General features: G+C 50.3%; 3 protein-coding genes and 1 long non-coding RNA gene across 9 annotated transcripts in view; 2 read left to right on the top strand and 2 right to left on the bottom strand.

Annotated features, from left to right (window-relative positions):
* Positions 1–11,504: 11,504 nt before the first annotated feature.
* Positions 11,505–16,531, bottom strand: FOXJ1 (forkhead box J1). Of its 2 annotated transcripts, none has more exons than XM_059150323.1 (3): positions 16,251–16,531; positions 15,018–15,690; positions 11,505–13,294 (listed from the first exon to the last, which is right to left on the bottom strand). In XM_059150323.1, the coding sequence occupies exons 2-3, from the start codon at positions 15,513–15,515 to the stop codon at positions 12,527–12,529; spliced, it is 1,266 nt and encodes a 421-aa protein (XP_059006306.1). In that variant the 5' UTR covers positions 15,516–15,690; positions 16,251–16,531; the 3' UTR covers positions 11,505–12,526. The 2 variants fall into 2 exon arrangements, with proteins under 2 accessions (XP_059006306.1, XP_059006305.1); XM_059150322.1 differs by having other exon boundaries at positions 15,018–15,687.
* Positions 16,532–16,542: 11 nt separating this feature from the next.
* LOC131817020 (uncharacterized) lies at positions 16,543–33,764 on the top strand. Its single transcript, XR_009348280.1, has 2 exons — positions 16,543–17,091; positions 33,377–33,764. It is a non-coding gene; the product is annotated as an uncharacterized LOC131817020 (long non-coding RNA).
* Positions 19,468–98,609, bottom strand: RNF157 (ring finger protein 157). 4 transcript variants are annotated; one of them, XM_059150291.1, is made up of 21 exons: positions 98,317–98,609; positions 74,443–74,561; positions 45,529–45,603; positions 45,073–45,161; positions 40,768–40,914; positions 40,176–40,293; positions 39,670–39,736; positions 39,346–39,389; positions 38,920–38,967; positions 36,807–36,878; positions 36,143–36,302; positions 35,881–35,993; positions 33,081–33,319; positions 31,966–32,074; positions 29,691–29,802; positions 29,110–29,297; positions 28,761–28,826; positions 27,690–27,738; positions 25,868–25,978; positions 22,181–22,221; positions 19,468–20,396 (listed from the first exon to the last, which is right to left on the bottom strand). In XM_059150291.1, the coding sequence occupies exons 1-20, from the start codon at positions 98,402–98,404 to the stop codon at positions 22,181–22,183; spliced, it is 2,055 nt and encodes a 684-aa protein (XP_059006274.1). In that variant the 5' UTR covers positions 98,405–98,609; the 3' UTR covers positions 19,468–20,396. The 4 variants fall into 4 exon arrangements, with proteins under 4 accessions (XP_059006274.1, XP_059006275.1, XP_059006272.1 ...); XM_059150292.1 differs by lacking the exon at positions 25,868–25,978; XM_059150289.1 differs by lacking the exon at positions 22,181–22,221 and having other exon boundaries at positions 98,317–98,607.
* Positions 98,610–115,421: 16,812 nt separating this feature from the next.
* Positions 115,422–117,421, top strand: part of UBALD2 (UBA like domain containing 2) — a 5,811-nt gene continuing 3,811 nt past the window's right edge. The window contains exons 1-2 of one of the 2 annotated variants that reach the window (XM_059150335.1): positions 115,422–115,802; positions 116,186–116,248. In XM_059150335.1, coding sequence (XP_059006318.1) covers positions 115,683–115,802; positions 116,186–116,248 — 183 coding nt within the window. In that variant the 5' untranslated portion in view covers positions 115,422–115,682. The remainder of the gene's footprint in view (positions 115,803–116,185; positions 116,249–117,421) is intronic. The other variant, XM_059150336.1, reaches the window with a different exon arrangement.

Here is a 117,421-nt window from a genome sequence, read left to right as displayed (position 1 = left end):
TGTCAAATAAATAAATAAAATCTTTAAAAAAAATTAAGTTTGAGGAAATTAAGAGATATAAACTTCTGGTTATGAAATAAATGAATTGGGGAGATAAAAAGGAGAGCTGACATCGCCAAAGGCAAGGGAAGTGAGGGCAAAAATGGACTATTGGGACTTCATCAAGATCAAAAGCTTTTGCACAGCAAAGGAAATAGTTGGCAAAACCAAAAGACAATTGACAGAATGGGAGAAGATATTTGCAAATGACATATCAGATAAAGGGCTAGTATCCAAAATCTATAAAGAACGTATCAAACTCAACACCCAAAGAACAAATAATTCAATCAAGAAATGGGCAGAGGACATGAACCGATTTCTGCAAAGAAGATATCCAGATGGCCAACAGACACATGAAAAAGTCCTCCACATCACTCGGCATCATGGAAATACAAATGAAAACCACAATGAGATAGCACCACACACCACTCAGAATGGCTAAAACTAACAAGTCAGGAAATGACAGATGCTGGCGAGGATGCGGAGAAAGGGGAACCCTCCTACACTGCTGGTAGGAATGCAAGCTGGGGCAGCCACTCTGGAAAACAGCATGGAGGTTCTTCAAAAAGTTGAAAATAGAGCTACCCTACAACCCAGCAATTGCACTATTGGGTATTTACCTTAAAGATACAGGTGTAGGGATCCAAAGGGGCACGAGCACCCGAATGTTTATAGCAGCAATGTCCACAGTAGCCAAACTATGGAAAGAACCTAGATGTCCATCAACAGATGAATGGATCAAGAAGATGTGGTATGTGTATGCAATGGAATACTACGCATCCATCAAAAGAAATGAAATCTTGCCATTTGCGATGACATGGATGGAACTAGAGGGTATTATGCTTAGCGAAATAAGTCAATCAAAGAAAGAAAATTACCATATAATCTCCCTGACATGAGGAAGTTGAGAGGCAACATGGGAGGTTTGGGGGGCAGGAAAAGAATAAATGAAACAAGATGGGATCGGGAGGGAGACAAACCATAAGAGACTCTTCGTGTCACAAAACAAACTGAGGGTTGCCGGGGGGAGGGGGGAAGGGAGAGAGTGTGGGGTTATGGACATTGGGGAGGGTATGTGCTATGAAGTGTGTAAACCTGGCAATTCACAGACCTGTATCCCTGGGGCTAATAATACATTATATGTTAATAAAAATAAAAAATTAAAAAGCAAAACAAAAGAACAGAAAAAAAGACAGTTGAGAGAAGACAGTTAATAATATAATAACTGTGTGGTGACACATGGTAATTACACTTCCAGTGGTGAGCTAATGTACCTAGTTGTTCAATCACTAGCAGTCATATACCCAAAACTGACATAACATTACATGTCAGCTCTACGTGACTTAAGAAAAGTAAGTCTGAGCATCTTTCCTGTTTAGTGGCCACACTAGTTTTGTAAAATCTTTTGTATATTAAATAAATGTGCTTTTATCGTTTATGTGCGAACACTTTATTTTTTCCTTTTTCATTATTATGTGGCTTACTTCTGTTGCTGCTGTTTTTTTCTCCTAGAATTTTATTTTATTTATTCATATGGACCAGACTTTGTTGACCAGACTTTTTATCTTATAGTTTTTGGATTTTGTGTTTTTCATGGAAAGGCTCACTGCAGGTAAGCTCTCTTTTTCTTTTCTTTTCTCTTTAAACCATTTTGGTTTGTTCGTATTTATTTATTTATTTACTATTACAATGTTTACATCATTGAGCCATCTGTATTTTTCCCAAATGGATAACCAATGGTCCCAATATCATTTCTTCAATAATTCACCATGCAGTCACTAGTTTGAAACGATACCTATAGCATAAATATGTTCCGCATATATTTTAACCTATTTTGAGGGAGTATATTCTGTTCCACTGAACTACTTTTCCTTCTGTCAGTACCAGCAGCATCAGACCAGTTAAAGGAACATAACTTTAACTATTTAACACACGTAATGTTGCATATTTCCTCCTTGGCCCTTTTTTTTTTTTTTTTTTCTCCAAAAACCTTTCTAGATATTCTCTGCTTTATTTATTTATTTGGTGAACTTTAAAATGATTGTCACATTGCAAATTGAATGTCCTCCCCTGAGTAAACCTGTTTGTATTCAGGTCTTCAAAGAGGCTGGGATCTTGTCCCCTTGAGGGATGGAGGCAAAGTGTGACTTCGGAGAGGGGTTCTGGAAAGCCGGCCCAGAGCCTTCCTGGTGGAGCCCGCGCAGTGACCAGCAGAGAGCAGGATTTGCTGCCAGGAAGAGACTCACAGGCAAAGGCTAGAGCTGAGGAGTGGCTGGACCCCAGGGAGCCCCGGCTGGGGGCAGATCAAAGGCAGGCAAGAAGCAACCGGTCCTCACAGTTGAGTGACAAAAGCCAGAGGGAAGCTTGGCCTCCAGGGCTGATGGTGTGAGGCGGGGGACAGGAAGGCCTGCGCTGGCCTTCTATTGGGCTGCCTCCCCCGCACCCAGCCTGGGTCCGACACAGAGACCAGTCTCTGATGACCCGATCAAAAGCGCGCGATGGCTCAAGCAGGAGGATGAGGGGGAGCAGGAGTGGGAGCACGGAGAGAGCACTGAAGCCCCAAGCTGACCGGGTGGGTCCATGTCTCCGAGTGGGGACGGGAGGGGAAAGCGGTCAGGGGGTGTCTTTGGAGGCAATGGCGAGCCTCTCTGTTCTTCGAATCCCAGCAACTTACTCACAAGGAACCGAAACACCAGCAAAGAGTGGCTGAGGAGAATCGCTATCTGCTCCGGGACTTCGTCACCCCTGCTTTCCACCCGGCCCGTCTTGTCACCTTACGCAGAGTGGGCCCCAGGAGAGGTCTGTGGAGCAGGTGGCAGCCTGGCCTTGGACACAGCTCCTCCAAGGAGTATGTTCCGTGAGGTGGCCGGCTCCTGTTGAAACCCCAGCCGGTGCTACGATGACACAGAGCAGGGGTGAGAGCCGGGCTGGGAGGTGCGATGGCCCTGGCCTGCTCCTGCTCCCAGCCCTGCCGGCCACTAGCTGAGCTCTTGAGGGAAGGGAAGGTCCCGCTGACCAACACGCCTCTGGAATTAAGTGACACAGCATATATAAAGGGCCTGGCATACAACAGGTGCTCAAGCAATGTTCAGCAATGCCCACCCCAGATCTTCACTGGCCTTTCTGGCTATAAACGGGGCATATTAATATGGAACTATATAGGTGTCTGCAGCTACCACTGCTTAGAAATGTGTTCTAGGGGCACCTGGGTGGCTCAGTCGGTTAAGCATCTGCCTTTAGCTTGGGTCGTGATCTCAGCATCCTGGGATCGAGCCCCAAGTCAGGCTCCCCGCTCATCGGAGAGTCTGTATTCTTTCTCCTTCTCCCCCTGTGCTCTCTCTCTCTCTCTCAAATAAATAAATTTCTAAAAAGATTTTATTTATTTATTTGACCGAGAGAGAGAAATCACAAGCAGGCAGAGAGGCAGGCAGAGAGAGGAAGGGAAGCAGGCTCCCCGCTGAGCAGAGAGCCTGATGTGGGGCTCGATCCCAGGACCCTGAGATCATGACCCGAGCGGAAGGCAGAGGCTTGAACCCACTGAGTCACCCAGGCGCCCCTCAAATAAATAAATTAAAAAAAAAAAAAAAACCTTTAGAAATGTGTTCTAAATCTCAATAAAGCTACAGGGGGTAGGGGGGCAGGAATATGTTCTGAGTTCCAAACTGTTGGTTTATCCAGAACCTTCGGAACCCCCTACCTCCTGCTGTCTGTCCCGAACCAGTTCCAAGTCACTGACAGCACCTGGAGCAGCCTGGCCGGTGCTGTGCCCTGTGGCCCTACACATGCCACAGGCCATGTTGTCCCATGTTGCCCAGGGAACTTTTGCTTCCAGGACTCCGGAGAGGTCTTGTCTCGGGCCACGGGCTCGGACACCAGCCCCCTGGCAAGAGGCTCTCCGCTGTGCAGATCCAAGAGGACAACCAACATTTGAGGGAGTTTTTCAAACTCTAGCTCCCAGTCAGCCCTGCTTGGACAAGGCAGGGACTGGCTTCTGATCCCAGGGTTAAGGCCTGGCAGGAAGCCAGCTGAGGAGGCCAGTCCCTAAAGGCCACATGATTCCTCATGGCTCCAGGGTGTCCAGGGTCAGGGGGCTACTCCCTGTCCCTTTACTCCTGACTCAGTTCCCCATTTCTGTGCCGGCCAGAACTCTCCCTCTCACCTCAAATGGAAGACGCAGCCCCTTCTCTCTCTGTCTCTGTCTGTCTGTCTGTCTCTCTCTCTCCTTCTCTCTCTCTCTCTCTCTCTCTCTCTCTCTCTCTCTCTCTCTCTCTCTCGATGCCTTCTCCAGCCCGCTCTCCTGGGACATCCGCAGTCTCAAGGTCCCTCTTAGAGGACGCGGCCTTCAGCTTCCCGGAACCCTGTGAGCGGGGCCGCTGGGGGGCGCGCGACCCCGCCCTCACCCCGAAGTTGCACCCCCGGCCCCCGGGCAGGTAGGGGGGCTGCGGGGCGAGCGCCCAGTCTCCTCCCCCGACCGAGGCCGGGAGCAGGGGGCCGCGAGGGGGCGCCCGACACCCACGACGTGTCCGCGGCTCCCGGAGACTGCGAGAATGTCCCGGGGGTGCCAGGAAAGGTCAAGGGCAGGTGGACCGGTGGAAGAGGGGTGGGGGCGAGAGGGGTCCCTGAAGAGAGCAACACCGAGACGAAGCCAGCAAATGAGGAACGCTCGGGAGGGCACGGGGTTGCGGGCAGAAGCCGGGAGGGAGCGGGGCCGGGGCGGCCGATTGGGGGCGGGGGCGGAGGGGCTCGCGGAGCGGGGTCCGGGCCAGCGCGCGCGGCGACGTCAACCGCGGGCACCCGCCGCATTTCGATCCCGCGGCTCCTGGCCACCGAGGACGCCGGAGGCCGGGCTGCCCTCGGGGGTGCTGGGCGAACCCCCGGGCGCGCCCCCGGCTTCTGCACCGCACCCCACCCCGAGCGGTCCGTGCGCGCGCTCCCCGGCCCCCACCCCGAACGCAGCAGCGCCCCCTGCACCCACCCATCCTGGGGCGCGCCCCCTCGCAGCCCCAAACCCCCGGGCGGCCCGCGCGCTCCCGCAGCAGCCGTCCGCCCGGAAAGCCGCGCTCCCCCGGGGCCCCATACCCTGAACGTGACTCAGCGCTTTCCCGCGCTTCCCCCGCCGCCCGCGGGCTCCGCAGAGCAGGGCCGTGGCCTCCCTCTGCTTGGGGCAGGGGCCCGGAAGTACCCCCAGAGGTGCCCTCCCTCCAAGCGGCGTGGAACTTTCTGGGCAGAGGGCAGGTTCAGTCACTTGCGCATTAACTCAAGGGCGCTGACCCAGAGCCTAGTGTCTCAGGGAGCCCGACACCCTGCGCAGGGTGCAGCCCACCCGCGCTGCTGGCTCAGTTCGTAGAAATGAAGATTGCCTTCTTGGAAACATTGGGGAATTTAGGGTGTACAGCAAGCCTGTGGGATACAGCATCACAGCCCCCCTGCTCCCCCCCCCCCCCCGCAGCTTAGGGAGGCCTTGGGAGGCACGGGTGTGTGGCCCGGAGTTTGAAGTTGGGAAGAGGGACCCCAGGAAGAGGGGCTAGCCTTAGGGCAACTCGAAGCTGGGAAGGGGTGTCCAGAGGGGAGAGCTGAGTTCGTTTGGGAGGGGAAGGAGGGGGGCCTTGGGGACCAAATCAGCTGAGGGTGGTCAGGAGATTCTGCAGGGTGGCCTGAGGCCACCCCACTGATCTGGACGATAACTGGAGTGGGTTCGGGAGACAGCAGTGAGAGGAAGAGGCCTGGTTGAGGTCGTGGAGCACAGAGGGGACACTGCAGCGGGTAGCCAGGGGGGAGGGGTCATGGAGAATTCCCGCAGGGACCTGGCTCCGGGCCAGATCTCCCCTGGTCCTGCCTCTGTCATGGGAAACCACACGGTCTCCCTCCCTGGCCCAGTAGCTGCCATGAGGCAGGGGACTGAACCAGATGGAGATGACCCTGCCTTGGGGGCCCCAAGAGTGCTCTGGGCCCCGTGCACTCTTGGGGCCCACTTGTACTTGCTCTGAGCATTTGGTCTTCTGTGTATGTCCCCCACACCCATGCAAGTGTCTTTCCCTCCTTCTGGATCCGTTGAATGAATGAATGCGTGAATGAATGAGCCGAGAGAAGCCAGTGAACAGAAACGGAAACCGGTTTTTCTTTTTCTTCCTTTCTTCCTTCCTTTCCTTCTAAGATTTCATTTATGTATTTGACAGGGAGAGACACAGCGAGAGAGGGAACACAAGCAGGGGGAGTGCGAGAGGGAGACGCAGCTTCCCATTGCGCAGGGAGCCCCACGCGGGGCTTGATCCCAGGACCCCAGGATCATGACCCGAGCCGAAGGCAGATGCTTAATGACTGAGCACCCCAGGTGCCCCTTAAAAATAAAATCTTCAAAAAAAAAAAAAAAACCAAACAACTGATTTTTAAGTAGAAGTATGTATATCGTTATGGTAAAGAAAATAAAATTTATTTAAAAAGAAAGATCCACTGGCTACCAGATGGAGAGCATATCGGGATGAAACACGGCAGGAGTTCTGACCAGAGGCGAGGTGGCTGAGCGGGGATGTCACAGGAAGGAAGCTGTCACGGAAGTGGGCCGTCAGGCCGGGGGTTTGGAGAGTTTGAGGTGCCCATGGCAGAGGTGGGTACCTACCTGGGAGGCTCGTGGGTAAGGCAGGAGGTTCTCAGCGTCAGCTGAGAAGAAGAACCACACCACGTGAGCAAAGCTTGAAGAACAAAATTCCTGCCCTGACACGGAGCCTGGAGTCCTGAGGAAACCACTGTGCTTGCTTCTGGGAATGCACTCAGAGGTCTCATGTTCAAGGCCCCTTGCTCCCCAACTCAGATGGGTCAGGAAGAGTTTAGGAGAGAATCAGGGGAAGGGGAGGTGGGGGGAGGCACCAGATGGCCGCTGACACCTGACTTACCAGCCTGCTTCTGAACCAGCCCCCTCAACCCCCAAGGCAGGGCCAGTCAGCTCCACAGTCAGGGATGAGACCACAGACGTCGGGTTCCTCTTCTGCGAGATGAGGGCATCGGCACATTCCGTGGCGCGTGGAACCAGGTGTCAGGGACCCTCCTGCCTCCCCTCCCCTCCCGTGCCCCATCCGATTTTTCCCAGACTCTTCCTTCACACAAGACCTTCCGGGCCAGAGGAGCTCAAGTTTGGGTGGGGGTCAGGGTGCAGATTGTTCTCCTTCCCTCCCAATAAACCCACACAGGAAGTAGGGAGCCTAGAGGGACGCAGGGAACACGGATGGGGGTTGAGTGGTGGCCCTCTGTGACGTCTACCCTCTTGCTTAGACACTCCACCCCCTCTCTCCAAAACGGGCCTTGCCTGGCCTGCGGGACAGTGCCTGCTCCTGGCCCAGCCTCCCAGGCAGTTCCCAAGATGCCAGGGTTAATCTGATCCAAACACCAGGCTCTGGGGGCTCCCAGCCTCCTCACAGAGCTCCTGGTCTCCACTTCGACCCCAAGTAGCCCGGCCCCAAGGGTGTCAGGCTCAGCGGCCCCAGGGCCCGGTCCCAGTGCCCAGGGACAGCTGGGATGGCGGGGCTGGGTCCTGCTTTGTTCTGGTGATCTCGTTGCTGGCCCGTTTGTCCACACCGGTCGCGGCTCTCGGGCCCCTGGTGGGGGAGGGGTTGAGGCAGATAAGGAGGAAGGCCAGGCCTCTTCTACTTCCCTCCACTCCTTCCTCCTCCAAGGGTGCCCTCCCCGACCACAGCTTCCACATGTCTCGCTCACTGGCATTCAGGATCCCCCACCCTGGCCCTTTGATTACCCCAGTCCAACCCACAGGCTCTTGTTTCCAGAATAGGGTGGCCTGGAGCTTTTCTCAGAGATCCCCCTGGCCTGAGCACTTTCACCACCACCTCCCTGCCCTGGGGGCTTCTGGAATCTTCTTAACGGCCACCGATGCTTCCAGAGAGCCCCTTCGTGTTCACTGTCTGCAGTGGCATCTTTCCAAGGCTACTTGGATGTTTTTCTACTTTTTACGCATACACCTAGCCGGCTCGCTCATGCCCTCTTCCTTCGTTCAACACTTAGGAAACATGGCACAGTCTTTGAGCCTGTGAATGTCGGGGTGAGTGAGACACACAGCTCATCTGCCCCCAGGGGTCTAGACTCCCGGGTTCAGAGGCTGAACACTGAGGCAGGGCTGGGGGCCCCTCCGTTCCACCCTGCCTGCCTCGCCAACGCAGGGCCACAGCCCACTGTGAGCAAGTTCAAGGGAACTGGGATGCCCTCTGGGATAAAGGCAGGGGCTCAGAGCCCAGAGTGAGGCGTAGAGGGGGTTGGGTGGCCTGTGTGGACCTGACAGAGTGGTGGTGCCTCAGCCGGGAACAGAGAAGACTGGGCAGCCTCTGGGCCTCAGCTCCATTTTCCGGGCAAATGGGGGGCTGGGAGGGCCTGGGCAGTGCTTCAGAGGCTCCCCTGGAGGCCTGGGGGGCGGGGCGGGCTGTAGGCAGGCTGCCTGCCCTCCCCACTTTCTGGAACCTGGAGCTCTTGCTTGCCCTGGAGCTCAGCTTCCTTCAGAGGGAAAGAGGGTCTGGGGCCAGCCCCAGGGACAGCCTCGGGCAGGGTGACGGGTTGTGCTGGGAGCCCGGGAAGTGGGGCGCGGGGGCGAATTGAGACGGCCAGCCCGGTCGCTCCCCCTGGTTAATGTGCACCCACCTCACTGGGTGAGCTCAGGCCAGTTGGTTTGTGGGGGGCAGTGCCCACCTGCTGGGCCCTGCCTGCTCCTGACACCCAGGGCAAGTCCAGGCCCAGCACCTTCCATGCTGGTGGCTCTGACCTGTCCCACCTGGGAGGAGCCACCGCCTGGGACCTGCGATGGACACCTGGGCCTCAGGAGGAAGGTGACTCCCCCTCCCCCGGGGCTGTCATACAAGTGTCCAGAGGGGTGCCCCCAGTGTGGATGGCTTCACAAAGTCCTGTCTCCTACCCAGGGTCCTGCCCTCCCTTCTCAGCTGTGTTTTCCTGCTCATCACACAAGACTGTGTCAGCAAGACCTGGGGCCACTTGGCCGCCCCATTGTTAATGCAGGTCTCCTGGCCACATCCCCACCCAGGACAGGCCCAGGCCTGCCCCATGCCGCCAGCCCACTGCCCCCTGCCAGGAGTCCAAATACACCTGTTTGCCTTTGGGCCTCTGCCCGGGATGGAAGATCTCCTGACCCTGCCCACCTCTCCCCAACTCTCACCTTCCTCCCCCTGCAAGTGTGGGTCCCGGAGTGGAGGTGGGGTAGAGAGCCAGCCCCAGCCTCGGCTCTGCAGGGGGGCCTGGCCTGTTTGCTCCAGGTGTGGGGGGGGGCAGAGTGGGGCGCGGTGTGGTGGGGGTCCTCCAGACATGGAAAGTGATTTGGGGGTGCCGGGGGGGGGCAGCCTCTCCCGTGGAACAGGGATGTACTGAGGCGAGGACTGGAAGGCTCCCAAGGTCTGGGCTTCTGCCCATCCCCCCATCACATTCCTGGCTGGGGGGACACTTGGAGGGAGGAGGGCGGAAAAGGTGGCCTGTCCGAAGGCTGGAGGCTGCCTCCTTGCTTTCGGAAGGCGCTGTCCCCAGACTCAAGCATGAAGTGGTTTCCGGGGGCTTCTCAGCTCAAAGGTGGTGGGGGGGGGTCAGAGGACACGAGGAGTCTGCTTGGAGAGCTTGGGTCATGGGGGCAAAGTCACAAAGAAATAGGACCACTCACTAGACGTGGGGGGCTGGGGGTGGGGCGTTCTGCAAAATGTGAATGGGGTCTGCGGTTAGCGGAGTCACCCATCTGCCGCCTCCGTTTGCGGGCTTACAGGGGAGTGTCCTTATTCGAAGGAAATAGACGCCCGTGTATTTAGTGCTACGGGCATCAGGTCAGCAACTTACTGGGAAATGGTGTGAAATCTATTTAGATTGGGATTACATTGAATTTATAAATAAATATAAGGTAAACGAACACCTTTGTTAAAAAGCCACCCGGCTGAGGGCCAGAGCATGGTGGATGAGAGGGATAAGCGGCAGGTGCGAGCTTTCTCCACACGCCCTGATGCTGCGGGCTGAGTGCGCACACGCCAAGCCCAGGGGCCCAGCCCCTTCAGAAAAGCCTCCCCGTGGGGCGCCTGGGTGGCTCAGTGGGTTAAAGCCTCTGCCTTCGGCTCAGGTCATGATCCCAGGGTCCTGGGATCGAGCTCCGCATCGGGCTCTCTGCTCAGCAGGGAGCCTGCTTCCCCCTCTCTCTCTGCCTGCCTCTCTGCCTACTTGGGATCTCAGTCTGTCAAATAAATAAAATCTTAAAAAAAAAAAAAAAAAAAAGAGCCTCCCCGCCGCTTTCGCTACACATTGGAAGCATGTGGGGACCCTTAAAAATGCTAATGTCCAGTCCCCACCCCACCCCTCTTTGGCCAGAGCTGGAGGCTGACCCTGGGGGTCCCTGGAAAAGGCCTCTGCTGGGCACCGTAGAGAGGAAGGTTGGTGGGTGGTGGGGAGGGGAGGGAGGAGTCGCGGGGGGCGGTGAAGTGAGTCTCAGCGGAGGGCCGACCTCCTCAGCCTGCTGTGGGCGGGGGATGGGCTGGCTTTGGGCTCGGGAAGGCCCCACCCCGCTGGCCCGGCAGTGTGCGCGCCCTCCTGAAATATTTGGAATAATTAGCAAGTGAAAGCCGCAAGTTAGCCCTGGGAATGCCAGGCTGGCCTCGCGCCAGACTTGAGAGAAGGAAAAGAAAGGGGCTTCGGGAGGAAGGGGTCCGTGGAGGCTGGGCAGGGCTGTGCGAGACAGTGCCCATTTGTGCCCCGTGTGGGGAAGGGGGCTGGGTGGAGAAGTGGGCGCCAGACAAAGCTGGGGTGTTGGGAGGGAAAGGTGCCGCTGTGTGTCACCCCCACATACATTTCTGTCCCTTGGTTTCCCCCTCAGGACCCTGGTCCCTCCCGGAGCGCACCTGCTGGTGTGAGCCAGTGGGGAAGCAGGGGCTGGGCACCTCGACTTCCCCAGTGGCCTTCCCTCTCCTCCAGCCTGCCCTGGGCCTGGGAGGGAAGGCGCAAGGCTTGGTGAGCACGCGCCAGGCTGGCGCTCTCTGGCTTCACACCCTGTCCCTCCAGGAGAGGACCGAGGGAGGGTGGTGCTGGAGACAGGCCTGGGCCGGGGCCGCACACTCAAGACAGGCGAGCCCGGGCAGGCCCTGACGGTCAGGGACACGTGAGCGGGGCCCTGGGCGGGCTCGGCCCCTGCGAGTCCCCAGGACCAGGGAGGGGGCTGTGTCTCCTTTGTCGCCCACTCCCTCGGGCTGAGGGTGCCATTCGCCCCATTGTGCGGATGGAGGTGCTGAGGCCCCAGGCTGGGGGGGGGGGACCCCAGGGGGCTGCCTCTCAGCCCCTTTCTCCCTGGGGACACAGAGGTCATGGGGAGTTCATCGGAAGGGGACTCCTGAGGTCTTCGGCGCCCCCCACCGACCTCCCAGCCGCCCCCCTCTGGCAGCGAAGACCACCTCCTTCTTCCTCCCGCACTGGCCCTAAAGTTGCAAGCAGGTCCATTTTCAGATTTTTAAACATTTTATTTTTAAAAACGTGTTTATTGTAAATAACTTTCCATGAAAAAGGTTAAATTGCCCCACAGGGCAGGAGGGTGGCTGCGGGACGGGGACGGAGGGGCTCCGGGCAGAGGGAGACTCGCCCCCCAGCAAGCACAGGCGAGGACGCCCGCCATCCCCGCCTTCCTGGTCCCAGAGGTTCTAGCAAGCTCTGCATCCCTCCCTGTTAAGCCTCGGCTATCGCTACACTCACTACATTAGTCTGTCTGTCCTCTGCTGCCCCTGCCCCCAACCCCCCAGAAGCCCAACTCCCCGCTGCGCTCTGCCTCAGGTCAGGCTCAAAGATTAGGGATTTAGGCTCCCTGCCCCAGCTCCAGGGATGCGGCCAGGAGAAGACCCCAGGGGCCTTAGAAAACCTCCTTGCCCTCCGGGCTCCCCGACCCCATTCTGCGTGGACCCTCTGCCCCCTCCCCCCAGCCCCACCCCGCCCCCACCCTTCCCCAGCCCCAGGGAGGCTTTGCAGGGAGAGGCCTCCAGGGGGTTAATTTGCTGTCACCTAATTAGCATTTGTTGTACCTGGGAACTTTCTCTGGATAGAGACCTGGGGAGGACAGCGGGAGAGGGAGAGGCGTCGAAGCTGAGGTGCCCTGGGGCGGGCCCTGTACTGTTGCTCCCCAGCTTGCCCAGGGCCCCTCCAGGTGCAGCTCCCACAGGGCAGGGTCCTGAGCCCTTTGCCGGGGGCTGGCGAGAGGAGGAGCCATGAAACACTGTGTGTATGGGGGGAGTGAGGGGGGGCCGGGGAGGCAGCAATTCTGGACCTGGGCCCCCCGGTCCCCCGTTCTCAGCCTCCGGGGCCGGAATCTGAGGGCAGCCCAGGCTGGGGGCCGTGGGGCCTCGTGGGGCCAGCCTCGGGAGACCTGGCCCAGCCCCCGCCTGGGCGGTAGGGTGTCCCCAGGGGCCTGTGCTGGGGGGCAGTCTGGGCCCTGACCTGGGCACTGTCCGGAGGTGGGGCGGGGCCCGGCCTCTTACAAGAAGGCGCCCACGCTGGCCCAGTCCTGCAGGTCGGCCGCCAGGGTGGCGTCCCCGGCCTCGAAGAGGGGCTCCGGGGGCAGGCAGCCACTGCCACTCTCGTCCCAGGGGTGCTGCAGGAAGGACGTGGCCAGGAAGGTCTCGTCGAAGTCCAGGCTGTCGGCGGCCTGCTCCCCCGGAGGCCCCCAGGTGGCGGGGCAGTCGATGTGGCGGCCGTGGACGGTGAGGTCCACGTCCCCGTGCGAGGCGGGGCTCAGCGGCGGGCTCAGCTCCAAGGCCTCCAGCGCGCCCAGCTCGCCGCCCAGGGCGCCGGCCTCGAAGATCGCCTCCCAGTCAAAGTTGCCTTTGAGGGGCTCCAGCTCGCCCTGCTCCTCCTGGGTCAGCAGCAGGGTGCTGGGGGCCCGCGGGACCTTGGCCACCCGCTTGGGCAGCGGCTGTTTGCGCTTATGGCCGAGCCTGCCCTCGCCCGCCCCCCAGCCCGCCTCCCCGGTGGCCTCCTCGAACTCCCGCAGCAGCTGCTGGGCCTCGGTGTTGACGGTCAGCGGCCCGGCCCACGGGGCGGCGCGGGGCTCCTGCGAGGCCTGGCGGGCAAAGGCCGGGTGGATGTGGACGGGGGGCAGCCGCCGCTTCTTGAAGGCCCCGCTGAGCAGCCGCTCGGCGTACTGGGGGTCGATGCGCCAGAAGCCCCCCTTGCCCGGCTCGTCCTTCTCCCGGGGTACTTTGATGAAGCACTTGTTCAGGGAGAGGTTGTGGCGGATGGAATTCTGGGCGCGGGGGGGAGAGGAGAGAAAGAGGTCGCTGGGTGAGTGGGAAGGGCCGGCCATGGGGGGCAACGGGCGCTCCTGGCCACACGGGAGGAGGGACGGACGCAGCGCTCTGACCAGTGACTCTGGGACACCAGCCACTGGGCACCGGGAGCCGGGAGTGCTGTCGGGGCTTTTGTTCCCTGTTGCCGGGATATCTGCCTGCTCAGTCATCCGAGCCCTGAGCCGCGGGGTGGCTCGCCGCGCCACCCCACCCTGCCCTCCCTCTCTTACCCCACCGCTTGCGGCCTCTGGCCAAAGGCCTCAGCTCCCCCAGGGCCTGGACGGCCATCTCACTCAGCCTGGGTCTGGCGGGCCCTCTCTGTTTGTGCAGTGAGTGGGTGGGTTGAGGCAGGGGTGCGGGGAACGGGGCTAGCCGGGGTGTGAGGGTGTGTGCTCCGAGCGTATAGGGATGAAGTGCGGGGGGACCTGATGACTTTTCCTTGTTGTTGAGCCGGCTACCTGCCAGCCCGGGCCCTCGCCCGCATGGCCCCTCCTCCCACCCAGGCTCTGAGGCCACAGTTGATGATTACCCAGCCTAGAGGCCCTGAACTCCACAGGTTTGGGGAGGGTGAGGCCTGGGGGTGGCTCTGCTTTCTCACTGAGGGTACAAATGGCGCTTGCCCCAGAGTCAGGGCCCACACAAATGTGGAAGAGTCTGGGACTGCCATTTTTGCGGTCTGCTCCCTGCGGGTGCCCCGGGAAAAAGTCCGGATGTTCTGGGGCCTCCGTCCCTAAGTAGCCCCTGATTCTGATGGCGGCAGACTCGCGTCTGCATGGCCTCAGATCACCATCCTGCTTTGTTCATTCCTGGGTGCATCGTCTTGTCCAACCCATGCTGGCGGACAGGGTTTTAGAGCCCAGAAGGCAGGGTGGGTGGGAGGGTCGCGCCCCCTGGCAAGGCTGGGATGTTTACATGGAGGCTCCGGCCCCTTGGCTGCTCTGTGCCAGGTTCCGGAGACTTGGAACACGAAGCCAGTGCGGCAGGGAGAGCCCCTGTGGAAAGCACCTGGCTCAGGTAATTGTCCCCCCAGGGAGGCTGACTGAGAAGAGGGGGAGGACAGGAGGCAGGAAACTGGGGAGGAGTCGGGGTGGGGGGCTGGGGCAGCAGCTTTACTTTAGGAAGGCCCCATAGCCCCTCTGCTGGGACACAGCTGGCCTTCACACCCCACTGCCTCTCCCCAGCCCCAACCTCCACCAGCCCATTGAAACAAGACAGGATGCAGAGCCTGGCAGGGGCGATGCTCCAGCATCCGATTCTGAGTCGGGCCTTGACAAGTGACCTTCGGCGGGGCGGTGTCTAGGAACTCGAGGACTTGGGACAAAAATGTGTCCCTTAGTCCATCATCCTCTTAGGGGACCATGTGCACACACAGTCTGGCCCTGGCCTCTGGGCTGGGTCTACTGGATGAGTGACAGGTGCTTCCCTCATGAATTTCGGGGTCTGCATCCTTTCTAAAGCCCTTTAAATATCCTCCCTCTCCTCCCTTTCTGATGTCAAAGGAGGGACAGTTTTAATCCCTAGGCTCCCTTGAGGTCCTTCCTCGATGGCCTTCCTCCCCTGGGCCCTGGCTGCACCAAGCCTACTTGGCGTGCGGACCTGGAACCTGAGTCCAGTCCACCCAGGCATGGGGAGGGAGGAGGGGAGCGGGGAGGGAGCGGCCGCCACCCGCGCCTCCCCTACCTGCCAGGTGGGATCAGCGTGGCGGAAGTAGCAGAAGTTGTCCGTGATCCACTTGTAGATGGCCGACAGGGTGATCTTGGTGGCCTTGCTGGCCTGCATGGCCATGCAGATGAGCGTGGCGTAAGAGTAAGGTGGCTTCACATTCGGGTTGGTGGCGTAGTCCACGTCGTCGGGGGGCGGGGCTTGCAACCCCGGGGGCGCGCTCCGCGACGTGCACGACGACGTGGGCTTACCAGGAGTGTGCGGCTGCCCCAGGCAGGCTGGATCCGCCGCCAGGGGGGACCCCGGCGCGGCCGAGCCTGGCACCTGGTGGTAGCCGTGGGGGTCGGTGCCCCCCGGCGGCAGGGCGGGGGCCTTGGCGTTGAGAATGGAGAATTCCTGCAGCCACTGCAGGCTGGTCAGGCTGTCATCCAGGGCGTCGGGCTCCTCCAGACCGCCCTCTGGCCCGGCCTCCTCCGCCGCCCCTGCACCCGAGAGGCGTAGCCAGCTCTCCGCCATGTCTGCGGGGACTCTCCGAGGGGGCGGTCAACATCCACGGGCTGAGCCGGGGGTAGCGCGCCGCGCTCTCTAGCTCTCTGACTCCCGCGGCTCCAGTTACAGGGCCTCCCGGACGCGCGCTTCCATCCCGCGGCGACCAGGGGGTCGTCTCCTCCGAATATGAATGCGGTATCTGCTGGGGAGGACCACAGCGGGAGCTGAGCGCTCTCCCCCACCCCCGAGGGGAGCGTGTGTGCGAGGCGGAGGCTCCCCGAAAATCGTCCCCGCTGCTGGGGAGGATCTGTTCTGGCCGAGGTCTGGGAGGCAGAAGCAGTGCCGGGGTGGGGGTCCGACCCCCCACTGGGCCCGTCTCTCCTTTCTCTCCGAGGTTTTAGAAGAGACTTTGGTAGCCAAAGGAGGGGACAGCGAAGGGGCCTCTGAGGCTATCACCTTCTCCTCCAGAGTAGGAAATCAGCCCCCCTCCCCTCAACAAGTGGAAATGGGGCGAGGGAGTCCGGGAGGGCAGTATCACCGGGCGGGGAACGGGGAGGTCGTCTGGTCTTTGAAAAGAGGTATTAGGATGGGGGATAATAGGGAAGGAAGGAAACAGGATAGGAGTTACAGGGGGGCGAGAAGTAAGTGTCCCCCAAACTCAGATGTCATTCCCGGGTCCACCACTTCCACCGAGGGCGGATGGGAGAGCGGGCTGGCACGGACACTCTCCGTCCCGCGGCCACTGCCGTCTCAGTCCCTTACCTGGCTCAAAGCGCAGCCCGGACCAAAGGAAGGTTCTGGAAGAAGTTCCTTCCACCCCCCGCGGCTCTCTGTTCCCAGCTCGAGGGCCCCGCCAGCGCCTCTTGTCGCCCCCCCAGCTCGACGGCGCCTCTCTGAGCGCCCGTGGCCCCCCGACCGGCATTAAGTAGCCGCTGCAAAGGCTTCTTCTGCTGTCATGGCGACGCTCCGCCCCCGTAAACAGCTTCCGCTGCTCCTATTGGTCAGCACGTTTCCAAGGAGACCGCGGGCTCTGGCCACTCTCTCGGGCGGTAACTCTCCTGGAACTCCCTCCTTCTGCCGCCCTCTCCCGCGCCACCCAGCCCCCTACCCGCCACCGCGTCCCGGGTCCGCGCATTCCCGCCCGAGCGCCCCGCGCAGGGCTCGGAGAGGCGCGCGGCTCCCGCCCGAGGCGCAGGGCACGCCCGCGAGCCGTTTGGCCCCGCCGCCGCTCTCCCGGCCTCGCTCCCTTCGGTCCCGGCTGCTCCGGGGCGGCCCAGACTGGGAGCGGGTTCGGGCTCGGGCACCGTGTGCTTGGGGTTTCCTTTCCTCTCCTCTGGGCTCACGTTCCTCTGCCCTTTCCCACCCTCCCGACCCCGAGCGTCGTCTCGGTGCCCGCAGGCAGGCCCGACTCTCCGATGCCACCTGCCGCTCGGGGCCGCCGCCGGGGCTGCACCGATCCCAGACGCCCCGAGGCGGGTAGGGTTTCCCGGTAAGCGGCTCCTTCCCCAGCCCTGTACTCAGCAAGGCTCCCGGAAGCTGACTTTCCAGAGGCTTCTGCGGAAGGGCTCTCCCTCCTTTTCAGATAGCGGAGGAAACTGAGCGGGTGAGTGAAACTCAGAGAAGCCACGGACTCGCCGAATTCTCTTCGCAGGGTCATTTGCCCCGTTAGTGTCACCAACTTTTTAAGTGGCAGGGACTAGGGGTGGGGGGACACCAGGGGCCTCCTCGTCCCTTCCGCCACCAGCTTTCGGGCTCTTCAATTATTGAGGAGCTGCAGTGGCAGAAGTTACCCAGTTCAAGGGTGAGGGTAGGGTGAGGGCTCCTTACTCACGCCTCTGCCCAGAAGCAGGAGGGCAGGGTGGGAAGCCTGTGCTCCCGGGGGGGGGGGGGGCACGTCAACTCCCGCCCCCCACCCGGGACCATGGCTTTCCCGACCCCCTGTCCTCTCACCCCCCTCCACTTCTAGATTCTCTTGAGTAAAAATATTTGAGCACTGGACAAAGTCAGAGACTTTCACAAACACGCCAAGGGCACAATTAACAGCTCTCCTTCCCTTGTAAACAGTTTTATTCGTTTTTAAGAATCATGCAGCAGTCCGTAAATATCGCATCCTTGGTGTCCCCACTGTAGCGTGCCCACGAGTGTACTCCAGCGAGTGAGGGGTACACGGATGGCACAAGCAGGACACACACGCGCACGGGCACACACCAGGTGTGCAGGTCCTAAAGCCAAGTGATCAACCAGCATGCCAGTGTCAGGCGGGCAGGACGCGACTCTCTCCGGGTGAGACGGCTCAAAGTGTGTGGGTCTGTGCCCAGGAGATGCCCCAGGGTGGGCATAAATTCTGTGGGTGGAACTGGGTGAGGAAGGGAAAAAGGCCAGGATGGCCACACCACCTGGAGGCCAGCGGAGAGCCCAGACTTCGGGCTGGAGTTGGTGGGAGGAGCCACAGGCCTCCAGGTGGTCTGCGCCCTGGAGTGAAGAGCCAGGCCCCAGCCCCTTCTGTCTGGGTCAGCTGCTCGGGACACGACGGTCTCCAGGTGATGCAGTGGGGCAGTAGGGTTGGCAGCTATTCCCTGACCGGGCTGACTAACGACCAGCAACTTTGGGTGGGATATTTCTGCTTGCCGAAGAGCCGAGCCGAATAAGAACAAAGAGGGGAAGGAGAGGAGAGAGAGAGAGAGATGGAGGATTGGTCTGAGGAACAGGAGTGAAAGGGCCATTTCTAACCCAGGCATGTCTTGATTATGGAACCAAGGCCTTGAAGAATCTTCGTGAGCCTCCTGCTGGGGGGAGGGCCCAGCATGTGCTGTGAGGAAGGACACAGGCAGGCCCTCCTCGGAAGAGGGTGATAATGGGTTCCTCTCAGGGTTCCTGGCCACCGTGGCCACTGTTTACCTGCATCTCCTTCACCTCAGGTAACACCACACCGTGACTACACAACCTGCCAGGAGAGGCGGGGAGGCTGTGTACCACTGCCCCAGGCTAAGGGACGCTCCCCATTCCCTGGGGCTTAAACTTCAAGGAAATCAGGAAGTGGGGTTATTGCTCCAATCGCAAACACAAAAGGGGCTGGAGGAATGTTGGGGGAAAGAAAAGACAAGGGCCGGAAGCAGCAGAGTCCCTCGCAGGACCTCACAGGGAGAGGGGGACAGGGATTCAGGACAGAAGCTTTGATTCCGGTGTGGTTGATGTCATGTCTGTCAGGGCAACAGGCCTTCCCCCAACCAGGGCAGGACCTGAGGCATAACCACAAGGCCTGACAGCGCAAAGAAGCCACACAGAAGGTGCAAAGATTGCCCGGGCACTGGGCTCTCTTTGGGGTGTTGGAAGCAGCCCTGAAAAACTCCTTCAGGGTAATGACTCCAAATATGAAGACAGGCTGTCACGACAGGCAGAGCCCAAGGCCCTGCGGCGTCTCGGCCTCACAAGTGGCTGTACAGGTCTGACCTGGCTTCTCAAGCTCACGCTCCGCTAGGAGGCCACCTTTTCCCAAAGCCAGTCAACAACACATCTGTCCAAGAACCAGCTAGAACCCACTGGCAACACTGGTGCTGAAGAAGAAGGAGTAAGTCCCAACAGCTTACAGCCCGGCCTTGCTGTTTCTGACTTCTGTCTACGCGCCTTACATGGGGCCCTGGAGGGGTCCGGGGCACACAGCTTGAACAGTATCTCTGAATCTCTAAAGAGCCTGGGGAAGGACTACCTCCCCCGCCCCAGGCTCAGCGGATCTGGAAGGCAGGGGAGGAAACAGGGAAGGAAACCCCGCGGGACAGGGAGGCCTGTCCATCACCTCCCCATCACCGCTAGCCTCAGCTCGGCAGTGGCTCCAGCACTTCCTTTTGGACTCCTGGGCACCAGTGTGGGGCCACGGTGCCACCCCCCCTCAGCCTATTTCTTCAACCATTAGCACGAAGGGGCGAGGACCGGGACAACAGGTGTAGGACGCCACCTGACGGGGTACAGCGAGGAAATGTGAAACTATAGGACAGCTAACACAGTGCCTGGCACATAGAACGGGCCAAAAATGTGGGTTTTTTTTTTTTGAAAAGTCACCTTAAGATGGCATCCCAGGCCTTCATAAACGCACCTGACCCTAAACGGCCCTCCTCAGGGGGATTCACGTACCTGGGGGATTGTCAGATCCAAGGCCGCCTCCCTAAGCAGACAGACACACCAGGCACGGGACACAAGCTCTGTGACCAGAAGCAAAACTATTTTCTCAACCAACCTTTTGGTTGCCACCGTTTCTCGCCCTTGACAAAGGAGCTCCTAACGCTTTCTGAGGGAAACTTGGCTTTGAGTGCAAAATGGCTTTCCCTTCTCTCAGGAGCCATCCCCAGCTCCACCCTCAAATGGAGGGTCAAATTGCTTATGATGTTTTAGAGACCAGAAAATGCCAGACGGGTGTCTGTAATGAAGCTGCCAAAACTCTAGGTCCTGTCGGTGTGCCCCGAAGGAGAGAAAGATGGGAAACAAGCAGCCTGTGGACCTCGGCTCCCCCGGAAGATCCAGATTGGGGGGAGACGTTCCAGAAAGGCTCTGCAAAGGGTCTCCTGAGCTGCAGTTCGTTGAGAGGCTCCAGCCCACAAGGAGAGGGGAGGCTTCCAGATCCTTCTGGGAGGGGAAGGGGCATGGTTATGGGGACCGGGCGAACCTCCATGTCCAGCTTTCATCTGGATGCAGTGTTCGTGCTCTCGCGGAGGACACGCAGGAGGCCAGCAGCCCAGTGAGGCCGGGATGGAAGGTGGGGCAGGAGGGAGCCCAGGTGCCCGGGCTGGGGCTCTCAGACGGCCAAGGGACCCCACACGCAGGGCCTGTCCTCGGGGTCCTCCAGGCTGCTGGATGATAAGCGCCGACGCTGAGTGTTCCGACGACTGACAATGTTGTCATCGGCCTGCCAGGTGCCTGGAGAGGAGAGAGGGGAGGGTATAGGAGCCGGTCTCTGGCCAGGTCCAGATGGCCTCTCCAGCACGATGGCCCAGGAGTGCCCAGGAGTTCGGCACGGAGGTGGGCAGCACGCGTGTCATCTGAAACTCCCATGTGTGTGCCACAGCAAGGGGGAGAGAACTGGGCGTGGTGGGCGTGCCAGGGCGCAGGGGACGGCTCCTGTCCTAACGGGCTAGGTACGGCCAGGCCCCCGTGGAGACCGCTGACAGAGAGGAACGTGCAGGGATCTCTTGTTCTGCAGACTTGCCCTGCCATCTACTTCTGTGTCTTTATTTGTCCGAAGTGTGCCTGTGTGTTATGGTGGAGAGGAGAAAGAAACCAGGTCTAGCGGAGGTTTTCGCAGGAAGCAGTGGCGGGGGTGGGAGAGCATGTTAATGCGGTCCTAGTCGTGTTAGTGTTTGCTGTGGGGGCTGGGGGGAGGCAGGAAGGGGCTGGTGGCCCAGCAGAGCGCCGGGGACAGAAGGCCATGGGGGAGCTGGTGCGATGGCTCCAGCATCCCTCCTGCCCCAGGTCACCATCAACCCCAGGAGACGCCAGCCCGCGGGCCCTGGGATCCCCGGCGTCCCCTAGGCAGCACCCACTAAACTTCTCATCCTCCCCCAAATCTGCCGCAGCTCCTGTACGCTGAGCACCGGCTGCTGGGGCCGGAAGCCCACCCTTGTCTCCCCTGTCTTCGGAGCTCTGGATTTAATCCATCACGACCTCCTGCTTGTCTGCTTGTGGTCAGAAAACCTGGGCTTCCCTCCCGGGTCCTTCCTGCCTGGCTGCACGCTCCTGGGCAGCTCACTTCACTGGGAGGCTTGCTTCTCCCACCCGTCACGTGGGGGCTGAGGGCTCATCTGGCGGGACTGACTCGCAGGGGTGCACTGAACCACCAGCCCCCACGCTCTCTTCAGGCCCTCCCCTCTCCCAGGGTCTCCCCTCAGCTGTCCTCTGGAGGCAAACAAACTCATCCAATCCCGCCAGGACAGCACGAACCTCCCTGAGAGGCAGAGCCCCTGGGTGAAGACCTGACTGCCCGGGGCCCCACGCCTGCCACCTCCCCCTCCCCGCAGCCCTCCGGAGCTGCACCTGCCGCGGCCCGCCTTCACAAGGCCCCCCAGCCTGGGGAGGCACGCGTGCTCCACGGTGCCCCCTAACCTGTCCCGCCGCCACCGTGCACATCTCACACTGCAAGGGAACCGGGAACCCCTGCCCTCCTCTGGAGCCAGCCTGGCCTCTTGGAAGATTCTAGTGGGGGACAGACCCGGCTGCCCGGGTGCACGGTGGTGGGCAGGCCCAAATCTCACTGTGCTCATGTTTCAGGGGGCTGTGCTCCAATGTCTGGGGCCAGCCTCACGGAAGAGCCAGCCCAAGACTCCCTAATGGTCCGAACACTAGGATTAAGTAGGTATAAACTGCTTATTTCCCCTAAGGGTCCTGGAGTGATCATCCATCCTAAGGCTCTAACATCAGCCTGTGAAGGTGGGCCCCCGGGGAAGAGAAGCGGGTGACACAGAAAATTCTTAATCCAGATGGAATTTGGAGATTTCTCTTCCCTGGAGTCTGGGACATGGGTCAGAAGTGCTTTCCCCTCTAAGGGTGGCACTCGCAAGCATGACGAGATGAAGAGAAGGCAAGGCTGTCCTTTAGCTTAGGAACCCCCAGATTTTAGTATATGTGCTGCCGAAGTGAGCACTCTTAGGAACCCCCAGAATGCAATGAGTTTTTCGTCTACTTAGAGAATTCGGTAGATCTCATACCTAGTCCTCAATGTTTATGGGGCAGGACTCCGGCACGGCGGCTGTTCAGTGGGAGAGACCAAAAGCAAACGGTGAACAAGAGAGAAGACACACAGGCACGCACACATCACCATCCATGCCGCTGCCAGCCAGGGCGCCACAGGACACCGGACCGGCAGGCCGTCCTGACTCTGAATTCACGGGAGTCCTTGCTCCCAGCTCCACCGCTATAGGGTCCTTAGCAGGGTCAAAACCCGCTCCTTCTGGAATAGCCTCAAGACTCAGAGCTCTAGTATCTGCTCTCCCTGGCTTCTTGATCGACTCGGTGGCGAGGGGGAGGTTGCACCGCGATAACGAGGTCCCCCCCTGCCCCGCAAGGGGTCTGATGAGCCCCCAGTAAAACCCTGCGACCGCTCTCCTGCCGCTCCACCGGGCCCTCCAGCCAGACCCTGGAGCTTGGCACTGAAAATCCTTCTTGGAGACAGCAAGGGGCTTTCCCTTAGGGCCCATCTAGAGGAGAGACAGGAGAGTAGAGAGACCTCTAGAGGTAGATTTGGGGAGCATACTTAGGGGGGGTTGCACACCCCCTTTTCCTGCCTCTACCAAGCCACGGACGAGACATGAGCGCTAGAATAGTTTGATGGTCTCGAAGAATTTCCAGTGGAAAGAGGAACCGAGTTCAGATTTCCCTTCGTGTCTAGGACGCGTAAGCTTTCCTAGCAGCATCTCCGTCTCAGGTCACAAGGCCCGAAGAGAGGAGTGAACTGAATTTCAGGTTTCTGTAGGTGTTGCTGTTTCCTTAGGGACCTCCACTCCTGCACAATGAGGTCATTTAAAAATATATTTCTAATTCCACCAAAAAGCCCTAATGATTTTTGCTTTTTTTTCCCCCACCACATACGCTACCCAGAACCTGTTCACAGACTTATCACTGGTCCCCTGGCCGCTGTCTCACCACCTGTGTGATATTCCTTCCAATTCCCCAGAACCACATCTACTCAGCCTGGCTTCACAGTTCTAACCTGCTCACCACCTGCACCTGTCCACGTCAACTTCCTCCCTCTGAGACCTTCTAGAACAATCTCAGATCATGCCACCCCCTTGGTCTTGGGGCCCAAGAAGGCTCAGAAGCTTCTTAGGGGAAGAAGGGCTGGCGGGACACGGGTGCCCTCTCAGTGACACTCCCACGAGTGTGATGCGAGTGGTGAGGATGGGGACCCCTGTGGTCTTTGTCACCAGCTGGGTCTCCCAGCAGAGCGCGCGTGAGCGTGGGGAGGGCGCGTGTGGCACAGAGACAAGCATGGGATGCTCCCCGCAGCTCGGCCTCTCCTCGGCCCTCCATGAAGGGAGCGGCGCCACTTGGAGAGGGAAACAGACTCAAGCGGAGACCAAGTGCCTGAGAAGGCGTCCTGACGGCCGCACAGCCTGCAGCCGGCCCGGCCTGCGGGCATCCCAGGCACAGGGCGGAAGTGTGGACTGGGAGCTGAGCAGGGAGCTGAGCCTATTTATTCCACGGGACTCACACAAGTGGACACGCCTGCTGTCCACCCAACGGATGCTTCCCGGGAGTTCCCCAGCCCGCTGCAGCAGTGTGACGCCAAGAGCAGAACCAGGGAAACAGTTCACCAAGAGAGCAGACGTGCCTTTGCCCGGAAGACACCTCAAGTGCTTCCACCCAAGTCGCTCTCCCGACAGGCCTCACGGGCATTTGGTTGCACGACTGGCCTGAACAGTGAACCGAGTTTCACCTCAGCCCACTGGCCCCTGACAGCACCGTAAGGAACCCCAAGGGTTCTTTCCTCTTCCCGCAAGCAATCCCGTAGGTGGAATAAATATCAACAAGCAGCTGGCCGAGGGGGTCGGGAGGAGGAGGAAGCAGAAGGAACAAGCTCCACTGCCCCAGCATGGTTGGCTTGAACAGTTCCCAGCAGCTCCCTCTGCCACAACTGGGAGGGGGGGGCTTGCCCTTCGGGGTGGGGGTGGGGGACAGGAGCCTAGCCACCGGCTATAGAGTGGCCACAGACCCAGGGCAGAGAGGACATAGATGTCATCTTCCCCGGCTTGTGACATGGGATGCCCATTCAAATCCTCCTCACGATGCTCGCCACAGAAGTGTCCCCATGTTCTGTGGACGTGCAGGGATTAATAGATCCTTGCAAATACTCTTTTTCGGAGAATCTATCGAATGCAGGCCCTTGCCAGTTAGGACTGGAGACACAAGCAGGAGCCTCTGGGAGGTGCGTGCGCCCAGCAAGCGTGGTGTGGGACACAGCGTGGCCGGGGGGGGCGGGGACAGTGCTGGCGCGGTGAACATGAACTTCCACACGAAGTCTACGTAACAGAAATGAGCTTCAAAAGAAACAAACCAGACAGACAGATTTACGTTTGGCAAAAAGACGTGAAAAACAAACGGACAGACGGAAGCGAGGTGAGGAGTGGGAAGGCAGGAAGTGACGTGTGCCCGGGCCCCACGGCTCCAGTCCAGGCCTGACTGGGCCACGCTCCCTCCTCCACCGGCAGGCGGGAGAGGCAGGAGGACGGACATGGCATCTTTTGGCCTCACGGAGCGTGAGGAGTCCTGGGCAGTGTCTTCAGGACGTGCTAAATAGAAAACAACTGGAGAGAGGCCTTTGAAAGGCGGGAGAAAGCATCTTCTGGGAATTACGGCTTCCCGGCCACCAGTCTGCGTGGGGCCAGGCGCGTGAGGCCTGGCGTCCCTCACAGGCTGACGGACAGCGGCCGCCATAGGAGGCTGGGCCGCTCCAACGCCTCTAGCCGTTTCGCTGAGCGAGTAAAGCACTGGACCCGTGATGTGATGTGGCTGTCCTAAAGCTCAAGTAAGTCTTCATTTCAGGGGATGGTGACAAGATTACAGACACCACCGTGTGGAGGGCGGTCTCTGCTGTGAGACCAGGAGGGCGGTTTTGACCTAGTCCGCCTGGGTAAGGCATGGCTTCCGAGAAGTGGTTCGTGGAGCCCTTGACCGAGCACACGGACTAGAAGGACGTGAGTGCTCGGTGATAAGCACGGCTCCTGCGCTAGAGGCACCCCAGGTTCAGCTTAGCATCAGAAGGGACAAGGGGGACGCTGACAGTCCTGACCAAATTCAAAGTTAGGGCTCCAGGGAGCAGAGTCACCCTTGACCCCTGACCTTTCTTTTGCGAGTCTATTAAGTACAAGGCGACTGGTGACCCACAGCTCCCTGGCTCAGAAAGCCATGTGCTAATTAAAACCACATAGGCCTTCAAATCCCTCCCTGCTCCTAACTAGACACATTCCTTCCGAGAAGCTAGGGGATCGGATCCCCTTTTCAAGGGCTTAGGCTATCTTTCAAGACCTTCCCAGAGAGGCAGGGGTCTGCCTCAAACTTCCTCTTGATGAGAATAAGACCAGGCCACCTGCCGTGGGACCCCCAGGATCGGGGTGGAGGGCAGCACAGTTGGGCCAATTTGGAAGGAGAAGGGGCTTTCCTGCTGTCTTCCTGTCCCAAGAGTCGTGCTCAGAGCAGGGTTTGCTCTCTGCACAAAGTTCAAGGACTCTCCCGAGGCTGCCTCACTTCCTTCCTGCATCTGGCTCCAGCACCGGAGCACAGCCCAGGCCTTCTTGCAGGAAGGGCAGGGCAGGAAGGTGGGTGTCCCAGGGTGAGAGCCGGGGAGCGAGCAGGGGAGCGTCTCCCACCAAGTTCATGTTCTGCAGACTGCCACTCACCGGGTAAGCAGACCTCAGGGCACAGCTTATTGTCCAGTGCTTTCACGCTGGCGATGCCAAAGTCATTGTTATTGTCACACTCCATACCTAGAAATGCGCATGTCCTCTGGCCTGTAACGGAGTTAATGCAGTTAGAGAGGGGCTGGCTATATTTTTTCTCTGTTCTGCTGTCCTTAAAAAAAAAAAAAAATCTTAAGGATGGAGACAAAAAAAAAAAAAAATCAAATCATATGTTAAAAAAAGACAGTAATTAAGTGGGTAGAGGGTGGACGATAAAGGAATCAGTTGTGTGGGCCTGTGATTTTGCCCTGTCCTGCCCTGTCTCCTGCTCTGGGCCCTGGGAGGGCTGAGGGATGTGGGCTCCACAGAGAGCCGCACAGGGCGCAGAGAGAGGCTGTCCCTGTCCTGCCGGCATCTGCAGGGGCCTGTCGGGTGTTTGCGACCACAAGGCTCTGTAAAACGATAAATATGTAAACCAAAAACTTAAAGTCTCAGGTTCCATAATTTTGCGTATTAGTCGGGATCACCACATTCACAAGATCGTGTTTTGTTTTCTGAGGAAACGTACTTTGTTACTTTGAGTATGTTTCAAGGGTCTGAGCAGAAACCTACAGACGTGTAAAGGGAAGAGGAAGGTTTCAGATTTTTTTCCTAGCTCTCCCATGCCTCCGGTTTTCTCTTGGTGGAAGGGAGAGGAAAAATCATAAATCCGTCGTGTGGGCTACGGAATGTCAGGCAGAAACTGCCCGCCACTCTGCATTTTTCAGAAGCGACCATTCTGTGGGGTGGGGTGATCACAGAGGGTGACTAGGGAACCTCGAGCACTGACGGCATCCCCTGAGTCCATGAGGGGCCCGACCCTGTCTTGGGCTGGCGTGCAAGTGTGGCAGAGGCACAGTCTTGGTGGCCAGGCCCTCCTTCAGGGCGACGGGGTCAGGCGAGAGTGGTCAGGCCAGCATGCACACCTCTGAACTCCCCAAGCAACGGCCAGCTAAAGCAGAAGCAGCTAGGATGACAAGTGCATCCGGGCTGGGGTCCGAGTCTGCTTTGGAGGTGCCCTTCTGCGGGAGGCCCCTCAGAGCAGCACAGGGCAGAGCTGCGGGCTCCTGGGTAGCGGGGGATTCCCAGGTGGATTCTCCCAGCCCCGCCTCCTCTTCCCACTTCTTTGCTCTGTAGATGGTTCCCTCTCTCCCAGACTTCCTGGACACAAAACGCTTCCATCTGAAGGTGTAACAGAGGCCTGAGTTACAGTGAAGAAAGTCGTTCTGACAGCTTACAAATACTTGTCTGCGCCGAGCCTCGGGCGTTGGACTTTCTCACACCTTCTCAGTGCCCCCTGGCCCCAAAGGTCCTAACCCTCTGCTACCAAGACGTCTCGGCAGCCCCTTTGCTAAAGCAAAACCAAACCAACTGCCTGGCAGGCCTTTCTTCTGAGTGGAACAAAGTGTTCGGCTGCTGCTAACATCAGGGCCGCCAGAGCAGCTCTGCGGGCCTCGGCTGGAAAGCGGAAGCGAGGAGGAAGGTGAGGGGGTGCCCCAGGAGCTGCCGAACCCCGTCTACGCAAATACAGAGCTCCCCACAGGCCTTCTGCAGCGGCTGCGTCCTGACATCCCTGGCGCTGAGGCCTTGAAAGAGCCAAGAAGACCACTGCGGTCTTCAAATCCCCTGCCCGCCCTGCTAGTCCATCAAGAAGACAAGCTTTCCCCAACGGCCACAAAACCGAGTAGAGCCACCGAGTCATACCAGGGCCCCTCTCTGTACTCCTTAAAGAACACCCAGGAAAGAAATCGAGTAAGAGGGAGCAAGAGACCAGGTCTTTTACCATCTTCCTGTGTGGGCGATCCGTCCTCTTCTTCTATAACATCATTGCCCTAGGACAGAAGGAAGGCGCTATGAGTCTATAAAAGCAGGAAAATGGACATAGTGATCAGCTGAAAACGGAAGTAACTGGCCTCATGGTATCACTTCAGCGTCTTCGTCCAGGGCGTTCAGTCCCTTCTGTGTCTGAGAAGCCTAGGGGGCCTGGCAGAGGCGGAGTTTGCTTGGGGAGGCACCGGTCTGCCGGTAGGGACCAGGACTGAGGCCCGTTACTGCTGTACCATGGGGATGTCAGGGGTGACCTTCGGAAGAGTTCAGCTCATACCGTCTCTTGAAGGTGGACATAAACATTGCCAAATGACAGACTATCAGAAAGACTGTAAAACTTCCAGAAATTCCTCGGACCCCAAACCCTATCCAGAGACTCCCATGACAGCATCGGGCTCAAGGTAAGTTCTAGTGCCCTCACTGCGACCGGGGCTTCCTGAACACCTCCGCCGGGCCGTTCTGTGGCGAAATGTAATCCTGTCCCCTCCACCTGTCATGGGGCTCCTGGGTGAGTTTACAGTTTATTTATTTTCTAGTCATCTCTACACCAGCGTGGGGCTCGAACTTACAACCCTGAGACCAAGCGTTGCATGTTCCACTGACTCAGCCAGTCGGGCACCCCTGGGTGAGGATATAGAGCTGGTGGAGGGGGGCTGAGGGAGGCTAAGACCAGGTCACTGGGGTCTTCACGTCTTCCAGTGCCAGGCGGTGCCTGCGACACACTCTGTATGAGCACTCAGTGAACGAAGGACGGACACATCCTCAGGTCCAGGGTCTGGCCGGGAAGCGCTCCCTCTAGGACGCACCCCACGCCTACTACATGGCGACCAGTGCACTGTGCTAAGGGACAGTCCATGGACCAAGGTGTGTGGCTGCTCTCCCCTCTACGCCACAGCCCAGCCCGAAGTGAACCAAACACACTGCCTCGGGAGGCTGCTTCCGGAATGGCCCCCAGCCCATCGCATCCCCCGCCAGTGCCAACGGTCCCTCTGATGGGGGGAGCCCTGCCGCCCGCCGCCGGCCGTACCTCTGCGTCGAGCTCTTCGGCGGCGAGGCCGACAAAGTTGCTGTCCGGAGACGCCCCCGCCATCACCTGCCGAAGAGCAAACCAGAAATCAAGGCCCAGACACCCCTGCTCTCCTACCCAGCCCGCAGGGCAGCAACCCCCAACCGGGTCCTCGGGACAGAAGTGGCACCAGAGGGAAGAGTCAGACGTGAGGAGTCTGAGTCAGCGGCCCCAGCTTGTTTTCCACGGCACCCCCTTCCGAGCGCGGCCGGGGCCTGGCAGGAATCCCTCGCAGGCCCCGGGCTGAGCTAGTCCGGACGCGTGTGCAGCGCGCCGAGCAACAGAGACACTGCCCGTGCTCCCCCCTTACCTCTCCTTCTTCCGAGGGGGCCCTGCTAGAGGCCTGGGGCGAAGGGAGAGCCTCGCCGTCTTCCTCAGTGCCAGGGGCGACGTAGGAGCCGGACATGGAGGAGACCGTGTCAGTGCTGATCTGGGAGTGCTGGCTCTGGGAGGACACCATGGACATGACCGACTGGGCCAGGCTGCTGCTGGCAGGGTCTGTGCAGACGGGCGGAAGGAAGGAGCCGGGAGGTCAGGCATGGCTTCTGGGAGCGGCTTCCCCGTGCTCACGCAGAGGGGACTCTAGTGGCCTCGCCAGGCCCTCACCGGCCGAGCACTAGGCTTCAGGCCTTCCGAGGCTCACACTTTGGAGCCGGGGGCAAGGATCTGCTTGTCCCTGACTCAGTCTTCAAGGAGCCTGTGACAGCAGGGTCGGGGGTAAGAGGAGTCCCCCTTCCCCCCACCCCCCGTCAGCGGAAGCCCTGGGCTCTGGGAGGGCCTAGGCAGCCTAGGTGTCATCCTGCCAGCCCCAAGTCCCTCTGGAGGGGCTGTGACGAGCACCGAGGACTGGGCTGCAGAAGAATGTGCAGTCGCTCCCGCTCCCTCGTGTACCTTCCGGGGAGGAGATGGTGGAAGAGAGCGGCGTCCCTGTGCAAGACGACTGGTCAACAGCTCCCGAGGATGACAGGGTGAGATTCTCGCTTTCTGGGGTTACCCCGCATTCCTGGAGGGACACAGAGGAAGGGGGTGAGGGCCAGGCCCCGGGGAAGGAGGGGGACACCGGGAGGGCCTAGGGCCCCAGCGTCAGGAGGCTGTGTGCAGAGCACAGGCGGTTTCTCTTTCGTCCTCACTCTCCCCCGGCCCTGGGCTGGAAGGGCTGCCTCCCAGGGGAGGTGCCAGCCTCAGTCAGCACATCCTGCCGGAGGCTCAGCATCTGCTCGGGCCATACAAAAGCTGGAGCTCAGGTGACACAGGTCACCCAGCAGCTGTGACACGAGAACACCCCGGGTTTCCCGGGATTAGAAACCGCTTTCCTTCTGAAGGAGAACACAAAACCAGCAGAGGCCTCACTGCCTGCGAGGCGGCCCCACTTGGATATGGGGTTGGTTCCAGCTCTACTGACCTCACAGAAATACCGCCTTTGCACCACCACCCCCCAAGCCCCTCCTGACACCCAGCTAGCAGCCACCTGTGCCAAAACCCCCACCCTGTCCTGGGCAGATGGGGATTCTGTTCCTACCCCCTTTCTCCAAGAGTTCTGTGGTTTGGGGTTTTTTTTTTTTTTTTTTTTTAAGTAGGCTCCACACTCAACGTGGGGCTCGAACTCGACCCTGAGATCAAGCACTAGAAGTTCCACCACTTAGCCAGCTGGCGCCCCAGGGAGCTCTGCTTTCATCGGAGCTCAGACACTGTGTCCTGCCCGAGTCAGGGAGTTCTCCGGAGGGCTCAGCTGCTCTCTGGGGGCCCGGTCTGCAAGGGCATCAGAGGGGCCTTCGTGGGCCATGATCCCACACACCCCTGGCCTGCCCAGTGCCCCAGCTTCGGCTCTGGGCCTTTGCACAGACTGCCCCACCCCCTGGACTGCTTCTCTCGCCTTCCTCTGGGAGTCCTAAAATGCCAAGATCCAGCTCACATGCTACTCCGCCAGCACAGATCCCTGGGCTTCTCCACTTAACATGATCTCGTGTGTCTCTGCCACAGACCACGCTGTCCCTGCCTCATGGGGGGTGGGTGTGCTCTCTAGAGCGAAGATTCGTTCATTCAGGGGTCCCTGGGTGGCTCAGTCGGTAAGGGGTCCGACTCTTGGTTTCAGCTCAGGTCATGATCTCCTGGATTGTGGGAGGGGAGCCGTGTCAGGGGCCACACTCAGCGGAGTCTGCTGGAGATTCTCTCCCTCTGCTCCTCCCCCTACTGGGGTGCACACACCTGCTCTCTCTCTCACAAGTAAATGAATAATTCTGTTTTTTTAAAAGAGTTGATTTATTCATTTGGCAGAGAGAGAGATCACAAATAGGCAGAGAGGCAGGCAGAGAGAGAGGGGGAAGCAGGCTCCCCACTGAGCAGAGAGCCCGATGTGGGGCTCGATCCCAGGACTCTGGGATCATGCCCTGAGCCGAAGGCAGAGGCTTTAACCCACTGAGCCACCCAGGCGCCCCAGTAAATAACTCTTTAAAGAAAAAGCATCATTCACCTACCCAACAAATACATACTGAACAACCATATGCTAGACCCAGTGCTGTAACCTGTGCGCCTGCCCCGCCCCCAACTAGCCCTCGAGCACCCAGAGTCGGGGCCCACCTGATCACATTCGCCCGTCGCAGTTTACCTCGCTCACGGCCGTCCAGACAGCAGGTGTCCCAAGCCTGCTAAACAGAGCCTGCGGGGCTCGCGGGCAGTACCCCGCACTGGGCTCCCGGCGCACTTCTGCCGGGCTCCGCTGCCGCCATCCTGTCCCTGCAACCCGCTTTCCTCAGACATTTGCACACTCACTCTCTCACCTCCTTCCGCCTCTGTCCACAGACGACCCTTTAAAGACAGGAACCCCCACCTCTAGCCTGGAGCTCCCTCTCTCTCCTGACTCAAGGACCCAAAGCCAGTTTTTACTGCCCTGGGGTCCATCCCAACCCCAATATCAAGACTGTCGGCGCCACAAGGGCCAGGACTTCTGTCGTCTGCTTACTGCTACTGTTCTCAGCGTACAGAACAGTGCCTGGCACGCGACACAGGCTCGATCTACGCTGGAAGGATGAATGGAAGGAAACCTTGGCTGCTGTCTCGAAGAAAGTTCCGAGGTGCCTGGGAGTGAGTGAAAGCAGATGGACCTGGAGAGGCAGGCGGGACGGAAGTACCTGCCGTCCAGCGTCCAAGAAACAGAGACCGGGATTACCTCTTCCAGATGCTGCGCGGACGGCCGCTGGGAGAGCTGGGTCTCTGACTCACTGCAGGAGTGCTCGTCTTCCTCCTCACGCAACACGGAAGAATTCTGGGAAACAGACCTGCGAAAGTCCGGGGAGAGGAGCCTCTGAACCCGGCACCCGGCATCCGTGTAAAGAACAGAACTGGCCGCACCTGTTAGCCAGACTCCACAGGAAGAAGGGGGCCCAGAGGAAAGGGGAGGGGACGAATGGAGCAGGGGAGGCGGAACCCAGGTCTTAAGAAGGAGGAAAAGTTTGGAAAGAGCCCTGGGGAGGGACTGAGAGCTCTTCTGGGTGTCAGAAAATCTCCATTTTACATTTAACTCCTTCAATAACTTGTGTCCAAACCAGGGAAAAACCAGTGACATTTTCAGGGTCTTGATGTTCTTTTTAAAAAGATTTTATTTATTAATTTGACAGAGAGAGACACAGCAAGAGAGGGAACACAAGCAGGGGTGGTGGCAGAGGGAGAAGCAGGCTTCCTGCCAAGTAGGGAGTCCAGTGCGGGGCTGGATCCCAGGATCCTGGGATCAAGACCTGAGCTGAAGGCAGACGCTTAATGACTGAGCCACCCAGGTGCCCCTAGGGTCTCAATATTTTTATCTATAATACACGCTCCTTAACTCTGCCACAGAAAGTTTCTCATGACTTGTGCCTGTTGGTTTTTAATGGGTTTAAATGCTGTTGGGTTTAAATGCTTAAGAGTATAGGTGCAGATCACAAGTTTCCTTCCGTCTTTAGACTGAACGATGCTCCCCACAGGCCTCAATGATCCTAGGGATGTCCTCTTCCCTAGACCCCCAGACCCCCCACCAAAACCACAGGAGATTTGCCTGTCTGGGTTCTACTAAGTACCCACATGCCACCTTATTTCCACCTGAGTGTTAGCCCCAGGTCTTCCATGAAATGAAAAGCTCTGAGAACAGCCCAGCGGGTCCGCACTGGCCGGGGGACCCAGTACTGAGCAGGGGAAGACGAGTGAAAGCGTGTCACCAGGGACCCCAGGGGCAGCGCGTCACCAGGGACCCCAGGGGCAGCGTGTCACCAGGGACCCCAGGGGCAGCACTGTGGAGCACCAACCACTCACTTGGAAAGATTCTTTTTGAGCTTGATTCCTTGGCTGCTGCAGTCAGACAGGCGGTCGAGCGGGGAGCGCGTCCTGACGGGGGGCAGATGGCCCTCGCTGCCGTAGGCAGGCAGCATTCCCGACAGGTGGCCGTCTCCTAGCACGTGAAGGGCAGGGGCTGCTGGGGACGGGGTGAGGGGCCCATTGAGGGCTTCCAGAAGAGACACCACTTCATAACCTGGTGGAATGTTCTCGGAGGACTAGGGGAATCAGAGACAGGTTGAAAAATTAATTAAGTGCTCTTTGTTTTACGGCAGGATCGTGTTCCTTGCTCTACACTGAAAAAATGTTTTCTTTTACATCTGGTCTGGCAAGCGGAGCATTTGTAGAAGAGTCCAAAGAAGGAGAAAATGTCAAAGAAACACCTATTCCCAGATTCTGCTTACAGATGGACTTCTTAGTAGTGTTTGTTTTTTGATTGTAATGGAAATATATGTTCATTACAGGATAAACCCATGAAGATAAAAAAGAAGGGGGAGGGGAAGGAAGATTCAATAATCAAATCGCCCAAAGTACAACTTTCAGTACCATTCTGGTACGCTTTCTTCCAACCTTTTTCTCTGTATGGTTTACAAAGCTACACTCTGTAAATTACAATTTTATATCCCCTATATGTCAGAAAACATAAATATTTCCCTTCACAGAGTCCGTATTTCCTAACTCTTCTACTGGTGCTGGGGATTTTGCTGTGTCCAACATTCCCTCCTATAAACCACATTTGAGGAACATCCTTGTGCACAAATCTTTATCTTTTTTGAAGATTCGATTGGCTTTATTAAGCAATTTGTGAATCAGGGAGCATCCATCCAGCAAAAGAGAGGTGCTCCCACAAAACCCTTTTTTTCCAGATTGTGTTCTTGATATTAAATTCTTAGGTCTTTGATTATCAGATATAAGTATTCTTAAGGCTCTTGATACTTACAGCTACTCTGTTTTGTTTCTTCAATGACCCTTCCAGCCACACTCCTATAAGCAGTACAGAGAACCTATTTTAACTGCTTTTCCACCAGCATGAAGTCTCTCTCCCTTTTTAAAAAGATTTTATTTATTAAAAAAAAAAAAAAAAAAAAAAAAAAAAAAAAAAGATTTTATTTATTTATTTTAATGGTTTTCTTTTCTTTCTTTCTTATTTTTCTTAAAAAAGATTTTATTTATTTCTTTGACAGAGAAAGAGAGAGAGAAAGAGAGAGAGCACTAGCAGGGGGGAGCACCTAGCAGAGGGGGAAGCAGGCTCCGGGCTGAGCAGGGAGCCGGATGCGGGACTCGATCCCAGGACCCTGGGATCATGACCTGAGTCAAAGGCAGAGGCTCAGCCCACGGAGCCACCCAGGTGCGCATGCCATCTATCCATCCGTCCATCCATCTGTCTGTCTAAGAGAGAGCACACAGAAGTGCCCTTGTGGGGCAAGTGAGTGGCGGCGGGGGGGCGGGGGAGGAGAATCTGAAGCCAACCCCTTCCTCACTCAGCACTAAGCCCAATGGGGCCTCTATTTCAGGACCCCAAGATCCTGACCTGAGCCAAAGACTTAAGGGACTGTGACTGCGCCACCCAGATGCCCCCCACCCCCACTGCCATGGAGTCTCTTTGAAAAAGCTTTAGAATCTGAAAGGTGAAAAATGGTATCTCATTTTAATTCATATATTGAAGATTTTTAATATGGCTAACTAAAAAATAAGATATTTAACCAGCTAAGCATCCTCTTCTGAGGATTTTTTTTATAATCTTAATTTTTTTCCCCACTCCTGAGAATCTTAAATAATATCCTTTGTCCATTTATTTTCTGTTTGATTCATAGGAGCCACGGCAAAGATATTAGGCTTCTCTCTGCTATAAACGTTGTGAAGACATTTTTTTTTCTTTAAATGATTCATGGTTTGCCTTTTAATTTTAATCCTTTTTACACATCTGAACTTTTAATATTTTTATGTGGTAAAATCTACACTTTTTTTTTTCTGTAGCGTTCTTCTGCTTTTAAGTTTGGAGAGTCCTCTCCCATTCAAAGCCAACTAAAGAATCACCCAAAATTTATTCTCAGTTTTTAATGTTTGGTTTACTTTGCTTCTGCTTTATTGTAGTTTTGCTTTAATATAGTTAACGAGTTACTCCGTCTGGAATTTATTTGTTAATCTGGTAAGGAGTGAAGTGCTAAGCTGATTTTTCCTCCCTAAATAGCTAACTAGTTATCCTAATACCGCGTATGGAAGGACGACTTTCCTCCACTCGTGAGTGAATCTGAAGATGGCGTCTGCTAGGACCGCACGGCCTCGAGGCTGCCTTCCAGCACTATCTCTTTTGGGTGGGGGGGAGGACACGGAAGTGAAGTGTGTCATCCACTTGGCTCCCAGTTGCTGGAGCCAAGAAATAGGATCAAGAAAAACAGTCACCTCCTTCAAGGACCCAGATAAACATAGTGAATTGTATTCAAATGCAAAACAATCACCCCCTTGTTCCTGCTTGGGGCAGGGGAGCTCCCGACTAGGGTGAGGCTGGGAGCTGCCGGCTCCAGGCAGGGTAAATATTAACCGGATGCTGAGTTCCAGGGAGGAAAAGGGGGATTTAATGATCAGTATCCAATTTTCCGTTGTAATACTGGTTGGTTTTAACACAATGTGACCTCAGCCAGCTTACTGAACACTGCAGCGTGCCAAGGTTTAATTACTTGTTGCAAAGTCAGGTAGAGAAGGATGAAGGGTGCACAGTGCTAGCGAGGGGACCAGAGCGCTTGGTTACCGGGGGGTTCCGGTGCCCGGCCCAACTCACCGAATGCTCCTCTGAGTCAGACGTCTGGGACGAGATGATGGGGTTAAAGCTGGTTGGGGACAAGGGGCCCAATTTTTTCCTCATGGCCCGGATCTGAAGCAGCGCCCGGAAGGCTACAAGAAGGGAACAGATCATCAGGCCATCCTGATAACAGGAGTCAGGATGAACGGGAACCCCGGGCAGATACCACAGTGCCCCCTCCCAGGTGCGGGCAGTTTGCAGACCCTCCCAGCGGGTCTCGGCCTAGGGCTCTGGGACTCACGCAATCGGCAGATGGGACAGTTGTTGGCTTGGTAGCGCAGGGTGTCGGCACACGTGTTACACAAGCAGAGGTGACGACAGGGCAGAATCAAGGTGTCCCGGACATCTGAGAGACACACCACACACTCAGCACTGTTATCGCTTACTTCATCCTCAGCCACCTGTCCCGGGAGATAGAAACGTAGCCAGTGACACAAAGACATTTGTGTCCTTTCTGTTCTTTGCAAGCAGCTTCCCTGAAGAGCGGAGACAAGGGGAGAGAACCATATCCTACATTTACTTTGGACTTTCGCATGCGCATTCGCATACTGGGTTTCCCTTATTCTGGGAGCTGCTTCTCTCAAGCTGTCCTAGGGGATCAGACTGTCGGGGGCGGCGGTGTAAGGAGACCACACAGGGAAGGGGGGGGGGCATGCAGGAACACTGCAAGGGAGCCCGGTAATGGGCGGCCGGGGTTCTGCAGGGGAACTCATCCAAACCTGCCGAAGCTTTTCATTTCCAGAGCGATATAAGCATAAGCATCTGGAATGAGGAAGAAAATCCCCTCCTCGGACCAAACTGATTCCAGACTTCAGCACACCGACTCCCTGGATCGGAGTTTCACCAAAGCGTTTCTCCCTCTGCCTCCCAGGAAAAGCACATTCAGAATTTGGGGTAGAACCTGCCTTAGAATCCTGTGTGTTGTACTTGTTTTCGATTCCGTAGATCTCCTGAAGGAGGTAGCTGACCCCATCTACCTGAAGAGCAAACAGCAAAGTTCAAGGGTAGGTTGACTGAACGGAGAGAAAGTGGGAACTCGTCCCTCAACCTTCGCTGGTAACCAGGGGCTACTGACTCACAATGAAAAAAATCAAAGGCCTAGACAAGTAAAGGGTGCTCTTATTTACTTATGTTTTCCCTCTGACAGGGAAACGAAAATCAAATGTTTAATCCACCCACCATTCTGCCCAAGAGGGAGCACAAAAGTTCACGAATGCAATACTAATTCGTGTACCGCAGCTCAAGGTCACAGACAGGAAAGCAGAGTTAAGAAGGGCAGAGACTAGCAAAAGGATGGAGCCTACGCATCAAAATTAAAGTGTTGGCTATGTAACAGACATGAAGTGCGGACATTTCAAAAATAAAGGGATTGGGGGGGGGGGGGGCGTCTGGGTGGCGCGGTCAGGTAAGCACCTGATCAGAGACCTCTCAAGAGTTGGACGCTTAACCAACTGAGCCACCCTGGTGCTCCGTAAAGAAATGAATCTTTTTTTTTTTTTTTTTTAAAGATTTTATTTATTTATTTGACAGACAGAGATCACAAGTAGGCAGAGAGGCAGGCAGAGACAGAGGAAGGGAAGCAGGCTCCCCGCTGAGCAGAGAGCCCGATGCGGGGCTGGATCCCAGGACCCTGGGATCATGACCTGAGCTGAAGGCAGAAGCTTTAACCCACTGAGCCACCCAGGCGCCCCAAGAAATAAATCTTTAACAATTTTATTATTTTTATTATTAAAGAATGGACCAGAGAAAGAAAGAGGAGAAACGGGCAAGGGGAGGAGTGGGAGGAAAACATGAGGAGAGACAGAAAGACAGTAGGATCTTGAAGGGGAGACAACTGAGCCCCTGCACCTGCACAAGCCACCCCACCACCCGCATGGCCAAGGAGCCTTCTTGGCCCTAACCCTTAAAACCTCAACGTCAGGGGCACCTGGGTGGCTCAGTGGGTTAAGCCTCTGCCTTCAGCTCAGGTTATGGTCTCAGGGTCCTGGGATCGAGCCCCATATCAGACTCTCTGCTCAATGGGGAGCCTGTTTCCTCCTCTCTCTCTCTCTCTCTCTGCCTGCCTATCTCTCTGCCTAATTGTGATCTCTGTCAAATAAATAAATAAAATCTTAAAAAAAAAAAAAAAGGAAAATAGACAAATCATTTACCTTCAGTGACCCTAGCCTTTCTAGGCATCCTGGAGAACAAGGCCTCCCCATGAGCCAACTCACCAAGGCTTGGCCTTCCTAGGCAGTATCCTGGGCTCAGGATCTGTTTTTCTCCTCTGCCTTTCAAAACTTGTTTCAACTTACTGATCGATTAAATTGGAAAGGATATTATCAACAAATTTATGTTCAGGCGTTACTGACTGCTATTGACCTCATGAAGAGAGGAGAACACTTAACCCCCAAGAATGAACAATACAGAATTCAGACCCTTACCACCCACCTGCAGGGGGTCCTGCCAATGCCCCGGACCCCATTCTCCCCTCCTCACTGACTCTGCTTCCACTTGGGCAAAAGTGGGGAAAAATAAAGTGCTGGGACCCAGTGGGGGTTAGGAGCAGACACACACATAACTTGCTGGTCATTCTGGGAAGGGGGCAGATGGCCAGTAAACTTGGGATTTAGAAAAGCAGTGGTGGGATGAATTAAGCCAAGGGCCCTAATTGGCTCTGAATTGGACCTTCAGCTTGGAATGTTTCTCACCCTGGCATTTTGAATAAAAGGAACTCTCCCGAAACCTAATGTCAAGAGACAAATCTTGTCCTTTCATTTCTTAAGTCCTTTGCTCAGATAACGGCCGCCTCAACACCCACAATTCTGGAACAATAAAGACGCCCCAAATCAGTATTCCTTTCAGGCCACCCAAGGAGTTTCTAACACACAAAAGTACTCCCTTTTTCACTTTTCTTTGATTAAAAAGGAGGGGGGTCGGTGGGAGAGAAAGAAGGGTGCTTAGCAAAAGAGAAAAAAAGAGAAAGAGTGATCAAAAGTGTGTGGGGACACCAAGGAGCCCTGGCTGTCCAGTACTTACCACTTGTTTCTGTTTGAGGGGCTTGACGCAGAAAGTTCCATCTGTGTGCTGGAATGAAAGAGGACCGTTATGACCCGAAGGAGGGTGAGAAGGCACAGGTGTTCTTGGTTGCTGCCCTTGAGTATACACGTGTGGGATTACAGACGCTTCCCTCACACCCGCAGGGCCTTCCAAGTATCCAGTGTGACCTTTCCATTTTAAGAAGAGGAAACCGAGGGCTCAGAGCTGCAGGACACGCGGCGAGTTGGTAGCAGGGCTGGCACTAGACCCAGGGGCAGCCCCTGGTGTGAGGCTCCTTTGGCTTGACCACAGCCTCTGAGCCGGACCCATCCTGCTGCAACTCAGGCAGCAGCAAACAGGGCAGCCCGAGACCCCACACGAAAGCCAGTTAAACGTAATAAAGCGAGGTCCCGTAAAGTTACTCACCTTTTCGAAAGTGCCCAGCAGTACATGGCAATGGCCAAAATACTCTGAAAAATAAGTAAGTAAATAAAGGCACATGGATGAGGAAGAAAGCACAACAACACACCTCGTGGGCCTTCTACCTTCTACCTTCCCCGATTCCCTGTGCCTGGCGAACCGCTGCTCCGGGCTGTGAGAAGGGGCACATTCTGTAATCCATGCTGCTCTCGCCCGCCTGAGGACCCAGGGACCCAGGGACCGCCTGCCCGGGCCCCACGGAGAGGGCCTGTGGCTCGTGCACCACCAAAGGGCAGCGTGTACAGCGGAAGAAGATAAAGGGGCCCGTACCGTCCCCTTCATCCACCACGGCGTGGACCACTAAAGGGTAAACTTCTCGGTCCAGATCAAAGCCAAGCTAAAGGGAAAGAAAAGGAAAGAAAAAAGGACTTAGCATGTTGAGATGACACAGTGTCCATCAGGGAGGGAGACGTCATCAAGAGGCATTAAGTCATCTGTGCTCTCGTTCCTCAACCTCGTGACCACCTGAGTCTGTCCCGTGGGAGGCCCCTGTCTCTTTCTAAAGCCTTGTGGCTATGACACCCTCTAACTTCGCAGGTTCCTTGCAGGTTCCTGGCTTTCTCCAAGTATCTGAGGTGAAGGGGCTCCTTTGGAACAGAAAAGTTAAGGGCGTTGGGTCTATCTTAAGGGTGTGAAGGAGTCACAGGGCTGAAGGACAGTGTGGTCTCCGAGCATGGGGGACAGGGGACCGGCCGGCTGTAGTCCGGATGAGGCCCTAGGTCCCTGTTCCTGCGCCTCCGCCCAGGAGCCTGCTGCCTGGTCCCAGAGCCACTCACCTCCTCCTCTGCCCACTGGGAGGGGTCCACGGTGTGGGAGGGCAGGCAGAACTGCTGGCAGACCCCGCGCTTGTAGTGCACCGTCTCCGACTGCAGGCTGTTGTCTTTGGGGATGTAGCTGTTGAGCAAAGAGCGAAAGTCAGTATCTGGCCCAGACGGAGGGACCGGTTCCTCTGTCCCACGCATGCCGGGTCTCAACATCAACAGGCTCTAGGGACAGAAGAGGAGAGGACAGAAAATATTTCCTTCATTGTCTGTTTCCTTTGCTCCTGCTCGATCATGCCGCTAAACTTATCCATTCAACCCACCATCCCCAAAAAGGCAGCTTAATGGATGTTTAATAGCATCTTGATGACATAAAGGTTCCGCTGCCCCTTGCCACGACACATGATGGCACAGTTTGAAGGGAAAAGGTGAAAAGGTGGAGGCTCTAGAAAAGAAAACCCAAATTCAGGAGCCAGATTTCACCTCACGTGGTAGAAGAAGATTTTCTTCCATGGGCGAGTGGGGGACGTGGACCCTCGCCCGTCTGGGGGACGTGGACCCTCGCCCGTCTGGGGAGGACGCGGCTCACCTGGTCTCTTGTTCTCACCTGGCAATCCCATTCTGGAACTCTTCCGTGGCTTGGTAGTAGATGGTGATGGCCACCCGGGCGTCCGTGTCGAAGGTGAACTCCACGTTGTAGTGGACCTTAGCCCCGCCGGCCTCTTCTCCAGCGGTCTTCACCTCCTCCGCACACCTGGGAGACCACAAAGACTCAGCACTTTGCCGAGACCAAATCAGTATTTTTAAATACACACACACACAGACACAGACACACACAGACACACAGAGACACACACACAGACACGCACACATGTGTATTTAAACTTACTACGTTATGAGCTTCTCTCCATGGTCATAAACTTAACGCCCACGTCTTCATTCTGAACAACGGCTGAGTTCCTCAAGACCACTACGCGGGGGGGAGGGCATTTTGGTAGTGCTACCATGAACACTTGGGCATTGGCCAGACCCCCTTTCGTTTTGTTTTGTTTTGACTGTAATCAAAGTTTCTACTCACATAGTTTCCACAAGGCTTGTCACAAAAGCAGCAGGCCCCACCCGTCCCCTCCTCCTTTTCAGAGACCATCTCTACCTCTTCCAGCTGACCATTTTGGCATTCACTGTGTGTTCCTACAGAACATGCTTGTGTGATTCTTGACTTCAGTTTCAGGTGTTATCCGTGGACCTCCTACCACGGGAGCCCAGGATTTCCTTCTCTTCCCTTAAGCGGCCCCATAGGAGTACGCCCCCTGCCCCCAAGTGTGTACTTCATGATTCCGGGAGCTCAGCACCTTTGTGTCTGCACTACTGGGTTTATATTAACATGATCAGCTTAGCCACAGAGTGGTCGCTGATTGTCTTTTCCTGCGCCAGTTTTTCTTGGAGTCTGGGCTCATTTCCTGCTTCAGTGGCTCAGTGTCCTGTGTCCTTTTCACTCACCCACACCCTAGTCCTCTGCTGGCTGGTTACATGTCTCTCTCCACGTTCAAAAGCACCAAGCGCTTCGTGCATTTTGTCTTCTCGAGATGCTCTCTGGACCCCAGGCGCTCTGAGCCTGCACACAGCCTCTCAGAACCAGTCTCCCCCATGACCCTGGGGAGGGCCCGCCACCTATTTCCCACATCTCCTGCCTTCTTCCTCCGGGTACGCCTGCCCTGCGGCAGGGCTCCTCTTCCACTAGCCTCCTGGAAAAGGATGTGTTGGAGGGATCCACTCCTTGAGAGATTTTACTCTCCAGTCACACTGCATTGAAAGTCTGGTTGAATAAGGGGTTCTAGGGTATAAATAACTTCTAAAAAAGACATTTGGAGCATTGGCGCATTATCTCTCAGCTTCTGGCGTTGCTCCCAAGAGGATCCTGTTTTCCTCTGATGTCGGATCTCTGCCTTACCACCCACTGGGCTGGGCGCTCCAGGGGTCCCTGCCATTTGGAAACTCAGGCCCTCTGGTTTTGGGAAGTTTTCTTAACTTCTTCAGTCGTTGATGGTGATCTCCTTCCTTCTATATTCTCTCTTCCCTTTCCAGAACCATTAGTTGCATGTGGGACCTCTATTCTTTGTATCTTTCCTCTTTTCTGTATCTCAACCTTTTGGTCCCACTTTCTGGACTATTTCGACTTTTCCTCTTCTGTTTCATTGGCTTTTTCATTTCGGCTACTACGTTTTTAATTTCTGAGTCTTTTTTTTTTTTTTCCTGTTGGTTTGTTCTGCCTGTCTTTCATATTATAGGCATTCCTATGCATCTAAGAATCTTTGGTTGTCTGCTCCTATTTAAGACATTTAAAACCCCAGAGGCGCCTGGGTGAGTCAGTTAGTTAAGCATCTGCCTTTGGCTTAGGTCACGACCCTGGGGTCTTGGGATAGAGCCCCACGTCAGGCTCCCTGATCAGCGGGGAGCCAACTTCTCCCTCTCCCTCTCCCGCTGCTTATGTTCTGTCAAATAAATAAATAAAATCTTAGGGACGCCTGGGTGGCTCAGTTGGTTAAGCAGCTGCCTTCGGCTCAGGTCATGATCCCAGCGTCCTGGGATCGAGTCCCACATCGGGCTCCTTGCTCGTCAGGGAGCCTGCTTCTCCCTCTGCCTCTGCCTGCCACTCTGTCTGCCTGTGCTCGCTCTCCACCCCTCTCTCTCTCTGATAAATAAATAAAATCTTAAAAAAAAAAAAAAAAAAAAAAGACCACTGATTGGAACTCTGAGTACAAGGTGTGGTTTGGAGACCCTGGGCTTCCCCAGGGCCCGATCTGGGTCTTTGGAAGAATCTCCAAAGCCATTCTCTTTGGTCTTCCTGTCCGGGAGGGTCCTACTCCTCAGAGACAGTGTTCCTCTCTTTGGACAAGGGCCTAGGGGCAGAAGATGTGAGAGGGGCAGGCTGGAGGGTTCAACATCCAGGTTCCTAAATTCACTTAACCCCCATTTTTAGTGCTGTGCTCAACCTTAGCTCTGCCGGGGTCCCCTGAGTCCGGAGTCTGTGTTTTAACTTTTCCACTGAGAATTGGCTGCCGGCCTTGGGCCGGGGTGTGGGGAGGGAAGCTCTGGCTGTGCAGCATAAGGGAGCGGATCTGACGGCCCCTTCAGCGGGCTTCCCACCAATCTTCGTTTTCGCCTTCCACCTCGCATCCAGAGCTCCTGGTACCGCCAGTTCCTGAGCCCTTGGGGGTAACAGTTAAGTGGGTGATTATCAGCTTTTCCGTCTGCTCACTCAGGATCCTCACCTCCGCGGCCTGCTAAGTTATTTAACACTTGCCTTTGTTCTCATCCCTACACCACACCGCTGGCGCTGGCGTTCCTTTCTCATCCCCCCAGTCCTTCTGGATTAAGCCTTTGAAACAATGCTCTTACTGGCGGGTTTTGACTGGAAGCAAAAGATGTTCAATCATCCATCTTTCCCTGGAAGTCTGTGACTCAGAATCTACCCTATTCCCGTAATCTCGGAAAAAAAGAGCAAGAACACACTTCAGTCTAACGGTTATGGAATAGCAGGTGTTTTCTCTCCCATTATCTTTTGAACCTTGACAACAGCCATGAAAGGTGTCTCTACCGGTGGGAAGCCTGAAGCTGGAGGACGAGTGTGATCGCGGTGCTCGCGGGCAGCTGGGAAGAGCTGGGAAGCAGGCTGGTCTTCGGCTTCCAGGCAGGCGGGTTCAGCGAGGGCCTCCCAGCACGGCACTTGCTGGAGCCTCGGCCCTTGAGCCACAGCCACGTGTGAGGAGAGAGAAACAAGGCGCAGTCTGGCCTCGGGAGCCTCAATCCATTCTGCTGCCGCGGGGCCCCCCAAGGGAGGGCGAAGGGCCCCAGGGAGGGCGCGGCCCAGCTGCGGGCAGCTCCCCGGCAGAGCACCTCCCTCCACGGCTGCCTGGTCCCCAGGCGGACTCCAGGGCTGGGGGAATAGTTGGGGAAGCAGTCAAAACTTCAGGGACAAATGAAATATAAAAATGAAGATCGAAGGACAGACAGTAAATTAGCGGTTGCTTAGGTCCGGAAGAGGGTTTCGGGGGACGTGTGGACTCACCCCCAGTGAGCTCAGGGTCTCTTCTGTTCTAAAATTCAACAGTAGTGATGATCGCACAACTCTGAATATACTAAAAACCACTGGACAGTACACTTCAAAGGGCGAATGGTACAGCATGTGAGTTATACCTTCATGAAGTCATATTAAAACAATGATCTGAGAGGAATAAACTTCCTAATACTAACAGGACTGACATCTTCCTTGTCCATTTAGAGAAATCTGGGACCTGTGATTTGCCCTTACCAAATCTGTCTTCCCAGGGCACCAGAGAGCGCCTTAGCAGACTGGCCTGCTACTCGGAGCAACAGGGTCAAAATTACACTGTCTTAGAAATGGCACAGAGAAGGCAAATGTTGACGAGAATTAATACCGATGACGATTTAACCAATCAGCACTACGAGTTCCTCAGAGGGAGGACACAGGAGATGACGAGTAAATGTAAGCAGGAAAACAAGGATTTTCTATTCCAACCTCAAATACCCCATTTTCCCCTAGGCTTGCTGAAGCAGCTGCAAAATTCAGTTTTTCCCTCAATAATTCTTTAAAAAAAAAAAAAATCGTAAAACAAGGACAATAAGGACTGCTTCCAGGAAAGGAACAAGTCCTCCACAAACACAGACGCCAAGTTCTGAGCAGTCTGGATGCAGGGAGACCTAATCTCCATGGACAGGGACTGCTCCGTCACTGCCGGGGGAGGGGTTCACGTTCCTAAGCCCTGGGGGGATCAGACTCTGCATCTGGCAGAAACTGCTTCCTAAGTCTCTGGGGGGAGTTGGCTGTGCTGCCCCTAGAACCTGGGTGAGGCCCGCCCCCCCCCCCCCCCCCCCGCCCCGGGGAACTTACTTTACGAGTCTCAGCGTGTCCTTCCGGATGTTGACCAGGCTTCTCAGAGTCTTCACGGGCTCTTGGGGAGGCGGGGCAGCGTAAGGAAACTGTCAGAAACAAAGTGGGAGGAGGCAGTGTGTTTAGAGAGATGGGTAACTGTCCCCCACTGGCACAAAGCTTCAGGGCTGACAAAGAACCGCCTTTCAAGGTGAGACAGGAAGGCACAACTCTCCTAATTAAGCGACGACACCGAGACCGACATGTTAAGTGAACTTGCTCAAGGTCATGGCCAGTGGGCGAACGGGGATTCGGTTTGGCGTCAAAAGGCCTAGGTTTATCTGCTTTTTCCACTGTAGGCAGCTTATTTGAGTCAGCATTCAAAATGTGGATAGCTAATAAAAACTCCTACTGAAGTTCCAAATACCAAAGGACACACTGTGGCCGAGTTAATCACAAAAGGCTTTTCCATCTGACCTGAGACAACAGGGAGCCAGACCTGCAAGGTTTTTTCCTTCCGTGAAGCCGCATGGTGTCTTCGGCATTTAGGAACTGCAAATAAAAGAGAACCCCATCCTGTGTACAGAGCCGAGGCTGCAAACAGTGAAGAACAAATTTTCCCCCCCCGCAGCTGGTTATATAAAGCAGAGTTCTTGAACATGGGAGCCAAGAGCTATTTTGGGGTCATCAAAGGTTTATGATTGTCTGTCATTTACCTTCCACTTTCACTCTTTCCCCATTGGGATGGGGAGTTGTGGATGATGAAATTGAGATACGGAGAGGGACACAGTACAAGACTTAAGTGGAGTTTGCTTTCAGACAATTAAGAATGATTTTTAAACGCTGTCAGTATTGTTCTAGTGTTATCTGGACAATAAACATTTTTTAAATTTTTTATTTTATTTTTATTTATTTATTTTAATATTTTATTTATTTATTTGACAGACAGAGATCACAAGTAGGTAGAGAGGCAGGCAGAGAGAGGGGGAAGCAGGCTCCCCACCGAGCAGAGAGCCCGATGTGGGACTCGATCCCAGGACCCCGAGACCATGATCTGAGCTGAAGGCAGAGGCTTAACCCACTGAGCCATCCAGGTGCCCTGGACAATAAACATTTTTTACACAAAATTCCGAGAAAACCCACTGGCCAGTCTTTATAGTTTGGCGAAACTGTAGTATTCCTAGTTCTGTAGTATTCCTACCTCCTAGCGCTGGGATCAGAAATAGGACACCCACATGATCCCCTAACTGTACCTTCACAGATTTTTGCTGAATGCGGTTCTTTTTCTTGGGAAACATAATTTAATCTAAGGTACATCTGATTTTATGTGTTCAGTATGATTGTTGGTAATTCACTTGCATGAATGAGATGCTGAAGTAAACACATTTAGTCTCCGTTACGCGTGTTTAGGTCACCCACTTTGCGGGTATTATACAGCAATACTGACCTTATTCATTGATACACTACACGTATATTCTTTTAAAATATTAGGACTGTTCGTTTTTCTAATTACAAAGTAATACAAGTTCAAGCAGAAAGTTTGAAAAACACACAAAATATAAAATTGGCTACAATTTCACCACTTGGCAACACTAAGGTTGACTCTGTAGGATGTGTCTCTGCAGACAGGCGTCCAGCCTCGTATCCAGCCATCTACTCCCCTAACATCCTCTGTGTCTAGGCACAGTTTCAAACTGTGCCCACTGTTTTATTCTCGTTTTCACTTAGAAAGATGTGGTAAATGTTTCAAAAGTCTATAATCAGACAACGTTATTACTGCATTGGAGAAAGGGACATTGTTTATTTAATCAGTTTCATAGTATTCAATGTTTTCCATTGGCTTTACACTTGTTTTCTTCTTTTTTTGCCGATACAGATGTTGTGGTGAGTGCCTTGTTCCTCCATTTCTGCGTGCTTGTTTGATTACTTCCTTAGGACAAATTCCTAGAAGTGGAATTACTGGATCAAAGAGAAAGCATATTTTTAAGACTTTAAAAAATATTTTGCCAAATTGTTCTCCAGAAAGCTGATTCCAATGTTGCTCTCCCACTGGCAGCATATGAGGAGGCTTTTCTATAGGAAAGCTGCAATTTCTAGTTCAGATCCTATCTGTGACCCGTTTTCCCCACCCCCCACTTTCCTAGGCTGTCACACTAAAGGAATTTAAAACAATTTTAAAATAAGCTTAAGCAAAAAGTAATTAGGCAAGAAAATCCGACACAAATGCTAGTCTATTCTAAAGCCAAAATAAATGACTTTGGGATTAAAATTTTTTTCTGGAGTAGCAAAGTTAATCATACTCATTTACACAGGTACTTGGGAGTTACCCATAAATCCTACCTGAGTTTAAAAAAAAGAAAAGATGATTCTTCTTTCATTCTTTACCCTTCCCCGCCCCCCAAAAAAGAAAAACAAAAGGAAAGGGAAAAAGAAAGATGAGAGTTCTTTGTCTTCTACTTGGAGTAACCCTGGAGCTTCCATTCTCTGTCAGAAAGGTACTGGACCTTGAAGGTCTGGTCCTCTAGTCTCTGCACTAGTCTTTACCTAAAGCCTGTTCATCACTGAAAAGTGAAACAGAATTCTAGAAACTGCATGTAGATATCCTTCATGAGGCTGTTCAGTTCCTGTAGCCCAGAACAGTGTCTGAGAAATGGGAAGGCACTCCATAAGGCCATCTTGAGCTTGAGGCAAGAAGTCAGGATTGACCTTACACAAGGCCTGGCAGTCTTCCTCCACCCGTGGGCCTGGGGGTGGCATGTTTTGTACAAGATCTAAAAGGCCATTTCTTCCCCCTGACTGGCCTAGTTGTGTCGGAATACTTGTATCTGGGAGAAAAAACTCTGTTTGGTCCTTCCTTGTCACCACTCATTCTCTAACTTGGTGGATGCTTACTGAGTATCTATGACATGCCAGGATCAGGCTGGGTTCTTTAGCTACGTACTTCTTCATCTTACTTTAACTGTGATAAAATACCCATAACATGTTCACCTTCAGCATGTTAAGCACACAGTTCTGCGGCCTGCTGTATTTACAGGTCATGCTACCATCACCACTCTCCACCTCCAGTTTCTTTAAAAAAAAAATTTTTTTTTAAAGATTTATTTATTTGACAGAGATCACAAGTAGGCAGAGAGGCAGGCAGAGAGAGTGGGGGAAGCAGGCTCCCCGCTGAGCAGAGAGCCCGATGCGGGGCTCAATCCCAGGACCCCGAGATCACAACCAGAGCCGAAGGCAGAGGCCCAACCCACTGAGCCACCCAGGCACCCCACAACCTTCAGATCAAATACATTCTTCTTTGGGGTGCCTGAGTGGCCCAGTTGGTGAAGCATCTGCCTTTGGATCAGGTCACAATTGCAGGGTCCTGGGATCGAGCCCCATGTCCAGCTCCCTGCTCAGCGAGGGAGTCTGCTTCTCCCTCTCCCTCTGCCCCTGCTCGTGTGCACCCCCCCTCTCTCAAATAAATAAATAAAATCTTTTTAAGAATAAAAATAAATTTAAGAAATACATTCTTATTTAATATGTTCAACACTAAGAGACATGTTTGCCGTGCACACCAGACTGACAGGTCCTCGAGGAGCTCGAAAATGGGTTGGTTGATTAGATAAACGAAGAATGTCAGGACTGACATCCTCATTTTTCAGACAAAAAAAACGATTCTAAAGATTTGTGTAATTACTGGAGATCCGGGGCTAACGAGTGGCAGCGTCAGGATTGGAACCCAGAACCGGGAATTGACTGCAAAGTCATGGCTTTCCACCATGGCAGCTGCCTCAGCTCGTGCAGGGGACGCTGCTCTGATCCCGCGAGTTCTCCAGGAGCCTGAGCACAGTGCAGAGAGTCTGACACTTAAACACTCACTGCAAAAGATACCAAATCCTGTTCAGGTTCTGGAAGCCAGTCACAACTCCAGATTATATCCTTATGCTTAGCCAGCAGTTCAGACAAAAGCACACCTAATACCGTACTCCTTTCACATTTTAACTGGAGTATCTAAGGTCTTAGAGAAAAGCTTTCTTGGAGCACAGCAGGACAAAACCCTTTCGTTTGTAAGATCTAAGAGCACCGGCAGAAGACACGAACGTACGTTCAGGGTACACTGGTGCCAGAGAGCACTGACAGCAGCAGAAGCGGCCGTGGCTCACCTCCTGCCGAGCTGCTCAAAAGCGTGGCACTGATAGATATTTCTAGAACACAGTGGTTTCTCCGCGAAACTCTGTTTAAAGAACAAAGATGCGTACCCATCCATTCAACACCCGCACTTTGCCCTGAGTTCCGCGCCTCGGCTGGGATTCAGTGAGGGCGCAGGCCCCCTCTCTTGGTTCTGTCTGTAGGGCCCGGAGCTGCCATAGCTTGTATCTGGGCCATCACCCTCCCAGGACTGGCCTGCTGTGTCTGTACTGAAATTAGCCCAAGTCTCAGAATCATTTAAATCCTGAACACCTCAAGTCCAGGACAGGAGTATACTACAGGCTCAGCCAAATGCATTCCTTCAATGGGCCCCAGGGGACTGCCCATCCAGGTTCTGCCTGAACACTGAGCAAGTAAGTTCCTCTTAGGCCTTTTATCCCAGTGTTCATCCGTTTCCTGTTACACTTGCGTGACACTGGCCAAGTGCCACCTAGTGGCCAAATGAGGAACTGCACGTTGAGACTGAACGGAAGGTGAGAGGCTGAACGAGTGTGTGTGTGCACATGTATCAACCATGTAGCCTAGATTAAAAAAAAAAGAGAATTTATTTATTTATTTGTCAGAGGGAGAGAGAGAGAGAGAGAGAGAGAGTGAGCCGGGGGAGCATCAAGTAAAGGGACAGGGAGAAGCAAGCTTCCCATAGAGCAGAGAGCCTAATGCGGAGCCTGATCCCAAGACCCTGGCACCATGACTTGAGCCGAAGGCAGACACTTAACCTACTGAGCCACCCAGGTGCCCCGTCCTAGATTTTTTAAACCATTCTAATTTCAGATATTTTGTTAAACCACCCCAATAGATGCACTCAGATTTTGTTGTAGAAAATATGATCACAATGCCTATGAGGTTATAAAGTATCTTATTTTGGCTGTAAATTATTGGACAATTCCCAGTAGTCTATAAAAAGGACTACAGTCATTCAGAAAAATAACTAACTTCAATAAAAAGTTTTGTGTTTTTTTTTTTTTTTTAAAGATTTTATTTATTCATTTGACAGAGAGAGATCACAGGTAGGTAGAGAGGCAGGCAGAGAGAGAGAGAGGAGGAAGCAGGCTCCCTGCTGAGCAGAGAGCCCGATGCGGGACTCGATCCCAGGACCCTGAGATCATGACCTGAGCCGAAGGCAGCGGCTTAACCCACTGAGCCACCCAGGCGCCCCTGTGTTTTTTTTTTTTAAATAAAAACATAATTCAGGGCACCTGGGTGGCTCAGTCGGTTAAGGAACTGCCTTCGACTCAGGTTATGATCCCAGAGTCCTGGGATCGAGCCCCGCATCAGGCTCCGTGCTCCTTGAAGAGCCTTCATTCCCCCTCTCCCTCTGCCTGCCATTCTGCCTACTTGTACTCTCTCTCTGTCAAATAAGTAAATAAAATCTTTTTTTTAAAAAAAAAACACATAATTTGCTAACATTTTCCATTGGCTTCAGGCAGGGTCATATACACATGGCAGCCCAGATATGGCCACTGGGGGCTCCTTCAGTTGGCTACTCTGTCCTTTGCGATGCCTCCATCATTTTGAGAGCACGTCCTTACTTTCTAGGGCCACAAGATATTCCAGGTTAATCTCATGTTTTTCTCCATACCTGGAACTGATCGTGTCTCCAAAGAGCCCGGGTTGTTTTTAGAGAAGTCTACTTCTTACCATTCTGTACTCACTAATCTTTCACTAATGAACACTTGATCTGTTTCTAGTTTTCACTATCATAAACAATGATGCCATGAACATTCCTTGAAAGGAATCTTAATAGGAAAAAAGGCCGAAAAATGGGGGGAGGGAAGGGTGGAGGAGAAAAACAAATTAAAATGCACTAATTCAGTTTTTATTTTGGAAAGAAAATGCTCCAAATGCCAAAACCCTGCTTCCAAAGAGAAAGGAGATCATTTTAGACAATCTATAATTAAAATAGAAAAGTACTCATTTTATATATTAGCAGATATGTAATATTTGTGCCAAAGAATCAAATAATAGTTACTATGGAAACCAACATCTGGGGTCGTATGAATAACTCATTTACAGCACTACATGAATGCTTTCTTTTATAGATTATAGGGCTTTTATATTTAAATTTCACTTCCTTTTCATTTGGTGTCTGCTTATTTTCTCAGTTTTCTCTACTTCCCCTCTTCTCAGATGTGTAGTGTGTCCAAGACTTACCAGTGGGTATTTTTAGACTGGTGATGCTTTAGAACATTTTCTTAAATCAGCGTCAGGGGAGAACAGTTTAGTCTTGGCTTGAACGCTGTGAAATGAATACAAATTTGCCTATTTAACCAGCTGCAGCCCTGAGACAGACTGTATTGTGCCTGCTGTAGACCAGAACGTCAAATGTGCTATATTTACAGCAGTAAAACCCCTTTTCACTGATTTCTCATCCAATCCTCATGGGGAGTCAATCACCAGTGTAGAAAGACCAGTGATCACAAAGCTGACAACATGCAAGACACTCCTCTCACGTATATCAAAGATGGGAGGGAGACACTAAGAGGGTGTCACAAGATGACCTTAACACAAAGATGCTCGGCGTCCAGGTTTGGTTACCAAAGGAATCAATCCAAGAAGGCAGTCTATTTATAGTCTGTTAACTCCTCCGCAAGGTCCCCTGGCAGGAAGCCCACAGGACCAATGTCATGGCGATGTGACATCACATCTAATGTTGACCTTTTCCAAAATATTTATACCCTATGATGAGATTATTCTTAATTAACCAATCCTCTCCAATCACCCTAATAGGTGATAAAAAAAAAAAAAGCATGAAAAATCCACTGCAGAGTAAAGCACCCACCATAAAATCACACAGATCTGGGTCAATGACCATTGCTGTGTACTGCTTTGGTGACAACTGAAACCTACTTGACTTTCAGTTCCCCACTGATAGAAAGCTCTCGCCAAGACACTCCGCCCTCCCCCCACAACAGGACCCAGATAAAGCCCAACCCACTCATTCTGTGCTTCTAAAATAAAAGTACCTTTCTGAAGATGAGCTGTTTTTAGATAGAAAGGATTTTGCTTGACACCAGAGAATTTTAAGGGAGGGGTTATAATTTTCCCCCTTCTAAAAGGGAAAATAGAAGTGCTTTTATTAAAGTGGCACAGTCATCTTTTCCCTCTGGCAAGTTGGTCAATAATGACTAATGGTCAGAGAAACGACTCCTTTCAGACAAGCACTCCATTCTGAACGCCTGACTTCCAGATTTCATCTGGTCGAAAGACTCATAACCTAGCTCACAAGTAAGAATCCACTTTTAAGTGAGAGATCTCTCTCAGAAAGAGAGTCTCTTTCTGAGAGAAAATAGCCAGGTACTATGGATATATAAAGAATGTGCCCAGAGAGACAGGCACCGGTATTAGTCAAAATAGGTATTTTAAAACATAGCACACATATTTTTTTTTCTGTCCCCAAAGAAGTGTATGAATGTCACCGAGTGTTAGTTTTCCAGTCATTTTTCAACAGGCCAATTACTAAGATGGGCAAGAGGAACAAAGGCTTCTTCATTCCTTATTTCAAAAACAAAAAACTGTAAGCTGGTCTTCAAGTTAAAGGGGTCCTTCTGTGCTCCCACTGAAATATACTGACTCTAACATGACATAAATAAGGTCTAAGATTAATTATAAGAGTTGTCAAGTCTCCTCTCATATTCCTGGAGAGAAAATACGCTCTGGCTTGAGAAAAAGGACAACAGTATGAAATGCAGAACTAGGTACGTTTACAAGCCAATCAATGACAGGTTCTCAGCCCTGGTGAGGCCTGGTGAGTTTGGCGAGGCTACCGATTTGCCGATACAGCCCTAGGAAGAAAGCGGTTACTCTGAGTCAGTAACCCTACTGAGTAACAATAAAATAAGTAACCCTTATTTTCTTCAGCTAACCTTGAGATTTGGAAACCCCATATAATGAGCACATAATAAAAACCTATGGCGTATGTCTGGGTAACTTTAATTTCTAAGTTATTAATATTATGATCCGGATTCTGCAGCTAATTTAACAAGGTGACATTTGCTCCACTCTGCCCTGCTAAACTTCTAGAAGTTTTGAGAGCTCTGTCTCTTCTTCAGCCAGCTTTAACAGCAGCGACTACCCAAGGTTATAGAACCCAACTGAACTACCTAACTTGGCTCGTACGAAAGCCTTAGCTCATTTAAGTGTTACATATAGTGAAATCTAGCAGCTAGAACTATAACCTTTATAGGCTGAATACAGAAGGTAAATCTCAGAGACAAAATGCACTCCAGCTCCAAGGTCGACTTTTGTCACTGGCTTCCCTCTCATTCTGTGTTCCAACCCATCCCTTCCTTGGCCTCCTACTTGAGATCTCCGCCTCTCTCCATGTCTGTCCCCTGTCCCTTCTCACTCCATGTCTGTCCCCTGTCCCCTCTCGGCCCATTCTTGCAAATCTCCACTCCTTCAGCTACATCCTTTAAAATCTCCAATTTTCCCTCTTCTCAGCAACTGTGTCTCTAGGGCTCTTCCTCTTTTTACTGGTTTCCCCTGAGCTATCAAGACCCTGATCTTCTGATCGCCTTTCAGGGCCTGTCGGGGTGATTCCAGTTCATCCAGAATAAATAGGTGTCCTGGCATTAACCATAAGCTTTCTGAGACTAAAAATAGCCAAGTTCCACGTTTCAACATAGTACAAGACAAAAGATGGTACAATGGATAATAATTCCCCAAGAAGCAATATACAGTCACATCTCCTAACATCGCTAATCTGACTCCTAGGTTTGTAATTCTTGACCATTAATACAAAGATTCTTTAAGCGTTAGTTAATAACCTGTTAAGAAAGCATAGCTCCCTAATTAAGTGGGAAGTCAAAAGTTCAGCAAGGATTTAGTGACTGGCTTCTAACAAATGAATTATGGAAAAGGAAAGATATATAGTGGGTAAACCTGACAGACACCACCTTGACCAAGTGATCAAGGTCACCATCAGCAGTACTGAGCCGGGCTATCAGAGCACTTACCACCTGGAGTCTTCCCCCAAATCTGTAGCCCTGGGCGCCTGGGTGGCTCAGTGGGTTAAGCGGCTGCCTTCGGCTCAGGTTATGATCTCAGGGTCCTGGGATCGTGTCCCGCATCGGGCTCTCTGCTCAGCAGGGAGCCTGCTTCTCTCTCTCTCTCTCTCTCTGCCTGCCTCTCCATCTACTTGTGATCTCTCTCTGTCAAATAAATAAATAAATAAAATCTTTAAAAAAAAAAAATCTGTAGCCCTGGTGTGATCACGAGAAAACACCCAAAAACCCGAACCAAGGGAAGTCCTACAAAATACCTAACCAGTACATCTCAGAATTGTCAAGGTCATGAAAAATAAGGAAAAACCAGGAAACTACCACAGATAAATGGAGATGGGACAGGAGGTGATGTGGAATCCTGGATTGGAAAGAGAGACATGAGTGGGAAAACTAGTGTGGTCCTAATGAAGTTTGTAGTAGTTGATTCCATACCCCCCCCCCTTTTTTTTTGGTTTGGGTTTCTTTGTGAAAAGAAAGCTGAGTAAAGTCTGGAGTTTTTGAAAAAAAGTAGTAACGCACCCATGCTAATTTTTAGTTTGGCTGAACGGACCAGGGCTGTATAAGAGGTTATTCAGCAAGAGAAATGCTAAGATGCGCTGGAAAGCAGAGGACCTCACAGTAGAAGGTGTAGGTCTTGGCTCTTGCACTACTGGTCATATAATTTCCGACAAATCACTCTACCTCAGTAAGTCCCCACTTCCTTACCAGTAATATGTGCTTCCTATTTGTACCTCATAATTTGTGAGATTAAGGGCTCTATTAATCAAGGTCCAGTTAGAAAATAGAAACCACACCAGTTATTTTAACAGAATTTAAGATAATGCACTGGTTCAATGGGCATTAGAGAACAAAACACACACACACACACACACACACACACACACACAAGAAGGGGACCCTAAGCTGACAGAGAGTGACCTCAGGAAGCAGCTCCCTCCCCTCCAGGGTTGGGGAGAGGTGGAGGTTATCTGATCTCAGACACCAGATGAACCTGGGACTCGGAATTTCTCTTTTCCTTTTTAAGTATAGTTGATAGAAACTGAAGACGACACAGACCAATGGGAAGACAAATGTTCCATGCTCGTGGATTGGAAGAATTAACACTGTTACAATGTCCGTATTACCCAAAGCAATCTACCAATTTGGCACAGATCCTATTCGATTTCTGAGGGGGACCCTTCTGCTCCCACACCCTTCCAGCACCTCCCGTTGGCGGAGTCTGGCAGCACTGCGGGTCATGGGGAAATGGGACCCCTGGGCCCCAGCCCCAGCATCTGGGAAGGTTAGAGGCCGGCAGACAATGGCTTAGCTATTAATTATGAAATAACTTTGGAGACCATGACCTCTGCCCATGGGTTCTTATTATTATCATTACTTCTGTGAACGGCTCAGGCCACCCGTGCTCTGCTCTTTTCTTTAAACATATGTTAAGGTACCGGTTAGCTGAGGATATACACTCATGGTGTTTCCAGCATTTAAACTGTGAATAAACAGAAAAACGGCTAGGGACTACGTTCTCTTCTTGTATGATAGCAACCTTTATGCAAAGCTCATTAATCAGTGCTGCCTTCTAAAGACTGACTTCTGTGATGACTGAGGCTGCCATCTGACCTGATGGGCTCGGCAAGGCCATCTTACAGGTGGCAATAGGGTGCTTCTTGGGGACGCTAGTCTGAACATGTAGCAAACTGTTATTGGACTCAGGAATCTTTGACTTTTATAGAATTTGTAGAAGAGTTTCATTATAAATTAAGGCCACCATGCACCTCTTTAAAATCTTGAAAAAAACTAACCAAATTTTTCTTTGAAATGCAACAGCAGTAAGCATAGTTTCCCGTAAGGCGGCGTGTCCAACGACAACAGGAAACAGGGGTGAGAGTGTACCCTGAGCTCCAGTATGTTTCAAAGAAATTTCGAGGAAATTCCTACAACACAGATGCTTTAGTTTCACTGCCGAATACCACAGCAGATTTCTGTGTGCTGGTTTGTTAAGAAACGGCACTAGCCAACAAACCACAAGTTCAAGTGTTGTAGAGGCACTTTCCAAGTCAGCAAACTTATGTCATAAAGTTCCTTTCTCAGAGCTTCTGTGAAACTGTACAACGCGTGTATCATGTCCTCCCCGTGTGTGCGCATGTGTTTGATCTTCCTGTGAGATTATAAACTTAAGGGGAAAAATTCATGTTGCACTTGTCTTCGTATCACCCAGAGTGATTAGACCAGAACATGGAGAAGACCGGAATAGGTATGAATACATCAGCGAGGTCTTCATAAGAGCATAGAAAGGGCCCATGATGGCTCTCGGGATCCTACCTGCCCCTCAGGCTAAGTGGCAGGCTAGCACCGAGAGTGTTCGCAGAGTAACTAGAAAATACACGCCGCCAAGTGTTTTTTAATAAACTTTAAAAAACTTAACTTTAACTAGGAGCTAAAAGTAGAGAATGGAAAAGAGACTATTTAATAAAGTGATGGCAACACCAGGAGCTAGAAGACCCCGTTTCAGGCCTTGATTCTTGCATTTACTGATCAGTGAGACCTCGGGGGAGTAATTTATCGTTTCTGGGTATCAGTCTCCTCATCTGTAGAATGGGAGTTACAGCCCTCGTCTATCTCCGAGGGTAATTAAAAATCAAATAAGAAATGTTTTAAGGTTCATACAGTGCTATGAAAATATTGGTGATCATCAGTGATCACTTGTGATTTTCATTAGTGATAACACTATCTTCTTTTTTTCAAAAAGATTTTATTTATTTATGAGAGAAAGAAAGAAAGAAAGAGAGAGATACAGTAGGGGGAGGGGCAGAGGGAGTGGGACAAACCGCCTCCATGCGGAGTGCAGAGCCCGATGTGGGACTCGGTGTTAGGACCCTGAGATCATGACCTGAGCTGAAACCGAATCCCATGCTCAATGGACTGAGCCAACCAGGTGCCACAATAACACCATCTTCTTTAGAGAATTCTACCTGTAATACAGTTGCAAATGCAAGAAGACCTCAGATTTGAGCGGGCTCATGGCCAGACCCCCTGTAATAAAGTGAGTCAAATCAATGGGGCATGAAGGGAACAAATGCTGTTACAACTTGCTCAATGCAGGATTGCCATAAACGTTTAATTTGTAAACAAAACAAAACAAAACAAAACAACAAAAAAACCCCTCAATATCTGGGGTGCCTGGGTGGCTCAGTGGTGAAGCATCTGCCTTAAGCTCAGGTCATGATCCTGGGGTCCTGGGATTGAGTCCCGCATCGGGCTTCCTGGTCAGCCTGCTTCTGCCTCTCCCGCTCCCCCTGCTTGTGTTCCCTCTCTCGCTGTCGCCCTCTGTCAAATAAATAAATAAAATCTTAAAAAAACAGAAAACAAAACTCAGCATCTGCGAACCGCAGTAAGATGAAGCCCCATGAAACAAGTATGCCTGTATTTAGAGAAATGAACGTATGAATCATACATTAGCAATTAGGTAAATCTTGCTTATCTGTGAATCCCAAAGCACCTGGAGTAAACAGCATTAGGATGTATCTCATTTTGTTGTGACCCAGGAGAGCTGCTGCAAATCTGCCACGTGCCCTACCGGAATTCAACCTCTCCGGGACAGCAGGCTCTTGGGGAGACATAGAAATTCCTACCACGGTGACTGGAAGGCTCTTTTGAGGTTCTCAGCTTATGACTGGAAGATATGGGAGAAGCAGTGGGAGATACTCTGTAGTGTGGAACAGGAGGTAAGCAAGGTTGCGGCCCTGGCGATCTAACAACCAGGACTTCTACGACATGACCCCGAACAACCCACGAGCCACTGAGGAAAACCAAGCACAGGACCGCACAACCTGTGTCCTTGCAGGGAGACACGCGCACCTGCTGCTGGGGAACTGGGGTTACTGAAGGCGGCGGAGGGTTGCCCATGCATTGGTCAGGCTGCCCTGCACCCCATGAAGCACCCCTGTGCACCCCAGCTCTGCAACTCTCTCCGTGGTGCCTGCCCACGGGCAGGGGCTCCCTGAGCGACGCTGAGAGCAGGCCTTGGAGACAGCACTGGCATGTCTATCAACCACGATTCCTTTCTCTCTTTCTTTTTAAAGATTTTATTTTTATTATTTATTTGAAAGAGAGAAAATGGGAGTGGAGTGAGGGGCAGAGGGAGAAGCAGACCCCCTGATGAGCAGGGAGACCAACATGGGGCTTGATCCTGGGTCGCCCTGGGATCATGACCTGAGCCAAAAGCAAATGCCTAACCGACTGAGCCACACCCCCGCCACTGCTCCATTTTTTTCTTCTTTTTTAAAGATTATTTATTTATTTATTTGTCAGACAGAGATCACAAGTAGGCAGAGAGGCAGGCAGAGAGAGAGGAAGGGAAGCAGGACGTAGGCCCCCCGCTTTTTTAAAAGTCAGGTTTATTGGGGGCTCCTGGGTGGCTCGGTGGGTTATGCCTCTGCCTCTGGCTCAGGTCATGTTCTCAGGGTCCTGGGATAGAGCCCCACGTTGGACTCTCTACTCAGCAGGGAACCTGCTTCCCCCCTCTCTCTTCCTGTCTCTCTGCCTACTTGTGATCTCTGTCAAATAAATAAATAAAATCTTAAAAAAAAAAAAGTCAGCTTTATTGAGATCTAATTTACATGAAAAGAAAATTCACCATTTTTAGTGTACAGGTCTTTGAATTCTGACAAACACATACAGCCATGTCATCACGATCATAATCAAGGGACAGAACACTTCCATCACCCCTAAACGTTGCTTTAGGTCCTTCTGTAGGCAGCCCCTCCCTGCACCCCAGTCCTGGCAACCACGGATCTGTTTCCTAGTCCTATAGTTTTGCCCTTTCCAGATTGACAAGACACATTCTTCACAATGCTTACATAAAATACCCAAAGGCCTCTGTCCGCTCCCACACAACACTGTGTGCTCCGTTGCCACCCGAGCCTCTAGTGCATGTTAAGAGGGGAGAAGCCAGGATCGAGGGTTCGAAGGGCAACAAAATTCACTAGGGCTTGGGATGCCAATACACCCTCTCCTGAAAGCAGGATACATCCGGGTGAGATGGGAGCAGCTCTTACAAGTCCCCAAACAGACCTCATTTTATTTTATTTTTTTTAATTTTTATTTTTTTAAATTTATTTTCAGCATAATAGTATCAGGCCTCATTTTAAATCATCCCTGTGTAAACATCCTAGTTTCCTCTTCCATGATGGTACGGCACAGGACAGAACTTGATTTCCTTACAGGTTAGATGCGCTTCTGGTGTTAAAGGAAAACAGGAATTACAGTAGCTGGGGCTGAATATAGATGAATAAGAAAATTCTGTTAAAAGCTAAAAACTTGAAGTTTCAATAGGATGTTCTTCTTCCTGTCAGATCTGGCTTGACCTCACATTGAGTAATTCGAGTATCGCGAAATACTGGACTTTTACTGAATCCTGCAGGAAGCACTCAGAAGCTGTGCCGGGCTTCGGATAGGGTTCGGGTTCTCTATGTGACCTGAGAAAGCTGTTCACTAACACCACAATCACACTGTAATACATGAATATATCAGATCGCCACATTGTGCATCTGAAACTTACACAACGCTCTATGTCAATTATATCTCAATGAAAACACATAAGTTCAAAGAAAAAGAGACAGCGAAAGGCAAGCAGAGAGTGGGAAGAGACATTTGCAATATATTTATCTCAGAAAGAACTATTTTCTTAGTAGTTCCTTATAAAGAAAGAAAAAGCAGATAAACTAACAGAGAAATCAAAGAAGCTAACAAAAAAGATTTGAACTAGGGCGCCTGGGTGGCTCAGTGCGTTAAGCCTCTGCCTTCAGCTCAGGTCATGGTCCCAGGGTCCTGGGATTGAGTTCTGCATCGGGCTCTCTGCTCAGCAGGGAGCCTGCTTCCCCCCTCCTCTCTCTCTGCCTGCTTCTCTGCCTACTTGTGATCTCTGTCTGTCAAATAAATAAATAAAATCTTAAAAAAAAAGAAGAAAAGAAGAAAAGATTTGAACTGGTGCTGCACAGAGCAGTAGTAAACATGTGTAAGCGTGCTCGACCTCATGAATCATTAGGAAAATAAGAATTAATCCTACACACTCACCAGGATGAAAAAGATGGAAAATAGTAGGGACTGGGGACTCTGAACCATGCTGGTTGGAGGGAAATTGGTGTAATTGCAGTGGAAAGCTGCTCAGTGGTCTTGACAACAGCATACTCCCAAACTGAGGCAAGGCCAGTCCCAGGCACACTTGGAAGATGCCCGCATACACGTGGCCCATGAGATCCATACACCAGGACGGTCTCAGCAGCACTATTCATCCTAGCTCCACACAGCAGCATGCTGAAGGCTACAAACCGTGTGGGTGAACCGTGGGATACCACACACGGAGCACTGCACGACACAAAGAAACAATGACTCTACCTAATGAGACCAGCAAATCTCACAAACATTCCGCGTGAAAGGAACCAGATGTGAAAGGGCACATGTGTATGGTTCTGCTGACCTAACGATCAAATCAGGAGAGAAGACGGGATAGCGGTTACCCTGAGGGGTTGTGATAGGAAGGGGGATCTGGGGAGCTTATGGGGGTCAGGCCACATTCTAGTTCCTGATCTGGACACTGGTCATAGAGGTGTGTTTGCTTTGTGAAAAATCAAGTGTACGTGTAGGATCTGTTACTTTTCAGTGTATCTGTTATACATAAAAAAGTATCACTTTTATCTTTTAAAAAAGATTTTTATTTATTTGTTATTTGATAGAGAGACACAGCGAGAGAGGGAGCACAAGCAGGGAGAGTGGGGGATGGAGAAGCAGGCTCCCCACTGACCAGTGACCCTGATGTGGGGTTTGATCCCAGGACTCTGGGATTGTGACCTGCGTCAAAGGCAGATAGATGCTTAACAACTGAGCCACCCTGATGCCCCAAGTATTTTTTAAAAAGACTTATTTAATCTTTTAAATAAGATTTAAAAGATTAAATAAGGGGGGTGGGGGGGGGAAGGCTCCCTGCTGAGCAGAGAGCCTGACGTAGGGCTCGATCCCAGGACCCTGAGATCATGACCTGAGCCAAAGGCAGAGGCTTTAACCCACTGAGCCACCCAGGTACACACCCAAGTATCATTTTTAAAAAGGACAAGCCAGCCCTCTATAAATAGATCTAGAATGATCTCCTAAGATGTGCTACTCAATTAAAAAGCAAGGAGAGAAAACAAGCGAGAGCGGAAGTGAGAAGGAGCCGGGCAGTGATGCTCTCACACCTGTCGCCCGCCCTCACTGCAATTATGAACCAGGAGCCTCCTAGTTCAGGAAAGTGGCCCTGATTTCTTGTTCATCATACCACCACGGGGCCGTCAGCGGCCAGGGAGACATGGGCAAGGGCAGACAAAAGGCCAGGCCCCTTGCCTCCAGGCCGGGAGACTCTGCGGTACAAGCTGTACTCCGAAGCTCTCCCGAGGGACCAGGCTGAAGTGAGTTTCTGCCAAGACCACCTCGTTCGTTGTTCACTTTTGCTCCCCTGCCCCCATCTGGCTTCTGCTATTCCCATTCCCAGGAGAGCCTTCCTTCAACAAACAGCTCTCACAAAGATCTCCGTCTCAGGTTTGTTTCTGGAGAAGCCGGTATCTGCGGGTGGGATGTGGGTAGGTTACCCACCTGCCAGATGGCGGGGAGGACCCACCGCCCAGATGGTCCCTGGCGCGTCTCGGTGGTGGGACACGGGGCCGGGGATGCACAGGCTGGTTTACGGGGTCTGGTACAGGAAGTACAGGAGAAATGGAGACAGTAAAACTGTAGAAGTGGGCGGCTGTCATTAGGAGCCATCCATTCATCGAAAAGGGAAAAAGCCAGCCTCGGATACAGCAATCAACAATTTAAGGCCAACTATGACAGGCGGCCAGACTCCTGGGGCAATTTTCAAAGACAGTCATCTCTTACAGGCACGGGACCTCACTTTAAGGAGTGGCCACCCCAAAAAGAAGGCTGAGCTCTCAGCCCAGGTTAACAAAGTTGGGGCCCTGATGGGGAAAGAGTGGACTCTGGAGAAGGCTTGAGAACGGGATGCCTGTGTACATTCACTTGAGAACCACGAACCCCAGATTCTCTGGGCCTGCCACGTGGCCACTCCCTCTCCTGGGAAGACAGGGGAATCCCCTCTGAGGATGACACAAGGGTCTCAGACAAGTGCTTGACAAGACAGTGCCTGCCCTATAAAGGCGCTGCCCCACTTCCCGCCTGGCCACAGGCCATAATTACGGTCAAATCTTAGTATTACTCACCTGGGCCCTGCTAGGCCTGCTAAGAGGGGGGGAGTCATTACGCCAAAGGTACGCAGGTCCAGGCTAACACAGGCGCGGGTCAGAACAACACATGTGGGAGTGGTCTCAGGGTGCCGGCCAAGGGGTGTGGAGTATAAAGCCGGAGGAGGGAGAGCCTGCTGCTATGAGGACATATTCTCGTGACACAGAATTAACACCGTGGAAGGGCCCTGGGTCTAACATGGGCTGGGGAAGGTGGCCTCATGGGAGCTTAGAAAAGCAACGGACCACACTAACGGATTCCAGAATCTGGCACAGCAGTGGTTGGAAGGAAAGATCAAAAGGCTTAAAGAGTAGGCATGTGAGGATGTGTCCGCCACACAGCATGGGAAAACCCACTAGCAGGCCACGTCCTTTCGGGGGCCCTGGAAGACAGTCCGGCCGCCAACGCCCAGACTGCTGCTTATGCTGGTTGCCAACCTAAATCCTGCCTCACGTACCAGGGCCACGTCCTCATTCCCACGGCAACCTGAGTGAGACTTGCATCAAATCTCATGTGGCAGGAAGGCAGGCGAGGCCCCTCCATCTAGGCCTGGCTCCACAGCCCTCTGGATGGGAAGCTTTCATTAGAATCGTCTGGACCACACCGACCTCGTCTCGTTTAGCTGCCTCAGTGTCTTCCCTCCTCAGCCCCTCCTCCAAGATGTTCTCATTTCCTGGCTGTTGGAGAAGTTCCTTAGTTCAGGGACTGCATTTTACCTGCCTTTGTGTCTCTGGTGTTTAACATTAGCCTGGAATATCAGAGGTGTTCGATAAAACAGTAAACGAGGGGCATCTGGGTGGCGCATCCCCTGGGCATCAGATCCTGATCTCAGGGTCGTGAGACTGAGTCCCACTTCGGGCTCCGTGGTCAGTGTGGAGTCTGCTTGGGATTCTCTCTCCTTCTGCCTCTGCCCCTTCTGCTCTCTCTCTCTCAAAATAAATCTTTTTTATTTTAAATGGTAAATGAAAGGGAAAGAGTGATTGAGTCAATCAATCAAGGGTTTGTGTCACGGGGAGGGGAAAAAGATCCCACACTGGGCACAGCCTGATGATTAGTACAGAAAACCTTAGCCAGCACAGACGCCGGATTAAAGGTAAGAACAGAAAACGATTTCCTCCTTCTCCTCCTCTTCTTCCCTCTCCCTTTTATAATTCGTTCTCTTTTATAATCCAAACTGATTTTGAGATGCTTACGCAGAGACGGTAACCCACTGGAGGCTGACGGCTGCTAAAAACTCCTGTTCCTCCTCCGTCTCCAGCAGAGCTTCTTCTCCAGAGACTCTCTGTCCTCTCTGTCATTGTTTTGGGTCACATGGCAACCCCTTTCTATAGCTTTTCTTTTTAAGGTTTTATTTATTATTTTTAAAAGATTTTATTTATTTGACAGAGAGAGAGAGAGATCACAAGTAGGCAGAGAGGCAGGCAGAGAGAGAGGGGGAAGCAGGCTCCCTGCTGAGCAGAGAGCCCGATGCGATGCGGGGCTCGATCACAGGAGCCTGGGATCATGAGCTGAGCCGGAGGCAGAGGCTTAACCCACAGAGCCACCCAGGTGCCCCATTATTTAATTTATTTGAAAAGATTTTATTTATTTATTTGTCAGAGAGAGAGCACACACAACCAGGGAGCAGGGCAGGCAGAGGGAGAGCAAGAAGCAGGCTCCCTGCTGAGCACAGAGCCCGATGTAGGACTCGATCCTGTGTGGGATCTGGGATCATGACCTAAGCTGAAGGCAGACACTTAACCGACTGAGCTACCCAGTGGTCCCTATTTATTTATTTTAGAGAGAGGGAGAGGAAGAGAGAGAATCTCAGGTAGATTCCATGCTCAGCATGGAGCCCGACACAGGGTTCGATCTCTTGACCCTGAGATCACCACCTGAACTGAAATTAAGAGTCGGATGCTTAACCAACCGAGCCACTCAGGCGCCCCACTTTCTATAGATTCTTTCCATATAACCATACCCTGAAGTTTACACACCAGAGAGAAAACCTTGGTCCCTGTCTTACATCTCAAATTGAGGCAGTAGGTCTAATACGCAACGCCCTGTTTCCCTAGCAAGAGAGCACAAGCGGGGGCGGGGGGGGGGGCAATGCAGCACATTTAGCGAAAGGAAGGAGCAAATTTAGTTGATGTTTTTGTATTAAAAAAAGAAATCAAAGCAGTAGTTTCAAACTATCTTCCCCAAGATACTTATTAACGACAAGAAGAAAGACGGTAACTCACCATGCAGAAACCCGTGAGGAATTCTATCTCCAAAAAGCTATTGTTTAACCAAGTGATACGGATGCAGTCAGGGTAGGGCACAGGGAGAACCTCCCAGGCGCCCGCAATGCTCCGCTTCTTGATCTGGGCGGCCGGTACAGATTGTTTGTTTAGTTTCTTTAAACCGTAGATATATGGTTCATACACTCACACACAAATACTTCACAATTCTCAATGAAAAAATGAGAAGAAAAATAATAGAAAGTAAGTTAAAAGGAGTGGTTTAAAAAGAAAAAAAAAGAAAAAGACCAGGGGGCGGGAACAGCCATATCAAAGGGTCTGACTTCTGCAGCCACCCTTCCTGAGGTCTTTGTCACTAGAGACGTCAGGGTCGCACCTGGCTGCACTCGGTGACGTGGCTTGCTGGCCTCCGTCACACTGCTGCCTGCCCAGGGCCACAGGACCCCGTTCCTTTGTTGATTCACCTACTACAGAAACCCAACTCTGTAAAACAGAGGTGTCAGGTCAGAAAACTCCCAGAACAGAAGAGCAAAAATACCCTTTTCGAGCCAAGGAGCAAATTCTTGGACCCAACTACCTTCCAAAGTTGTCTTTTTACACTACAATTTATTTTCCAAAGGTATAGCTGACTTTGCACCGGCTGTCAAACAACAACAAAATATATTTATCTAACAACAACAAAAATATATATCTTTCCCGCTCTCCTTTAAAGGAACCAGCTTGGGGCGCTTGGGTGGCTCAGTGGGTTAAGCCTCTGCCTTCGGCTCAGGTCATGGTCTCAGGGTCCTTGGATCAAGCCCGGCATGCCTGCCTCTCTGTCTACTTGTGATCTCTGTCTGTTAAATAAATAAAAATAAAATATTAAAGGAACCAGCTTTTTTCTTGTTATCTCTGGATTCAAGAGTGAGTTGAGGGACGCCTGGGTGGCTCAGTGGGTTAAAGCCTCTGTCTTCAGCTCAGGTCATTATCTCAGAGTCCTGGGATGGAGTCCGCACGGGGGTGGGGGGGCAGGTCTCTGCTCAGCGGGGAGCCTGCTTCCCCCCTCCCCTCTCTCTGCCTGCCTCTCTGCCTACTTGCAATCTCTGTCAAATAAATAAAAATCTTTATAAATCTTTATATTTTTATTTATCTTTATAAGTAAAGATAAATAAATAAAAATATTTATAAATTTTAAAAAAAGAGTGAGTTGAAATTAACTCTAGAGGGGTACATTCCCGGCCCCTTGGTAAACCATGTGACTCTTGATCTCAGGAGCCTGAGTTCAAACCCTGCGTTGGGTGTAGCGTTTACTAAACAAACAAACTCCATCTAGAATAAAATCTACCATTTGATTATATTCTCTTGGTATTTGGAAATATGACAATGTTATCTTCACATTGCAAAATAATGTTTGTTTACATATGCAATATTTATTCACTATGTGGCAGGAAGCAACTTTCCCTAAAGAAGGCATTTGAAATAATTTCTTCATCTTTATTAAGTATGAAAAGTACTATAAATGGAATAAGTTTTTGGCAAGAATATAAAAATGAATTAAATTTCAAAACTGAAGTCCTACAATGATTTCATTTATATCATTTTCTAAAACTGGTGAGTCAAGTCTCTGTAAGCTGAGCCCTTTTATTCCCATGTGTGCAGGGAGAGTGAGTTATTTTATTCTTTAAAATTTATTTGAGAGGGAGCGAAAGTAAGGGAGATCAGAGGGAGAGCGAGAAGCAGACTTGCCATCAAGCAGAGAGCCTGATGTGGGACGCGATCCCAGGACCCTGGGATCATGACCTGAGTTGAAGGCAGATGCTTAAAGCACTGAACCACCCACGGGCCCCGAATCGAGTGTTTCTACACGTAAATCATTGTGTATTGACACCAGTGGGATGAAGCTACCTGGCTCCAGACCTCACCATGCTTATTCTGATCTTTTTATTGTTCTCCACAAGCCCCCAACCCCACTCAGGAGGCCACACCCTTCCTGTCGTTACTGTAGTAAACAACGAGACTGTTAGTTTATGAATTTCACCAACTTTCCTACTCCATGTATTTTCCTAGAACTGCCTCCTCCCCTGCTCAGCAGTAGTCCCTTTTCCTATTTTTACAGAAAATTTAAATGTTTCTGTTTTAAAAATAACCATGTGTTCATTAGGAAAAATTCAAATTCAAATGCATATTTATATAGAAGAATACAAAGTCAGAGGAGTCAGTGCCTCCCCTTGCTGACGTACGCTGAGTTACCACTGAGACAGGCTAAAATGCGTCGTTCTCAGACGTATTTTATGTACCTACAAATATAAACCACAAACATACGTATATCGTGACACACTGTTGTTTTGATCAGAAATGGAGTCAGATCCCACATTATACATAACAACTTGCTTTTTTCAGCAAACCATGTGGTCCTGGACATATTTTCATCTCAGTGGGTACAAATCTACTTTATTTTTGGCTGAATTATCAGTTCTTAGGGTAGACACACTATAATTTATTTAACAATTCCTGCCTGATGTGAGCAAAGCCCACGTCTGGTGTCAAGAGGAAATCAGCGTTGTAGCAGAACATAAAGGAAAGGACTGTGTTGCTCCTGTATACGGAGATTCAGAGAAATGAAGTCGCTTGAGCAAAAGGTCTGCATAACTAAAAATGTAAATACTGCCAAATTAAATGTCAAACACAGTTGTGGTATAATTTATAAAGGAAGGAAGAAAGAAGACAGCGTGCCAAAAGCAAATAACTCAACCTACAAGGCATGCCCACCCCCCACAGGAAAGAGGCATGTTCCTGCCTTGAGCTCTCCTATGTCCTCCTAAAAATTTGTATGTTGGAGGCCTAACCCGCAATGGGACTGTATTCAGAGATGAGGAGGTAATTTGGGTTAGATGAGGCCACAGTGGTGGGCCTCTCCAATGGGATTAGTGCCCTTACAAGGAGCCAAACGGGGAAAGCGCACTCTCTTTCCAGCATGGGAGGACCCAGTCAGAAGAAGACAGTCACTTGCAAGATGGCCCTCACCAGAACGAAACCTGCCAGCACCTTGATCTCGGCCTTCCCAGCTTCTAGAACTCTGACCAGTGAATACATGTTGTTTAGGCCCTGGTTTATGATTTTGTTTTGTTTTTTTAAAGATTTTATTTATTTATTTGACAGACAGAGATCACAAGTAGGCAGAGAGACAGGAAGAGAGAGAGGGGAAAGCAGACTCCCCGCTGAGCAGAGAGCCTGGATCCAGAGGGGCTGGATCCCAGGACCCCGGGATCATGACCTGAGCCAAAGGCAGAGGCTTAACCCACTGAGCCCCCCAGGCGCCCCAGTATCTTCTTTCTTAACTAAAACCAACCACTACCTAACTGGCCCCTCATCTCTTCTCTTTCCAATTCACTCTCTACGCCTTGAGGCACTTAATGTTCTGAAAGGTCAATCAGATCACAGTAGCTGTCATTAGAATCCTTAAAATGTATCTGCAAGGTAGGTATTTTTATAGATGGGGAAACTGAGGCTCACTCGTGGCCAAGACCTTAGCCAACACCATGAAGCGACTCAGAGGCAGAGCAACTCATGACTGTGACCTTCTTTACGGTCTTAACAAAGAAAGGCATAAACTTCTCAGTACAATTCCTCATGACCCTTCCCACGCGGGCCCAATTTGTCTTTCCAACCTCGCCTCCCGCAGCGCTGCTGGTGATCCAATCTGTACGGCCTCCTCACCATTCTGGAAGCCCAACAGGCACGTCTATGTCTTAGTTCTTCCTCACTTTGCTTGTTAATTCTGCCTTAATGCTCTTCCACGTGGGAAAGCCTGCTCAGCCCGCCTAGTCCAGAGCCGCCTCTCAGGGCCAGTGCCCTGGGGAGAAGGCGGCCTCACTCCTCTCCACTCTCAGAGCATTGTGGCCCCGTCTCTCACACAGTCCCATAGAACTTACCAGATCACAGGGGCAGTCACCTGCCGCATCCTACCATGAGCGCCTCAGGGCAGGGGCCAAGCTTTTTCCATCTTTGCAGTCCTGGTTGCTAGCGCAGTATTGGACTTGCAAATGCTTATCGAATAAATGAACGGTGCCATGACTGACATAAAGCTCTATGTGTGTAAAACTCTGCTTCACAGATGGATACACTGTCAGGTTCCTTTAAATAACTTGCTCTCGGGGCACCTGGGGAGCTCAGTCAACGAAATGCCGGCCTTCAGCTCAGGTCATGATCTCAAGGTCCTGGGATCGGGCCCCACATCGGGCTCCCGGCTCAGCAGCGAGTCTGCTTCTCCCTCTCCCTCTGTGGTATCTCTCGCTTTTGCTCTCTCTCAAATGAACAAAAAAATAATAATAAAGTACTTGTTCTCCCTGCACATATGGGAATAAAAGGACTCGAGTTACAGAGCCTTGATAGGGTATATCTCTATTAGGGGGAGATAACCCTAACCCTAACCCACCTGCGTGCACCTTGGCTCTGAAGGCCAGCTCAGCCGCCCTGGCTGCAGGGGCCATGAGGAAGAAGCCGTCCCAGCAGCCCAGGGACAGAACACACAAAATGATGTGGAGCACTGGGGGCTCCACTAAAACTCCACTGCTTTCCTCAAACGTGAGAGGATATGTCTGAACTCAGGAAGAGTTAAGGTCCCACTTGATTCTCAGTTCACTGAGCCTCTAAATAACTTAGAGTTTCAGTAGTAATTGACCTTGACTACAGAAGATCCTGCTCAGGAAAGGAGCAGAATATCAGCACTGGCTCTTCACCACCCAGGAAAAGGAAGGGTGTTCTCTAGTTAACATTTTGTCACTGGGATGCACAAACACAGCAATCTCAGCTCCTCTACATGCAGGGATTGGAACAGAAAGACCTCCAGAAGCCCTGTTTGCTACTTAAGACACTTACTTAAAGGCCAGTGAATGTTCTCTCCACCCGAAACTGTCAGTAGCTGCGTGAATAACCGACCCGACGGGGTAGCAATGTGGCCGCTGTCGCTCTGGGCTCCTTTTCATCCAGCAATTCCAAGGCATTTTTTTAAGCATTACATTCCTATAAAGTCAGAACTCTCCCCGTTTATACTGGGTAATTTAAGAGCCTTAGTGATAGATTTGCCAAGGCTGCAAAGTGTTTTATGGTAAGATGTAAACAAAACCTGAAATCTTGATCCCAGTCTCTCTTCAACCATCCTTTTTTTTTTTTTTTTAAAGATTTTATTTTATTTTTTAAAGATTGTATTTATTTATCTGACAGAGAGAGACAGCGAGAGAGGGAGCACAAGCAGGAGGAGTGGAAGGCTTCCCACTGAGCAAGGAGCCCGATGCAGGACTCGATCCCAGGACCCCAGGATTGAGACCTGAGCCGAAGGCAGACGCCTAATGACTGAGCCCATTCAGGTGCCACAAAGATTTTACTTATTTGTCAGAGAGAGAAAGAGAGAGGGAGCACACAAGAAAGGGGAGTTGCAGGCAGAAAGAGAAGCAGGGTCCCCACTGAGCAGGGAGCCCAATGCAGGACTTGATCCTAGGACCCCCGGATCATGACCTGAGCTGAAGGCAGACGTTCAAGTGACTGAGCCACCCAGGCGCCCCGGCCACCCTTCCATGTATATGCACACTCTGGTTCTTTGAATCTGACACTTAGGACTTGACACTAAATTTGACTTTGAAGGGTTACAGTAAGCAGTAGATTAGCAGGCCTCTGGTACAAACTACAGGCCGAGTGATACGTCTGCAGGAGATACTTTTTAGTCCGATCATTCAGAAATGACGGGAAAGACCACAGGTCCCATAAGCCAGGGAATCTATGGTATCTGCTTGATGCCTTTATTTATTTATTTTTTAAGATTATTTATTTATTTATTTGACAGACAGAGATCACAAGTAGGCAGAGGCAGGCAGAGAGAGAGGAAGGGAAGCAGGCTCTCCGCTGAGCAGAGAGCTCGATGCGGGGCTTGATCCCAGGACTCTGGGATCATGACCTGAGCGGAAGGCAGAGGCTTTAACCCACTGAGCCACCCAGGTACCCTGCCTTTATTTATTTATTTTTTTTAAGATTTTATTTATTTATTTGATAGAGAGAGATCACAAGTAGGCGGAGAGGCAGGCGGGGTTGGGGGGAAGCAGGATCCCTGTTGGGCAGAGAGCCCGATGTGGGGCTCGATCCCAGGACCTAAGATCATGACCTGAGCTGAAGGCAGAGGCTTAATCCCCTGAGCCCGCCCAGCGCCCCTGCCTGATGCCTCTAAAAGGCTGTTCTTTTTCCTCTGCAACCAGATGCCTAGTCATTCCCCCCAGGGACATGTTTCTAGACAGTGGAAGTCACTTCCTCGGAACTCAAGCTACAAGTCCATCCTCAATCTCTGGGCCACCCTCCCCCCCCCCCCCCCCCCCGCCTAGGGGGTGACATGCAGGAACAGCAAAACACAGAGGTCACAGCAGCAGATGGAATTACACACCACACGGCCGCTCTCTCAAGAGCTACTCCAAGAGAACACGTCCCTGCCACTAGGTCTACTTTTAGATCTCTCTCCGCATCTCACAGTTTGTACCTGATGACCTACGAGGACAGGCTCAGCGACATGACGTGGGCGGAGTTCCTGAGCTCACTGGCCCTGATGAGCAGCAACACAGAGGGCTTCGGCTCTGAGGCTGGGTTGCTAGGTTCAAATCCCGATTCAAGCGCTCACAGGCTTACTGATCTGCATCTACATTCCTCGTGCCCATGTTCCTCATCTGTCCAAGACGAACCTTCCTCAGCCGGGTGGAAGGACAAAATGAGACAACACAGACGAAGGGCTTAGAATGACCAGGCCTGGCAAACCAGAAGTGTTCAGCAAACGTGCGCTGTTCCGGTCACAGAGTAACGTGCAGGGAAAGAAAAGGGAAGGTGCTGCGTTCGCTCTGTGTAGTAGAGTTCGAGCTGCCCATCTGAAGTGACTCTGATGTGATGTCTTTTGGAAACATGGGCTCAGTACAGCATCAAGCATATTTAATGACGACCGCAGAGAAACAACAAAAAGTCCAGTGTTGATGCTCCTCTGGGAAAAGTCTCAAGTGTAAGGTCAAGGCTGCTTTCCAGGGCTTCGGGAGGAGCTCACGGGTTCACAGAGACGTGCGAACCAGGCAAGTGATGGGAGCGGTGCCAGCAGGCAGAAACCTCCAAACGACCCCAGAGAAGCATTTACTTGTTTTTAAATAATCTCTATGGCCCCCAAATTTCAAAATTAAAAACAAAAAAGAACCTGTTCTGACACTAGCGGGAAGGAAATGGAAAGGGAGTAACGGAAGCAAACGGCAAGCAAGCCCTCATAGAAGGAAGGGCCGCTTTCCATGCACCAGCGGACTCCCACCGAGGGAAGCAAAATCCTTAGCAGCTCTATGGAAAAAGAAAGATCCTTCTACTCTAATTGCTAAGGCAGAGTAACAAATCAAAGAGCGAACATTTGACGAGCATTAGTTGGCAGGACTAAACGTGAAGCAGAAAGGCTGTATATTGAAAGCACTCTTGGACGGTGAATGAGAGCAGGGGGTTGGTCACTCCGGATACAAAAGAAGAAAACAATGGAAACCAATCACCAAAAAATAAGATAAAATAAAATAAAATAAAAATATATATTTTTTTTCCCTCCAGGTCACTTACTGCCTAAAAATCTTCAATATTCCCCACAGCCTATAGGACAGAGTCAAAACCTCTGCAGGTAACGGAGCGCCCCGCACCTACCTTTGCAATCCAGTCTGGCCATCAGGAAACGTGCACTCCTGCCAGCCTGGCTTCTTTATTTGTTCCAGGGACAACAAACCACGCTCACTTCAGCTTTGTACCCCCAGCGCCTATCACAGCACCTGGCACACAGCAGTTGCTGATCCAACAACAATGGGGAAGCTTTTAGGCCCACGCTCTGCGCCTTGCTCCTGGAAAGCCCCTTCCCCACCCCACTGGCAAAAACCCAAGCATCTCCTCAGCCTCGCTGTGCACCAGCACGAGCCACCCACAGCCGCGGCGGCCGTCCCGGCTCCCGCTCCCACGCCCCGCACCGCCCCGTCCCTCAGACCTCTGTTGCTCTGCAGACATCTCCTAAGTTCCGTCTGCCCCACACCCCGGAGCTTCCGGAGGAAGGCAGGATATGCTGAAGCACTGGAAGCAGTGGAAAGAGCATGGGTCCGGGGCCAGGCATGGCTGGATCTTTAACTTTGGGAAAACGTCACGTAAACACTTAGAACAGTGGCTGGGCCACAGCATGCACTTTGCAAACGCTAGTACGGCCATGACTCGTTTCTTGGAACCTCAATTCTCCCTCTTATAAAATGAGGTTAATAATAAATCTTCGGGGGCGCCTAGCCAGAACACTTGGTAGAGCCTTCGGCTCTTCTTTTCTTCTTTTTTCAAGTTTTTCTTTAAATCCCGGTTAGGGGGCGCCTGGGTGGCTCAGTGGGTTAAAGTATCTACCTTCAGCTCAGGTCATGATCCCAGGGTCCTGGGATCAAGCCCCGCATCGGGCTCTCTGCTCAGTGGGGAGCCTGCTTCCCTTCCTCTCTCTCTGCCTGCCTCTCTGCCTACTTGGGATCTCTGTTTGTCAAATAAATAAACAAAATCTTTAAATAAATAAATAAATCCCGATTAGTTGGGGTGACTGGGTGGCTCGCTCAGTGGGTTAAGCCTCTGCCTTCGGCTCAGATCATGATCTCAGGGTCCTAGGATTGAGCCCCCGCATCAGGCTCTCTGCTCGGTGGGGAGCCTGCTTCCTCCTCTCTCTCTCTGCCTGCCTCTCTGCCTACTTGTGATCTCCCTCTCTGTCAAATAAATAAATAAAATCTTTTAAAAATAAATAAATAAAAATTTAAAGAAAGATCCCGGTTAGTTAACATACAGTGTAATGTTAGCTGTGGGCGGACGATTTTGTGACTCCACCACTTACAACGTCGCAAGTGCCATCCTTAATACCCGAGCACAAGACTCTTAACCTTGGGGTAGTGAGTTCAAGTCCCCCATGCTGGGCACAGAGCTTACTTTAAAAAAAAAAAAAAACAAAGTAAAAAGAAAAAAGAATAATGATAAGTCCGTCAGGGGGTTCCTTGTGAAGATTAGGAATGCTGTCTGAAAAATCTCAAGGACCTTCCTTGGCACACGGCGGCTACTCACGAATGGCCTCAGGGCAGCCATTCTTCCATTCTCCTGAAGCCTCATGCTGGGTGCAGAGAAGATGCTCGGTGTGAGTTTACGGAACGCATTGAATGAACAGAGACATGGTCTAATATCAACTCAGATATCAAGGGAAAACTTTTCAGTCATTCATTCAACAAATCTTTAAGGGGTTGTCGGTAGATACAAGGCTTTGTTCTAGTGCTGGGATGCTATGGGAAAACCAGTTCCTGGCCTGTGCAATTTACATTCTAAAAGAGAAGACAGATAATAAGCGGGGTGGGGGGGGGGATGGAAATAAAAGCCTAAACGGTGTTAAGTGCTATGGAGAAGGAGAAACGCAAGGGGAGGATGCCCTAGCAGAGCTGGGAGGGGGGCTGGTGCAGAGGGGGCATTTAGGAAGACTCTGCCACCCTTAGGAACCCATAGGCAGACTCCTGCCTCCTTTCCGTGGGTCAGTCTCTACTGAAAAGAGACCCACCGCCAAAGGGGCTGTGGTCTGGCTCCCAGGGCCCCCCTCCACTCACACCAAGCCACAGACACTGCTGAGCCAGTGATTACAAACTTATTTTCACAAGACAAGGCCAGTGAAGCCCCATATGGAAGTAAAGAGGTTATAACCATACCGTCACTGGTCTGTTCCCCAGGAAGTTCAGATCACTGTTCTCTCCAAATAGGTAACCTTCGGGGTGCGTGGAGTCAAACTTCTCTCCTCCCATAATGAAATGGCTGGCAAAATAGCTTCCTAGACAGGGAGAGACAGAGACACCCAACAGAAACCAGTCAGACTAAATCAAGTAAAAAAACCAACTCCAAGAATGTTAACCCTTCCAACAGATAATTAACATAACTGTTAACCCCAAGAGAACTGTCTCTGGATTTTGGATAGTGGCATGAGATAAGCCAAATCATAGCAGTGAGAACCCAAGATACCCAACACAAATAGATCAATTTTCCCTTTAACATCATTAATCGAGGGGTGCCTGGGTGGCTCAGTGGGTTAAACCTCTGCATTCAGCTCGGGTCATGATCTCAGGGTCCTGGGATCGAGCCCCGCATCAGGCTCTCTGCTTAGTGGAGAACCTGCTTCCCCCTCTCTCTGCCTGCCTCTCTGCCTGCTTGTGATCTCTCTCTGTGTCAAATAAATAAATAAAATATAAAAACAAACAAACAAACAAAAACATCATTAATTGAATCCTTAGAATGATCTGTCTCTGACAACATCAGCCAAAGGTCCGGATGGCCCCACAATGCACATTAATGAACATATACATGTATTTTGTTCCTGATTTTCTCCCTTGAACTTGAAGTGGTTACTTTCTATCCTTTGTATATTCAGGAATCTTAACTACAGCTATCAGCTTGCACGCATGCGTGCGCGCGCACACACACACACACACACACACACACACATTTCTTTGCCTAGATTTCCCTAAGCCAGCTGCTACCTAGACACAGAAGCCTTGGCACCTGCCTACCCGCACATATATACCTCTAGAACCCTCTCCAGTGAAGGCTCCTCCTTTTTCATTTTTGCTTCAAAATGATTGTTAACAGGAAAATACAAATGTAAATAATACTGCTATCCTTGGCTTTCCCTACCAATCAGCACACAGATTATGGCGTTTAACAGAACAATAGTTTAGCGCTATGTGTACACACATACACACGTGCCCACACACACCCCTCGATCTCAGATTCATTAACAGCGAATGGCCAGGCTTTCGGGGATGTCAGTCATGGCGGGCGCTCTTTGCCCCACCTTGACTGGCCAGGAGGCCGGGATATTTTTAACATTACAATAACTACACGCGATCAGCAGTCACGGGTCAGACTCCCCATCTGCCTTGTCCAGACAGACGAGGAACTGTGCCAGGATATGACGGCACTGATAAGTCGCCATGGGAGGCTTAGGCAACGCCACAGATTCCATCTGGGAATACTTTCCAACCCAGATGATTAAATGAATGCCTCTTAACCCGAATTTCTATCACTTAAGTACTCCCAGGAAGGTAAGCCATCGGAAGGGTAGGACTTACACGACGACATGCCTTCTCAAGGCTCACCTCACCCCAATTCCCAGATTGAGACAAAGAACTTATAAAACAGTGAGAGGCGTTGCTGTCATCTGTCACACAGTGAGGGTATAGATACATTTTCTAAACCAATTTCAACTTTTGAGGTTTATAGCAAACTAAAAACAATGAGATTCTGCCTGTGAGGAAGGCACAGGAAGGAAGACAGAAGAAAATTCTTTTTTTTTTTTCTTTTTAAGATTTTATTTATTTCTTGGGACGCCTGGGTGGCTCAGTTGGTTAAGCGGCTGCCTTCGGCTCGGGTCATGATCCCGGCGTCCTGGGATCGAGTCCCACATCGGGCTCCTTGCTTGGCAGGGAGCCTGCTTCTCCCTCTGCCTCTGCCTGCCACTCTGTCTGCCTGTGCTTGCTCTCGCTTCTCTATGACAAATAAATAAATAAAATCTTTAAAAAAAAAAAAAAGATTTTATTTATTTTTGATGGAGAGAGAACAAGAGAGGGAACACAAGCAGGGGGAGCTGGAAAGAGAGAAGCAGACTCCCCGCTGAGCAGAAAGCCTGATGTGGGGCTCGATCCCAGGACCTTGGGATCATGACCTGAGCTGAAGGCAGACACTTAACTGAGCCTCGAGAGAAGAAAATTCCAACAGAAAAACTGAACCAAATATTCGTTTTGGGGTTTTCTTCACAAGGAGCTTTAGTCTAGAAACACTTATTACACAAAGCAAGCTAGATAAAATCACTCACCACAAAGTGAGGTCATTCTTTAATTAAACAACAAGTAGGAAAACATCCTTTCAGAGTAAGAGCAGCCAAAATCTATTGCGGAGGAACTCGTGAAAGTTACCCGCCCAAACTGAAAAATACAAACAGCAGCCATCTGCCGTGATCCGACAGTGAAATTCATCATTTAGAAAAGCTTAATTATCAATTATTTATGTCCAGCACTTGCAAGCCCTATTTTCCAAGTGCATAATTTATAGAGGGGAAAGGTGCCCGGTTGCCTTAAGTAGAAGCAGCCATCTCAAATAATTTAAGTCCTTTACTGTTGAACCTTACCAACATATATTTTCTATACATTAGAGATTACATATTTATTATACATTAGCTGAAATTTTAAATGTTAAAGATTTTGGGGAGCCTGGCTGGCTCTATCGGTAGAGCGTGTGACTGCTGATTTCCAGGTTGTGAGTTTGAGCCCCACGTTGGGGATAGAAATTACTTAAACTAAAAAATAAAATAAAATAAAAAGATTTTACATTGATGGATGGCTTACTCAAGTCATGAATAAAGAACAGAGAGAAGCAGGTTTAGTGCCTGGAGCTCTACGATTCAGCTCAGTATGGGACATGCTGAGTTTCTAGCACTTGTGAAGAGTCAGGTGAGGGATGAAGGGTCAGTGAAATCCAGATCCTCAACTTACAGGTGGTAGTGATTGATGTTAGCAAGAGGAGAGCACTAATGGCTTGGGAAGCATAGGGTTAAAGATAGTGTGGGGTCTACTAGAAAAGCCTCTTTTTTGGGTCATAATATTAAAAGAGAAGGAATTATCAAGAAAGTAGCATAAAGCTAATTATAGTTTTGCCTTACATTAAAAATCAAGAATGCAGGGCGCCTGGGTGGCTCAGTGGGTTAAGCCGCTGCCTTCGGCTCAGGTCATGATCTCAGGGTCCTGGGATCGAGTCCCGCATCGGGCTCTCTGCTCAGCAGGGAGTCTGCTTCCTCCTCTCTCTCTCTGCCTGCCTCTCTGCCTACTTGTAATCTCTCTCTGTCAAATAAATAAATAAAATCTTTAAAAAAAAATAAATAAATAAAAAATAAAAAAAAATCAAGAATGCAAACACAAAAAGATTTAAAATTAGGATTGGGGTGCCTGGGTGGCTCAGTGGGTTAAGCCTCTGCCTTCAGCTCAGGTCATGATCCCAGGGTCCTGGGATTGAGCCCTGCATGGGGGGCTCTCTGCTCAGTGGGGAGCCTGCTTCCTCCCTCTCTGCCTGCCTCTCTGCCTACTTGTGATCTCTGTCTGTCAAATAAATAAATAAAATCTTTACGAAAAGAAAAAAAATAAAATTAGGGTCAATATTTGAGAGATTAAAAAAAAGAACTTTTCATTTCAATAGCAGAGTCAATGCAAAATTCCTTTAAAATAGATGATCTCCCTTGGTGCGCTTAAAATACAAATACAGGGGTCCTGGGTGGCTCAGTCGGTAAAGCATCTGCCTTCAGCTTATGCCATGATCCCACAGTCCTGGGATCAAGACCCACATTAGGCTCCCTGCTCTGTGGGGAGTCTGCTTCTCCTTCTCCCTCTGCCTGCCGCTCCCCGTTTGTACTCTCTGTCAAATAAATAAATAAATAAATAATACAAATACAAATGCCTGATCAGTTAAAAGAAAAAATAAGCTTAAAGCAACCAAACGTTGGCTTGTTGCTTCTTTGGAAATGGACTCCTCTAATAACTTGTCCTAGTTAGACCACTGAGACAACAAATCCACCATCTGCAGCCTGCATAAAGCTTTCTGTCTATTTGTCCCAGCTGGTCTAAAGGCATGAACCAGTGCGGAGTCACGTAGAACTACTGTATCAGTAGACAATAACCCCTACCACACTAACAGTCCCTGAAAAAAAAATGCCTTCTGGACAGCCTGTGCACATTTTTACTTCTTAGTATGAACTATGCTCTAAAATCAGAAATGCAGGACGCCTGGGTGGTTAAGTGGGTTGAGCCTCTACCTTCAGCTTGGGTTGTGATCTCAGGGTCCTGGGATCCACCTTGCATCTGGCTCTCTGCTCAGCAGGGAGCCTGTTCCCCAACCCCCGCCCCCGCCTTTCTGCCTACTTGTGATCTCTCTCAGTCAAATAAATAAAATCTTTAAAAAAAAGTAAAATAAAATCAGAAATGGTAGGGGAAAAGAGCTATACTACAATACTCTGCCTATTTGCTAATAGGGACCTATATGACTAATGGATAAACGGCAAGTTTTTCATGATCAGGCAGCTATAATTTCTTATTTATTTATTTTTTGAGAGGGGGAGGGAGGGGCCGAGGGAGAGGGAGAGAGAGAATCTTAAGCAGGTTCCACACCTAGCGTGGAGCCCAATGCAGAGCTCAGTCTCATGACCCTGAGATCATGACCTGAGGCAAAATCAAGAGCCGAATGCTTAACAGTCTGAACCACCCAGGCGCCCCAAGTTAGCTCTAAATTCTTAACCAAAATTCATATTCGATTTCCTTGTGGGATTTAAGAGGACACATCTTGTGGTAATCATTTTACAAGACAGACATGTATCATCACATTGTACACCCTAAACTTACACAATGTTCTATGTCAAGTGTATCTCAGGAAAGTAGAAAAAAAAAGAAAACGCATCATATACAGACCCCCAAATTATATTTAAAACATAAGGTATGAGTGGGAGGGAGAAGAGGGAATTAGTGTTTAATGGGTATAGAGTTTCTGTTTTATAAGAAGAAAAAGTTCTGCAGATCTTAACACTCCTGAACCGCATGCTTAAAAATGGTAAGAAAATAGATTGATGTTACACATTTTTCTTTTCTCCTTTTTAAAAAAATATTTTATTTATTTATTTCTCAGAAAGAGAGAGAGAGAGAGCACAAGTAGGCAGAGTAGCAGGCAGAGGCAGAGAGAGAAGCAGGCTCCCCACTGAGCAAGGAGCCCAATGCAGGGACTTGATCCCAGGACCCTGGGATCATGACCCGAGCCAAAGGCAGTGGCTCAAACGACTGAGCCACCCAGGCGTCCCTAATGTTACATATTTTTCACTAAAATAAAAAGAAATAAAGAAAAGAAACATAAGCTTTGGTCCAGAATGTCCAACACTAATCCAAGTTCAGTATTAAAGGAAAAAAGTATTAGAGAAAAAAAGGCATCCAGGCAAAAAGTGAAATTATTTATAAGGGAAGAAAATTACACTAGTGCTGCTCCTCCGGATCAGGGCTGTCCCATAAAAATATAACATGAGCCAAAAATGCAAGCCCCATACATAATTTTAAATTATCTGGTAGTCACATTAAAAAAAGCAAAATTATCTTTAATATATTTTATTTGTCTCAATATTGAATATCCCAAAATATCCCAAATATTCTATCAACATGCAATCAGTATAAAAATTATTAAGAAGCTGGCGCCTGGGTGGCTCAGTGGGTTAAAGCCTCTGCCTTCGGCTCAGGTCATGATCCCAGGGTCCTGGAATCGAGCCCCGCATCTAGCTCTCTGCTCAGCAGTGAGCCGGCTTCCTCCTCTCTCTGCCTGCCTCTCTGCCTACTTGTGATCTCTGTCTGTGAAATAAATAAATAAAATCTTTAAAAATATTATTAAGAAGCTATTTACATTCTTTTTATTTTTTTAAAGCATGGAGTCTTCAAAAGCTATGCGTGTTTTCCACTATTCAAAGCCCATCTCACTTTGGACTCGCCACATTTTAAGTGACATAGGTCCGCATGAGGCCAGAGGCTACCTAAGTAGAAAGCATAGCTCCAGACACTACTCCTCACCCACTGATTTAATCTTAGTCACGTAGCAATACTTTCTGGCTCTACAGAAACATCAGAGCAACTGCAAAGGATCTTGTATTGAAGGAACTCTACCCTGTCGAGGACAGCTTTTGAACCAAGAATTTAAATCAATACATTGACTTCAACTGCCCACAATGAAAAATATACCTATCTGGTCTTCATCATGTGAACAACAGCAAAAAATCTCAGAATTCACTATCTTGGGGTGCCTGGCTGGCTCAGTTGGCCAAACATGAGACTCTGGATCTCGGGGTTGCGGGTTCAAGCCTTGTGCTGGGTGTAGAGATTACCTGAAATCTTAAAAAAAAAAAATTCACTGTCTTAAATAATTTACCCAGTGAATGTAAGCTATTAGGGCATATTCCTAACATCACAGTGAAATTAAATATTGCTCAGGCAAGGGATGCCTGGGTGGCTCAGTGGGTTAGGCCTCTGAGGTTAGGCCTTGGGTCATGATCTCGGGGTCCTGGGATCGAGTCCCGCCTTGGGCTCTCTGCTCAGACGGGAGTCCACTCCCCCCCCCCCCCGCCTGCCTCTCTACCTACTTGTGATCTCACGTGCTCTCTCTGGCAAATAAATAAATTTTTTAAAAATCTTAAAAATATATATTGTTCAGTCGATCCCATAATTTACATCTGGCCCAATGAGATACTCTGACATTTGCCACCAAACTTCTATGAACTATAACATCACACAATAAAGGACAATTAAACCCATTTCCCATTTTTCTACAACTCTGTACTCCTTTTACAAGATATATATATTTCAAATCATCACCTTATACACCTTAAACTTTATTGGTACTCTACCTGTTAACAAAAATTCTAATTAAAGAAAAAAACTTCTCTTTCCAAATCTGTGACATTACCTAAGTGTATCTGCCTGTAGAAATAGGATTAGGGGAAAAAAAAAACTGCCCAAGGCTCTAAGTAATAGCAATTTATTTACTGTCATGGCACAACTGCAAATCAAAGATTTTAGAATTTTAAAGTCATGTAAACTTTATGTTTTATAAAACGAAAACAAAAATGTTGAGTTAACAAAAAATTTTGACAATTTGTGTGGATTAAATGATAAAGTAAAATGTATTTGGGATTTTAGCCACTATCTTATGCTAAGTGGGAATTTTTATTGCAAGATCTATAAGCAATCTTCCCTTCTTTTGTTTAAATTCAATTAATTAACATGCAGTGTATTATTAGTTTCAGAGGTAGAGTTAAGTGATTCAATCGTATGTAACCCCCAGAGCTCATTACATCACTTGTCCTCCCTAATGCCATCACTCAGTTACCCTATGCCCCACCGCACCCCCTCCAGCAACCCTCATTTTATTTCCTGTAGTTAAGAGTCTCTTATGGTTTCTCTCCCTGTCTGATAACGTCTTTTATTTTTCCCTCCCTTTTTCTACATTCCTGTTTTCTTAAATTCCACATATAGGTGAAATCTTATAACTGTCTTTCTCTGATTGACTTATTTCACTTAGCATAATACCCTCTAGTTCTATCCACGTTTTTGCAAAGGCAGGATTTCATTTTTTGATGGCTCTGTAATATTCCATTATATACACATACCGCATCTTCTTTATCACTCATTGGTCGGTGAACAGCTGGGCACTTTGGCTATTGTGGACAATGCTGCTATAAACACTGGGGTACAGATGCCCCTTTGGATCACTGCATTTGTATCTTTTTTTTTTTTAAAAAAAAGATTTTATTTATTTATCAGAGAGAGAGAGGGGGAGAGAGCAAGCACAGGCAGACAGAATGGCAGGCAGAGGCAGAGGGAGAAGCAGGCTCCCTGCCGAGCAAGGAGCCTGATGTGGGACTCGATCCCAGGACGCTGGGATCATGACCTGAGCCGTAAAGGCAGCTGCTTAACCAACTGAGCCACCCAGGCGTCCCACTGCATTTATATCTTTGGGGTAAATACCCAGTAGTGCGATTGCTGGGTTGTAGGGTAGCTCTATTTTCAACTTTTTGAGGAACCTCCATACTGTTTTCCAGAGTGGCTGCACCAACTTGCAATCCCACCAACAGTGTAGGAGGGTTCCCCTTTCTCCACATCCTTGCCAGCATCTGTCATTTCCAGACTTGTTCATTTTAGCCATTCTGACCGGTGTGAGGTGGTATCTCACTGTGGTTTTGATGTGTATTTCCCTAATGCCGAGTGATATGGAGCACTTTTTCATGTGTCTGTTGGCCATCTGGATGTCTTCTTTGCAGAAGTGTCTGTTCATATCTTCTGCCCATTTCTTGACCAAACTATTTGCTCTTTGGGTGTTGAGTGCAGTTAGTTCTTTATAGATTTTAGATATTAGCCCTTTATCTGATAAGACATTTGCAAATATCTTCTCCCATTCTGTAGGCTGGCTTTTGGTTTTGTCGACCATTTTCTTTGCTGTGTAAAAGCTTTTTATCTTGATGAAGTCCCAATAGCTCATTATTGCCTTTGCTTCCCTTGCCTTTGGAGACATGTCCAGCCAGAAGTTGTGCAGCCAAGGTCACAGAGGGTGCTGCCTGTGTTCTCTAGGATTTTGACAGACTCTTGTCTGACATTTAGTTCTTTCATTCATTTTGAGTCTATTTTTGTGTATAAGTAAATGGTCCAGTTTCATTCTTCTACATGTGGCTGTCCAATTTTCCCAACACCATTTGTTGAAGAGACTTTTTTCCATTGGATATTCTTTCTGCTTTGTCAAAGGTTAAGTGAGCACAGAGTTGAAGGTCCATTTCTGGGTTCTCTATTCTGTTCCCCTGATCTATGTTTCTGTGCCAGTACCAGGCTGTCTTGATGATGACAGTTTTGTAATAGCGCTGGGAGTCCGAAATTGTGATGCCACCAGCTTTGGTTTTCTTATTCAACTTTCCTTTAGCTATTCAGTATCTTTTCTGGTTCCAAACAAGTTTTAGGATTCTTTGTTCCAGCTCTGTGAGAAATGTTGATGGTATTTTGATAGGGAAGCAATATTCCCTTCTCTTTGTGTTTTTGTTGATGTCACAGTAAAGCAAAAAAAAAAAAAAAAAAAAAAAAAAATCCTGCTTATAAGTGAAAAATGTTAATCCTCAACTATTTGCTTTTTAACTAATGGAGCTATATACTCGATTACTGCAGAAAATGGAATTGTATTTAAAAACAATTTCATTCAACATTAAAATATGAGAAAACTGGCTATGGGAATCCTATTAGGTTTTCATATATTTGAAAAATCTTCACCTGGGGGTGAAGCCTGGAAGCCTGGGTGGCTCAGTAGGTTAAGTGCCTGCCTTCAGCTCAGGTCATAATCCCAGGTCCTGGGATCAAGTCCCTCATCAACCTCCCTGCTCGGTGGGGGGGTCTGCTTCTCCCCCTGCTCTTCCCCTACTTGTGCTCTTTCTCTCTAATAAATAAAGAAAATCTTTTTAGAAATTACACAAGTAAAACATGGCTTTTGGAAAAAATAAAAATGCATAGAAGTATGTAATTTAAAAAGTGGGATAAATAACTCTACTTTTAACAACTGGTTTGTGGTCTTCCAGATTTTCCTACACATATATAAACACGTTTGGGTTTTCTGTTTTATTTTCTTTTTTAACTTAATTGGTATATTACACATATTGATCTGTAAGTTACTTTTTTTTCTGCCTAATGTACTGTAGGCATCCTTCCATGTCTGCACTTACGGATCGAACTCATTATTCCTAATGACTACATAACAGTAACTCACATTGAGGACTTACTCTGTACCAGCACTGTACTATAACGTATCATATAGGATATTCCTCACAACAACCTTATCAGGTGGGTGATATAAATTTTTTTTTATTTTACAGAACTAATGATAAATGTACAGAGAAAGTAAGTAATTTATCCAAGGTCACACAGGTAGTTAAGAGGCAATGTCAGGGGGTGCCTGGATGGCTCAGTTGTTAAGCGTCTGCCTTCAGCTCAGGTCATGATCCCTGGGGTCCTGGGATCGAGCCCTGCACTGGGCTCCCTGCTCAGGGGGAGCCTGCTTCTCCCTCTCCCACTCCTTGCGTTCCCTCTCTCGCTGAGTCTCTCTCTGTCAGATGAATAAAATCTTTTTTTTAATTTAAAGATTTTATTTATTTATTTGACAGACAGATCACAAGCAGGCAGAGAGAGAGAGAGAAAGGGAAGCAGGCTCCCTGCTGAACAGAGAGCCCGATTTGGGGCTCGATCCCAGAACCCTGAGATCATGATCTGAGCTGAAGGCAGAGGCTTTAACCCACTGAGCCACCCAGGCGCCCCAGATAAATAAAATCTTTTAAAAGGGGGGGGGCAGTGTCAGGTCCCCAATCCAGCTATTTTTATTACAAAACGCCTATGTATATTCTTACCCATTACACTATATTCCCACTGAGTGCCCAGATTTAATCACTCTGTTCCCTACCGAGGAACACTTCCTACTCTCTCGTTTACATTGCTCGCTTGCTCTTTTCCCTCCCGAGTGATATTATTATTGCTATTTGATTGTTTTTACATCTGGAATTTGTGCTTATGGACTGTGTGGGATAAGGCGTCAATCACTTTTTTCCAAATAGGAAACTTTACTAACACCATTTATTGAATGTTCCATTTCCCCCACTAAGTTGAAAATATATTTTCATCATGCTATATACATCCCTAGCTCTGGACTCTAGTCTATTCTGAATGAGCACAGTGAAGTGGGTTTGCATGAGAACCATATAGTTTTAACAACTGTAGCTTTCCGGTATTTGAAACAAAATACACTACACATCAACAGACCCAAACCTTCAACAGATCCAAACCTTCCCCCCATTCTCAAGGCCCCAACCCTGACCCTTCTACCTGTCTTCCTTCTACTTTGTGACATTCCCTCAAAACCCTTCAACATTACATGTTGAAATATTTAAGTTTGAACAGCTTGCATCTTCCCCATAGCTTCATCGATACTGTCTCCTGGTCTCAAGAAGGCAGTCCTTCTTTCCCTGTCCCAAAGCTCACTCTTCCGCTGGAGCTCCCATCCCCAACTCCCTCCACCTCCTTGAGACCTGAGACCCCATCAACAACCTCCCTCCCTCTCTGTGTTTCTATCCCTCTTTCCACTTGGCTTTTACCTAACTCCCACTGTAAGCATATTCTGGTCTTCCTGACTTAAAAAACAAATACAAAAAGAGCTCCATGTGCCACGCCTTAAAATCCGCCCACTGGCCCCCATGTGCCATTCCTGTCTGCTCCCACCCACCTCCAAGGACCCCTCAAGCCTTTATAGAGCTTTCCACCACTCTGCTGAAACTCTTCCCTGGAACACCCAGCAGGCCAAGTGTATTCTCACGCTTCACTCCCTTTATGAATGCTCAGATTTCCACGCTCATTTCTGGACTCTTTTCCCTTGACTTCCAAAATCCTCATGGTTCTGAGACTTTTCCTACCTACCACTCGTTTCGTGCTTCTGTGCAGCTCACAAACATGGATGTGTCCTCAAGAGCGCAGGTCTCTCCTTTTGTCCCCCACCCCTTTCTCTTCCTCCTCGAATCAAAAGCAGAGGCTCTGATTTAAGACAAAGCTGAATCTGATCCAGGTGCTGCCCTCTGCCACTGTGTGACCTAGGACAAGTTATTTAACTTTTTTGGGCTTTGGTGTCTTTATGAGTAACGTCTCTTTCAAAGGATTGTTTTTAGGCCCTGTGGGCAATTAACACACATTGGCTTCTCTTTTTCCATACTCCCAAACATTTTCTCCTGATCTTTCTTTGGAGTTTCAGCCCAAATCTTTAACCACCTACTGTATCTTTTCATCTAGATATCCCATCTTTGCTTCAAATTCAGTAATTTTTTTTTTTCCTGGAAGAACAGGAATAAAGAATATTTTATCCTAAGAGCTGCCACCAGAACTCCTCTTAGCAAAGCCTTGGTCTTTTTTGGAATATACCTTAGTGAGCTACTTAGCATAGAGAGCAACACACCAAGGTCACGGGTACCTTTGCTGCTTGCTGATGCTACTCGAACTGCTTTGTAATTTTTCTTCTTAGAGGAAAAGGTAAGGAGAAGAGTCAAAAAAGAAGAAGGGGGCGCCTGGGTGGCTCAGTGAGTTAAGCTTCTGCCTTCGGCTCAGGTCATGGTCTCAGGGTACTGGGATCGAGCCCTGCGTCAGCAGGGAGCCTGCTCCCACCACCACCTGCCTGCCTCTCTGTGTACTTGTGATCTCTGTCAAATTAAAAAAAAAAAAAAAAAAAAAAATTCTTTAAAAAAAAAAAAAGAGAGAGAGAAGAGGAAAGAAACGTTAGGATGGAGAAAGGCCCGGGTTGGTGAACCAAAGAGCCAGTGAAACTCTAAGAGGTCAATCTTCCTCAGAACACCACCTGGTTCTTCTCTTTTGGCTTTCTCTTTTGGTGTTGGGCTGTAGAGATTACATAAAAATAAAATCAATAAGTGAATCTTTAAAAATTAAAATTAAAACTTAAAAATTTTCTAAAAAGCACACCGGCAACCTCCAGGCCATTACAAATATTACTCACCATCTGGACTATTTGGGAGTCCCTCAATGTGTTCAGAAGAGCCATTACTCCCAAGAACTCTACCCTAACAGATCAAGCTCTTCTGTTTTATTCGGTTGGTATAAACCCCTCCGTACTGCCATTATTAAGGCTTTTTTTGAGGTATACTATACACAACATAAAATTCATCTATCATACAATTCCATAGCTTTGGTAACTATGACAATCCCATTGAAAACACTTCCACTGGCCCCAAGATGTTCCTTCACGCCTGTTTACAACTGATTCCCACTCTTTTCCCCAGCCTTAGGCAAACACTGCTGTTTCCCATCTCTATAAATTTGCCTTTTCTAGCCATTTCATAGAAATGGACTCATGTACAGTCTTACATCCAGTTTCTTGCACGTAACACAATGTTTTTGAGGCTAATCTGTGTAGCGCAGCACGTATCATCAGTTCATTCCTTTAAGGGGCCGAACAGCATTTTGTTGTATGAATATATCTCCCTTTGCTGATCCATTCACTAGCTGCTTGAACATTTGGATTCTTTCCCATTTGGGGGCTCTTATGAACAATGCTGCTATGCACATTCGCACGCAGGTCTGTGTGTGAATCTTCTGGAGAGATGCGTGGGAGTAGAACTGCTAGACCATAAGGTAAACTTAAGTTTAACTTTTTTTTAAGACTCTCCCAAACTCCTCCAAAGTGGCTGTTACCGTTTTACATTCCCAACAGCAATGCACAAAGATTGCAATTTCTCTACATTCTCACCAACACTTGATACTGTCTTTTTTATTGTAGCTATCCTTTTTTTTTTTTTTTTAAGATTTTTATTTATTTGACAGACAGAGATCACAAGTAGGCAGAGAGGCAGGCAGAGAGAGAGGGGGGAAGCAGGCTCCCTGCTGAGCAGACAGCTCTATGCGGGCTCAATCCCAGGAGTCTGGGATCACAACCTGAGCCAAAGGCAAAGGCTTTAACCCACCGAGCCACCCAGGCACTCCTGTAGCGATCCTCTTGGTTGTGAAATACTATCTCATTGTGGTTTTAATTTTATTTCCCTAACAACTACTGGTGAGCATTTTTTCATGGTTTTATTAGCCACCCTTTTATCTTCTTTGGTGTTGTCTCTATCCAACTCTTTTGTCCATTTTTATTTTTTTTTTTTGTGGAGCCCAACACAGGGCTTGAACCCACAACTCTGAGATCAAGATCTGAGCTGAGATCAATAGCCTGACGCTTAGCCAACTGAGCCATGCAAGAGCCCCCCTTTTGTTCATTTTTAAATTGGGCTGTCTTGTTAATACTAAGTTGTTCAAGTTCTTGGGACATTCTGGATGCAAATCCTCTATCAATGTGTTTTGCAAAGATTTTCATTCAGAAGGTGGCTTGATTTTTCATCTTCTTGTTTCCTGAAGCAGAAACATCCTTAATTTTGAAGAAATCCAATTTACCAGTTTTTTCCTCTTCTGGATTGTGCTTTTGATGCTATATCAAAGAACTCCTTGTCTAATTTGAATCAAATAAATATTTTCTCCTGTATCTTCTTTCAGGGGATTTACAGTTTTCATTCTTACATTTGGGCCTTTTTTTTTTTTAAAGATTGTATTTATTTATTTATTTATTTATTTGACAGACAGAGATCACAAGTAGGCAGAGAGGCAGGCAGAGAGAGAAAGGAGGAAGGAGGCTCCCCACTGAGCAGAGAGCCTGATGCAGGGGCTCAATCCTAGGACCCTGAGATCATGACCTGAGCTGAAGGCAGAGGCTTTAACCCACTGAGCCACCCAGGCGTTGGGCTGTTTTTTTAAACAGCTTTATTGAGATATAGTTCACACACCACACAATTCACCTATTTAAAGTGTACTATCCAATGGTTTTCCAGTATATTCACAGTTATGTAACTATTCAGCACTAATTTTAGGACATTTTCATTATCCCAACAAGAAACCCATTAGCAGTCCCCCCCAAACCGCCCTCCCCAAGACACTCGCTAATCTACTTTCTGTCTCAGAGGATTTGCCTCTCACGGACATTCAGGATTATACAACGTATAGCATTTTGCTTCTGGCTTCTTTCACTTGACATTAATATTTCAAGGTTCATCCACGGTGAAGCAAATACCAATACTTCAGTCCCTGTTGTTGCCAAATAATGTTCCATTGTGTGGACTTATCATATTTTATCAACTGTTCCATTTGCCAGTTGATGGACATCTGGGTTATTTCCACCTTTTAGCTATTATGAAAAATGCTACTGTGAACACTGATGTACACACATTTTTTCCCATTTTTTTCTTGGGTGTATATATACCTAGAAGTGGAATTAACTGAGTCATTTAAGGAACAGTCAAACCATTTTCCAAAACAACTGCACTATTTTACATTTCTGCCGGCAGGGTGCCGGAGTTTCAGTTTCTCTACATCCTCATTAAACTTGTTATTAGTCGTTATACTGACTACAGCCATCCTGCGGGGTGTGAAGCAGTAACTAATTGGCACTGCATTTCCCTAATGGCTAACAAGAGTGAGCATCTTTTCATGTGTTTATTGTCCATGTGTGTACCTTTTTGGTCTATTCAGGACCATTGTTCCTTTTCTAGTTGGGTTGTCTTTTTCTTATTGAATTGTACAAGTTCTTTATATATTCTTGATACAGATCCCTTATCATATATATGATTTACTAATATTTTCTCCCGTCCTGTGACTTGTATTTTCATTCTGTGATCCATTCCGTGTTAATTCTTGGTGATATAAAGGAAGAGTTTAAGTTTTGTTTTGGTTTGGTTTTTTTGCTTGTTATTATCCAAATGTCCCAGCACCATTTGGCAGGGGGGGGCTTATTCTTTTCCTCTTGAAATGCCTTGGTACTTTTTTTTTTTTTAAGGTTCTATTTATGGGGCACCTAGATGGCTCAGTCACTTAGGCATCTGCCTTCAACTCAGGTCATGATCCCGGGGTCCTGGGATCAAGCCCCGCTTTGGGCTCCCTGCTCAATGGGGACCCTGCCTCTCTCTACCACTCTCCTGCTTGTTCCCTCTCTGTCAAATAAATAAATAAATAAAATCTTTAAAAAAAAAAAAAAAACAGCTGGTCAATTTCTTTTAAAAAACATCTGTTGGGATTTTGACTCAATTTTTAGCTCAATTTGAAGAACACTGGCATCTTCACAATATTGACTTTTCCAACATGAAATGTTTAATTACTTAATCTTTCTAAACTTCTTTAAAGCATCAATCTCAGCAATATTTTACAATTTTCAGTCTTATAGAATCTTCAGTCTTACAAGTCTTATACTTCTTATGTTAAATTCATTCTAAGAATTTTATTCTTTTTGATGCTATTGGGAATGAAATGCTTTCTTAATTTAATTTTCAGATTATTGCTTGTATGTAAAAATAGAATTGACTTTTGTATGTTGATCTTGGATGTGCAAACTTCTGAACTCATCTATTAATTGTAGTGGTATTTTTGTGGACTCCTTGGTGTTTCCTACACATAGGGTCATGTCATCAGTGAATAGACAGTTTTACTTCTTCCCTTATAATTTGGATATATTTTTTTAAGATTTTATTTATTTATTTGGCAGAGACACAGATTTATTTGGCAGATTCCATGACGGTGGGATCACAACCTGAGCTGAAGGCAGATGCTTAATGACTGAGCCACCCAGGCGCCCCTAATCTGGATACCTTAAAGATTTTTTTTTTAAATGTGTATGTGTGTTTGTTTATTTTGCCATACTAGACAGAGTCTCCCATTAACACTGAATGGCAAAAGCAGACATCCTTCCCTTGTTCCAGATCTGAGCAGGAAAGCATTCTGTATTTCACCGTTAAGTATTACTAGCCAGGCTTTTCACAGATGCCCTTTATCAGGCTGAGGAAGTTCCCTCTATGCCTAGTTTGCTGAGTGTTCTTCATCTTGGAAAGGCTAGATTTGTCAAATGTTTTGTCTCCATGTATTGAAATAAACATGTGGTTTTCTTCTTTATTCTACTAAAATAATACATTTATATTTGATTGCTATTAATCATTGTCACGTAAAATATTAACATTGATTTCAGACATCAAACCAACCCTGCATTCTCAGGATATATTCCTCTTGGTTATGGTATAGTCTGTATCCTTAGTTCTCTCTGTATGCCTGCATTCTACCTCTGATATAGATGATAAGCACTGAAATTCTGGAAGGAGCATAATTTTTAAATAATGATGTTTAAAGGTCATATATTTTAGATTAAAAAACTGTTTTCAGGGGCACCTGGGTGGCTCAGTGGGTTAAAGCCTCTGCCTTCGGCTCAGGTCATGATCCCAGGGTCCTGGGATCAAGCCCCGCATCGGGCTCTCTGCTCAGCGGGGAGCCTGCTTCCTCCTCTCTCTGACTCCCTCTCTGCCTACTTGTAATCTCTGTCTGTCAAATAAATAAATAAAATTTAAAAAAAAAACTGTTTTCATAGCATAAGCACTCTTTCAGCAACTAAAACCTTGAACTTAGCACCTATTTTGTAAGATTAGTTAGAATAGGAAATTACTATAATTGTTAAGTTTTATGTGTCAGCTTGGCTTGGCTATGGTGCCTAGTTGTTTGTCCAAACATTAATCTAGATGTTGCTGTGAGGGTATTTTGTAGACGTGATTAACATCTATAATTAGTTGACTTTAAGTAAAAGAGATTACCCTTGATAATGTGGGTGGGCTTCATCTAATCAGTTGAAGACTGTAAGAGCAAAAACTGAAGTTCCCCAGAAAATAAGGAATTTTCTGTCTTAAGACTCTAACATAGAAATCCTACCTGAGTTTCCAGTCTGCCAGCTTGCTCTACAGATTTCAGATTCAAGACTACATCAACTCTTGTCTGAATTTCCAGCTTGCTGGCAGGCTCTAAATATTTTAGACTTGCCAGCCCCCACAATCACAGGAGCCAATTCCTTAAAATAAATCTTTTTATTTTAAGGAATGTATATTCCTTAAAATAAGGAGTAGACATTTTATTTTATTTTATTTTAAGGAATATACATATATTTTTATTTTTAGGAATATACAAATATTTTATTTTTAATTTTAAGGAATATACATATATTTTTAAAGTATTTTTTAAGGGAGTATTTATTTTAAGGAATATACATGTATTTTTAAAATATACATATATCTCCTCTTGATTCTATCTCTTGGAGAATCCTAAATGATTCTGCCACCAAAGAGCTTGAATTGTTCATACGAACAGCCTGTATTAATATTCCCTTCTGTGACTCATATTCTGACTTACAACGTTGATCTGAGAGCTATCTTGCTGCTTGCCACAGGGATCGGAGCACTGAGCTCAAGGATCAGAGTCTACAACTGGAGCACATGCGGTGCTCAATAACGCACACTGATGGTAACCCAGAAAGAGGAAAGAGATGCTAAAGAACCAAAGAACATAACCGCCATTGTGGAAGGAAACCAAAGGCCCTAAATCTGAGGACAAAATCAGGAAGTGAAAGAAATCAGTCTGTTAAGGATGACGTGAGATACAAATGAAGCAAAAATATTAGACGTTTGAAGAAGTGGGTGCCTGGGTGGCTCAGTCTGTTCAGCATCTCTCAAATCAATAAAATCTTAAAACAAAACAAAACAAAACAAAAAACATAAATACTACATTTTAAGTGTTTAAAAAATAATACTAGCATTTGAGGGGCGCCTGGGTGGCTCGCTCAGTTAAGTGATGGACTCTTGATTTCAGCCCAGGTCATGACCTCACGGTCATGAGATGGAGCCACATCAGGCTCTGTGCTGGGCACGGAGCCTGCTTAAGATTCTCTTTCCCCTTCTCCCTGTGCACCTCCCCTCAATGCATGTGCATGTGCCCCTGCTCTCTCTCTCAAAAAAAAAAAAAAAAGAGGGGAGCCTGGGTGGCTCAGTGGGTTAAGCCTCTGCTTTCGGCTCACGTCATGATCTCAGGGTCCTGGGATCGAGCCCTGCATCGGGCTCTCTGCTTGGCGGGGAGCCTGCTTCCTCCTCTCTCTCTGCCTGCCTCTCTACCTCCTTGTACTCTCTGTCAAAAAAAAAAAAAAAAAATACTAGCATTTGAACTCTTGATCTTGATGACTTAAGCATTAAATGGAGCAACATTTACTTTTTTTATGGTATTAAATGTATTTGGTATGAATTTCAGGAACTTACTTAATTTTGATGTATCAGTTAAACTGTGCCAAAACCAAACAATTCTTTATTCTGCAGTGAGTTCCAGATTTTTAAGTCCTTGGTTTCAAAACTGATGTTCCTAAGAGCTAAGAGAAGCTTTTATAACTATTTAATGGACAAAGACATTACCCGTGCTTTAAAACCTGCTCCTACCATAGGACAGATCCGTGTGACAAGCATATAGGTTTTCCAGTATAACAAAAATTTGGAGGATAAGGATGCTAGCTGCTCAGGACTCTACCATTTTGAATATTTTTTTTTTTTTAATTATTTATTTATTTATTTATTTGAGAGAGAGACAGTGAGAGAGAGCATGAGTGAAGAGAAGGTCAGAGAGAGAAGCAGACTCCCCGTGGAGCTGGGAGCCTGATGCGGGACTCGATCCCTGGACTCTAGGATCATGACCTGAGCCGAAGGCAGTCGTCCAACCAACTGAGCCACCCAGGCGTCCCCATTCTGAATTTTTATAACAAGTTTAGCTCTTAACAACCTGAGCAAAATGAATTACTCGTTTTTCAATTTACTCAAATACGTAGAAGGAAATAAACTAAATTCATTGTAATTCATTCACTAAATTACAATGAATTAAATTGTCTTTATAGAATATGCCCATTTCTTGCTAGATAGAGAAAACAGGCCTACTGACTTTTATCCATGTGGATACCCCTTTCAAAAGATGAGCGAGCAGGGCGCCTGGGTGGCTCAGTCGGTTAAACAACTGCCTTCAGCTCAGGTCATGATCCCAGAGTCCTGGGATCAAGTCCCACTCCAGGCTCCCTTCTTGGTGGGGAGTCTGCTTCTCCCTCTGACTCTCTGCCTTCTCATGCTCTCTCTCTTTCAAATAAATAAATAAAATCTTAAAAATTAAAAATAAAAAAAGATGAGTATGCATGCATAAAAACAACCACCTCAGCAAAGCCACACCTTTGCTAAACAAATGATTATGGGCGTGTAAAGAAGCGAAGATCTGGGAGAAGGATTGATAAGCATGCATAGCTTCTGTCTCAAAAATGACAAAGTTACCACCACATGCAGAACAGTGCTATAAATAGCTTTCTATGCTAATGCCGAAACATTATATAGAAATGAGCTCCCACCATGCTTTGTTATTTAAATGATTAATAATCATGTATTTATTAACAAAGCTAAATATCACCGAAGAACACATGTATAACATTAATCATTGCTGCACTATTTACAACAGTAAAAAACTGAAAAAAAGTTGAAAAAAAAAAACCCCTCCCAAATATTCACCAACAGAAGACACCTCAGTGGCTCAGTCATTAAGGGTCTGCCTTCAGCTCAGGTCATGATCTCAGGGTCCTGGGATTGAGCCCCATGTCGGGCTCCCGGCTCAGCGGGAAGCCTGCTTCTCCATCTCCCACTCCCCCTGCTTCTGTTCCCCCTCTCACATGGTCTCTGTCAAATAAATAAATAAAATCTTTTTTTTTTTTTTTTTAAAAGATTTTACTTATTTATTTGACAGAGAGAGAGAGATCACAAGTAGGCAGAGAGGCAGGCAGAGAGAGAGGGGGAAGCAGGCTCCCCGCTGAGCAGAGAGCCCGATGCGGGACTCGATCCCAGGACCCTGAGATCATGACCTGAGCCGAAGGCAGCGGCTTAACCCACTGAGCCACCCAGGCGCCCCATAAATAAAATCTTAAAAAAAAAAAAAAAAGAACAAAGATATTCTCTAATATCAAAATAATATAAAAAGATCTTCAAAATCTCTAAAAGTGGGGGAAAAAAAGAGATGCCTGGCTGGTTCAGTCAGTACAGCATGTGACTCTTTTTTTTTTTTTTTTTAAGATTTTATTTATTTATTTGTTAGAGAGAGCGAGAGCGAGCACAGGCAGACAGAGTGGAAGGCAGAGGCAGAGGGAGAAGCAGGCTCCCTGACGAGCAAGGAGCCCGATGTGGGACTCGATCCCAGGACGCTGGGACCATGACCTGAGCCGAAGGCAGCTGCCCAACCAACTGAGCCACCCAGGTGTCCCCAGCATGTGACTCTTGATCTCAGAGTTGTGAGTTCAAGCCCCAACAATGGGCGTAGAGATTACATTAAAATGTAAAATCTTGGGACGCCTGGGTGGCTCAGTTGGTTAAGCAAACATGGAGGCGCCTGGGTCATTCAGTCAGTTAAGCGTCCAATTCTTGATTTTGGCTCAGGTCACGATCTCTAGGTCGTGGGATCGAGTCCTGCCTCTGGCTCCACTCAGAGTTTATTGGGGATTCTTCCTCTCCCTCTATCCCCCACGTCGCCACTCACGCTCTTCCTCTAAATAAATAGATAAAATTTTTAAAAATTGAAAAAAAAGACTTTGAATCATGTAACTTATATTACTTATTGAAAAACGAAATCTTTTTTTTTAAAATAGGCTCCACACCCAGAGTGGAACCCAAAGTGGGGCTTGAACTCATGACCCTGAGATCAAGACCTGAGCTGAGATCAAGAGTCAGACAAGTAACTGACTGAGCGACCCAGGGGCCTCCCCCAAAATAACTGTAAACGATTTAGGCTATTTTATTTCCACCCATCTCTAAAAAAAAAAAAAAGAAAGAAAGAAAGAAAGAAAGAAACCTAAGTTTCAACATGAAATCTACTGTTCTCAATAATTTCTAAATATTTCCAGTTCAATGAGCCTCAGAAATGTAAAAATACAAAAGGAGGAAAGAAGCTGTGCTGGGCCCTTTGGCCATCACAACAGGGACGGATGACAGAGCTGCTTTTTGAAACTGCCACAGACAGCAGAGTTTGAGACTTTCCAGAGAGCCAGAGGTCTCAGCTGAGCTGGTCCCCTGAAGAAAGCAGGCGGTGCTATTTGCTTTGTTCTAGCAGTACTGGAGACCGGAAGACCTCAAAATCAACCCAGTCTGATTCCTCGGCAAGGACAGGCCTTTGAGTTTCTCTCCGTCTTGACGCCGAACAGCCTCCTTTCCACAAATCGTCACAAGTTCAAGTCCTCATGAAAGGCAGAGGCTGATGGCTTAGAGAGAAGAGCACGAACTGGGTGACCCTGGCCATCCTAATCTGTTTCTCTGGACTTCCATTTTCTTACTGGTGAGATGAGCGGAGCTGGGGCCAAATTCTCTCAAAGGTTCCTTTTAGGTCTGCAATACTACTATCCTACAAAAAGGTCAATTTAAAGATCAGATGAAGGGTAGGAGACGCCTCCAGACGAGCGCGTACACAAGTTCATGGAAATTCTCAAGTACAAAAGGGTTTGCTGACTGGCACCTGAATGTTCTGATTCTTACTTTTCTTTCTTTCTTTCTTTCTTTTTTTTTTTTTTTTTAAGATTTTATTTATTTATTTGACAGAGAGAAATCACAAGTAGACAGAGAGGCAAGCAGAGAGAGAGAGGGAAGCAGGCCCCCTGCTGAGCAGAGAGCCCGATACAGGACTCGATCCCAGGAGCCTGAGATCATGACCTGAGCCGAAGGCAGCGGCTTAACCCACTGAGCCACCCAGGTGCCCCTGATTCTTACTTTTCTAAAAAAGATTTTATTTATTTGTTTGAGAGAGAGAGGAACCAGTGGGCGTGGGGAGGGGGGGTGGCAGAGGGAGAGGGAGAAGCAGACTCCCTGCCCAGCAGGGAGCCCAGTCATGACCTGAGCAGAAGACAGACGCCTAACCAACTGAGCTACCCAGGTGCCCCTGATTCTTATTTTTTCTGCTTTATCTTCAACATAAATAATGCAGTCCCCCTGCTGTAAAGACTTCTCATTTACATAACTTCCAATTGGAAATGACTTAGAACTCGTTAACGCTTTTAAAACACGGATGGAGTGAAGAGAATGATTTCAGACTGCCAGCCCTGAGTGTGTTGGTTAAGAAAAGTTGGAGTTTGGTCTTTTGATCCTTTTATGATCATCCAAGACTCACATTACTATCCTTTGGGAAACAGCCTTCTAGAGATTTACCTATGCTAATTCCCACACGTGAAGGGAGGGTGAATCCTCTTCCAAGACTGCGAACTCCACCAAAATCTCTAAGCTCAGCAAAACATGCTCCATATTCTGATCGAAAAAAACTAAGTGATTTCGGGGGCGGGGGGGACCATCCACAAATCCTGTGCATATTTTTGTCTATTAGAAAGCAAAGTGCATGCTTTTTTTGGCATTGATTTCATATAGTCATAATCAGCTCGAGTTTTATTAAAATGCTAAAGATCGGCAGCTTTATCCTAGGCTGTTTCTAAACAGCTCTTAATCCTATTCATCTCGGCAAGGATTCATGCTTTGGCACAAAAGCATGGGGAAACACAGCTCTCGCAGACAGTCTGCAGGGTGCAGGGCCACTGTCTGGTCCCTGCTTCCACCTGGCACAGACCGGACACACTGCTGGGAAAACAGCTCATCTCATTAGCATGTCTTTATTCTAAGGCTCCAATTCTGACACCTCTCCAAGATCACCCACATCCTCCTCAGGTCCCAGGCCAAAGAGAAGATGGTAGCCACGGGTCCCCCAGAAGACTGGAGAAAAGCAATGAAAAATAAAGAGCATAGACTTGGGTCAGGCACCAGACTTGGCCGGGGCTCAATCCACTTGCGATCCTCTCTACCTCGCTGTCAAATCCTCCTCCACCTCCCATGGTTATGCCACAACCCAGAGGCTGGACACACGTCTCTGTTTAATGATTCTGGAAACAAACGGAATACTTCACTACATTTTAAAGACCTGTGCCCTGTCCCCAGGCCATCCCCATTCCAAAAACCAGGTCTGCCGCTACTCTGGCAAAGGGACACCCGGCGCAGTCTGCTACTCAGATTCCCAAACACTGCTGTTTAACACTTCTTTCGGCTTGTGACAGCCTCTGGAAAAGCGCAGCCCTGCAAACGCATGCTGGGCCTCCTCCATCCTGCAGCAGGCAATGGAAGCTTCGTCCTGAGAAACCCACTTCCAACCTGCGCCCCTGTCTCCCTTTCCAGAGGCCTGGACGCGCGGACCCCGGCCGGTCCCCGGCCGCCCCCGCCCCCGCCCGCCCCAGCACAGGCGCCCGTGCCGGATGCCGGACCCGCTTCCCCAAGCCTCCAGCTCCCGAGGGGACAGGGCGCAGCGGGCGCGGACAAGGGCCCCGCCGGGGCCGCGGGCACCCCGCCCCTCGGGAGCCGCAGTGCCCCCGCACGCGTGTCTGTCGCCGGGCGCACGGCCTGCAGGCCCCTTCGCATTTGGGGGCGACCCGGCCGGCAGGCCACCGCGGCCACCCCGCCAAGGGCCCCTCCGCACCGGCCCGCAGACCTCCCGCCCCCGGCCCCGGGGCGCGCCCGGCCCGCCGGCCCTCACCGGACTTGGGCGGGTAGCGGTACACGGAATTGGACGGGATGTCCACCTCCTCCACGCCCGCGTGCTGCCGGCTGGTCAGGGCCCCCATGGCGCTGCGCCCGCGCCGCCCTCGCGCCTCACCGCGGCCGCTCGCCCGGCTCGCGGTGCGGGGGTCGGCGGCCCGCCTCGGCGCTGCGGCTCTGGCGGCGGGGAGCCCCCGGCGCGCCGCGCACCATCCTCCGCCGGGCCCCGCGGCGGCGCCTCTGCCGAGGGGGGATGCGGGCTGGGGCCGGGGGCGCCGCCGCCGCCGCCGCCGCCTCAGGCCGCGTGATGTCAGCGACCGCTCGCGCGCGGGGCCCGCGGCGGCCGCGGCCAATGGCGGGGCGGGGCGGGGCGTCGGCGGCGCGCCAGCCAATGGGCGGCGGGATGCGGCGGGAGCGGCGGCGGTCCGGGCGCGGGGAGCCGGCTGGGCGCTCCAGGCTCCCGGCGCCGGCCGGGGGTGCCGCGGCCTGCGGGTCGCACGACAGTCCGTCCCGGAGCCCGTCGCCCTTCTGCCAGACCCCCGAAGGCGGTGCGCGGCTGTCCGGCGGAGGGGAGGCTGCTCCGGCTCCGCCCCTGGCATCCGCGAGCGGGCGGTCAGGAGCCCGCAGAGGGGCGCCGCCAACCCCCGGCCCCCAGTCCCGGCGCCCAGCCGTGGCGGTCCGAGTGCGTTCCGAGCAGAGAACTGCGTGGCGTGCGCGTCTCTCTCGTCCCCAGCGCCTCTGCCCCAAAGTACCCTGCTGATCCCATCTCCCAGGGGTCGGGGAGATGACCCAAGGCTGGTGACCCGCGCTAGGAAGATGTCGCCATCCCTCTCACGTAGCTCCTTTCCGAGCGCCGAGCTCTATCCACGCACCCTGTTTTTGGGTCCCTGAGGCGGCTCCTGTAACTCTGAAGTTTGGAGCGCATCAGCCCAAGATAAGATCAAGACATCCAACCTCTGATTGCATCTTTTGGAAACTTCAGAGGCCTGCGTGCGGAGAGTCAGCGCAGGGGAACGCGAGCAGGGTCAGGCAGAACACGGGGCCCCTCTTGATGAAAACACATGAGACAGTGGGAGGCTTGGACGGGCAGAAGGCGTCATTCCAAAGCTTAATTATAGACACCTGTATTTTAAACCATTTATTTTATTTGTGGGTCTGGTGGGGTTTTTTTCTGAGAGGGTGGACTGCTCAGCAGAAATTTCAACTGCTAGAACATGACTTCAACAACTTTTCACCATGTTTGAAATACAGTCTGTGGCGTGTGCAGTTCCCTTGATTAGGTTCATAAAGACTTTTTACAGAGTCTAGCTCTTTCCTGATTATATTTTGCAGTTTTCATTGCCGTCTTTTCAACAGCACCCAACAGACCTGCTGCTAAAGGTAGGGAAGCCTAGTTGCCTTGGTTTTCTCCCTAGACCCCAGGACGGCAGGAACACACTGCTGTTTTATATTGACTGATTAAGAATGGCTCGAGTTAGGGGCGCCTGGGTGGCTCAGTGGATTAAAGCCTCTGCCTTCGGCTCAGGTCATGATCCCAGAGTCCTGGGATCGAGCCCCACATCAGGCTCTCTGCTCGGCAGGGAGCCTGCTTCTCTGCCTCTCTCTGCCTGCCTCTCTGTCTACTTGCGATCTCTGTCTGTCAAATAAATAAATAAATAAAATCTTTAAAAAAAAAAAAAGAGAATGGCTCGAGTTACAGGTCAAGTCCCTGACCCGGACAAGCTGGTGGGAACCCATCTTCCCAGCACCGGGCAGAGTTCAGAGCCCTCCCCTCCAGCCCCTGGCCCTAATCACTAGAAGGCTTCCAGACATTTCTCTGGGAAGGAATTGATGTCCTTCTTGATACTCCTTTCCCCACATGCAGGTCCTACCTTCTAGTAACAATAAGGTAAACTACCAATCACGAAGAATCTAGAACAGCAGAGGCCTTCAGCACATTGCAGAGTAAAATGTTGCCTTATCATCCTGGGCTCCTTCAGAAACCTTTGTTCTTCCTGCCCTCAACATCCTGCATCATCCTCTTTATGGGTTCCTCCGGCACCTGAGGGTCTCAGTCAGAGCCCAGCGGGGATGTGGTTCAATAGGGCAGCTCAGTTCTGTTGTTTGCGAGGATCTATTCTGGCCCCAACTCAGCCTGCTTTGAGGCTGGGAAACGGGTTCATTTCTCATCTTAGATAACACTGTGCAAGCCTGTAACTTGTTTCCTCCTCCCACGAATGAGTCAGGAATCCAATGCTTGGGATAGGAGAAGAAAACAAAGCACGGCACAATAATATCAGTGGACATTTATTGTCCACTCTCTCTGCCAGGCCCTATTTTGAACACTTTTACATATTAAAGCATTCATCCAAAGAGCATGTGACTCAGGGCTTCTGAGTTCAAGCCCCATGTCTGATGTAGAGATTACTTAAATTCTTTTTGTTTTTTAAGATTTTATTTATTTAGGGGCACCTGGGTGGCTCAGTGGGTTAAGCCTCTGCCTTCCACTCAGGTCATGATCTCAGGGTCCTGGGATCGAGCCCTGCGTTGGGCTTTCTGCTCATCGGGGAGCCTGCATCCCCCGCCCCCGTCTGCCTCTCTACCTACTTGTGATCTCTCTGTCAAATAAATAAATAAAATCGTTTAAAAAATGTATTTATTTACTAGTCAGAGAGAGAGAGGGCACAAGCAGGGGGAGCAGCAGGCAGAGGGAGAAGCAGGCTCCCCACTGAGCAGGGATCCCAGGACCCCCCCCAGATCATGACCTGAGCCAAAGGAAGACTACTTCCCAACTGAGCCACCCAGGTACCACTTTTCTTATTATTTCTTTTTAACTGAGCCTTGATTCACTCTACTTCTTCATAACAGGCAGTGAAGGCCAGGTTATTTTATTTTATTAAGGGGGCGCCTGGGTGGCTCAGTGGGTTAAGCCGCTGCCTTCGGCTCAGGTCATGATCTCAGGGTCCTGGGATCGAGTCCCGCATCAGGCTCTCTGCTCAGCAGGGAGCCTGCTTCCTCCTCTCTCTCTCTGCCTGCCTCTCTGCCTACTTGTGATCTCTCTCTGTCGAATAAATAAATAAAATCTTTAAAAAAAAAAAAAAAAAGAATTTATCTTTAGGGATGCCTGTGTGGCTCAGTCATTTAAACGTCTGCATTGGGCCCAGGTCATGATCCTGGGGTCCTGGGATGAGCCCCACATCTGTCTCATTACTCAGCAGGGAGCCTGTTTCTCCCTCTTTATCTGCCCTTCCTCACCGCCCCCCCCACCGGGCTTGTGCTTCCTCTCCCTCTATCTCAAATAAATAAATAATCTTTAAAAGAAATAAAAGGAAAAAGTAATTGATTGCTTGATTAATTAATTAATTAATTAATTAAAGAGAAGCAGTAGGGGTGTCTGCCTGGCTTAGTTGGTAGAGCATGCAACTCTTTTTTTTTTTTTTTTTTAAGACTTTATTTATTTATTTGACAGACAGAGATCACAAGTAGGCAGAGAGGCAGGCAGAGAGAGAGGAAGGGAAGCAGTCTCCCTGCTGAGCAGAGAGCCCGATGCGGGGCCGATACCAGGACCGGATCACGACCTGAGCCGAAGGCAGAGGCTTTAACCCAATGAGCCAACCAGGCGCCCCGAGCATGCAACTCTTGGTCTCAAGGTTATGAATTCAAGCCCCATTTGGGTGTGGAATCTACTCCAAAAAAAAATAATAATATTTTTAATTAATTAAAATAAAAACAAAAGAAGTGATAACCAGCCATCTAGGCTCATGAGGCAGAAAAGAAAGAGACAGGGGATAGTTTGGAGAAAATTGTAGCTCAAAGAGACTTTCTGGGAATGGAGTTCAAGTCCCACTTTCTACAATGTAATCACACAGTGTTGTTTGGGAAAAGAGAGCTTCAGGGGCGCCTGGGTGGCTCAGTGGGCTAAAGCCTCTGCCTTCTGCTCGGGTCATGATCCCAGGGTCCTGGGATTGAGCCCCACATCAGGCTCTCTCCTTAGCAGGGAGCCTGCTTCCTTCTCTCTCTCTGCCTGCCTCTCTGCCTCCTTGTGATTTCTGTCTGTCAAATAAATAAATAAATCTTTTAAAAAAAGAGAGAGAGAGAGAGAGCTTCAGCCAGTGCCCAGGGCAAAGAAGAGATAGGCAACCAAGCCTTGGAGAAGCCACCTCTGGGGGGCCAGTCCTGCGTTCCTCTCTGGTCCTTCCCTGGCGCCACTTGGCTCCCTCCCCAGAGATCTGGGCCAGGGAGAGGGCCCGAGGGAGAAGACGGCACAGACAAAGGAAAAATCCAGAAGCGATTGCCATCAAGAGAGCCATAAAAATGCTTTTAACTTGAATATATGGTCTGTTGAGGGGTGGCACCACGTGCGGGAGGAAATAACATGCAAATATGAGGCATCCTTTGTGTAAATAGCCTCACAGCATCCTCTCCGTTTGCATGCTACACTGGCAGCCCTGGCAAGAATCTCTCAGAGAACCTGGCGTTTAAGGGTCTCACAGGTTTCCTCTAAGCATCCACTCAAGGCTGGGAGGGAAGAGCTGCACGTTTTATCAGGTCCCAGCTCTTCTCAACCTTGGGTCTAAGGGAGAATGGAGAAGTGGCGGGGAGGCGGGGGCAGGGAGAGAAGCACAGGGAGTAGCAATTTTGAGGTCAACTCGCCCCTTAGAGCTTTCAATTTTGTTCATTTGTGCTGTCCTGATTTCAGCTCAGACGTGCATTTTCCACCTTTGTGACACATCCACTCATTTGAAAGATTCTCACAGATTTCTGTAACAGGAAGGAGAGAGAGCCTGCAGGTGAAAAGCTGACAGATGCAGATCTGGGGGTAGCACAGCATTCCCAAGACAGCAGAGGAAAGGGGAGGATGCCTCCGGGCTGGGGCTAAGACAGGCCCCTTCTTTGCTGCTGCCTTGGCCCTTCTGTCCCTGATAGTGTGATAGGAAGATTATATCTCTGGCTGTTCTGAGTGAATGCAGGGTCTCTCCAAAAGACAGGGTCCAATCAGCAACACATGGCTCCTGATCCCTCTCTCAGTCCTTGGACCGTGGCTTCAGTGGATTAAAGCTAAAACGACCCAAAGAGAATTTCACATCCTACTCCAGATCCGTGGACGAGGCTGACGCTGACGGAGGGGTCTGATCCCAAATGCTTTCAGACCGTGCAGATGGTTCCTCGAGCAACCTAACGCTCTCCGTTGAGGAAATTAACCTTGTCCATTAGGAAGCCAGCAATCAGGCTTTCATATTTTGCTTCTTGCCAAATGCGAATTCCTCATTGTTAATTTCCTCCTCAGCTGTGTGCCGCTAACAAAGGAGAACTGTTCACTCGGCTGCAAACTTCAGCTGGGTCTCTAGCTTCTTTTTTTTTTTTTTTTTTTTTTTTTTTTTTTTTAAAGATTTTATTTATTTATTTGACAGAGAGAGAGATCACAAGTAGGCAGAGAGGCAGGCAGAGAGAGAGAGAGAGAGGAGGAAGCAGGCTCCCTGCCGAGCAGAGAGCCCGATGCGGGACTCGATCCCAGGACCCTGAGATCATGACCTGAGCCGAAGGCAGCGGCTTAACCCACTGAGCCACCCAGGTCTCTAGCTTCTTAATTGACTTTTCCATGTAAGACCGAAATGAAAGGCGATGCTTGGGATGCCCTGCGTAGCTGAGCCCAGGGTGAGGAGAGTAAGGTGCCAGGGTGCGTCGGCTTCAGGTGGCGCTCGTGCTCACGGCCAGGGGGGCGCCCCAACAGCCTCTCCCTCATTTTAGCCCCATTGTCTAGGCATCTGGCATCTGCAGAAATGAGGGACCTGGAACATGAATCCTATTCGAGCACTAGTTTTTTGTTTTGTTTTGTTTTTAAAGAGTTTATTTATTTATTTGACAGACAGAGATCACAAGCAGGCAGAGAGGCAGGCAGAGAGAGAGGAAGGGAAGCAGGATCCCTGTCGAGAAGAGAGCCCGACGCAGGGCTCGATCCCAGGACTCTGGGATCATGACCCGAGCCAAAGGCAGAGGCTTAACCCACTGAGCCACCCAGGTGAGCACTAGTTTAAAAAAATTAGGAGAATCTGTTCTATTACACTTTATTTTAGTTTAGGTCCACTAAAAGTGTTGTTTTTTGTGGTTTTTTTTTTTTTTTTTACTTTGAGAGAGAGGGAGGGAGATCACAAGTCGGGGGCAGAGGGAGAGGGACAAGCAGGCTCCCCACAGAGCAGGGAGCCCAATGAGGGGCTTGGGACCAGGACCCCGGGATCATGACCTGAGCTGAAGGCAGACGCTTCACAGACTGAGCCACCCAGAGCCCCGATTTCAGTTGACTTCCAGATCGTTCTATCAAATACTAGACCCTGTTAGCTTGTTTCAGTACGCTCACTTCTGCCTTAATCTGCCCAGCACTGCTTTTGATTTGGGGCTCAGCCCCACCTGGGGCTGCACATTCTGTGCAATGAAGACATTGTGAAAAGAACACACCACGAACATTTCAGCCCAGTATCCACTCTGCTGCCCCTTCTGCCCTTCTCGGGTAAACATACCAGGCAGGCAAAAAGCCCAGCGACCCGGAGAAACCAGAGTGTGAGAGAGGCAGCGAGGCAACAGCCCCCGTGCTCCTCTTTAACCAATGTTCAACTATGCAAAGGAAGAAAGTGAGAACGAATTCTTGCTCTTCTCCTAGGGTTTCTGGACCATGCATGTCCTGGCTGGAGCATTAGATCTGCAAGAAGCCTAAAGGTCATCTAGTCCCACCCCTGCTCCTGACAGATGAGGCAGCTGCAGCCAGGGCCAGTGTAAGAGGACAAATCAATCCAAGGGGAAAGCTCCGAAACCCAGCTCAAACCGTGCGCCTGCAGTGGGTGATAAACCGGGTTGCACGGATGTTGTCCACACCCACGCTCAAGTAGGAATAAGAAAACCCTGAGCTTCTCTCAGTGGCACTTCCCCCTCTACTCCTGGGAAACTGGAGCTGAGGTCAGATCTTCACCTAACTCCTTGCAGGCACAGGAACCAAAGCGCGGATGAGAAGAAGGGAGCTAGAGCAGCCACGGAGGTCAGATCAGATTCTTAACAAGCAGGTTAAAAGTGCCCTATACACACCAGTGGTGTGTTTCTGCTAAAGCCTGAGTACGGGCTAAAGTCCACCCCAGGCCCAGGATTCAGTGACTTCATTTACAACAACATGTTTATTCCTGAGCTAATTCCTTGTTTACTTAAGTGATAACTATCATCCTCATTAGGGCACTTCAAAGACTCTGCGTTGAGCCTCCAGAGTAATAAACAGATACTGCCTACTGTTGTGGTTCTCACGGTACTGTTGGAAGCCCCAGATTTTTTTTACGCACCATTATATTGGTGCATAATATTGCTTAGTATTATTATATTGCTTAGTTATATACTGTTATCTTTTATATTACAAGATGAAATCTATGTATGAAAAGACGTCTGGCAATTTCATTAGCTTCCTCTCTGGTCTTCCTGCTTCTTGGTCCTGCTTCTAAAAATCACCTGTGGGGGGTAGGGGTGGGGTCGCCGGGTGGCTCAGTGGGTTACGGGTCTGCCTTCAACTTGGGTCATGATCTCAGGGTCCTGGGATCAAGCCCCAGGTCCAGCTCCCTGCTCAGCAGGGAGTCTGCCTCTCCCCCTCCCTTGCCCCCACCCCGGTTCTCTCTCATATGTATAGATAAAACCCTTTAAAAAATAAATAATAAAAATCACTCTTGGGTTAACTTTCCTGGTACGCTACTCCTTTGCCCATATACCTTCAGTAACTCCCTATTATCTAAGCAAGACAAGTGTTTTCCCCTGAGGTATTTCTTTCCTCTGCTTCCCATATAACCTACTTGTACCCCGAATGCAGCTCTCATTCCTGTTCATGTGTTTGTTCATGGAAAACCTTTCTACGGGTGCCACTCCTGTGTGCAGAGATGAATCCCCCCCTCAGATGAAATCCCACCTCCTCCATGAAGCCCCCGCTGAGAACCCTGGCCCACCGCTGATTCTTCGTTCATAGAAGTCCCAGTGCATGAATAATTTTCTGTATAACTCATCTGATACTTACATGTAGGACAAGGTTCAAAACCCAGCTCTTCTGCTATTGTCTGTGTGCCCTGGGAACACCCTTGCATCTCCCTGAGCCTTACTTTCCTCCTCTATAAATGACGTGAGGATAGCACAGCGCTGTCTGGACGTTCAATTAGACAAGGTATAGAAAGGTATAGAAATCCTCCCTGAAAGGCAACAGCTTCAGTCCCTGCACTCAAACAGACGGCCACCCCCAAATGGCCCTCTAGCTCCTAAAATCTGTTATCAGTCCTCTGTGGATCCTGGGGCCGGGGGTGTATCTGTGAGTCGCTACTGTTAACTTTGCACTCACCTGTCGTCTGCTAACTAGAAAGAAAGCTCATTGGGTTGGGGCCTGTTCTCTCCAGCTGATTGTTCAGGAATTTTGCCAACCAGTTGTTAAACTGTTGGTAGCTTGAAATTGGCCATAATGAGACTATTTAAAGCACAGAAACCAACAAATGCTGCCCATCAGGGCTTCGCCCACGCCCTGAGCCAGTTTACCTGCCAACCTGGTCTTAGGTTTCTTTGCACGCACACCCCCAACCAAAGGACTGAATACATTGTTTTCCATATTTTTATTTTTATTTTATTTTATTTTCAAATTTTATTTATTTATTTGACAGAGAGAGAGAGAGAGAGAAGGAGGGAGAAGAGTAGCAAAGGAAGAGGCAAGGAGCCTGATGCCGGTCTTGATCCCAGGACCCCAGGATCACGACCCATGTCTAAGGCAGACGCTTAACCAACTGAGCCACCCAGGCGCCCCTGATCATTTTTTTTTAAGTTTTTTTTTTTGTTTGTTTGTTTTTTAAGGAATCTCTACACCCAATGTGGAGCTCCAACTCACAACCCGGAGATCAAGAGTCGCTTGTTCTACCGACTGAGCCAGTCAGGTGCCCCAAAGAAGAATCATTTTTGTTTTGTTTTAAAGATTTTTATTTATTTCTTTCAGAGAGAGTGCTCAAGCACACGCTCACATGTATGTAGGGGGAGGACAAGGGGCAGAGGCGGGAGGGAGAGGGATCAGGGATCCAGTTTCAAGCTGACTCCCCGCTGAGCACCGAGCCTGAGCCCAAGCATTCGGGGTCTCGGGACCACCCCGCCCCCACCTGCCAAATCAGGACCTGACCTGGAATCAAGACTTGGTCGCTCAACCGACTAAGCCACCCAAGCACCCCAAGAATAATGATTTTTGCGCAATCACTCCATCCAAGCGCTTTTGAATGGATTATCTCACTGAATCTTTAAAACAACCCTAAGAGATAAGCAAAACTCAAGCTCCCTCAGGGAGATGGAGGCAGCAGGAACTTGCCTGCGGTTCATCTGAATCCAAAGCCCCGGTTCTGCCCCAGAACTTCAGACTGCCAGTCTCGGACCAGCTTCCATGGGAACGCAGTGCCAGGACTGCTGGTCCCCGAGCCGACAGAGTGGTTCCGACTGTTCAGTCTTCGTGGTGTCGGCAATAAGGGGCAATGATCGGGCGCTCGTTCTAGCCTCACCTCTGCCTGGCCTCCCTGCGTATTTAATCTGCCTTCCTTATCCTACCCACTTCCTTCCACAGCATCTCCTTATCTGAATTAGGACCTTTTTTTTTTCCCCCTTTAGGATTATTTTTTAACAATCCCTTTGCCTCTCTATGTCCTCTTGTCTATAGAAATCCTTTTTGGCCTTGAACTTCTCTCCAAGAGCTCTGGGAGACGAAAACCCTTACCCTCCTATAAATTCTGCGGACCCCATGCCTGGTGACTGCCTTCAGACGTGGACAGATGCCCTGTCTCCGGGAGCCGTCCCTTCTGGTGTCCGGGCTCCGGACCCAGTCTGGTCAGTGGGGCAGCTCTGGTCTGGAGGCTCCTGAAGGACAGGACACGGGATTTTCTCTGACTGCTCTCGGGCCCCGGGGGACAGGCTAGGCCTGGGCACTGCTAGTGTGGAGGCACAATCTGGTGGTTTCCCAACTCTGTTGTGTACAACCCAGGGCTCTTGTTCTCAGTAAATACTTCCTTCCTCTTTATGCGGAATGCTGCCCTGTGTTTATTTACAGCGCCCATGCTTGGTCCAAGAAATGATCCGTGCGGCTTGGGTTTTTCGGGTCAGGAAATAGCCCACGTCCAATGTTCACCCCAAGGTGCCCTGTGTTCCTAGAGGAAATGGGCACCTATCACTGCTAAACTTGCAAAAAAAGATCAGGGACTTTATTTTAACCAAACACATCTCTTCCAGGACTTGCCCTGACTTCCTGTGTTCCTGAACATTCCTGAAACCTCAAGCGGCAACTCATCAGAAACTCCAGACTTGGGGCGCCTGGGTGGCTCAGCGGGTTAAGTCTCTGCCTTCGGCTGAGATCATGGATCTCAGGTCCTGGGATCGAGCCCCACATCGGGCTCTCTGCTCATCAGGGAGCCTGTTTCCCCCTCTCTCTCTGCCTGCCTCTCTGCCTACTTGCGATCTCTCTCTCTCTGTCAAAAAAATAAATAAAATCTTAAAAAAGAAAGAAAGAAACTCCAGACTCTTCAGCTTTGCCCTCTGGTCTGCTGAATCCTACGCCACGCAAATTCCCTCTGCGCCTCTGGGATTTAGAGATAAGCAGGAGAAAATAGCCTCATCCTCACTGCCCAACAGCCTCGTGCCTGGGGAAGAGCCGCATGGCGGTGGTTTAGATGGTCGCTGTAATCGCCAGTACCCTGGTCTCTATTTCTCACTTCCCCCTGGGTTAGGAGAGGCCACGCGATTCTTCTGGACAAGGAACCATGAACAGAGGTGTGTTACTTCCGGGCTAAAACACCTAATTCCCAAGGCTCGACTGTCCAGCACTCGAACTGGCTGCTGGAATGTTCCATGGAGCGTAAAGGACAGATAGGAAACCTTTCAGGCTTTGAGATCCATACTGCAATTATTCAGCTGTGCCGTAGTACAAGAGCAATCACAGATAATACATGAACAAGTAAGGATGACTGTGTTCCAATAAAACTTTATTTATAAAAACAGGCAGCCCCCACCCCACCCAAAGAGCTAGAGTTTACCAACTGGGAGCTTCAGGATCGTAGAAACTTGCACAGTCTGGGTCATCAAGTCGTTGCCCGGAGGGCAGTTCTTAAGAGTCACCAAACTGCAGCAAACTTTGTGTGGTTGAGAAGTAAGGCCTTAGGATTGTAATTGATGGAACAAAGCTCAGCCTGACCTGACTAATGTTTTAAAAATATTTTTGTTTATTTATTTGACAGAGAGTGTGAGTGAGTGAGAGAAAGAGAGAGCACAAGCAGGGAGAGAGAGAGAAGCAGGCTCTCCACTGAACAGGGAGCCTGATGTGGGGCTCAGTCCCAGGACTCCAGGATCAGGACATGAGCCAAAGGCAGATTTTTTTTTTTTTTTAAGATTTTTATTTATTTTTTTGACAGAGAGAGATCACAAGTAAGCAGAGAGACAGGCAGACAGAGGAGGGGAAGCAGGCTCCCTGCTGAGCAGAGAGCCTGATGTGAGGCTTGACCCAACCCCAGGACCCTGAGACCATGACCCGAGCCAAAGGCAGAGAGGTTTAACCATGGGGCCACCCAGGAACCCCGACATGATTAATTTGAGGAGTCTCTGCACTACCTTGAGAAAGCAAGTGCCATTTTTTGGAAATAAAGGGAAGGATACTAACCCCGCCCTCCGACCCCACTGCCAGGAGCAGGTCCACTCTAACCCTCGCCTATCCAAGCTAAGCGTCATGCCCAGCCTGTCGCCCAGTAGATTCCTTGAATCCTCCTTGCTATGAACTCACTTTCAAAGTAACTCTGTGACTTGATTCACTCCGTTCCCTCCTTGAACATTCCTTTCGTGCTCCTTCTATCTCCCTGAATCCTTGCCAGCTACACTTCTTCCTCCCCTAAGAGCCTTCCTTTTTTCTTTTTTTAAAAGAGTTTATTTGACAGACAGAGATCTCAAGCAGGCAGAGAGGCAGGCAGAGAGAGAGGAGGAGGAAGCAGGCTCCCCGCTGAGCCCGATGCGGGACTTGATCCCAGGACGCTGAGATCATGACCTGAGTTGAAGACAGAGGCTTTAACCCATCGAGCCACGCAGGCGCCCCAAGGAGCCTTCTTATCTCCTCTACCACCTATGATTGTTAGTTCAGATCAGAGTTTCTGTCTGGGGTCATGGAAAAGAGGACAAGAGAGCCAGCCCTGTTTGTGAGAGACCCATGGTGGTAAGGGCTCAGGGGCACAGAGCTCACCCAGCAGAGTTAATGCGAGAGGCCGGAGGGAAGAAGAGCGAATCACATCCAGCAAAAAATCAATCTGTCGCGCCCACAGTGCCTCGTTTGGAGATACAGACGTACAAAAGTAAACGACAAAGAAAAGCGAGGGAATGATGAGTGCAAACTTGAGAATTCTGGTCTGGAAGGAAAGGAGGGTATGCTTTTGGGGAGGCTCACGTGAGAGTTTTCGAAGGTACTAGTCTTGGACATCTTGGGTTCTGTGTTGGGTACATGGGTGATTGCTCTTCATTCCTCCAACCGTGCGTAGGTTATACACAAACTCTTGGGGTGTGATATATTTCTCAAAAAAAAACAACAACAACAACAACAGTGGGTCAGGTAAGAAGGTCGTAAAGCAGCTGCCACAGCAACGGGCCTGCTCTGTTTTGAACGCAAGGGTGTGGCTACAGAGGCCCAGCTCGGTGCCCGCCAACTCGTAAATGGTCGAGAGAAAGTGCTGGGAGCCTGAGTCCAAGGGGACAATAGAAGGCCCCTCAGAAGGAGACCCTTCCTTAGAAAGTTGTCTCTCTACCCTGCCTTTTTCTCTGCCTTGGCAAAGACCCAGCCTCCCGTGTCCCTTGGAAAGGTTGCCGGAGACTCACCTACCCTGAGATACACCCGGCAACGGAAGGCGGGGCCGCCTTATCACAGGGCTGGCCCAGGACACGGAGTGCAGTGCAGGCCACCCATGCTGCTTTTAGGAAATGCCATTAATGATGCCGGGCGTGGTATGGCCTTTGTCCCTTGGGGGACATGGGACGTTTGGTGAAAATGTAATCTGGTGTAAACCAGCATGAACTCATCCCTTGTGGAATGGCTTTGACCTTTCTGCTACTTTCAACAACCCAGACTGGCTTTTCTATCTTTCTAGTAACATCGACGGTGGAGAAAAGATGCATGCCAGGGGGCAGGCAGGGACAGAAAGTAGATGCTGATATTTAAGAGCACCAGCTCGGGGGGCAAACACAAGCAGCCAAGCCCAGAGCTCAGTTCCACCCCGAGGTAGCCGAGTGACCTTGAGCAAGTCACTTACCCTCTCTGCCCCTGCTTTTCTCACTTGCTAACTGGGGACAGGCACAGTCCCTATCACCTAACAACACCTCATCCGGGTTGTTAAATAAAGTAACTACCTTATTAAACAAGGTATTTCAAACAAAGGCTTTAACACAGAGTTGGGTTCATAGTACATTCTCAATAGATGTAAATCTCCGTGACCTCGGAGAACTGGGTTTTGCCTGGAGCAGAGAGAGCACTGCTGCGCCAGCCCTCATCCTCTTTAAGGAGAAAGACGAGAAAAAAAAAAAAAAATTAGTGCTTCGAAGTGACAAGGTCTTCCTAACCCACTCTACATAGTAGAAATAGCATCAATTTTCACTGAAAAGGGGTAGCACAACTTATGTTGTGGGAAGCACACAAAAGCGAGCCGTAGCATCGGGAGTCCGAGACAGGGAAAGGGAGCCGTCCCGCACCCGTTAGCACCTGAGCCCCGCTTCCTGGGCCGGTCCCCCAGCCTCAGCCAGCTGCCTGGTGGCCTTCAGGCTGCCTTATCCTGGCACAGGCATCCTTCCCACCCTCCCTTGCCTTCTCCCAACTTCTTTCTGCTTCTCCTGGCCACCTGTCCCTTTGTCCTGGAAACTTGAAGCAATAGAGAAATAAGAAATACGAAGATACCAAGATACCAAGAGAGCTGGTGCCCCCCTTTCCCCCAAGGGGGGCTCACTCATGTTCAAGTGCCCCCAGTGGAAATCCCAGTGCCCTTGACAGCCCTTGTGTGGACAAGGCAACTACTCCAGCAGGAAGGAAGGAGGCATGTGGTAGTGGGTAACCGCGAGGTTCTGGAACTAGACCCCAGCCCATACTACTTCTTCACTACTGTGACCTTGAGGAGGCTCCTACCCTCCCGTGTGCCTTACCTGCCTGGCACATGACATGGGACTCTGGATTGTCGTGAAGATCGAAATGAGTTCGCTGACATTAACCTCCTAGAAAGGAGCGTGGCTCGCAGGGAGTGCTTGCTGTGGCTCTGGCTGCTGTCCCCTGTCTCAGTCCCACTCCCTGACTTCCATTCACAACATCCTTGGGAGCCACCCCAGGAAATACTGGTGAGAGCGTCTCTCTCTCTCTAGCTCGGACCATTGACGGAATGAGGATTTTCTTCCTTCTGAGGCTACTACTGTTTGACTTGTTATTAATGGGCGTGTTTTTATTGCCGTTTTACCTGCCGCACATCGTCCTCTCAGATTAAAATAATGATACCTTCGGTTAATAATACCTCGCACTTGGAGAGTTGCTTTCATCCCAGCAGCTCAAAGCCCTCTACAAACATGACCTCATTCGTTCTCCCTGAGCTCCCAGGACAGCGACACTCCCGACACTCCCGCGTTAACAGGCCTAAGAAAAGGAAGCCCTACCCTCATTCCTCTCCAACCAGATTCTCAGAAGCCAAAGTATTGACAGAGCATTTCCACCTCTCACGGCCACAGATCAGAGACAGAGGTCTGTTGCTCTCCCTCTCGCTGCCCAGAGTGACCTTACACCCACAGAGCCAGAGTCCCTCCGGCTTGGGGGCTCGGTCCTCCACGCCTTGCCCAGGAGACCCCAGCTGTGACACTGGTACCTGCAAACAGTAAACATTAAAGAAACGTTCAGAATAAACAGCCTTGATAGCCTGGTGGGGGAGGGGGGTAGAAAAAAAGGTTTGGCGATTTTGTTTTCAGGACGCTTCTCTTCCTGGAGAAGTTCTTAATTCAGACCCAAGGGTTCCTGCGGGCTGAAAGGCCTCTGCCCAGGTAAATCCTGCTACTCATGGTTGTGGCATGCTTGCCACCTGTATGTACTTGTGAAAACTGGAGCCCCACAGTGACAGTACTTCCTTGTTCTGGGGCTGCTTGTGGCCTGAGCTCCCTGGCAATACATGCTGCTGTCTGCTTACTTTTGTTTTCACCTTGCAATTACTGGAAGGGAAGGGCTGCAAGCCGTGCTTGACTCTCCAGCCACACTCTAGGGCTGAGCCGGCGTGCATTTCATGATGGCAAAAGAAGCAGTCAAAAAGCTGACTCCTTCCCCTTCAAAATAAACAAACATGGGCACCTGGGTGGCTCAGTCATTAAGCGGCTGCCTACAGCTCAGGTCATGATCCCAGGGTCATGGGATCGAGCCGCATCAGGCTCCTTTCTCATCAGGGAGCCTGCTTCTCCCTCTGCCTGCCGCTCCCCCTACTCCCTCTCTCTCTCTGTTTGTCAAATGAAGAAATAAAATCTTTAAAAAAATAAACAAACAAGTAAGCAAACAAACAAAAAGACTAACTAAACGCAACAAGCTCATTATAATGCCCGAGGCCATTTTTCGTCAGTACATAATCATAGGGTGTAATTTTTTCCCTTATTTATATTTTATTTTTTATGTGGTCAAGTTTTCTTAGAGACTTACATTTGCTTTAGGCAAAGTCAAAATAGAACCAGGGCTTGCTTGCTTCTAACCTTCTATTCTGCAGACCCTTAACTAATTTCAACATACCGTGGGATTGATATTTCAGATGCAAAAACTTACCAAGTTTTTCAGAAACAAATTCTAACAGTGAATCCCTAGCAATATTTACCTTCCAAACCTCTCTGTCCCTTCCTCAGTCCGTCTAAACTCCTAGTTCCTTCCCCACACCTACAGTTCCCAGACACACAGCCCAGAAGGTCAAATCCTTTTTTTTTTTTTTTTAAGATTTTATTTTTAAGTAATCTCTACACCCAAGGTGGGGCTCAAACTCACAACCTCAACATCAAGAGTCACACGCTCTTCCTACTGAGCCAGACAGGCGCCCCTGAAGGTCACATCCTTATCCAGAATATGGAAGCTCTGCACACATAAACAAATCTTGTTTTTAAACAGCTGGGGTTGAGAGCCAATGCTGGTATAGAAAGACTTTTTTTTTTTTTTTTTTTTAGATTTTATTTATTTATTTGAGAGAGAGAGAGAGCGAGCAAGGGTTGGGAGGGGCAGAGGGAGAAGCAGACTCCCCCCTGAGCAGGGAGCTGGACAAGGGGCTCCATCCCAGGACCCTGGGATCACCGGAGCCGAAGGCAGATGCTTAACCAACTGGGCCACCCAGGCGCCCCTAGAAACGCTACTTTTAGAAAGATGGTAGAAATTAAAACTTCAGCGAGTTCCGGCGACTTCAGAAAAGGAAAAGTTCCAGGCTTGGCATATTAACGACTGAGAAAGTCACTAATTTTTCCTCCTTGCAACTACGCTTCGCCTATGCTAACATCGGCTCAGAGAGCAATGTTTTTGGTCCAATAACCAGGAAGAGACCATTGGGGCTTTGGGGAGGATCGGGACTGAAAGGAGGCAGAAAGCGGGTACCTTGTATTTCAATAACGGGAGAAGAAAAAAAAGAAGTAGAGCTGCTTGAAAGTTTTTAAAAAAAATAAACAGTTTTGAGACTTGAGCAGCTGCAAAGCCTCTGTCTGTTTTCTATTTTGATCATTCTGCTTCTCGAGATGACCACATCTTTCAGAGGAAATGAGTCAAAGCCACTCTGTCTTGCTTTTCCAGCTGAGCATGTTCAGTTTCAATGAAGTAATGAATGAACTTGGCCGCACCACCCCCAAGCCTACAACAGCAAACACAGGGCCCTCGGCCAATCAGCAGACACTCCAGGTTTTCAAGTTGAGTTCAAACGGGCTCCCGGAAAGCCAATCAGCGCGCGTGGCTCCGCCCCAAACTCCCGGCCGCGGCCAACCAGGAGCCGGGACGAGCCAAAACACAGCGGCCGACCAATGCCGGGCAGCCCCACGGCGCCGACCTCCGCCAATGGGCGCGGCCGGGCGAAAAGAGAAACAGTGCGGGCCGCAGGCCGCAGGATTCGAATCGAACGTCCGCACCGGAGCCGGGCGCAGGCCGAGCGGCGCGGGCCAATCAGCGGCGGCGGCTCGCGGCCCCCGAACGTTGGACACCGGCCCCGCCCCGCGCCGTTGTTTGTGGTGTCGGCGGCCGCGGGAGCCGGACCGGGACACTCGCCGGGCGGGCGGCGGGCGGCGGGCGGCGAGGGTCCGGAGGCCGCGGGCGGGCGGCGGCGAGCGCGAGCCGAGGGCGTCCGGCCTCCCGCGGCCGCCGAAGCCATGTCGGTGAACATGGACGAGCTGCGGCACCAGGTCATGATCAACCAGTTCGTGCTGGCCGCGGGCTGCGCGGCCGACCAGGCGAAGCAGCTGCTGCAGGCGGCCCACTGGCAGTTCGAGGTGCGCGCGGCCCGAGGCCCGGGGGTCGGGGCAGCCGGGGGAGCCGGGGGGGGTGGCGGCCGGCCGCGCGCCGCCGGGTCGGGGAGCTCTGTGTGTGTCGCCGCCCGGCCCGGCGGTCGGCGGCCGCGCGGTGTGGCGTGGGGCGCGGGCCCGGGGGGGGGGCCCGGGGTGGGGGTGGGGGGCCCTGCCGGCGACACCTCCCCCCCTCCCGCCACCGGCGCGCGGCCCGGGGACGCCCCCTGACGCGCCGCGGGCCGGGCCGGCCGAGGGGACACGGCGGAGGAGCCTGTGCTGGCGGGGCCGGGCCGGCCGGGCGCTGGTGGGCGGGGGGCTTCCCGCCGCGGCCCCGTTAACCGCCGCCCTGTCGCTGTGCTTGTCCGCAGACCGCCCTGAGCACGTTCTTCCAAGAAACCAACATTCCCAACAGCCACCACCACCACCAGATGGTAAGTGGGTCCGGGCGCCGGCGGGCGGGCGGGCGGGGAGCGGGGGCGTCCTCGGCGGCCCGCAGCGCGCCGGGGGCGAGGGCGCGGGCCGGGGGCCGCTGTCAGCCGCCGGCGGTGACAGCCATGTTGCCCGGGAGCGCCGCGCCGCGATGTAAACAAAGAGCCAAAATGTCTTCCAGGAAAGAGCGGCTCCCGGGGCCGCCTGGCTCGCCCAACTTCGCGGCGCGGCCCGGGGGCTGCCGGACCCTCGAGCGCGGGCCTGTGCCGGGCGCGCTCCCCGGGACCAGCGGGCGGGGCTGCCGGGCAGTGGCCGGGGGCCGCGGGTGGGGAGGGGGCTCGGATGAAAACCACCGTCGGGGGGGGGGCTGGGCGCCCTGAGTGAAGGGCCCCGGGGGCGCTGGGGGCTGGGGGGGGGTGTCTGTTGACGGGGAGCCCCCATCAAACAACCCAGCTCTGCGGGGAACAGGAAGGGGACAAATCCACCCTGGTTCCGGGAGCTGAGCTCTACCCTGAGAGCCCCGCTCCCTCTTTCCTGTTGTTGGAAAAGGGACAGGCCCCGAGTGTGGAGGAGGGTCGGATTTTGACGAGATAAGGACAAGAATTTGCATTTAATCTCAGTGTGTGAAGACCCAAAGTACAGGAAACAGAGCGGTCCGGGGCTGGGTGTGCTTTCTTCTCTTTTCCAGGCTGGCCCTCTTGGCCTGAGCCTTTGCCCTCCTGGCCAGTGGGGTGTCCTGCTTTCCAGGGGCACCAGGACCTGGCTTTCACTTCAGAGGCTTGAATGCCTTCCCTCCCTTCCCCACCCCCGCCAGTTACCTATTAGCTCTGCTGGGGGAGGAGGGACTGGGCTCCACCATGGGGATTGTAAAACACGATTCCCCAGGAGATCTGTTGTGGCTTTCCGATTGCATTTCTGGCATTTTTAACACTTGGTGTCCTTACCCATGGCTCTTTTCTCAGTGCTGCTGCCTTTCCTGGAGAAGCGGCACGAGGTTCCCGTGCTGTGTCTTGTCCTTGGTGCCCTGTTGTCATCTAGTTGCAAAGGACTAGTAGAAGGGTCTATCTTGACCTTTTAAACAGCTCTTCACTTGGAATGGCTGATGCTGTGTATAAATCAGAAGAGAAACACATACTGGAGTACAGTGGGACAGCTGTGGGAGCTGCAGGGATGTG

The sequence above is a fragment of the Mustela lutreola genome, chromosome 15 (genome assembly GCF_030435805.1).
Source record: "Mustela lutreola isolate mMusLut2 chromosome 15, mMusLut2.pri, whole genome shotgun sequence".
NCBI lineage: Eukaryota > Metazoa > Chordata > Mammalia > Carnivora > Mustelidae > Mustela > Mustela lutreola.
Note: the sequence above shows the minus strand (reverse complement) of the source record. Positions and strands in the feature narration are given on the sequence as shown.

Bases quoted from the DNA above. Each gene is read 5' to 3' on its own strand.
- FOXJ1 (XM_059150323.1), bottom strand. From the start codon at position 15,515: ATGGCGGAGAGCTGGCTACGCCTCTCGGGTGCAGGGGCGGCGGAGGAG. The intron at 13,295-15,017 runs GTAGGGGAGGCG...CCCCGCGCCCAG, and splicing joins ACGCTGATCCCACCTGGCAG to AATTCCATCCGCCACAACCT.
- RNF157 (XM_059150289.1), bottom strand. From the start codon at position 98,404: ATGGGGGCCCTGACCAGCCGGCAGCACGCGGGCGTGGAGGAGGTGGAC. The intron at 38,968-39,345 runs GTGAGTAACTTT...CTTTCATTCCAG, and splicing joins TGCTGGGCACTTTCGAAAAG to CACACAGATGGAACTTTCTG. The intron at 33,320-35,880 runs GTGAGTTGGGCC...TGATTCCCCTAG, and splicing joins CTGACTCAGAGGAGCATTCG to TCCTCCGAGAACATTCCACC.